This window comes from Mobula hypostoma, chromosome 11, assembly GCF_963921235.1.
Source record: "Mobula hypostoma chromosome 11, sMobHyp1.1, whole genome shotgun sequence".
In the NCBI taxonomy this organism is placed as follows: Eukaryota; Metazoa; Chordata; class Chondrichthyes; order Myliobatiformes; family Myliobatidae; genus Mobula; species Mobula hypostoma.
In genome coordinates this window covers 78,727,599-78,870,937 of record NC_086107.1, presented here as the reverse complement: position 1 = coordinate 78,870,937, position 143,339 = coordinate 78,727,599, and the positions used below count along the sequence as shown (strand labels likewise).

General features: G+C 47.5%; 3 protein-coding genes across 10 annotated transcripts; 2 read left to right on the top strand and 1 right to left on the bottom strand.

Annotated features, from left to right (window-relative positions):
• Positions 1–35,860: 35,860 nt before the first annotated feature.
• LOC134353840 (zinc finger protein 229-like) lies at positions 35,861–112,549 on the top strand. 8 transcript variants are annotated; one of them, XM_063062307.1, is made up of 4 exons: positions 64,767–64,897; positions 68,625–68,808; positions 74,393–74,475; positions 110,294–112,549. In XM_063062307.1, the coding sequence occupies exon 4, from the start codon at positions 110,930–110,932 to the stop codon at positions 112,364–112,366; it is 1,437 nt and encodes a 478-aa protein (XP_062918377.1). In that variant the 5' UTR covers positions 64,767–64,897; positions 68,625–68,808; positions 74,393–74,475; positions 110,294–110,929; the 3' UTR covers positions 112,367–112,549. The 8 variants fall into 8 exon arrangements, with proteins under 8 accessions (XP_062918382.1, XP_062918377.1, XP_062918379.1 ...); XM_063062309.1 differs by lacking the exon at positions 74,393–74,475; XM_063062312.1 differs by lacking the exons at positions 64,767–64,897; positions 68,625–68,808; positions 74,393–74,475 and adding an exon at positions 35,861–35,881.
• LOC134353844 (zinc finger protein 239-like) lies at positions 64,808–66,286 on the top strand. Its single transcript, XM_063062315.1, has one exon. It carries the CDS (start codon positions 64,819–64,821, stop codon positions 65,932–65,934), a length of 1,116 nt encoding a protein of 371 aa, XP_062918385.1. The 5' UTR covers positions 64,808–64,818; the 3' UTR covers positions 65,935–66,286.
• A 20,268-nt stretch (positions 112,550–132,817) lies between the features above and the next one.
• Positions 132,818–137,798, bottom strand: LOC134353845 (gastrula zinc finger protein XlCGF8.2DB-like). The gene is made up of 2 exons (XM_063062316.1): positions 137,415–137,798; positions 132,818–134,564 (listed from the first exon to the last, which is right to left on the bottom strand). Exon 2 carries the CDS (start codon positions 134,042–134,044, stop codon positions 133,028–133,030), a length of 1,017 nt encoding a protein of 338 aa, XP_062918386.1. The 5' UTR covers positions 134,045–134,564; positions 137,415–137,798; the 3' UTR covers positions 132,818–133,027.
• Positions 137,799–143,339: the final 5,541 nt, after the last annotated feature.

The following is a 143,339-nucleotide window of genomic DNA, read 5'->3' as shown; positions in this document are numbered from 1 at the left end:
AAGTTTCCAGCCTCCAGCCTCGCCTCAAGTCTCAGGTCTCCAGCCTCCAGCTTCGCCTCAAGTCTCAGGTCTCAGGTCTCCACCCTCCAGCCTCGCCTCAAGTCTCAGGTCTCAGGTCTGCAGCCTCCAGCCTCGCCTCAGGTCTCCAGTCTCCAGCCTCCCCTCAAGCCTCCAGACTCCAGACTCACTTCAAGTCTCCAGTCTCCAGCCTCCAACCTTGCCTCATCTCCAGTCTGCAGCCTCTAACCTCGCCTCAATTCTCCAGTCTACAGCCTCCAGCCTCGCCTCAAGTCGCCAGCCTCCAGCCTCGCCTTGTCTCTAGCCTCCAACCTCGCCTCAAGTCTCCAGTCTCCAGCCTCGACTCCAGCCTCCAGCGTCCAGCCTCCAGCCTCACCTCAAGTCTCAAGTCTCCACCCTCCAGCCTCGCCTCAAGATTCATCTCTCAGGTCTCCAACCTCCAGCCTCGCCTCAAGTCTCAGGTCTCAGGTCTCCAGCCTCCAGCCTCGCCTCAGGTCTCAGGTCTCAAGTCTCAAGTCTCAAGACTCCAGCCTCCAGTCTCCACCCTCCAGCCTCTCAGCCTCCAGCCTCGCCTCAGGTCTCTGGTCTCAAGTCTCAAGCCTCCAGCCTCGCCTCAGGTCTCTGGTCTCAACTCTCAAGCCTCCAGCCTCCAGTCTCCAGCCTCCAGCCTCGCCTCAAGCCTCCAGTCTCCAGCCTCCAGTCTCCAGACACGCTTCAAGTCTCCAGTCTCCAATCTCGCCTCGTCTCCAGTCTCCAGTCTCCAGTCTCCAGCCTCGCCTCAAGTCGCCAGCCTCCATCCTCACCTTGTCTCCAGCCTCCAGCCTCTCCTCAAGTCTCCAGTCTCCAGCCACCCCTCAAGTCTCCAGTCTTCAGCCTCCAGCCCTGCCTCAAGTTTCCAGCCTCGACACCAGCCTCCAGCCTCGCCTCAGGTCTCAGGTCTCTGGTCTCAAGTCTCAAGTGTCCAGCCTCCAGCCTCCTGCCTCCAGCCTCACCTCATGTCTCAAGTCTCAAGATTCCAGCCTCGCCTCAAGCCTCCAGCATCCAGCCTTGCCTCAAGTCTCCAGCCTCCAGTCTTGCCTCAAGTCTCCAACCTCCAGCCTCGCCTCCATCCTCCAGGTTCAGCCTCCAGCCTCGCCTCAAGCCTCCAGCGTCCAGCCTCCAGCCTCGCCTCAAGTCTCCAGCCTCCAGCCTCGCCTCAAGTCTCCAGTCTCCAGCCTCGCCTCCATCCTCCTGACTCCAGCTTGGCCTCTTGTCTCAAGTCTCCAGCTTTCAGCCTCGCCTCAATCCTACAGTCCCCAGCCTCCCCTCAAGCCTCCAGTCTTCAGACTCGCTTCAAGTCTCCAGTCTCCAGCCTCCAACCTCGCCTTGTCTCCAGTCTGCAGCCTCTAGACTCGCCTCAATTCTCCAGTCTCCAGCCTCCAGCCTCGCCTCATGTCTCAAGTCTCAAGTCTCCAGCATCGCCTCAAGTCTCAAATCTTCAGCCTCCAGCCTCAACTTAAGTCTCCAGCCACCAGCCTCCAGCCTCGCCTCAAGTTTCCAGCCTCCTTGCTTCGTGTCAAGTCTCAAGTCTCAAGCCTCCCGTCTCCTGCCTCACCTAGTCTCACGTCTCCAGCCTCCAGCCTCGCCTCAAGTCTCAAGCCTCTAGTCTCCAGCCTCGCCTCAAGTCTCCAGCCTGCAGCCTCCCCTCAAGATTCCAGCCTCCAGCCTCGCCTCAAGTCTCAAGTCTCCAGCCTCCAGCCTCGGCTCAAGTCTTAGGTCTCAGGTCTCCAGCCTCCAGCTTCGCCTCAAGTCTCATGTCTCAGGTCTCCAGCCTCCAGCCTCGCCACAGGTCTCCAGTCTCCAGCCTCCCCTCAAGCCTCCAGACTCCAGACTCACTTCAAGTCTCCAGTCTCCAGCCTCCAACCTCGCCTCGTCTCCAGTCTGCAGCCTCTAGCCTCGCCTCAATTCTCCAGTCTACAGCCTCCAGCCTCGCCTCGCCTCAAGTCTCAAGTCTCAAGTCTCCTGTCTCCAGCCTCCAGCCTCGACTGAGGTTTCAGGTCTCAAGTCTGAGGTCTCAGGTCTCAAGTCTCAAGTCTCAAGTCTCAAGCCTCCAGCCTCCAATCTCCAGCATCCAGCCTCTTAGCCTCCAGCTTCGCCTCTGGTCTCAGGTCTCAGGTCTCTGGTCTCAACTCTCAAGTCTCCAGTCTCCAGCCTCCTGCCTCCAGCCTCGCCTCATGTCTCAAGTCTCCAGCCTCCAACCTCGCCTCAGGCCTCCAGTCTTCAGCCTCCCCTCAAGTCTCCAGCCTCCAGCCTTGTCTCCTGCCTCCGGCCTCATCTCCAGCCTCCAACCTCACCTCGTCTCCAGTCTGCAGCCTCTAGCCTCGCCTCAATTCTCCAGCCTACAGCCTCCGGCCTCGCCTCAAGTCGCCAGCCTCCAGCCTCGCCTTGTCTCCAGCCTCCAACCTCGCCTCAAGTCTCCAGTCTCCAGCCTCGCCTCCAGCCTCCAGCCTCCAGACTCGCCTCAAGCCTCCAGCGTCCAGCCTCCAGCCTCGCCTCAAGTCTCAAGTCTCCACCCTCCAGCCTCGTCTCAAGTTTCAGGTCTCAGGTCTCCAGACTCAGGCCTCGCCTCAAGTCTCCAGCCTCCAGCCTTGTCTCCTGCCTCCGGCCTCGTCTCCAGCCTCCAGCCTCGCCACAAGCCTCAAGTTTCCAGCCTCCAGCCTCGCCTCAAGTCTCAGGTCTCAGGTCTCCAGCCTCCAGCTTCGCCTCAAGTCTCAGGTCTCAGGACTCCACCCCACAGCCTCGCCACAAGTTTCAGGTCTCAGGTCTCCAGCCTCCAGCCTCGCCTCAAGTCTCCAGCCTCCAGCCTTGTCTCAAGTCTTCTGCCTCCGGCCTCGTCTCCAGCCTCCAGGCTCGCCTCAAGCCTCAAGTTTCCAGCCTCCAGCCTCGCCTCAAGTCTCAGGTCTCCAGCCTCCAGCTTCGCCTCAAGTCTCAGGTCTCAGGTGTCCACCCTCCAGCCTCGCCTCAAGTCTCAGGTCTCAGGTCTGCAGCCTCCAGCCTCGCCTCAGGTCTCCAGTCTCCAGCCTCCCCTCAAGCCTCCAGACTCCAGACTCACTTCAAGTCTCCAGTCTCCAGCCTCCAACCTTGCCTCATCTCCAGTCTGCAGCCTCTAACCTCGCCTCAATTCTCCAGTCTACAGCCTCCAGCCTCGCCTCAAGTCGCCAGCCTCCAGCCTCGCCTTGTCTCTAGCCTCCAACCTCGCCTCAAGTCTCCAGTCTCCAGCCTCGACTCCAGCCTCCAGCCTCCAGCCTCGCCTCAAGCCTCCAGCGTCCAGCCTCGCCTCAAACCTCCAGCGTCCAGCCTCCAGCCTCACCTCAAGTCTCAAGTCTCCACCCTCCAGCCTCGCCTCAAGATTCATCTCTCAGGTCTCCAACCTCCAGCCTCGCCTCAAGTCTCAGGTCTCAGGTCTCCAGCCTCCAGCCTCGCCTCAGGTCTCAGGTCTCAAGTCTCAAGTCTCAAGACTCCAGCCTCCAGTCTCCACCCTCCAGCCTCTCAGCCTCCAGCCTCGCCTCAGGTCTCTGGTCTCAAGTATCAAGCCTCCAGCCTCGCCTCAGGTCTCTGGTCTCAAGTCTCAAGCCTCCAGCCTCCAGTCTCCAGCCTCCAGCCTCGCCTCAAGCCTCCAGTCTCCAGCCTCCAGTCTCCAGACACGCTTCAAGTCTCCAGTCTCCAATCTCGCCTCGTCTCCAGTCTCCAGTCTCCAGTCTCCAGCCTCGCCTCAAGTCGCCAGCCTCCATCCTCGCCTTGTCTCCAGCCTCCAGCCTCTCCTCAAGTCTCCAGTCTCCAGCCACCCCTCAAGTCTCCAGTCTTCAGCCTCCAGCCCTGCCTCAAGTTTCCAGCCTCGACACCAGCCTCCAGCCTCGCCTCAGGTCTCAGGTCTCTGGTCTCAAGTCTCAAGTGTCCAGCCTCCAGCCTCCTGCCTCCAGCCTCACCTCATGTCTCAAGTCTCAAGATTCCAGCCTCGCCTCAAGCCTCCAGCATCCAGCCTTGCCTCAAGTCTCCAGCCTCCAGTCTTGCCTCAAGTCTCCAACCTCCAGCCTCGCCTCCATCCTCCAGCGTTCAGCCTCCAGCCTCGCCTCAAGCCTCCAGCGTCCAGCCTCCAGCCTCGCCTCAAGTCTCCAGCCTCCAGCCTCGCCTCAAGTCTCCAGTCTCCAGCCTCGCCTCCATCCTCCTGACTCCAGCTTTGCCTCTTGTTTCAAGTCTCCAGCTTTCAGCCTCGCCTCAATCCTACAGTCCCCAGCCTCCCCTCAAGCCTCCAGTCTTCAGACTCGCTTCAAGTCTCCAGTCTCCAGCCTCCAACCTCGCCTTGTCTCCAGTCTGCAGCCTCTAGACTCGCCTCAATTCTCCAGTCTCCAGCCTCCAGCCTCGCCTCATGTCTCAAGTCTCAAGTCTCCAGCATCGCCTCAAGTCTCAAATCTTCAGCCTCCAGCCTCAACTTAAGTCTCCAGCCACCAGCCTCCAGCCTCGCCTCAAGTTTCCAGCCTCCTTGCTTCGTGTCAAGTCTCAAGTCTCAAGCCTCCCGTCTCCTGCCTCACCTAGTCTCACGTCTCCAGCCTCCAGCCTCGCCTCAAGTCTCAAGCCTCTAGTCTCCAGGCTCGCCTCAAGTCTCCAGCCTGCAGCCTCCCATCAAGATTCCAGCCTCCAGCCTCGCCTCAAGTCTCAAGTCTCCAGCCTCCAGCCTCGGCTCAAGTCTCAGGTCTCAGGTCTCCAGCCTCCAGCTTCGCCTCAAGTCTCATGTCTCAGGTCTCCAGCCTCCAGCCTCGCCACAGGTCTCCAGTCTCCAGCCTCCCCTCAAGCCTCCAGACTCCAGACTCACTTCAAGTCTCCAGTCTCCAGCCTCTAACCTCGCCTCGTCTCCAGTCTGCAGCCTCTAGCCTCGCCTCAATTCTCCAGTCTACAGCCTCCAGCCTCGCCTCGCCTCAAGTCTCAAGTCTCAAGTCTCCTGTCTCCAGCCTCCAGCCTCGACTGAGGTTTCAGGTCTCAAGTCTGAGGTCTCAGGTCTCAAGTCTCAAGTCTCAAGCCTCCAGCCTCCAATCTCCAGCATCCAGCCTCTTAGCCTCCAGCTTCGCCTCTGGTCTCAGGTCTCAGGTCTCTGGTCTCAACTCTCAAGTCTCCAGTCTCCAGCCTCCTGCCTCCAGCCTCGCCTCATGTCTCAAGTCTCCAGCCTCCAACCTCGCCTCAAGCTTCCAGTCTTCAGCCTCCCCTCAAGTCTCCAGTCTCCAGCCTCGCCTCTGGTCTCAGGTCTCAGGTCTCTGGTCTCAAGTCTCAAGTCTCCAGCCTCAAGACTCCAGCCTCCAGCCTCGCCTCATGTCTCAAGTCTCAAGTCTCCAGCATCGCCTCAAGTCTCAAATCTTCAGCCTCCAGCCTCGACTTAAGTCTCCAGCCACCAGCCTGCAGCCTCGCCTCAATTCTCAACTCTCCAGCCTCCAGCCTCGCCTCAAATCTCAAGTCTCAGGTCTCCTGTCTCCAGCCTCCAGCCTCGACTCAGGTCTCAGGTCTCAAGTCTGAGGTCTCAGGTCTCAGGTCTCAAGTCTCAAGCCTCCAGCCTCCAGTCTCCAGCATCCAGCCTCTTAGCCTCCAGCCTCGCCTCTGGTCTCAGGTCTCAGGTCTCAGGTCTCTGGTCTCAACTCTCAAGTTTCCAGTCTCCAGCCTCCTGCCTCCAGCCTCGCCTCATGTCTCAAGTCTCCAGCCTCCAACCTCGTCACAAGCCTCCAGTCTTCAGCCTCCCTTCAAGACTCCAGTCTCCAGACTCGCTTCAAGTCTCCAGTCTCCAGCCTCGCCTCTGGTCTCAGGTCTCAAGTCTCCAGCCTCCAGACTCCAGCCTCCAGCCTTGTCTCCTGCCTCTGGCCTCATCTCCAGCCTCCAGCCTTGCCACAAGCCTCAAGTTTCCAGCCTCCAGCCTCGCCTCAAGTCTCAGGTCTCAGGTCTCCAGCCTCGCCTCAAGTCTCAGGTCTCAGGTCTCCACCCTCCAGCCTCGCCACAAGTTTCAGGACTCAGGTCTCCAGCCTCCAGCCTCACCTCACGTCTCCAGCCTCCAGCCTTGTCTCAAGTCTTCTGCCTCCGGCCTCGTCTCCATCTTCCAGGCTCGCCTCAAGCCTCAAGTTTCCAGCCTCCAGCCTCGCCTCAAGTCTCAGGTCTCAGGTCTCCAGCCTCCAGCTTCGCTTCAAGTCTCAGGTCTCAGGTCTGCAGCCTCCAGCCTCGCCTCAGGTCTCCAGTCTCCAGCCTCCCCTCAAGCCTCCAGACTCCAGACTCACTTCAAGTCTCCAGTCTCCAGCTTCCAACCTTGCCTCATCTCCAGTCTGCAGCCTCTAGCCTCGCCTCAATTCTCCAGTCTACAGCCTCCAGCCTCGCCTCAAGTCGCCAGCCTCCAGCCTCGCCTTGTCTCTAGCCTCCAACCTCGCCTCAAGTCTCCAGTCTCCAGCCTCCAGCCTCCAGACTCGCCTCAAGCCTCCAGCGTCCAGCCTCGCCTCAAGCCTCCAGCATCCAGCCTCCAGCCTCGCCTCAAGTCTCAAGTCTCCACCCTCCAGCCTCGTCTCAAGTTTCAGGTCTCAGGTCTCCAGACTCCAGCCTCGCCTCAAGTCTCCAGCCTCCAGCCTTGTCTCCTGCCTCCAGCTTCATCTCCAGCCTCCAGCCTCGCCACAAGCCTCAAGTTTCCAGCCTCCAGCCTCGCCTCAGGTCTCCAGTCTCCAGCCTCCCCTCAAGCCTCCAGACTCCAGACTCACTTCAAGTCTCCAGTCTCCAGCCTCCAACCTTGCCTCATCTCCAGTCTGCAGCCTCTAGCCTCGCCTCAATTCTCCAGTCTACAGCCTCCAGCCTCGCCTTGTCTCTAGCCTCCAACCTCGCCTCAAGTCTCCAGTCTCCAGCCTCGACTCCAGCCTCCAGCCTCCAGCCTCGCCTCAAGCCTCCAGCATCCAGCCTCGCCTCAAGCCTCCAGTGTCCAGCCTCCAGCCTCACCTCAAGTCTCAAGTCTCCACCCTCCAGCCTCGCCTCAAGATTCATCTCTCAGGTCTCCAACCTCCAGCCTCGCCTCAAGTCTCAGGTCTCAGGTCTCCAGCCTCCAGCCTCGCCTCAGGTCTCGGGTCTCAAGTCTCAAGTCTCAAGACTCCAGCCTCTAGTCTCCACCCTCCAGCCTCTCAGCCTCCAGCCTCGCCTCAGGTCTCTGGTCTCAAGTCTCAAGCCTCCAGCCTCCAGTCTCCAGCCTCCAGCCTCGCCTCAAGCCTCCAGTCTCCAGCCTCCAGACACGCTTCAAGTCTCCAGTCTCCAATCTCGCCTCGTCTCCAGTCTCCAGCCTCGCCTCAAGTCGCCAGCCTCCATCCTCGCCTTGTCTCCAGCCTCCAGCCTCTCCTCAAGTCTCCAGTCTCCAGCCACACCTCAAGTCTCCAGTCTTCAGCCTCCAGCCCTGCCTCAAGTTTCCAGCCTCGCCACCAGCCTCCAGCCTCGCCTCAGGTCTCAGGTCTCAGGTCTCAGGTCTCAGGTCTCTGGTCTCAAGTCTCAAGTGTCCAGCCTCCAGCCTCCTGCCTCCAGCCTCACCTCATGTCTCAAGTCTCAAGTTTCCAGCCTCGCCTCATGCCTCCAGCGTCCAGCCTTGCCTCAAGTCGCCAGCCTCCAGTCTTGCCTCAAGTCTCCAACCTCCAGCCTCGCCTCCATCCTCCAGCGTTCAGCCTCCAGCATCGCCTCAAGCTTCCAGCGTCCAGCCTCGCCTCAAGTCTCAAGTCTCCAGCCTCCAGCCTCGCCTCAAGTCTCCAGTCTCCAGCCTCGCCTCCATCCTCCTGACTCCAGCTTCGCCTCTTGTCTCAAGTCTCCAGCTTTCAGCCTTGCCTCAATCCTACAGTCCCCAGCCTCCCCTCAAGCCTCCAGTCTTCAGACTCGCTTCAAGTCTCCAGTCTCCAGCCTCCAACCTCGCCTTGTCTCCAGTCTGCAGCCTCTAGACTCGCCTCAGTTCTCCAGTCTCCAGCCTCCAGCCTCGCCTCATGTCTCAAGTCTCAAGTCTCCAGCATCGCCTCAAGTCTCAAATCTTCAGCCTCCAGCCTCGACTTAAGTCTCCAGCCACCAGCCTCCAGCCTCGCCTCAAGTTTCCAGCCTCCTTGCTTCGTGTCAAGTCTCAAGTCTCAAGCCTCCCGTCTCCTGCCTCACCTCGTCTCACGTCTCCAGCCTCCAGCCTCGCCTCAAGTCTCAAGTCTCCAGCCTCCAGCCTCGCCTCAAGTCTCAAGTCTCAAGCCTCAAGTCTCCAGCCTCTAGTCTCCAGCCTCGCCTCAAGTCTCCAGCCTGCAGCCTCGCCTCAAGATTCCAGCCTCCAGCCTCGCCTCAAGTCTCAAGTCTCCAGCCTCCAGCCTCGGCTCAAGTCTCAGGTCTCAGGTCTCCAGCCTCCAGCTTCGCCTCAAGTCTCATGTCTCAGGTCTCCAGCCTCCCCTCAAGCCTCCAGACTCCAGACTCACTTCAAGTCTCCAGTCTCCAGCCTCCAACCTCGCCTCGTCTCCAGTCTGCAGCCTCCAGCCTCGCCTCAATTCTCCAGTCTACAGCCTCCAGCCTCGCCTTGTCTCTAGCCTCCAACCTCGCCTCAAGTCTCCAGTCTCCAGCCTCGACTCCAGCCTCCAGCCTCCAGCCTCGCCTCAAGCCTCCAGCGTCCAGCCTCGCCTCAAGCCTTCAGCGTCCAGCCTCCAGCCTCACCTCAAGTCTCAAGTCTCCACCCTCCAGCCTCACCTCAAGATTCATCTCTCAGGTCTCCAACCTCCAGCCTCGCCTCAAGTCTCAGGTTTCAGGTCTCCAGCCTCCAGCCTCGCCTCAGGTCTCAGGTCTCAAGTCTCAAGTCTCAAGACTCCAGCCTCCAGTCTACACCCTCCAGCCTCTCAGCCTCCAGCCTCGCCTCAGGTCTCTGGTCTCAAGTCTCAAGCCTCCAGCCTCGCCTCAGGTCTCTGGTCTCAAGTCTCAAGCCTCCAGCCTCCAGTCTCCAGCCTCCAGCCTCGCCTCAAGCCTCCAGTCTCCAGCCTCCAGTCTCCAGACACGCTTCAAGTCTCCAGTCTCCAATCTCGCCTCGTCTCCAGTCTCCAGTCTCCAGTCTCCAGCCTCGCCTCAAGTCGCCAGCCTCCATCCTCGCCTTGTCTCCAGCCTCCAGCCTCTCCTCAAGTCTCCAGTCTCCAGCCACCCCTCAAGTCTCCAGTCTTCAGCCTCCAGCCCTGCCTCAAGTTTCCAGCCTCGCCACCAGCCTCCAGCCTCGCCTCAGGTCTCAGGTCTCAGGTCTCAGGTCTCTGGTCTCAAGTCTCAAGTGTCCAGCCTCCAGCCTCCTGCCTCCAGCCTCACCTCATGTCTCAAGTCTCAAGTTTCCAGCCTCGCCTCAAGCCTCCAGCGTCCAGCCTTGCCTCAAGTCTCCAGCCTCCAGTCTTGCCTCAAGTCTCCAACCTCCAGCCTCGCCTCCATCCTCCAGCGTTCAGCCTCCAGCCTCGCCTCAAGCCTCCAGCGTCCAGCCTCCAGCCTCGCCTCAGGTCTCAGGTCTCAGGTCTCAGGTCTCAGGTCTCTGGTCTCAAGTCTCAAGTGTCCAGCCTCCAGCCTCCTGCCTCCAGCCTCACCTCATGTCTCAAGTCTCAAGTTTCCAGCCTCGCCTCAAGCCTCCAACGTCCAGCCTTGCCTCAAGTCTCCAGCCTCCAGTCTTGCCTCAAGTCTCCAACCTCCAGCCTCGCCTCCATCCTCCAGCGTTCATCCTCCAGCCTCGCCTCAAGCCTCCAGCGTCCAGCCTCCAGCCTCGCCTCAAGTCTCAAGTCTCTAGCCTCCAGCCTCGCCTCAAGTCTCCAGTCTCCAGCCTCGCCTCCATCCTCCTGACTCCAGCTTCGCCTCTTGTCTCAAGTCTCCAGCTTTCAGCCTCGCCTCAATCCTACAGTCCCCAGCCTCCCCTCAAGCCTCCAGTCTTCAGACTCGCTTCAAGTCTCCAGTCTCCAGCCTCCAACCTCGCCTTGTCTCCAGTCTGCAGCCTCTAGACTCGCCTCAATTCTCCAGTCTCCAGCCTCGCCTCATGTCTCAAGTCTCAAGTCTCCAGCATCGCCTCAAGTCTCAAATCTTCAGCCTCCAGCCTCGACTTAAGTCTCCAGCCACCAGCCTCCAGCCTCGCCTCAAGTTTCCAGCCTCCTTGCTTCGTGTCAAGTCTCAAGTCTCAAGCCTCCCGTCTCCTGCCTCACCTCGTCTCACGTCTCCAGCCTCCAGCCTCGCCTCAAGTCTCAAGTCTCCAGCCTCCAGCCTCGCCTCAAGTCTCAAGTCTCAAGCCTCAAGTCACCAGCCTCTAGTCTCCAGCCTCGCCTCAAGTCTCAAGCCTGCAGCCTCGCCTCAAGATTCCAGCCTCCAGCCTCGCCTCAAGTCACAAGTCTCCAGCCTCCAGCCTCGGCTCAAGTCTCAGGTCTCAGGTCTCCAGCCTCCAGCTTCGCCTCAAGTCTCATGTCTCAGGTCTCCAGCCTCCAGCCTCGCCACAGGTCTCCAGTCTCCAGCCTCCCCTCAAGCCTCCAGACTCCAGACTCACTTCAAGTCTCCAGTCTCCAGCCTCCAACCTCGCCTCGTCTCCAGTCTGCAGCCTCTAGCCTCGCCTCAATTCTCCAGTCTACAGCCTCCAGCCACGCCTTGTCTCTAGCCTCCAACCTCGCCTCAAGTCTCCAGTCTCCCGCCTCGAATCCAGCCTCCAGCCTCCAGCCTCGCCTCAAGCCTCCAGCTTCCAGCCTCGCCTCAAGCCTTCAGCGTCCAGCCTCCAGCCTCACCTCAAGTTTCAATTCTCCACCCTCCAGCCTCGCCTCAAGATTCATCTCTCAGGTCTCCAACCTCCAGCCTCGCCTCAAGTCTCAGGTCTCAGGTCTCCAGCCTCCAGCCTCGCCTCAGGTCTCAGGTCTCAAGTCTCAAGTCTCAAGACTCCAGCCTCCAGTCTACACCCTCCAGCCTCTCAGCCTCCAGCCTCGCCTCAGGTCTCTGGTCTCAAGTCTCAAGCCTCCAGCCTCGCCTCAGGTCTCTGGTCTCAAGTCTCAAGCCTCCAGCCTCCAGTCTCCAGCCTCCAGCCTCGCCTCAAGCCTCCAGTCTCCAGCCTCCAGTCTCCAGACACGCTTCAAGTCTCCAGTCTCCAATCTCGCCTCGTCTCCAGTCTCCAGTCTCCAGTCTCCAGTCTCCAGCCTCGCCTCAAGTCTCCAGCCTCCAGCCTTGTCTCCTGCCTCCGGCCTCATCTCCAGCCTCCAACCTCGCCTCGTCTCCAGTCTGCAGCCTCTAGCCTCGCCTCAATTCTCCAGCCTACAGCCTCCGGCCTCGCCTCAAGTCGCCAGCCTCCAGCCTCGCCTTGTCTCCAGCCTCCAACCTCGCCTCAAGTCTCCAGTCTCCAGCCTCGCCTCCAGCCTCCAGCCTCCAGACTCGCCTCAAGCCTCCAGCGTCCAGCCTCCAGCCTCGCCTCAAGTCTCAAGTCTCCACCCTCCAGCCTCGTCTCAAGTTTCAGGTCTCAGGTCTCCAGACTCAGGCCTCGCCTCAAGTCTCCAGCCTCCAGCCTTGTCTCCTGCCTCCGGCCTCGTCTCCAGCCTCCAGCCTCGCCACAAGCCTCAAGTTTCCAGCCTCCAGCCTCGCCTCAAGTCTCAGGTCTCAGGTCTCCAGCCTCCAGCTTCGCCTCAAGTCTCAGGTCTCAGGTCTCCACCCCCCAGCCTCGCCACAAGTTTCAGGTCTCAGGTCTCCAGCCTCCAGCCTCGCCTCAAGTCTCCAGCCTCCAGCCTTGTCTCAAGTCTTCTGCCTCTGGCCTCGTCTCCAGCCTCCAGGCTCGCCTCAAGCCTCAAGTTTCCAGCCTCCAGCCTCGCCTCAAGTCTCAGGTCTCCAGCCTCCAGCTTCGCCTCAAGTCTCAGGTCTCAGGTCTCCACCCTCCAGCCTCGCCTCAAGTCTCAGGTCTCAGGTCTGCAGCCTCCAGCCTCGCCTCAGGTCTCCAGTCTCCAGCCTCCCCTCAAGCCTCCAGACTCCAGACTCACTTCAAGTCTCCAGTCTCCAGCCTCCAACCTTGCCTCATCTCCAGTCTGCAGCCTCTAACCTCGCCTCAATTCTCCAGTCTACAGCCTCCAGCCTCGCCTCAAGTCGCCAGCCTCCAGCCTCGCCTTGTCTCTAGCCTCCAACCTCGCCTCAAGTCTCCAGTCTCCAGCCTCGACTCCAGCCTCCAGCCTCCAGCCTCGCCTCAAGCCTCCAGCGTCCAGCCTCGCCTCAAATCTCCAGCGTCCAGCCTCCAGCCTCACCTCAAGTCTCAAGTCTCCACCCTCCAGCCTCGCCTCAAGATTCATCTCTCAGGTCTCCAACCTCCAGCCTCGCCTCAAGTCTCAGGTCTCAGGTCTCCAGCCTCCAGCCTCGCCTCAGGTCTCAGGTCTCAAGTCTCAAGTCTCAAGACTCCAGCCTCCAGTCTCCACCCTCCAGCCTCTCAGCCTCCAGCCTCGCCTCAGGTCTCTGGTCTCAAGTCTCAAGCCTCCAGCTTCGCCTCAGGTCTCTGGTCTCAACTCTCAAGCCTCCAGCCTCCAGTCTCCAGCCTCCAGCCTCGCCTCAAGCCTCCAGTCTCCAGCCTCCAGTCTCCAGACACGCTTCAAGTCTCCAGTCTCCAATCTCGCCTCGTCACAAGTCTCCAGTCTCCAGTCTCCAGCCTCGCCTCAAGTCGCCAGCCTCCATCCTCACCTTGTCTCCAGCCTCCAGCCTCTCCTCAAGTCTCCAGTCTCCAGCCACCCCTCAAGTCTCCAGTCTTCAGCCTCCAGCCCTGCCTCAAGTTTCCAGCCTCGACACCAGCCTCCAGCCTCGCCTCAGGTCTCAGGTCTCTGGTCTCAAGTCTCAAGTGTCCAGCCTCCAGCCTCCTGCCTCCAGCCTCACCTCATGTCTCAAGTCTCAAGATTCCAGCCTCGCCTCAGGCCTCCAGCATCCAGCCTTGCCTCAAGTCTCCAGCCTCCAGTCTTGCCTCAAGTCTCCAACCTCCAGCCTCGCCTCCATCCTCCAGGTTCAGCCTCCAGCCTCGCCTCAAGCCTCCAGCGTCCAGCCTCCAGCCTCGCCTCAAGTCTCCAGCCTCCAGCCTCGCCTCAAGTCTCCAGTCTCCAGCCTCGCCTCCATCCTCCTGACTCCAGCTTTGCCTCTTGTCTCAAGTCTCCAGCTTTCAGCCTCGCCTCAATCCTACAGTCCCCAGCCTCCCCTCAAGCCTCCAGTCTTCAGACTCGCTTCAAGTCTCCAGTTTCCAGCCTCCAACCTCGCCTTGTCTCCAGTCTGCAGCCTCTAGACTCGCCTCAATTCTCCAGTCTCCAGCCTCCAGCCTCGCCTCATGTCTCAAGTCTCAAGTCTCCAGCATCGCCTCAAGTCTCAAATCTTCAGCCTCCAGCCTCAACTTAAGTCTCCAGCCACCAGCCTCCAGCCTCGCCTCAAGTTTCCAGCCTCCTTGCTTCGTGTCAAGTCTCAAGTCTCAAGCCTCCCGTCTCCTGCCTCACCTAGTCTCACGTCTCCAGCCTCCAGCCTCGCCTCAAGTCTCAAGCCTCTAGTCTCCAGCCTCGCCTCAAGTCTCCAGCCTGCAGCCTCCCCTCAAGATTCCAGCCTCCAGCCTCGCCTCAAGTCTCAAGTCTCCAGCCTCCAGCCTCGGCTCAAGTCTCAGGTCTCAGGTCTCCAGCCTCCAGCTTCGCCTCAAGTCTCATGTCTCAGGTCTCCAGCCTCCAGCCTCGCCACAGGTCTCCAGTCTCCAGCCTCCCCTCAAGCCTCCAGACTCCAGACTCACTTCAAGTCTCCAGTCTCCAGCCTCCAACCTCGCCTCGTCTCCAGTCTGCAGCCTCTAGCCTCGCCTCAATTCTCCAGTCTACAGCCTCCAGCCTCGCCTCAAGTCTCAAGTCTCCTGTCTCCAGCCTCCAGCCTCGACTGAGGTTTCAGGTCTCAAGTCTGAGGTCTCAGGTCTCAAGTCTCAAGTCTCAAGTCTCAAGCCTCCAGCCTCCAATCTCCAGCATCCAGCCTCTTAGCCTCCAGCTTCGCCTCTGGTCTCAGGTCTCAGGTCTCTGGTCTCAACTCTCAAGTCTCCAGTCTCCAGCCTCCTGCCTCCAGCCTCGCCTCATGTCTCAAGTCTCCAGCCTCCAACCTCGCCTCAGGCCTCCAGTCTTCAGCCTCCCCTCAAGTCTCCAGCCTCCAGCCTTGTCTCCTGCCTCCGGCCTCATCTCCAGCCTCCAACCTCGCCTCGTCTCCAGTCTGCAGCCTCTAGCCTCGCCTCAATTCTCCATCCTACAGCCTCCGGCCTCGCCTCAAGTCGCCAGCCTCCAGCCTCGCCTTGTCTCCAGCCTCCAACCTCGCCTCAAGTCTCCAGTCTCCAGCCTCGCCTCCAGCCTCCAGCCTCCAGACTCGCCTCAAGCCTCCAGCGTCCAGCCTCCAGCCTCGCCTCAAGTCTCAAGTCTCCACCCTCCAGCCTCGTCTCAAGTTTCAGGTCTCAGGTCTCCAGACTCAGGCCTCGCCTCAAGTCTCCAGCCTCCAGCCTTGTCTCCTGCCTCCGGCCTCGTCTCCAGCCTCCAGCCTCGCCACAAGCCTCAAGTTTCCAGCCTCCAGCCTCGCCTCAAGTCTCAGGTCTCAGGTCTCCAGCCTCCAGCTTCGCCTCAAGTCTCAGGTCTCAGGACTCCACCCCACAGCCTCGCCACAAGTTTCAGGTCTCAGGTCTCCAGCCTCCAGCCTCGCCTCAAGTCTCCAGCCTCCAGCCTTGTCTCAAGTCTTCTGCCTCCGGCCTCGTCTCCAGCCTCCAGGCTCGCCTCAAGCCTCAAGTTTCCAGCCTCCAGCCTCGCCTCAAGTCTCAGGTCTCCAGCCTCCAGCTTCGCCTCAAGTCTCAGGTCTCAGGTCTCCACCCTCCAGCCTCGCCTCAAGTCTCAGGTCTCAGGTCTGCAGCCTCCAGCCTCGCCTCAGGTCTCCAGTCTCCAGCCTCCCCTCAAGCCTCCAGACTCCAGACTCACTTCAAGTCTCCAGTCTCCAGCCTCCAACCTTGCCTCATCTCCAGTCTGCAGCCTCTAACCTCGCCTCAATTCTCCAGTCTACAGCCTCCAGCCTCGCCTCAAGTCGCCAGCCTCCAGCCTCGCCTTGTCTCTAGCCTCCAACCTCGCCTCAAGTCTCCAGTCTCCAGCCTCGACTCCAGCCTCCAGCCTCCAGCCTCGCCTCAAGCCTCCAGCGTCCAGCCTCGCCTCAAACCTCCAGCGTCCAGCCTCCAGCCTCACCTCAAGTCTCAAGTCTCCACCCTCCAGCCTCGCCTCAAGATTCATCTCTCAGGTCTCCAACCTCCAGCCTCGCCTCAAGTCTCAGGTCTCAGGTCTCCAGCCTCCAGCCTCGCCTCAGGTCTCAGGTCTCAAGTCTCAAGTCTCAAGACTCCAGCCTCCAGTCTCCACCCTCCAGCCTCTCAGCCTCCAGCCTCGCCTCAGGTCTCTGGTCTCAAGTCTCAAGCCTCCAGCCTCGCCTCAGGTCTCTGGTCTCAAGTCTCAAGCCTCCAGCCTCCAGTCTCCAGCCTCCAGCCTCGCCTCAAGCCTCCAGTCTCCAGCCTCCAGTCTCCAGACACGCTTCAAGTCTCCAGTCTCCAATCTCGCCTCGTCTCCAGTCTCCAGCCTCCAGCCTCTCCTCAAGTCTCCAGTCTCCAGCCACCCCTCAAGTCTCCAGTCTTCAGCCTCCAGCCCTGCCTCAAGTTTCCAGCCTCGACACCAGCCTCCAGCCTCGCTTCAGGTCTCAGGTCTCTGGTCTCAAGTCTCAAGTGTCCAGCCTCCAGCCTCCTGCCTCCAGCCTCACCTCATGTCTCAAGTCTCAAGATTCCAGCCTCGCCTCAAGCCTCCAGCATCCAGCCTTGCCTCAAGTCTCCAGCCTCCAGTCTTGCCTCAAGTCTCCAACCTCCAGCCTCGCCTCCATCCTCCAGCGTTCAGCCTCCAGCCTCGCTTCAAGCCTCCAGCGTCCAGCCTCCAGCCTCGCCTCAAGTCTCCAGCCTCCAGCCTCGCCTCAAGTCTCCAGTCTCCAGCCTCGCCTCCATTCTCCTGACTCCAGCTTTGCCTCTTGTCTCAAGTCTCCAGCTTTCAGCCTCGCCTCAATCCTACAGTCCCCAGCCTCCCCTCAAGCCTCCAGTCTTCAGACTCGCTTCAAGTCTCCAGTCTCCAGCCTCCAACCTCGCCTTGTCTCCAGTCTGCAGCCTCTAGACTCGCCTCAATTCTCCAGTCTCCAGCCTCCAGCCTCGCCTCATGTCTCAAGTCTCAAGTCTCCAGCATCGCCTCAAGGCTCAAATCTTCAGCCTCCAGCCTCAACTTAAGTCTCCAGCCACCAGCTTCCAGCCTCGCCTCAAGTTTCCAGCCTCCTTGCTTCGTGTCAAGTCTCAAGTCTCAAGCCTCCCGTCTCCTGCCTCACCTAGTCTCACGTCTCCAGCCTCCAGCCTCGCCTCAAGTCTCAAGCCTCTAGTCTCCAGCCTCGCCTCAAGTCTCCAGCCTGCAGCCTCCCCTCAAGATTCCAGCCTCCAGCCTCGCCTCAAGTCTCAAGTCTCCAGCCTCCAGCCTCGGCTCAAGTCTCAGGTCTCAGGTCTCCAGCCTCCAGCTTCGCCCCAAGTCTCATGTCTCAGGTCTCCAGCCTCCAGCCTCGCCACAGGTCTCCAGTCTCCAGCCTCCCCTCAAGCCTCCAGACTCCAGACTCACATCAAGTCTCCAGTCTCCAGCCTCCAACCTCGCCTCGTCTCCAGTCTGCAGCCTCTAGCCTCGCCTCAATTCTCCAGTCTACAGCCTCCAGCCTCGCCTCGCCTCAAGTCTCAAGTCTCAAGTCTCCAGCATCGCCTCAAGTCTCAAATCTTCAGCCTCCAGCCTCAACTTAAGTCTCCAGCCACCAGCCTCCAGCCTCGCCTCAAGTTTCCAGCCTCCTTGCTTCGTGTCAAGTCTCAAGTCTCAAGCCTCCCGTCTCCTGCCTCACCTAGTCTCACGTCTCCAGCCTCCAGCCTCGCCTCAAGTCTCAAGCCTCTAGTCTCCAGCCTCGCCTCAAGTCTCCAGCCTGCAGCCTCCCCTCAAGATTCCAGCCTCCAGCCTCGCCTCAAGTCTCAAGTCTCCAGCCTCCAGCCTCGGCTCAAGTCTCAGGTCTCAGGTCTCCAGCCTCCAGCTTCGCCTCAAGTCTCATGTCTCAGGTCTCCAGCCTCCAGCCTCGCCACAGGTCTCCAGTCTCCAGCCTCCCCTCAAGCCTCCAGACTCCAGACTCACTTCAAGTCTCCAGTCTCCAGCCTCCAACCTCGCCTCGTCTCCAGTCTGCAGCCTCTAGCCTCGCCTCAATTCTCCAGTCTACAGCCTCCAGCCTCGCCTCAAGTCTCAAGTCTCAAGTCTCCTGTCTCCAGCCTCCAGCCTCGACTGAGGTTTCAGGTCTCAAGTCTGAGGTCTCAGGTCTCAAGTCTCAAGTCTCAAGTCTCAAGCCTCCAGCCTCCAATCTCCAGCATCCAGACTCTTAGCCTCCAGCTTCGCCTCTGGTCTCAGGTCTCAGGTCTCTGGTCTCAACTCTCAAGTCTCCAGTCTCCAGCCTCCTGCCTCCAGCCTCGCCTCATGTCTCAGGTCTCAGGTCTCCAGCCTCCAGCCTCGCCTCAGGTCTCAGGTCTCAAGTCTCAAGTCTCAAGACTCCAGCCTCCAGTCTCCACCCTCCAGCCTCTCAGCCTCCAGCCTCGCCTCAGGTCTCTGGTCTCAAGTCTCAAGCCTCCAGCCTCGCCTCAGGTCTCTGGTCTCAAGTCTCAAGCCTCCAGCCTCCAGTCTCCAGCCTCCAGCCTCGCCTCAAGCCTCCAGTCTCCAGCCTCCAGTCTCCAGACACGCTTCAAGTCTCCAGTCTCCAATCTCGCCTCGTCTCCAGTCTCCAGTCTCCAGTCTCCAGCCTCGCCTCAAGTCGCCAGCCTCCATCCTCGCCTTGTCTCCAGCCTCCAGCCTCTCCTCAAGTCTCCAGTCTCCAGCCACCCCTCAAGTCTCCAGTCTTCAGCCTCCAGCCCTGCCTCAAGTTTCCAGCCTCGACACCAGCCTCCAGCCTCGCCTCAGGTCTCAGGTCTCAGGTCTCAGGTCTCAGGTCTCTGGTCTCAAGTCTCAAGTGTCCAGCCTCCAGCCTCCTGCCTCCAGCCTCACCTCATGTCTCAAGTCTCAAGATTCCAGCCTCGCCTCAAGCCTCCAGCATCCAGCCTTGCCTCAAGTCTCCAGCCTCCAGTCTTGCCTCAAGTCTCCAACCTCCAGCCTCGCCTCCATCCTCCAGCGTTCAGCCTCCAGCCTCGCCTCAAGCCTCCAGCGTCCAGCCTCCAGCCTCGCCTCAAGTCTCCAGCCTCCAGCCTCGCCTCAAGTCTCCAGTCTCCAGCCTCGCCTCCATCCTCCTGACTCCAGCTTTGCCTCTTGTCTCAAGTCTCCAGCTTTCAGCCTCGCCTCAATCCTACAGTCCCCAGCCTCCCCTCAAGCCTCCAGTCTTCAGACTCGCTTCAAGTCTCCAGTCTCCAGCCTCCAACCTCGCCTTGTCTCCAGTCTGCAGCCTCTAGACTCGCCTCAATTCTCCAGTCTCCAGCCTCCAGCCTCGCCTCATGTCTCAAGTCTCAAGTCTCCAGCATCGCCTCAAGTCTCAAATCTTCAGCCTCCAGCCTCGACTTAAGTCTCCAGCCACCAGCCTCCAGCCTCGCCTCAAGTTTCCAGCCTCCTTGCTTCGTCTCAAGTCTCAAGCCTCCCGTCTCCTGCCTCACCTCGTCTCACGTCTCCAGCCTCCAGCCTCGCCTCAAGTCTCAAGCCTCTAGTCTCCAGCCTCGCCTCAAGTCTCCAGCCTGCAGCCTCCCCTCAAGATTCCAGCCTCCAGCCTCGCCTCAAGTCTCAAGTCTCCAGCCTCCAGCCTCGGCTCAAGTCTCAGGTCTCAGGTCTCCAGCCTCCAGCTTCGCCTCAAAGTCTCATGTCTCAGGGCTCCAGCCTCCAGCCTCGCCACAGGTCTCCAGTCTCCAGCCTCCCCTCGAGCCTCCAGACTCCAGACTCACTTCAAGTCTCCAGTCTCCAGCCTCCAACCTCGCCTCGTCTCCAGTCTGCAGCCCCTAGCCTCGCCTCAATTCTCCAGTCTACAGCCTCTGGCCTCGCCTCAAGTCGCCAGCCTTCAGCCTCGCCTTGTCTCCAGCCTCCAACCTCGCCTCAAGTCTCCAGTCTCCAGCCTCGCCTCCAGCCTCCAGCCTCCAGACTCGCCTCAAGCCTCCAGCGTCCAGCCTCGCCTCAAGCCTCCAGCGTCCAGCCTCCAGCCTCGCCTCAAGTCTCAAGTCTCCACCCTCCAGCCTCGTCTCAAGTTTCAGGTCTCAGGTCTCCAGACTCAGGCCTCGCCTCAAGTCTCCAGCCTCCAGTCTTGTCTCCTGCCTCCGGCCTCGTCTCCAGCCTCCAGCCTCGCCACAAGCCTCAAGTTTCCAGCCTCCAGCCTCGCCTCAAGTCTCAGGTCTCAGGTCTCCAGCCTCCAGCTTCGCCTCAAGTCTCAGGTCTCAGGTCTCCACCCTCCAGCCTCGCCACAAGTTTCAGGTCTCAGGTCTCCAGCCTCCAGCCTCGCCTCAAGTCTCCAGCCTCCAGCCTTGTCTCAAGTCTTCTGCCTCCGGCCTCGTCTCCAGCCTCCAGGCTCGCCTCAAGCCTCAAGTTTCCAGCCTCCAGCCTCGCCTCAAGTCTCCGGTCTCAGGTCTCCAGCCTCCAGCTTCGCCTCAAGTCTCAGGTCTCAGGTCTCCACCCTCCAGCCTCGCCTCAAGTCTCAGGTCTCAGGTCTGCAGCCTCCAGCCTCGCCTCAGGTCTCCAGTCTCCAGTCTCCCCTCAAGCCTCCAGACTCCAGACTCACTTCAAGTCTCCAGTCTCCAGCCTCCAACCTTGCCTCATCTCCAGTCTGCAGCCTCTAGCCTCGCCTCAATTCTCCAGTCTACAGCCTCCAGCCTCGCCTCAAGTCGCCAGCCTCCAGCCTCGCCTTGTCTCTAGCCTCCAACCTCGCCTCAAGTCTCCAGTCTCCAGCCTCGACTCCAGCCTCCAGCCTCCAGCCTCGCCTCAAGCCTCCAGCGTCCAGCCTCGCCTCAAACCTCCAGCGTCCAGCCTCCAGCCTCACCTCAAGTCTCAAGTCTCCACCCTCCAGCCTCGCCTCAAGATTCATCTCTCAGGTCTCCAACCTCCAGCCTCGCCTCAAGTCTCAGGTCTCAGGTCTCCAGCCTCCAGCCTCGCCTCAGGTCTCAGGTCTCAAGTCTCAAGACTCCAGCCTCCAGTCTCCACCCTCCAGGCTCTCAGCCTCCAGCCTCCTGACTCCAGCCTCGCCTCTTGTCTCAAGTCTCCAGCCTCCAGCCTCGCCTCAAGCCTCCAGTCTCCAGCCTCCAGTCTCCAGACACGCTTCAAGTCTCCAGTCTCCAATCTCGCCTCGTCTCCAGTCTCCAGTCTCCAGTCTCCAGCCTCGCCTCAAGTCGCCAGCCTCCATCCTCGCCTTGTCTCCAGCCTCCAGCCTCTCCTCGAGTCTCCAGTCTCCAGCCACCCCTCAAGTCTCCAGTCTTCAGCCTCCAGCCCTGCCTCAAGTTTCCAGCCTCGCCACCAGCCTCCAGCCTCGCCTCAGGTCTCAGGTCTCAGGTCTCAGGTCTCAGGTCTCAAGTCTCAAGTGTCCAGCTTCCAGCCTCCTGCCTCCAGCCTCACCTCATGTCTCAAGTCTCAAGTCTCCAGCATCGCCTCAAGTCTCAAATCTTCAGCCTCCAGCCTCGACTTAAGTCTCCAGCCTCCAGCTTCGCGTCAAGTCCCAAGTCTCAAGCCTCCAGTCTCCATCCTCGCCTCGTCTCACGTCTCCAGCCTCCAGCCTCGCCTCAAGTCTCCAGCCTCCAGCCTTGCCTCAAGTCTCAAATCTCAAGCCACAAGTCTCCAGCCTTCAGCCTCCAGCCTCGCCTCAAGTCTCAAGTCTGAAGCCTTCAGCCTCCAGACTCGCCTCAAGTCTTAAGTCTCCAGCCTGCAGCCTCGCCTCAAGTCTCCAGCCTCCAGCCTCGCCTCTAGTCTCCAGCCTCCAGCCTTGTCTCAAGTCTCCAGCTTCCGGCCTCGCCTCAAGTTTCCAGTCTGCAGCCTCCCTTCAACTCTCCATCCTCTAGCCTTGCCTCAAGTCTCCAGCCTCTGGCCTCGCCCCAATCCTCCAGTCTCCAGCCTCCAGCCTCGCCTCAAGTCTCCAGTCTCCCCCCTCACCTCGTCTCCAGCCTTCAGCCTCGCCTTGTCTACAGCCTCCAGCCTCGCCTCGTCTCAAGTCTCCATCCTCGCCTCCAGCCTCCAGCCTCACCTCAAGCCTCCAGTGTCCAGCGTCCAGCCTCGCCTCAAGACTCAAGTCTCCACCCTCCAGCCTCGCCTCAAGTCTCAGGTCTCAGGTTTCCAGCCTCCAGCCTCGCCTCAAGTCTGAGGTCTCAGGTCTCCAGCCTCCAGCCTCGCCTCAGGTCTCAGATCTCAATTCTCAGGTCTCAGGTCTCCAGCCTCCAGCCTCCAACCTCCAGCCTCTCAGCCTCTAGTCTCGCCTCAGGTCTCAGGTCTCTGGTCTCAAGTCTCAAGTCTCCAGCCTCCAGCCTCCTGCCTCCAGCCTCACCTCATGTCTCAAGTCTCAAGTCTCCAGCATCGCCTCAAGTGACAAATCTTCAGCCTCCAGCCTCGACTTAAGTCTCCAGGACCAACCTCCAGCCTCGCCTCAAGTCTTCAGCCTCCAGCTTTGCGTCGTCTCATGTCTCAAGTCTCCAGACTCCAGCCTCGCCTCAAGTCTCACGTCTCCAGCCTCCAGCCTCGCCTCAAGTCTCGTCTCCAGCATCCAGCCTCGCCTCAGGTTTCAAGTCTCAAGCCTCCAGTCTCCAGCCTCCAGCCTCGCCTCAAGTCTCGTTTCAAGTCTCAAGCCTTCAGCCTCCAAACTAGCCTCAAGTCTCAAGTCTCCAGCCTACAGCCTCGCCTCAAGTCTCCAGCCTCCAGCCTCGCCTCAAGCCTCCAGTCTCCAGCCTCCCCTCAAGTCTCCATCCTGCAGCCTCGCCTAGTCTCCAGCCTCCAGGCTCGCCTCAAGTCTCCAGCCTCCAGCCTTGCCTCAAGTCTCCAGCCTCCGGCCTCGCCTCAAGCCTCCAGTCTCCAGCCTCCCCTCAAGACTCCAGCCTCCAGCCTCGCCTCTAGTCTCCAGCCTCCAGCCTTGTCTCAAGTCTCCAGTCTGCAGCCTCTAGCCTCGCCTTACATACCGGCCTATAATTTCCCGGATTACTTTTCGCTCCTTTTTTAAACAATAGAGCAACATGAGCCACTTTCCATACCTCCGGCACCACACCTGTAGACAGCGACATTTTAAATATTTCTGCCAGGGCCCCCGTAATTTCAACACTAGACTCCTTCAAGGTCCGAGGGAACACCCTGTCAGGTCCCGGGGATTTATCCACTTTAATTTTCCTCAAGACAGCAAGCACCTCCTCCTTTTCAATCTGTACAGTTTCCATGATCTCACTACTTGCTTCCCTTAATTCCATAGACTCCATGCCAGTTTCCTTAGTAAATACAGATGCAAAAAACCTATTTAAGATCTCCCCCATTTCCTTTGGTTCTGCACATAGCCGACCACTCTGATCTTCAAGAGGACCAATTTTATCCCTTACAATCCTTTTGCTCTTAATATACCTGTAAAAGCTCTTTGGATTATCCTTCACTTTGATTGCCAAGGCAATCTCATGTCTTCTTTTAGCCCTCCTGATTACTTTCTTAAGTATTTTCTTTCACTTCTTATACTCCTCAAGCACCTTATTTACTGCCTGTTTCCTATACATGTCATACAACTCCCTCTTCTTCTTTATCAGAGTTGCAATATCCCTTGAGAACCAAGGTTCCTTATTCCTATTCACTTTGCCTTTAATCCTGACAGGGACATACAAACTCTGCACTCTCAAAATTTCTCCTTTGAAGGCTTCCCACCTACCAATCACATCTTTGCCAGAGAACAACCTGTCCCAATCCACGCTTTTTAGATCCTTTCTCATTTCTTCAAATTTGACCTTCTTCCAGTTCAAACCTCAACCCTAGGACCAGATCTATCCTTGTCCATGATCAAGTTGAAACTAATGGTATTATGATCACTGGAACCAAAGTGCTCCCCTACACAGATTTCCGTCACTTGTCCTAACTTGATTCCTAACAGGAGATCCAATATTGCATCCCCTCTAGTTGGTCCCTCTATATATTGATTTAGAAAACTTTCCTGAATACATTTTACAAACTCTAAACCATCTAGACCCCTAACAGTATGGGAGTCCCAATCAATATATGGAAAATTAAAATCCCCTACCACCGCAACTTTTTGTTTCCTGCAGTTGCCTGCTATCTCTCTGCAGATTTGCTCTTCCAAGTCTCGTTGACTATTGGGTGGTCTGTAATACAATCCCACTAATGTGGCCATACCTTTCCTGTTTCTCAGCTCCACCCATAGGGACTCAGTAGACAAGCCCTCTAATCTGTGCTGCCTGAGCACTGCTGTAACATTTTCCCTAACAAGCAATGCTACTCCCCGACCTTTCATTCCTCTGCCTCGATCACATCTGAAACATCAGAACCCTGGAATATTAAGCTGCCAGTCCTGCCCCTCCTGTGATACTCCTAGCATTGAAATATATACACCTCAGAAGATTTTTACCACCACTCACAACCTTTCTATTAGCGGATTTGCTTGAACTTTTAACATCGTTTATTTTCACCCCAGCCACACTGTCAGCTCTGGCACTCTGGTTCTCATCCGCCCGCAAATCTAGTTTAAAGCCTCCCCAATATCACTAACAAACCTCCCTGAAAGGATGTTGGTCCCCCTGTATCTCGTTCCTGTACGCTTTCTTGCCTCCATTCTGCCAACAGTGGTTATATCATCAGCAAATTTATAGATGGCCTTTGAACTGAGCCTAGCCACTCAGTCTTGGGTATAGACGGAATAGAGCAGTGGATGAGCACACATCCCTATGGTGAGCCACTGTTGATTGTCAGGGACGTGGAAATGTTAGTCCCAATCCGCACAGATTGTGGTCTTCTGTTCGGGAAGTCGAGGATCCTGTTGCAGAGGGAGGTACAGAGGCCCAGGTTCTGGAGCTCTGTCCACCAGAGAAAGCAGGATCTCCCAGTGGACACACATTTTAATTCCACATCCCATTCCCATTCTGACATGTCTATCCACGGCCTCCTCTACTGTAAAGATGAAGCCACACTCAGGTTGGAGGAACAACACCTTATATTCCGTCTGGGTAGCCTCCAACCTGATGGCATGAACATCGACTTTTCTAACTTCCGCTAATGCCCCACCTCCCCCTCGTACCCCATCCATTATTTATTTATATACACATATTCTTTCTCTCTCACCTTTTTCTCCCTCTGTCCCTCTGACTATACCCCTTGCCCATCCTCTGGTCCCCCCCCCCTTGTCTTTCTCCTGGGACCTCCTGTCCCATGATCCTCTCATATCCCCTTTGCCAATCACCTGTCCAGCTCTTGGCTCCATCCCTCCCCCTCCTGTCTTCTCCTACCATTTTGGATCTCCCCCTCCCCCTTCCACTTTCAAATCTCTTACTAACTCTTCCCTCAGTTAGTCCTGACGAAGGGTCTCGGCCTGAAACGTTGACTGTACCTCTTCCTAGAGATGCTGCCTGGCCTGCTGCGTTCACCAGCAACTTTGATGTGTGTTGCTTGAATTTCCAGCATCTGCAGAATTTCTGTTGTTCCAGAGCTTTTTGATCAGAGCTGTAGGAATGGTTATGTTCAACGCTGACAAAGTCAAGAAAAAGCATCCTGATCCGAGCTAATGAAGATAGATTGCATCCACCATAGAGCTATTGTGGCGATAGCTAAATTGCAGTGGGTCCAGGTCCTTGCTGAGAGAGGAGTTCATTTCAGCCATGACCAACCTCTCAAAGCACTTCATCTCTGTAACATAGAAACATAGAAACATAGAAAATAGGTGCAGGAGTAAGCCATTCGGCCCTTCGAGCCTGCACCGCCATTCATGGCTGATCATCCAACTCAGAACCCTGTACCAGCCTTCCCTCCATACCCCCGATCCCTTTAGCCACAAGGGCCATATCTAACTCCCTCTTAAATATAGCCAATGAACTAGCCTCAACTGTTTCCTGTGGCAGAGAATTCAACAGATTCACCACTCTCTGTGTGAAGAAGTTTTTCCTAATCTCAGTCCTAAAAAGCTTCCCCTTTAGCCTCAAACTGTGACCTCTCGTTCTAGACTTCCCCAACATCGGGAACAATCTTCCTGCATCTAGCCTGTCCAATCCCTTTAGGATTTTATACGTTTCAATCAGATCCCCCCTCAATCTTCTACATTCCAACGACTACAAGCCCAGTTCATCCAGTCTTTCTTCATATGAAAGTCCTGACATCCCAGGAATCAATCTGGTGAACCTTCTTTGTACTCCCTCTATGGCAAGGATTTCTTTCCTCAGATTAGGGGACCAAAACTGCACACAATACTCCAGGTGTGGTCTCACCAAGGCCTTGTACAACTGCAGTAGTACCTCCCTGCTCCTGTACTTGAATCCTCTTGCTATAAATGCCAGCATACCATTCGCCTTTTTCACCGCCTGCTGTACCTGCATGCCCACTTTCAATGACTGGTGTATAATGACACCCAGGTCTCTTTGCACCTCTCCTTTTCCTAAGCGGCCGCCATTCAGATAATAATCTGTTTTCCTGTTTTTGCCACCAAAGTGGATAACTTCACATTTATCCACATTAAATTGCATCTGCCATGAATTTGCCCACTCACCTAACCTATCCAAGTCACCCTGCATCCTCTTAGGATCCTCCTCACAGCTAACACTGCCACCTAGCTTTGTGTCATCTGCAAACTTGCAGGTGCTGCATTTAATTCCCTCATCCAAGTCATTAATATAAATTGTAAACAAATGGGGTCCCAGCACTGAGTCTTATGGTACCCCACTAGTCACTGCCTGCCATTCTGAAAAGGTCCCACTTATTCCCACTCTTTGCTTCCTGTCTGCCAACCAATTCTCTATCCACATCAATACCTTACCCCCAATACCATGTGCTTTAAGTTTGTACACTAATCTCCTGTGTGCGACCTTATCAAAAAGCTTTTGAAAATCCAAATATACCACATCCATTGGTTCTCCCCTATCCACTCTACTAGTTACATCCTCAAAAAATTCTATGAGATTCGTCAGACATGATTTTCCTTTCACAAATCCATGCTGACTTTGTCCGATGATTTCACCACTTTCCAAATATGCTGTTATCACATCTTTGATAAATGACTCTAGCAGTTTACCCACCACCGATGTTAGGCTAACCGGTCTATAATTCCCTGCTTTCTCTCTCCCTCCTTTATTAAAAAGTGGGGTTACATTAGCCACCCTCCAATCCTCAGGAACTAGTCCAGAATCTAAAGAGTTTTGAAAAATTATCGCTAATGCATCCACTATTACTTGGGCTACTTCCTTAAGTACTCTGGGATGCAGACCATCTGGCCCTGGGGATTTATCCGCCTTTAATCCCTTCAATTTTCCTAACACCACTTCCCTACTAACATCCCTCAGTTCTTCCATCTCACCGGACCCTCTGTCCCCTACTATTCCCGGAAGATTATTTATGTCCTCCTTAGTGAAGACAGAACCAAAGTAATTATTCAATTGGTCTGCCATGTCCTTGCTCCCCATAATCAATTCACCTGTATCTGTCTGTAGGGGACCTACATTTGTCTTAACCAATCTTTTTCTTATCACATATCTGTAAAAGCTTTTACAGTCAGTTTTTATGTTCCCTGCCAGTTTTCTCTCATAATCTTTTTTCCCCTTCCTAATTAAGCCCTTTGTCCTCCTCTGCTGAACTCTGAATTTCTCCCAGTCCTCAGGTGAGCCACTTTTTCTGGCTAATTTGTATACTTCTTCTTTGGAATTGATACTATCCCTAATTTCTCTTGTCAGCCACCGGTGCACTACCTCCCTTGATTTATTCTTTTCCCAAACTGGGATGAACAATTGTTGTAGTTCATCCATGTGATCTTTAAATGCTTGCCATTGCATATCTGCCGTCAACCCTTTAAGTGTCATTTGCCAGTCTATCTTAGCTAATTCACGTCTCATACCTTCAAAGTTACCCTTCTTTAAGTTCAGAACCTTTGTTTCTGAATTAACTATGTCACTCTCCATCTTAATGAAGAATTCCACCATATTATGGTCACTCTTACCCAAGGGGCCTCTCACAACAAGATTGCTAATTAACCCTTCCTCATTGCTCAATACCCAGTCTAGAACAGCCTGCTCTCTAGTTGGTTCCTCGACATGTTGGTTCAAAAAACTATCCCGCATACATTCCAAGAAATCCTCTTCCTCAGCACCCTTACAAATTTGGTTCACCCAATCTACATGTAGATTGAAGTCACCCATTATAACTGCTGTTCCTTTATTGCACACATTTCTAATTTCCTGTTTAATACCATCCCCAACCTCACTACTACTGTTAGGTGGCCTGTACACAACTCCCACCAGCGTTTTCTGCCACTTAGTGTTATGCAGCTCTACCCATATCGATTCCACATCCTCCCGGCTTATGTCCTTCCTTTCTAGATGTGAGTGCCACCGGATGAGCGATGTTAAGGCAGCTTACCTCACTCTGCTTTGGCACAAGTATATTCATTATACCTGTGATGCCAAGCAAAGCTATCAGACGATTGATGCTAATGAGAGAGATAAGAAAGACAATGGAGAAACATTCAAAATGCTAATAAGAGAGAAGAGAGGGATTAATAGAAAAGAAACATTATTTAGAATATTGACAGACCGGTTGCTTTGAACCTGAACTGTTTGAAGTTTGATGGACAGGTGATACCCCAGCAGGGGGATAAAAAGAGCAGATTTGCTAAGGCACGGAACACACCATGAGACCCTGGAAAGAGCAGTGTACCCCGACAAGCGGTGGGAGTTTGGAGGTCCGGTTCGCGGGAACCGACCAGAGGCTCACAGGGTGTAAAGGTACGATTGGTGGGAACCTGGGGTGTGTGTCCACCCTTGCCTGGGTGTCCGGTTCACCGCGGAAGAACGATTGTATCCAGAACGGAGGGGTCACAGTCGGTGACCATAGCGGGGATTAGAAAACATAAAAGGGTCTGCCCGAAACCAACTGTGAAGACATCAAAGGTCTGCCTGAACCAAATTGCATCTCCCTCTCCCTCTCTTCTCTCCCCCGCCCCCGCAACGGTACAACAGCAATTACTGCGAACTGCACTGAACTGAACTCTGCTTCACTTAAGACTGATCATTTTACTCCTGGACTGCGATAGAGCTTGGTTGATTCTTATTACCCTATTTCTGTGTATATGTGTGTATTATCATTGCTAACCTGTTACATTGATACCCTTACGATTAGAGTACTGTATTACTTATGTCTTTAATAAATCTTTATTAGGTCCTAGTAATCCAGACTCCAACGAGCGTTCCATTTCTGTTGGTTTGGCAACCCAGTTACGGGGTACGTAACATACCGGATGGTAGATGTTAAGGCAGTTCACCTTGCTCTGCTTTGGCTTTCATCTCTGTAGGTGTGAGTGCTACTGGATGATAGACGTTAAGGCAGCTCACTTTGCTCTGCTTTGGCACTATTATATTTATTGTTTAGATGTGAGTGCTACCGGATGATAGATGTTAAGGCAGCTCACTTCGCTCTGCTTTGGCACGAGTATATTTATTGAGATACAGCGAGGAATGGGTCCTTCTGACCATTTGAGCTGCGCCACCCAGCAATCCCTCAATTTAACCCTAGCCTAATCATGGAAAAATTTACAATGACCAATTAACCTACCACCCGGTACGTCTTTGGACTGTGGGAGGAAACCGGAGCACCTGGAGGAAATCATGCAGTCACAGGGAGAACATACAAGCTTCTTACAGGCAGCGGTGGGAATTGAAACCAGGTCGCAGGTATTGTAAAGCATTGTGCTAACTATTATGCTACTGTGCCACACCTGCAGCTTTGAGGGAGAGGAATAGACAGTCGACAAAATCATTGTGTTACCTTTGCTCATTTAGGAAATCACCTTTATTCAACATCCATGTAACACACACAAAATGCTAGAGGAACTCAGCATGCCAGGCACCATCTGTGGAAAAAAGTACAGTCAACATTTTGAGCAGTTCTGACTCTCTGCCACTGTTTTCCTTCTGTTCTGTCTAGAGTGCATAATAACGTACTGGCTAACAAGTGCAGACATCCCACCTCTCCCGGAAGTTCCGGGAGTCTCCCTGATGTGGCTCCCTGTTGCCCCCAAATTATAAACAATATCATGGAAATCAATTTTTTTGAGAGCGAGCGAATGACAGAAAGCAAGACAGAGCGTGAGCGAGAGAGAAAAAGAGAGCGAGAGAGAAAAAGCAAGCGAGAGAGCGCGAGAGAGAAAGCAAGCAAGAGAGCGCAAGAGAAAGCAAGCAAGAGCACAAGAGAGAAAGCAAGCGAGAGCGTGAGAGAGAAAGCAAACGAGAGCAAGTGAGAGAGCGCACGAGCGACGAGAGAGAGAGCGCACCATGGCAGAGTGTTCCAAAAAAAAGAAAATATAAAACGTACGTTACTCCTGCCTAATAGGGGTAAAAAATAATGACAGTGTTGTTCGCTGCACTGTTTGCAACAGTGACTTTTCTATTGCCCATGGTGGGTTAAGACTGTAAAAGATATGTTGAGGTGAGATTAAGAGGTGTCATTCGTTCATTAGCATAGCTAACGTTATTTAAACTAGCTGACTAGCTGCTAAGGAGCTACTCTATTGCAGACATCCCACCTCTCCCGGAAGTTCCGGGAGTCTCCCGCATATTGATGGTGCTACCTCTCTGAAATGAGTTTTTCCAGGGTGGGATGTCTGCAAGTGACCAGTAGCATATACACAAAAAAATTTACCACACAGTGCCAACCTGCAACTAAAAAGCCTTACAACCTACTATTGAGGTCAAGTGACATTACTGACTTTGAGTCAGATGTCAAATGTCAGGATGGTCACAATAATCAGAAAGTCTCTAAAAGCAGCTGTGAAAATACTGTGTGCTCTTGCAAACAAGAGAAAATCTGCAGATGCTGGAAATCCAAGCAACACACACAAAATGCTGGAGAAACTCAGCAGGCCAGGCATCATCTTTGGAAAAGAGTAAACACTTAATGTTTCAGGCCTGATCAGGACTGCAGAGAAAAGATGAGGTCAGCGTAAAAAGGTGGGGGTAGGGGAGGAAAATGTACAAGGGAGTAGGTGATAGGTGAAACTGGGAGAGGCGGAGGGGTGAAGTAAACAGCTGGGAAATCGATTGGTGAGAGATAAAGGACTGGAGAAGGGGAAATCTGCTTAGCGAGGACAGAGGCCATGGAGGAAAGGAAAGGGGAGGAAGAGTATCAGAGGGAGGTGATGGGCAGGAAAGGACTGTGTGCTTTTTGTAGGTCTGTGGGACATACCCAGAATGTGAAGCTTTTTCTAATAGAGAAAGACAAACTGAGCCAAGTCAGAGGTTGATGAAGGGTAGAGATGACCCATTCTGATACAGACAGGAAGACAGGATGTTGTGCCCGGGTGCCTGAACTGTGCCCAATTAGAACTGTTGTTCCTCCAAATTGTGTCCAGCCTTGTTGTAACAGTGTGATGTCAGAGGTCACCAAAAAGACTAAAATGATCTTGGCTGAAATATTGTCTTTCACTCGTTGACATTCTTTTCAAAGTTTTTTTGCTGATAGAAAAGGCAAAGAATTGCTGTGGGGGAATCTCAAACACAACAGTATGGCAGTTCTGCAATGTCTGTCAGTTTACCAGCACCAGAACTATCAATCCTTGAATGTGAAAGAGGAGATGGTTGAGAAGACAGCACACCAATCATAGCTAGAAGTACCCAGTACAGGGACAGGTTCATGACCTGACCTGAAAAATGGCCATAGAGTTGATCACACTGAGCTGCCATTCACTGCTTCTCATTTTGCAAGGGATTTACCTGGCCACTGCACCTGTAGATTCACCAGCAAGTTCACACTGGGGAGATGCCATTCATCTGCTCCGTGTGTGGGATAGGATTCATTCAGTCACCTGAGCTATTGAAACACCGGCCAGTTCACTCAGGTGAGCGGCTATACTTGGATCAGTTTGTCTTTTTCTGTAGTTTCACATCTGTTCCAAGCGTGGAAAGAGATTCATTCAGTTAACCCACTTTGTGAGGCTCCAGTGTTCACAATACATCGAGGCCAACCTCTGCCCTGAATCAGCAAAAATATTTATAGAACATAGAACATAGAATAGTACAGCACAGTACAGGCCCTTCGGCCCACAATGTTGTGCCGACCCTCAAACCCTGCCTCCCATATAAGCCCCCACCTTAGATTCCTCCATATACCTGTCTAGTAGTCTCTTAAACTTCACTAGTGTATCTGTCTCCACCACTGACTCAGGCAGTGCATTCCACGCACCAACCACTCTCTGAGTAAAAACCTTCCTCTAATATCCCCCTTGAACTTCCCACCCCTTACCTTAAAGCCATGTCCTCTTGTATTGAGCAGTGGTGTGCTGGGGAAGTGGCGCTGGCTATCCACTCTATCTATTCCTCTTATTATCTTGTACACCTCTATCATGTCTCCTCTCATCCTCCTTCTCTCCAAAGAGTAAAGCCCTAGCTCCCTTAATCTCTGATCATAATGCATACTTTCTAAACCAGGCAGCACCCTGGTAAATCTCCTCTGTACCCTTTCCAATGCTTCCACATCCTTCCTATAGTGAGGTGACCAGAACTGGACACAGTACTCCAAGTGTGGCCTAACCAGAGTTTTATAGAGCTGCATCATTATATCGCGACTCTTAAACTCTATCCCTTGACTTATGAAAGCTAACACCCCATAAGCTTTCTTAACTACCCTATCCACCTGTGAGGCAACTTTCAGGGATCAGTCTGCTCCTCCACACTACCAAGTATCCTCCCATTTACTTTGTACTCTGCCTTGGAGTTTGTCCTTCCAAAGTGTACCACCTCACACTTCTCCGGGTTGAACTCCATCTGCCACTTCTCAGCCCACTTCTGCATCCTACCAATGTCTCTCTGCAATCTTTGACAATCCTCTACACTATATACACCACCACCAACCTTTGTGTCATCTGCAAACTTGCCAACCCACCCTTCTACCCCCACATCCAGGTCGTTAATAAAAATCACGAAAAGTAGAGGTCCCAGAACAGATCCTTGTGGGACACCACTACTCACAATCCTCCAATCTGAATGTACTCCCTCCACCACCACCCTCTGCCTTCTGCAGGCAAGCCAATTCTGAATCCACCTGGCCAAACTTCCCTGGATCCCATGCCTTCTAACTTACTGAATAAGCCTACCGTGTGGAACCTTGTCAAATGCCTTACTACAATCCATATAGATCACATCCACTGCACTACCCTCATCTATATGCCTGGTCACCTCCTCAAAGAACTCTATCAGGCTTGTTAGTGTTACGTACCCCGTAACTGGGTTGCCAAACCAGCAGAAATGGATCACTCAGTTGGAGTCTGGAGTACTAGAACTAAGAAAGTTTTATTAAAGAAACAAGCACACAGTAATTGAAGGAATAATAAATGCAACAGTTCAGCGATTATAAACACACATGTGCACAGAATTTAAGATAACAGCATCAATCACGCTCTATCGTTGTCTAGGGGTAAATGACCAAATTTCAAAGTGACTCAAAGTTCAGTCCAGTTTAGTAGTTCAGTTCGCAGTAATCGTTGCCATGGCGATGGACAATGTGGGGGGGGGGAGAGAGAGAGAGAACAGGAACAACTGATCATTTAGACACGGCTTCACTCACAGACTGGCGATATGGCTCACAAGCAGCTTTTGGGCAGGTCCTTGGTGATGTCACCTGAGGTCGCCGACTGTGACCCCTCCTCCAGATGCGGTCGATCCTCTGCAGTGAACCCGGCACCCAGGCAAGGGCGGACACACACCGGGTTCCCGCTGATCGTACCTTTCCACCCTGGCCGTTGTCTGATACTTCCCACCGACTCGTGAGAGGCGTACCGCTTCCAGGGTCTCGTTACCTCGGGTGGCGTGTGTGTCCTGCGTTAGCGAACCGGTCCCTTTTTATCCCCCTGCTGGGGTATCGCCTGTCCATCACTTCAAACAGTTCAGGGTTCAAAGGGGGAGCCGCTCCAGACAGCTCTCTACACATCTCCAGGTGCTGTTTCATTGTGTCCCTTATCTCTCTCTTGAAGACAGGTGGCAGACCAACTGCTGATCACACAGGACAGCTAACATCTTATCTATGTGTATTCGTCACATTAGGCACGATCTGCCTTTCACAAAGCCATGCTGACTGTCCCTGATCAGACCATGATTCTCTAAATGTCCATAGATCCTATCTCTAAGAATCTTTTCCAACAGCTTCCCACCACAGACGTAAGGCTCACTGGTCTATAACTACCCGGACTATCCCTACTACCTTTTTTGAACAAGGGAACAACATTCGCCTCCTTCCAATCCTCCGGTACCATTCCCGTGGACAATGAGGACATAAAGATCCTAGCCAGAGGCTCAGCAATCTCTTCTCTCGCCTCGTGGGGAATATTCCGTCAGGCCCCGGGGACTTATCTGTCCTAATGTATTTTAACAACTCCAACACCTCCTCTCCCTTAATATCAACATGCTCCAGAACATCAACCTCACTCATATTGTCCTCACCATCAAGTTCCCTCTCGTCGGTGAATACCGAAGAGAAGTATTCATTGAGGACCTCGCTCACTTCCACAGCCTCCAGGCACATCTTCCCACCTATATCTCTAATCGGTCCTACCTTCACTCCTGTCATCCTTTTTTTCTTCACATAATTGAAGAATGCCTTAGGGTTTTCCTTTACCCTACTCGCCAAGGCCTTCTCATGCCCCCTTCTTGCTCTTCTCAGCCCCTTCTTAAGCTCCTTTCTTGCTTCCCTATATTCCTCAATAGACCCATCTGATCCCTGCTTCCTAAACCTCATGTATGCTGCCGTCTTCCACCTGACTAGATTTTCCACCTCACCTGTCACCCATGGTTCCTTCACCCTACCATTCTTTATCTTCCTCACCGGGACAAATTTATCCCTTACATCCCGCAAGAGATCTCCAAACATCAACCACATGTCCATAGTACATTTCCCTGCAAAAACATCATCCCAATTCACACCCGCAAGTTCTAGCCTTATAGCCTCATAATTTGCCTTTCCCCAATTAAAAATTTTCCTGTCCTCTTTGATTCTATCCTTTTCCATGATAATTATAAAGGCCAGGGAGCGGTGGTCACTGTCCCCCAGATGCTCACCCACTGAGAGATCTGTGACCTGATCCGGTTCATTACCTAGTACTAGATCTAGTATGGCATTCCCCCGTCGGCCTGTCCACGTACTGTGACAGGAATCAATCCTGGACACAGTTAACAAATTCTGCCCCATCTAAACCCTTGGAACTAATCAGGTACCAATCAATATTAGGGAAGTTAAAGTCACCCATGATAACAACCCTGTTATTTTTGCACCTTTGCACCTTTCCAAAATCTGCCTCCCAATCTGCTCCTCTGTATCTCTGCTGCAACCAGGGGGCCTATAGAATACCCCTAGTAGAGTAACTGCTCCCTTTCTGTCCCTTTCACCCATATTGACTCAAAAGAGGATCCTGCTACATTACCCACCCTTTCTGTAGCTGTAATAGTATCCCTGACCAGTAATGCCATCCCTCCTCCCCTTTTTTCGCCCTCTCTATCCCTTTCAAAGCACTGAAATCCAGGAATATTGAGAATCCATTCCTGCCCTGGTGCCAGCCAAGTCTTTGTAATGGCCACTACATCATAATTCCATGTATGTATCCAAGCTCTCAGTTCATCACCTTTGTTCCTGATGCTTCTTGCATTGAGCTACACACATTTCAGCCCTTCTACCTTACTGTCTTTACGCCGTTTATTCTGCTTCTCTTTCCTCAAAGCCTCTCTGTATGTTAGATCTGGCTTTACTCCATGCACTTCTTTCACTGCTCTATCGCTCTGGGTCCCATCCCCCTCACAAAGCAAACCTGCCTGCAAGGATATTGCTCCCCCTCGAGTTCAGGTGCAACCCATCCAATCTGTACAGGTCTCACCTTCCCCAGAAGAGATCTCAATGATCTAAAAATCTAAAACCCTGCTCCCTGCACCAACTCCTCAGCCAAGCATTCAACTGCCATCTACTCAATCATCCCACCCACGGATAAAACCACCAACTTCACTCCAGGGAAGAAGTTCAAAACAGCTCGATGTTTTGATCATCATGGTTATTGACTGCAGTTGGAAGATCTTGAAGGACTGTCAACCTCATTCTGCAGATCTTGCAACTGCTCATCAGGAGTGAACCCTGGTCACTGAATATTGGAGCAGTTTGGTTCTGCTGATGTTAGTTTTAAAATGCACTGGTATTTAATATTGTGGATCTGTGAGAAATAAACTAGTTCTTTTTCAAACCTTGTGTATCATGTGTCTGCCACACGGCCAATGCACAGTAGAGAGGCCACTCAGTCCAGCTGCTACCTGCTTGAGTTCACGTCTCATTCTCTCTGTGATGACGGTTTGCAACTGGTCACCAGTGTGTGAGTGAAGAGGTTTACCTCGAATTTCCACTATGACTATCACTGACGGTTTGTCCCAAATATTCCTTGTTACTTTAGGCTTTGAACTAAGGAAGAATGTTATATGTGATTAACTTTCTTCCCTGCTCTTTTGAATGTTTTTGGTAATCTCACTAATTTCAAAAAGCATTATCTCACAACTGGGATTTCAGAAATCGCCATCGGTGACCCAGCGACCAAATGCGCATGCGTAAGTAAGTTCCCGGTTAATGCGCATGCGCTTAGTCGACGTCAGGCAATGCAGGATCGACTACAGGTAGGAGCGAGGATTTTATCATCACTGGTTTCCACGCCCCGACTGCAGGACAATTGTTGCGAGTTCCGGACACATTGCGGCTTCACGTTCCGGGACATTCCCTGTCCGTTCCCTCTCTCTCAACCCCATGATCCATACCCGGGCCCGCGGAGCTTTCTGCTAAGGAGCAAGGCGTTGGCACCATTTACCTGGCGCATACGCTTCGAGGCGACTGGTTGAGTCTCTCGTTCCTGAGGGTTTCTGGGTAGAGAGTCGGCCATGGATTCAAAGGATCATTTATTATCAAATCATGTATCCTTATCATGGCCTATCAACGGAGCTCTACGAAGTACGATCTGGCATCTCCCTAGAGCAAGAGGTTTAGATGGGGTGGAGTTTGTTAGTTGTGTTTAGGAAGGTTTCCTGACACAATATGCAGATAAGCCTACAAGAGGACAGACTGTACTTGATTTAGTATTGGGAAATGAACCTGGTCAGGTGTCAGATCTCTCAGTGGGAGAGCATTTTGGAAATAGTGATCATAATTCTATCCCCTTTACAATAGCATTGGAGAGAGATAGGAACAGAGAAGTTATAAAAGCATTTAATTGGAGTAAGGGGAATTATGAAGCTATCAGGCAGGAAATTGGAAGCCTAAATTTGGAACAGATGTTCTCAAGGAAAGGTACGGAAGAAACGTGGCAAATGTTTAGGGGATATTTGTGTGGAGTTCTGCATAGGTACGTTCCAATGAGACAGGGAAGTTATGGTTGGGTACAGGAACCATGGTGTACAAAGGCTGTGATAAATCTAATCAAGAAGAAAAGACAAGCTTACAAAAGGTTCCGAGAGTTAAGTAATGTTAGGACCTAGAAGATTATATGTCGAATATTAATAGCCCAATAATAGAATCTAAAGTTAGGTAATGCTAAACCTCCATCTCTCTTAGCTTTCTGTAAATGTATTTTACCCAGTCTCGGATTCTTATTCTGCCAAATAAATGAAGAAATTTTAGAGTCAACTTTATCAAAGAAAGATTTTGGAACAAAAATTGGTAAAGCCTGAAACACATATAAAAATTTTGGCAAAAAAAACATCTTAACTGCATTAATACGACCAATCAAAGTTAAATATAAGGGAAACCATTTAGATGAAAGTTGAGTAATATGGTCTATTAATGGTAAAAAGTTAATCTTAAATAAATCTTTATATTTACAAGTAATTTTAATCCCAAGATAAGAAAAATAATTATCAATCAATTTAAATGGAAATTTATAATATAAGGGAAGATGTTTATTAATCGGAAAGAGTTCACTCTTACTAAGATTTAATTTATAACCTGAAAAAAAACCAAATTGTGCTAATAACTCTAAAACAGCAGGAATGGATTTCTCAGGATTAGAAATATATAAAAGTAAATCATCAGCATAGAGTGATAATTTATGGGACTTTAATCCCCGAGTTATCCCAGTAATATTTGAAGATTCTCGAATGGCAATTGCAAGAGGTTCTAATGCAATATCAAATATTCGACATATGAAATTTTGGTTACTTGATCAGGACATACTATCTATTCCTAAATGGGTAGCATTGGAACTACAATCTGTTCAGGGTTATACACTTGGCTCTATTTTAGGCTCCTCTCTCCCTTTTGATTCGAAACGCCTTAAGCAGGTCTCTAACCCGATAGTTAAATATGCTTTGCGCATTTGGTTTCAATTCAGAAAATTTTTTGATCTTAATCAATTCGGGTTAGCGATTCCTATTTTAGGTAACATTTTTTCCTCCCTCTTTTACGGATCGCGCTTTTCAAACTTGGAAGACTAAGGGTATTTTACGGTTTTTGGATTTATTTTTAGATGGTTCCCTTATGTCTTTTGAACAATTATCTAATAAATATAACTTATCAAGAATACATTTTTTTAGATATTTACAAGTTAGAAATTTCCTAAGTACTATACTTTCTTCCTTTCCAATGCTTCCTCCTACATATATTTTAGATTCGATAATTAACCTCAATCCATGTCAGAAAGGTGCATCGGCTATGATTTATAATATTATTATGAAACTTAGGAAAGCTCCATTTGATAAGATTAGGGTAGATTGGGAACAGGAATTGGGGCTTACCATTTCTGTGGATGATTGGGGGCAGATTTTACAATTAGTTAATACTTCCTCTATTTGTGCTAAACATTCCCTAATTCAATTTAAAGTGGTTCATAGAGCACATATGTCCAAAGATAAGTTAGCGCGTTTTTACTCGCATATTAATCCTTTTTGTGATAGATGTTCGGGGCAGATAGCCTCTTTAACTCATATGTTTTGGTCTTGCCCTACTTTGGAAACTTTTTGGAGAGATATTTTTAATATTATTTCTAAGGTATTAAATATAGATATCTCTCCTCACCCTATTACTGCTATCTTTGGACTACCTAAAATTTCTAGTAATCTTTCCCCTTCAGCCCGTAGAATGATTGCATTTCTTACTTTAATGGCGAAAAGATGTATTTTACAACATTGGAAAGAGCTTAATGCTCCAACTACCTTTTTTTGGTTCTCTCAGACGATTTTATGTTTGAATCTGGAGAAAATTAGAAGTAACCTTTATGATTCTTCATTTAAATTTGAACAGATTTGGGGACCTTTTATTCGATATTTTCATTTAATGTAATATATACCCTTCTTGTTTTTTTTCACTGTTTTTAATGGAGGTCGGGATTGAGGACGTGATTTTAAGTTTAACTCTGTTTGGTTTCAAGTTAGCCCATTGCTTTGCTTTGCTTTTAGTTAGTTGCACGGTGGGTTTTTTTTGGGGTTTTTTTTTTCTTTTTTTCCATTGATATATATAAAATTTAGTATGCTATTATGTTATCTTGGTTTCTTATGTTTAAATTACATTGTTTGTAGTATTTTTTTTTGGTATTGATACCTTCTGGAATTTTATTATACTTTAACATTGTATTAATGTTTATATGGCTTACCTTTTTGTATACTTATTCAATAAAAAGATTTAAAAAGAAAGATTATAAGGCTAATAGGGAGGAGCTTAAGAAGGAAGTTAGGAGAGCCAGAAGGGGCCATGATCTTGGCGGGCAGGATTAAGGAAAACCCCAAGGCATTCTACAAACCCCATTTCCAGAAAAGTTGGGATACTTTCCAAAATGCAATAAAAACAAAAATCATTGATATGTTAATTCACGTGAACCTTTATTTAACTGACAAAAGTACAAAGAAAAGACTTTCAATGGTTTTACTGACCAACTTAATTGTATTTTGTAAATATACACAAATTTAGAATTTGATGGCTGCAACACACTCAACAAAGGTTGGGACAGAGTTAAAATAAGATTGAAAAGTGCACAGAATATTCAAGTAACACCAGTTTGGAAGACTCCACATTAAGCAGGCTAATTGGTAGCAGGTGAGGTATCATGACTGGGTATAAAAGTAGCGTCCATCAAAGACTCAGTCTTTGCAAGCAAGGATGGGTCATGACTCACCCCTTTGTGCCAAAATTCGTGAGAGAATTATTAGTCAGTTCAAAAGGAACATTTCTCAACACAAGATTGCAGAGAATCTAGGTCTTTCAACATCTACAGTACATAATATTGTGAAAAGATTCAGAGAATTCAGAGATATCTCAGTGCGTAAAGGGCAAGGTCGGAAACCACTGTTGAATGCGCGTGATCTTCGAGCCCTCAGGCGGGACTGCCTAAGAAACCGTCATGCTACTGTGACAATTATAGCCACCTGGACTTGGGACAACTTCGGAAAACCATAGTCACTCAACACAGTCCGTCGTTGCATCCAGAAATGCAACTTGAAACTGTATTACGCAAGGAGGAAGCCATACATCAACTCTATGCAGAAACGCCGGCGAGTTCTCTGGGCCCGAGCTCATCTCAGATGGACTGAAAGACTGTGGAACCGTGTGCTGTGGTTAGATGAGTCCACATTTCAGCTAGTTGTCGGAAAAAACGGGCGTCGAGTTCTCCATGCCAAAGATGAAAATGACCATCCAGATTGTTATTAGCAAAAGGTGCAAAAGCCAGCATCTCTGATGGTATCAGGGTGCATCAGTGCCCACGGCATGGGTGAGTTGCATGTATGGTCTAAGAACACTGAGGCTGTCTACAAGAAGGGTCAGAGCCGTCTTCATTTCCTGAGGAGACTGAGGTCCTTTAACATCTGCCGGACAATGCTGAGGATGTTCTATGAGTCTGTGGTGGCCAGTGCTATCATGTTTGCTGTTGTGTGCTGAGGCAGCAGGCTGAGGGTAGCAGACACCAACAGAATCAACAAACTCATTCGTAAGGCCAGTGATGTTGTGGGGATGGAACTGGACTCTCTCACGGTGGTGTCTGAAAAGAGGATGCTGTCTAAGTTGCATGCCATCTTGGTCAATGTCTCCCATCCACTACATAATATACTGGGTGGGCACAGGAGTACATTCAGCCAGAGACTCATTCTTCCGAGATGCAGCACAGAGCGTCACAGGAAGTCATTCCTGCCTGTGGCCATCAAACTTTACAACTCCTCCCCTGGAGGGTCAGACACCCTGAGCCGATAGGCTGGTCCTGGTCTTATTTCATAATTTACTGGCATAATTTACGTATTACCATCTAACTAATTATTACTATTTTGCTATTACTATTCTATTACTATTTATTATTTCCATGACTATTACTATTTACTATTTACTAATAGTAGTATTACTATTACTATTTCTATTACTATTTATTATTTATGGTGCAACTGTAACGAAAACCAATTTCCCCCAGGATCAATAACGTATGACTATGACTATGTGAAGGTACCATTGACTCTGAGGTGTATATTAGGATTTTAGAGAGACATATGTTGCCATCAAAGCGACGTCTCTTCCCAGGACATCCATGCTTATTTCAGCAGGACAATGCCAGACCACATTCTGCACGGGCTACAACAGCTTGGCTTTGTAGACACAGAGTGCGTGTGCTTGGCTGGCCTGCTGCCAGTCCAGATCTATCTCCTATTGGAAATGTATGGCGCGTCATGAAGAGGAGAATCAGACAACAGAGACCACGGACTGTTGAGCAGCTGAAGTCTTATATCAAGCAAGAATGGACAAAATTTCCAATTGCAAATCTAATACAATTATTATCCTCAGTTCCAAAATGATTAAAAAGTGTTATTAAAAGGAAAGGTGATGTAACACAATGGTAAACATGCCTCTGTCCCAACTTCTGTTGAGTGTGTTGCAGCCATCAAATTCTAAATTTGTGTGTTTACAAAATACAATTAAGTTGGTCAGTAAAACTATTGAAAATCTTTTCTTTGTACCTTTGTCAGTTAAATAAAGGTTCACGTGAATTAACATATCACAGATTTTTGATTTTATTGCATTTTGGAAAATACCCCAACTTTTCCGGAAATGGGGTTTGTATAAGTATGTGAAGAACAAGAGGATAAGACGTGAAAGAATAGGACCTATCAAGTGTGACAGTGGGAAAGTGTGTATGGAACTGGAGGAAATAGCAGGGGTACTTAATGAATACTTTACTTCAGTATTCAGTATGGAAAAGGATTTTGGTGATTATAGTGCTGACTTGCAGCAGACTGAAAAGCTTGAGCATGTAGATATTAAGAAAGAGGATGTGCTGGAGCTTTTGGAAAGCATCAAGCTGGATAAGTCACCGGGACCAGATGAGATGTACCCCAGGCTACTGTGGAAGGCGGGGAGGAGATTGCTGAGCCTCTGGTGATGATCTTTGAATCATTAATGGGAACGGGAGAGGTTCTGGAGAATTGGAGGGTTGTGGATGTTGTTCCTTTATTCAAGAAAGGGAGTAGAGATAACCCAGGAAATTATAGACCAGTGAGTTCTTACTTCAGTGGTTGGTAAGTTGATGGAGAAGATCCTGAGAGGCATGATTTATGAACATTTGGAGAGCTATAATATGATTAGAAATAGTCAGCATGTCTTTGTCAAAGGCAGGTTGTGCCTTACAAGCCTGATTGAGTTTTTTGAGGATGTGACTAAACACATTGATGAAGGAAGAGCAGTAGATGTAGTGTATATGGATTTCATCAAGTCATTTGATAAGGTACCCCATGCACGGCTTATTGAGAAAGTAAGGAGGCATGGGATCCAAAAGGACATTGCTTTGTGGATCCAGAACTGGCTTGCCCACAGAAGGCAAAGAATAGTTGTAGACGGGTCATATTCTGCATGGAGGTTGGTGACCAGTGATGTGCCTCAGGGATCTGTTCTGGGACCCTTACTCTTTGTGATTTTTATAAATGACCTGGATGAGGAAGTGGAGGGATGGGTTAGTAATGGAGGGATGGGTTAGTAAGTTTGCTGATGATACAAAGGTTGGAGGTGTTGTGGATAGCGTGGAGGGCTGTCAGAGGTTACAGCGGGACATTGATAGGATGCAAAACTGGGCTGAGAAGTGGCAGATGGAGTTCGACCCAGATAAGTGTGATATGGTTCATTTTGTTAGGTCAAATATGATGGCAGAATATAGTGTTAATGTTAAGACTCTTGGCAGTGTGGAGGATCAGAGGAATCTTGGGGTTCGAGTCCATAGGACGTTCAAAGCAGCTGCGCAGGGTGACGCTGTGGTTAAGAAGGCGTACGGTGTATTGGCCTTCATTAATCATGGAATTGAATTTAGGAGCTGAAAGGTAATGTTGCAGCTATATAGGACCCTGGTCAGACCCCACTTGGAGTACTGTGCTCAGTTCTGGCTGCCTCACTACAGGGAGGATGTGGAAACCACAGAAAGGGTGCAGAGGAGATTTACAAGGATGTTGCCTGGATTGGGGAGCATGCCTTATGAAGGCATGTCGAGTGAACCCGGCCTTTTCTCCTTGGAGTGACGGAGGATGAGAGGTGACCTGATAGAGGTGTATAAGATGATGAGAGGCATTGATCGTGTGGATAGTCAGAGGCTTTTTCCCAGGGCTGAAATGGTTGCCACAAGAGGACACAGGTTTAAGGTGCTGGGGAGTAGGTACAAAGGTGATGTCAGGGGTAAGTTTTTTTACGCAGAGAGTGGTGAGTGTATGGAATGGGCTGCTGGCAACGGTGGTGGTGATATGATAGGGTCTTTGAAGAGACTTTTGGATAGGTACATGGAGCTTAGAAAAATAGAGGGCTATGGGGAAGTCTAGTAATTTCTAAGGTCGGGACATGTTTGGCACAACTTTGTGAGCCAAAGGCCTGTATTGTGCTGTAGGTTTTCTATGTTTCTAACTAAAATACAGAAGGGATAAGTGGAGTGGCCATTGTCAGGTGTAGGCCAGTAGCGAGAGTAGAAGCAACAGGCTTTGGCTCGGAAGAGGCATTGGCTCTGTAAAGTGTCTGTTATGGTCTCCTTTCTGTTTTTTCTCCCCCTCTCTTATTGAATTTTTCTTGTAATTTATTTTATATTGAATTTCATCATCAAACAAACATTTCCATAAGATGTATTTCAGATACTGTACATATATCATATAAACATATTTGTCACAAGTCTCCACATTATATTTATCTGAGGTATACACTTATCGAAAAGGAGAGGAAAGAAAGAACGATCGAAAGAAGAAAACTATGTACGGAGTAGGGAGTGATTTTTTTTTACAACATATTCATTGACTTGTGAAAATAAAATCAGGCCTACGAGGTGTTATGTAGTTAAACCACTTTTTCCAGTATGAATAAAATTGTTCCAACTTATGATTAACAGATGCTGTTATCTTCTCCATTTTGTAAATATCCATTGTAATTTCCATCCATACACTTAAAGTCGGGCTCTCCTGTGATAACCATTTCTGGTAAGGGTCTTTTTAGCAGCCACCAGCAGTATATTCATTAAATATTTATCTCTTTTCAACCATTCTTGAGGTATATACCCAAAATATATGGTCTTACTCTCTAAGGGTATTTCACATCTAAAGATGTCTTGTAGGGCATTATGTATCCCACTCCAATAGTCTTTGATAATGGGGTATTCCCAGAAAATAGGATAATGGTTTGCATTTTGACTTCCACAATTTCTCCAGCAAACAGGGGTTACTATCATAATGGGATTTCTGAGAGGGTGTAATAAAATATCTTATCAGGTTTTTCCACCTGAACTCCCTCCATTTCTGTGAACTGGTACGCTTCCATTGATACCTCCATATTATTGTCCGGTCTTCCTCAGATATTATTATCCCTCCTTCCTTCTCCTATTATGTTTTAATGTATGAAGTCGAATGTGTTTTAAGATCTGACGAACCCTTAAAAACGCTTGAAATTATTCTACTACCATTGTCTGAATGATATGCTTTTCTAAATAGCTTGGGAATTAGCAAGAGAACCGAGAAAGCAGGGGACAGGAGCAGGACAAGAGAAGGATATTAGGAAGAGACCTTGAGTTCTCCGAGGACAGCCCTTACCTCCTCCAGAAGAGCTATAAGGTTTGGCTAACTTTAAAAGTGCTGATAAACTAAACGGAAGCAAAAATAGACGGTGATATACCTATCTCGAGAAATACGTATTATAATGTGGATTTTATATTACTCAATTGTTTAAAAATTCATTCATTCATTCCTTTTTCCCCACCTAAATGAGAATATATACATGGGAGGAATACACAGAGAGATCATTTCTGTGTAATGGACATAGTTAAATGCGTGGCTGAGAAGCTGGTGCAGAGGGAAGGGCTTCAGGTTCTTGGATCATTGGGATCTCTTCTGGGAGAGGTATGACCTGTTCAAAAGTGATGGATCAAATGGAATCATGATTGAAGTATATTAACTTCCCGTTCCAAAAAACCCTCTTCTTACCCCAGGCCCTTGGTAAAATCTCCGCCTTCCTCTTGAATCGAAATAAGTACTATTGAGCGCGGTTTGCTTTCTCTGTCTCCGGGAGGCCGTGGGATGAGCAAACCATGCGTCCTCTCAATTTCAATCTCCATATTCGGGGGAATCTCCAGCGCTTCCCGTAGCAGATTCTCTACAAAGTCTACCATCGACAATTCTTCCGCTCCTTCGGGAACATTATAAATCCTGATATTTTTCCGTCGCGATCTTCCTTCCTGGTCAAGCAATTTACTTTCCTGTTGATTTAATATTTTTATCGTCTTACTTAGTATCTGTTCCAAGTTTTGCACGCAATTTTCCACCTTCTCAATTTGAATCTCTGCCACTGCTATTTTCTGATTGACGTTGGCGAGCTCTGACTTTATATCATTGAGTTGCTGTTTTATATCTTCTTGGACTTCCCTTATCTCTTCCAGAATCTTTATCATATTCGCCACTTCGCCTGAACGAGGCCCCGTGTCAGCTTCGCCACCATGTGCACGTGTAGGAGAGCCGTGCGCTGCACCTCTCTCTTCCATAGGCTCCGCAGTGATGCTTTTTTTTATCTCCATTCTTTTTTCCCCATTCTTGCTCCCCTTATCAATTCAGATATTTTCAAAAGGTCTTATATTTGATGGATTAACGAGGCAAAATATGCATTTTTCCAGAGGAGCTATTGATTTAAGCGGCCACTCTGAACGATGTCGTCACCAGAACCCCCTCTGTTATTGAATTTAAATGTCTGTGGTGTGTTCTTCGTGCTGGATGTTGGAGCCTTGGGAGACTCAGAGTCTCCTGGGGAACTACATCTGCGTGAAGTGCATCCATATGCAGCTCCTTGAAGACTCTGCTAGGATCTGGAACAGCACCTGGATGACCTTTGGCTTGTACGTGGGAGTGAGAATATAATTGATCAAAGTTACAAGGAAGTACAGTCGGCCCTCCTTATTCGCGAGTTCCGCATGCGCGAATTCAACCAACTGCGAATCGAGAAAACCCGGAAGTGCCCTTCCAGCACTTGTTCAAACATGTACAGACTTTATTTTTCTTGTCATTATTCCCTAAACAATGCAGTATAACAACTATTTCACATAGCATTTACATTGTGTTCGGTATTGTAAGTAATCTAGAGATGATTTAAAGTATATGGGAGGATGTGCGTAGGTTATCGTGGATCGGGATCGAAAAAAAACCGGAAGTTCTCTTGCTAAGTAAGTCGGAACAGGTACATCCAGTATTATTTAACATCATTTAGTTAAACGTTTGTCTTAGTATGTAGTATATATTTTACCTTTCTATGCATGTAAAACACTTAAGAAACGTACGTTTCAGGGCCTGGCTCAGGAACAAAAATTCCCGAGTTCGATCCAGTGACAGACCGCTCCCAAGCGCGCTGTCCATCTGTGCCGGATTGATGTGAAGCATCAAAAACCCAAAACCCAATAATTAAACCACTGCGTTGCTTATTAACAATTGTAGCTTTCATCGGGGCAGGGATTTTCTCACTTTATCCTTTAAAATTGTTCGGATCGTTGACTGACTGTAGCCTAACGCTTTTCCAATGACCGATAGCATTTCACCTCTTTCTGATCGCTTTATTATTTCCACTTTATTTTAAATCGCGATCATGATTATTTTCGTGAACAGAAACACTGCGGATTCAGAGCTCCACCGACGGGTCCTAATGTCCACTGCACTGAGACAGGTTAAATAAGGTCCAGGGTTCCTCTGGGTCCTAAGGTCCACCGCATTTAGGCAGGCTGAATAAGGGACTTGAGCATCTGCGTGGGGTCCCGGAACCAATCCCTCGCGGATAAGGAGTAGTCATCAGGAGTCAGATCAGGACTGTAGTCATCCTGAAATTGCAGGAGGTGAGTAGCTGGGTGACTGTCAGGAGAAATGGAAATAGGCAGTTAGAGCAGAGCATCCTTGTGGCCATTCCCCTCAAAAAACAAGTGTACTGCCTTGGATACTTCTGTGGTGGATGACCTGGGAGAATGCCATGGTGACTGGATTACAGGCACTTTGTATGGGTCCGTGGTGCAGAAGGGAAGATAGGGAACTCGATAGTGAGCGGAACAGACAGAAGGTTCTATGGACATTAACGGGACACCCAGATGGTATGTTGCCTCCCAGGTGCCAGGGTCAGGGATGTCTCAGATCGTGTCCACAACATTTTGGGGGGGGGGGGAGCAGCCAGACATCTTGGTACATATCACTACCAGGCATAGAAAAGGAAAAGCAATGAGGTCCTAAAAAGAGAACTTAGAGAGCTGGGTAGAAAGCTGAGAAGCAGGACCTCGTGGATTGCACTATTGAGGGGAGAAACAGGATGATTTGGCAGATAAATGCGTGCCTGAGAAGCTGGTGCAGGGGGAAGGGTTTCAGGTTCTTGGATCATTGGGATCTCTTCTGGGAGAGGTATGACCTGTTCAAAAGTGATGGGTTGCATCTGAAACTGAGGGGGACCAATATTCTCGTGGGCAGGTTTGTTAGAGCTGTTGAGGAGGGTTTAAACTAACTTGGCAGGGGGTGGGAACTGGAGTGAATGGACTCAGGATAGGACAGGATAGATGGTAAAAAAGTAAAGATAGCGTGCAGTCAGATTGTCAGGAAGGACAGGCAGGTGATGGAACTTAGTTGCAGCAAACAGGCTGAGTATCAAATTATTAGGGATGCAGAGTCAGAAAGGATAGCAAATATGGTACTCAAGGTGTTGTATCTAAATGCGTTACTTATAAGAAATAAGTTGGATGATCTTGTTGCAATAGTACAGATTGCCAGTTATGATGTTGTGGCCATCACTGAATCGTGGCTGAAGGATGGTTGTAGTTGGGAGCTGAATGCCCAAGGTTACACATTATATCAGAGGGATAGGAAGGTAGACAGAGGGGGTGGTGTGGCTCTACTGGTAAAGAATGGCATCAAATCAGAAGAAAGATTTGACATAGGATCAGAAGCTGTTGAATCCTTGGGGGTTGAGTTAAGAAACTGCAAGGGTAAAAGGACGTTGATGACAATTATATACAGGCCTCCCAATAGTGGCTAGGAGGTGGACCACAGGTTACAACAGAAAATAGAAAATGCAAGTCAAAAGGGCAATGTTATGGTCGTCATGGGAGATTTTAACATGCAGGTCGATTGCGAAAATCAGGTTGCTAATGGATCTCGAGAGTGAGTTTGTTGAATGCCTAAGAGATAGCTTTTTAGAGCAGTTTGTTGTTGAGCCAACTAGGGGATCAGCTATACTAGATTCGGTGTATGTAATGAACCAGAGGCGAATAGGGTGTAAACTTAAATTTGCCAGACCAATAATCACACCACACAGTTCTTTACTTTAACCTCTTCACCAGTTTATTGTTCGAGCTCAGCCGGCGAGAAACTTGAAGCCGAACATCAAAGAGACAGAGCTTCTCTCTCTCTCTCCCTGGCGGCTCAAACGAGCTTCTGATTGACAGGCAGAAAATGCTACAATTTATAGGACTAACAGACAAAGAGCACTCAGTTACCGTGATATTCTCGCCAAGTCAGTTAGAGCAAACTTAATTAATTAGATAAGAGCGTCTACAAAATCTAGTTTAATTACAAATAGATATACTGTCCACTCTTTATCAGTCATTCCTTTTGCTAGGCCCCTGACTTAATAACAGACAGATGGCCTTATCAGCCCTCCTTTAAACAAAGAGGGAACTTTAAATCGATGGTGTGGAACCGTAAGACATGGAGTTTGGTGAATCCAGCCCTCATATCGCCTTCAAGAGACATCTGTGAGCCATCAATCTAAGCAAGCTACAAGCAGATTCCTAAGTGAAGGCCACAGAATTTGTTCACTGACACTCATAAGTTGGCACTCAATTTTTAACCCGTTATTTACAAGAGTCCAGGAACCATCATCATTCCCTCCTTTTTATCATTACATAGTAACCTTTCAGAACAGATTGTCGCTTCTACAACTGGATACAAAACATGGCCACAAGTTCCGTAGGATACAGATAATAATCAAAATTAATACAATCAGACTTCTGAAATGCAAAAATAACCCCCAGAAGTTCCCGAATATATTGAAGGGCCAGGGCCATTCCCCTGCCTCACTGGCCCCAAAATTGTGTGGCTTACGCCAGCATCTCAAATTTTCTGGATCTCTTGGGTTATATGTTTAGATAGATCAGTAATATTTGAGGATTCATCAGGGATATAGGTGCAGCATTCTTTTCCTATAATAGCACAGGTCCTTCCTTTTTCTGCCAGAATAAAATCAAGGGCCATCTGGTTCTATAAGACTGTCTGCCGGATTGCAATCATTTCGGTAGATACTCCAGTCACCTGTGTTTGAGTATCAATTAGTGCCCCAGCTGTATTATTAGCTAAATTCTCTAGGGCTGCTGCTAAGTTAATTATATCCCTGTAATTTCTAGCTGTCCCATGGGAGGGGAAGGCAATCATCCAAAACCACTCAGTTTTAGTTATTTCCCCTTCGTTTCCTATTCAAATAGGGGTGTTCCTGGGGATGATCCATGACCCTCAATGGGGCACCAGATATGCTAGATAACAACACCCACTCCATCCTTTATCCTTCTGCTTGCTGGAACAAGTAAGGATAACCACTCCATCAGTTACATTATACTTATCTCTGGGCAGCCAGGGATAAACCCTATTCCCACAAATCCAGTAAGTGCCATTGAGGGGACGGGAGAGAGGTCTCAGTGGCAGTTGTATTTTTTTGTGCAGGAAGAGTTCCCTACTTGGTATAGGGCACTTGAATTGTTATTACAGTAGCAGATGGTATTTACTGGTCCAGGCGGTGGAGTTACACTAATTCCTGGCCATAGTTTGGATGGGTCCTGGGGAAGAGGTCGGTAGTACCATCCTTCAAAGCCACAAGGCCGTCCTGGCCTATTTTTAGCACAATCGACACTACTACCATTCCTGTCCCCACTAAACAATACCACTGATGTCACCTGTCTTGAATTGAGAGAGACCACCGACATAGGGATCATACTCTTACCATGTTGGGGAATTTCAGCACATACCCAGCATGCTCCCCGCTCTGCTTGCTTAGTGTAGGTATGGCAGAGGGACAGGAAAGTGTTAACCTGGGGGCCTCCCGCAACAGGGACAGGTCCCCTTAGGGTCATTAAAATCAGCATGACTCAGTACATTTTTCAGTCCTGATCAGTTCCGCCAGTAACGTGTTTACAGTCCGTTCGATATATCCACCGGAGCTGCGGTAGGTGTTGTCAGTAGCACTTGGTACGGTCCTTTCCACCTCGGTCCCAACTTCTTACGATCCCAGTTCTTGATCAGGGCAAAATCTTCAGGGTCGATGATGGGGTAATCACCCTTAGACTGGGTTTCGTCCTCTCGATACCTGTGAATGCAAGCTTTGGAGAGTTTTAGTTAATTTGCATAAATATTTTCCCATCTCCTCCCCTGAGGTATGCATATCCATCCTCTCAGGAAGGGGAGGTCAAGCTGGTTCCGACCCCCATGGGGTTCACATGGGCTTCCGTAGATAATCTCGGCGGGGGATAACCCTGTTTTAACTGAGGGTGTGATTCTCATGTGGAACAGGGCCAAGGGTAGAACCTTTAACCAGGTCAGTCCAGTCTCCTGGGTAAGTTTGGCTAACTTATCTTTCAAGGTACCATTGGCTCGTTCCACTATACCAGCTGCCCTTGGGTGGTGGGTGCAATGGAACTGTTGCTTTATAGCCAACTCCTTGCAGATATCTTCATTTATTTTGGCTACAAAGTGCGGTCCATTGTCTGAGCTTATCATTTCCGGGAGTCCATACCAGGGAACTATTTCCCTTAGCAATATTTTTAACACCGTTGTAGCAGTATTGTCAGTCGTGGGGATAGCTTCAATCCATCTACTAAATACATCTACTATTACTATACAATGCTTATAACAATGTACTCTAGGTAATTCTATAAAATCAAGTTGCAGACAAGCAAAAGGCCCACCGGGCAAGGGGGTGGTTCCAGACCCACAAGGCACCCGCTTTCCAGCATTCGTTTTTTTAGGATGCACCAAGATTGTAATAATGTATTTACCATTCCCTCCTTGCCCAAGTGTGTACAATTATGTGCATAATCTATCAAAATAGGTAAAAACACAGAGGGAACACAGACCTGTCCTGCAGGGGTTACCCATAAATTGGTCTTAGGTTCAAGGTGGCAACCCATTTGGGGCCATAGTTTGCGCTCTCCTTCAGGGGCGTCACCCTGGAAGTTATGTATTTCCCCCATATCTGGCATACCCGTCCTTAGATTTTGTCTAATAGGAGGTTGCTTGGTTCCCGAGGGGACTAAAAGTGTGGGATCCAAGGCTGTCTGTTTAGCTGCTGCATCAGTCCTAGCATTGCCCTTAAATATCTCATCAGATTCCCCAGTATGGGCTGCACATTTAATAATAGCCAAAACTCAAGGTAGCTGTAGAGCAATGAGTAAATTGTTTACAAAGGTGGCATTACTAATGCGGTGGCCAGAGAAAGTCAGGAATCCCCAAAGTTCCGTAGTCAGTACCTAACAGGAGTCTGTGTAAAGCTTCGCACTTAGTCTTGGTTTGAGATTTCTTTTCCACAGGCTTTTTCATTTTAAAATTCCAAATGTTAATCAAAGAGGATTCCAGCTTAGGCTTGTACTTTTGGTTCCTCCACTGAAGCCCTCATTCAGGCCCTCTTCATTTTATTCCAAATAGTTGCGGACTCCCTCTTCAAAGTCATCTTCATTTATGACTTTGCATTTTTTTTTAAGGTCTTCTACAAAGAATTGGTTTTGTAGTGGATTCTTCAAAATCAGAACTGAGTAATCTGTTAGACTGCACTTTAGTCTGTTGCTAGGATACAGGCACGAGTCAGAGCAGACAGCTCAGCCTTGTGGGCGGAGACAGCTGTTTCAAAAGAGGCCTGTTTAACTATTTCACTGTTTGTCACTATCCCATAGCCAGAACATCGTTTTCCTGCTGGATCCACAAAAGAGCTTCCATCCTCATAAGACGTTGCTTTGGGCTTGAGGGGGTATTGCGGAAGGGATGGGACAGTCTGTCCTTCTTTCACGTTGATCTAAACAGGGGAGCAGTTGGTGTGGCCGACTTCATGGCTTGAAATTGCCCAGAGATGTGGTACAATGTCTTGGGTTCGGTCAATATTAAAAGAGTGTCCCGTCTTCACCTCTGATTCCTTCCAGTATCGGAGTTGGCCCGCGGCCAAGTCTTGCCATTCTCCCTCAGTGCTGGAGGCTTGTTTCGTCAAGGTGTAGGCAAGAAACCTCAGGCTCTTTGGCTTGAACCCAGAGCAAACCCTAACAGTGGTATGGGGAACCACCAGTACTGTCTGTCGCCAATTGAAATCCGGAACTTCGGCCAGTAATGCACTGCCCTCTTTTCCTTTAACCTTTCCAATCACCGTGACTGGGAACTTCTGTCCCTCGAAGGGTGCATAATATTGACTTTCCTCAGTTGAGCACCCCATAGGATCATAGCACAGAGTCATATGAGGGTCTGCCTCTGGCAGAGGGGGTTCAGACGAAGTGGAGTCTGGATTAAGTGCCCACCACTGGGGGCGGGGGGGGGTTGGTAACTGGGGAAGTTGTCGGCTGTTCGCTAGTCTCAGGGTGATACCTTTGTCTGTGCATAGAATCTCGACTTCCAACGGACAGAGCAAGTCTCTCTCTGTTGGATTACACCCCACACTGGTGGTCGCAGTGAAAGAAACATTGCCGCCATGTCCGCAATATTTGACTGGTAGCGGCTGAGTTCACGGGTAGGGGCACTCAAATCCTTCAAATCCTGACAGGATAATGGTAGTACCTGATAGCTGGAATCCCTTATCCCTCACTATCTCCTGATCGAGGCTGGGAGTAGTATCAATCATATATGGAATCGGGATTCCAGCCACTTGCAGGGTGACATGAGGCTGCTGACCTGGGGATGTGCTTACCACCGGGAGGTTTCTTCCTGTGGGCCAGGCGCTGAAGGGGTTGTTTGTTGAGAATGGAGCGCATGAGAGCCCTTGAGGTAGTGGTCCAGATCCAGATCTCCATGGGCAGTTGGCCCTCCAATGCCCATTGTGGCTGCAATTATAGCAAGAGCCTCTTGGGGATCCTTCAGGTTCCCGGCAATATCCTCCTAAGCCTTGTGGTGATCCCCTTGGATGTCCTTGAGCTTCGAAGAAGGAGTCTGAGAGTCTGAGTGGGAGTGCCGAGAAAGATATTTTTGAAATTTTCGTTATTTTTTTTTCTCCAACGGTGTTCTGAGAGGCGGGACTGCGCAGGCGTGTGACGTCGGGCAGTGCAGCGCGGCAGATTTAAAAGGGCAGAAATCCTGCTTCGGGTTTGATTCGAAGAAGGAGTCTGAGAGTCTGAGTGGGAGTGCCGATAAAGATATTTTTGAAATTTTCGTTATTTTTTTTTCTCCAACGGCGTTCTGAGAGGCGGGACTGCACAGGCGTGTGACGTCAGGCTGTGCAGCGCGGCAGATTTAAAAGGAACAGAGCCTCATAGAGCGGGCAGCGTAGTTTGCGGGCGGCGGAGTGAGCCAGGAGCAGAGTGAAGGCTTAAGGGCTTCGGCTCAATGGGCTTAGGCAGAAACGGGCGAGGCGAGGAAGGTTTGGCATTCATTTTCTGTTGCTATTTGAGGAGAGGGGCAGTATGAGTGTGAGGGCAGTTTGCTGTTCTCGGTGTCGGATGTGGGAGGCCCTGGTGTCTCCAAGCCTCCCGGACGTCTACATCTGCGCGAAGTGCATCGAGATGCAGCTCCTAAGGGACCGCGTTACGGAACTGGAGCTGCAGCTCGATGACCTTCGTCTGGTCAGGGAGAGTGAGGAGTTGATAGAGAGGAGTTGCAGGCAGGTGGTCACGCCGGGGCCACGGGAGGCAGACAAGTGGGTCACGGTTAGAGGAGGGAAGGGGAAGAATCAGGTAATAGGGAGTACCCCGGTGGCTGTGCCCCTTAACAATAGGTACTCCTGTTTGAGTACTGTTGGGGGTAACAGCTTACCCGGGGGAAGCGACAGTGGCCGTGCCTCCAGCACAGAGTCTGGCCCTGTAGCTCAGAAGGGTAGGGCAAGGAAGAGGAGGGCAGTTGTGATAGGGGACTCGATAGTAAGGGGGTCAGATAGGCGATTCTGTGGACGCAGTCCAGAGACCCGGATGGTAGTTTGCCTCCCTGGTGCCAGGGTCCGGGATATTTCTGATCGTGTCCAAGATATCCTGAAGTGGGAGGGTGAGGAGCCAGAGGTTGTGGTACATATAGGTACCAATGACATAGGTAGGAAAAGGGATGAGGTCCTGAAAGGAGAATATAGGGAGTGAGGAAGGGAGTTGAGAAAAAGGACCGCAAAGGTAGTAATCTCGGGATTACTGCCTGTGCCACGCGACAGTGAGAGTAGGAATGCGATGAGGTGGAGGATAAATGCGTGGCTGAGGGATTGGAGCAGGGGGCAGGGATTCAAGTTTTTGGATCATTGGGACCTCTTTTGGCGCAGGCGTGACCTGTACAAAAAGGACGGGTTACACTTGAATCCTAGAGGGACCAATATCCTGGCAGGGAGATTAGCGAGTGCGACTGAGGTGACTTTAAACTAGAATGGTTGGGGGGTGGGAATCAAATTAAAGAGGCTAGGCGTGAGGAGGTTAGTTCACAACGGGGATGGGAACCAGTGCAGAGGGACAGAGGGGTGTAAAGTGAGGGTAGAAGCAAAAAGTACTAAGGAGAAGAGTAAAAGTGGCATGCCGACAAATCCAGGGCAAGCATTAAAAAGGGCCACTTTTCAACATAAAGGGCTAAGAGAGTTGTAAAAGAGCGCCTGAAGGCTTTGTGTGTCAATGCAAGGAGCGTTCGTAATAAGGTGGATGAATTGAAAGTGCAGATTGTTATTAATGATTATGATATAGTTGGGATCACAGAAACATGGCTCCAGGGTGACCAAGGATGGGAGCTCAACGTTCAGGGATATTCAATATTCAGGAGGGATAGACATGAAGGAAGGGGAGGTGGGGTGGCGTTGCTGGTTAAAGAAGAGATTAACGCAATAGAAAGGAAGGATATAAGCTGGGAAGATGTGGAATCGATATGGGTAGAGCTGCGTAACACTAAGGGGCAGAAGACGCTGGTGGGAGTTGTGTACAGGCCACCTAACAGTAGTAGTGAGGTCGGAGATGGTATTAAACAGGAAATTAGAAATGTGTGCAATAAAGGAACAGCAGTTATAATGGGTGACTTCAATCTACATGTAGATTGGGTGAACCAAATTGGTAAAGGTGCTGAGGAAGAGGATTTCTTGGAATGTATGCGGGATGGTTTTTTGAACCAACATGTCGAGGAACCAACTGGAGAGCAGGCTATTCTGGACTGGGTTTTGAGCAATGAGGAAGGGTTAATTAGCAATCTTGTCGTGAGAGGCCCCTTGGGTAAGAGTGACCGTAATATGGTGGAATTCTTCATTAAGATGGAGAGTGACATAGTTAATTCAGAAACAAAGGTTCTGAACTTAAAGAGGGGTAACTTTGAAGGTATGAGACGTGAATTAGCTAAGATAGACTAGCAAATGACACTTAAAGGATTGACGGTGGATATGCAATGGCAAGCATTTAAAGGTTGCATGGATGAACTACAACAATTGTTCATCCCAGTTTGGCAAAAGAATAAATCAAGGAAGGTAGTGCACCCGTGGCTGACAAGAGAAATTAGGGATAGTATCAATTCCAAAGAAGAAGCATACAAATTAGCCAGAGAAAGTGGCTCACCTGAGGACTGGGAGAAATTCAGAGTTCAGCAGAGGAGGACAAAGGGCTTAATTAAGAAGGGGAAAAAAGATTATGAGAGAAAACTGGCAGGGAACATAAAAACGGACTGTAAAAGCTTTTATAGATATGTAAAAAGGAAAAGACTGGTAAAGACAAATGTAGGTCCCCTACAGACAGAAACAGGTGAATTGATTATGGGGAGCAAGGACATGGCAGACCAATTAAATAATTACTTGGTTCTGTCTTCACTAAAGAGGACATAAATAATCTTCCAGAAATAGTAGGGGACAGAGGGTCCAGTGAGATGGAGGAACTGAGTGAAATACTTGTTAGTAGGGAAGTGGTATTAGGTAAATTGAAGGGATTGAAGGCAGATAAATCCCCAGGGCCAGATGGTCTGCATCCTAGAGTGCTTAAGGAAGTAGCCCAAGAAATAGTGGATGCATTAGTGATAATTTTTCAAAACTCGTTAGATTCTGGACTAGTTCCTGAGGATTGGAGGGTGGCTAATGTAACCCCACTTTTTAAAAAAGGAGGGAGAGAGAAACCGGGGAATTATAGACCGGTTAGCCTAACGTCGGTGGTGGGGAAACTGCTGGAGTCAGTTATCAAAGATGTGATAACAGCACATTTGGAAAGCGGTGAAATCATCGGACAAAGTCAGCATGGATTTGTGAAAGGAAAATCATGTCTGACGAATCTCATAGAATTTTTTGAGGATGTAACCAGTAGGGTGGATAGGGGAGAACCAGTGGATGTGGTATATTTGGATTTTCAAAAGGCTTTTGACAAGGTCCCACACAGGAGATCAGTGTGCAAACTTAAAGCACACGGTATTGGGGGTAAGGTATTGATGTGGATAGAGAATTGGTTAGCAGACAGGAAGCAAAGAGTGGGAATAAACGGGACCTTTTCAGAATGGCAGGCGGTGACTAGTGGGGTACCGCAAGGCTCAGGGCTGGGACCCCAGTTGTTTATAATATATATTAATGACTTGGATGAGGGAATTAAATGCAGCTTCTCCAAGTTTGCGGATGACACGAAGCTGGGTGGCAGTGTTAGCTGTGAGGAGGATGCTAAGAGGATGCAGAGTGACTTGGATAGGTTGGGTGAGTGGGCAAATTCATGGCAGATGCAATTTAATGTGGATAAATGTGAAGTTATCCACTTTGGTGGCAAAAATAGGATAACAGATTATTATCTGAATGGTGGCCGATTAGGAAAAGGGGAGGTGCAACGAGACCTGGGTGTCATTATACACCAGTCATTGAAAGTGGGCATGCAGGTACAGCAGGTGGTGAAAAAGGCGAATGGTATGCTGGCATTTATAGCGAGAGGATTCAAGTACAGGAGCAGGGAGGTACTACTGCAGTTGTACAAGGCCTTGGTGAGACCACACCTGGAGTATTGTGTGCAGATTTGGTCCCCTAATCTGAGGAAAGACATCCTTGCCATAGAGGGAGTACAAAGAAAGTTCACCAGATTGATTCCTGGGATGGCAGGACTTTCATATGAAGAAAGACTGGATGAACTGGGCTTGTACTCGTTGGAATTTAGAAGATTGAGGGGGGATCTGATTGAAACGTATAAAATCCTAAAGGGATTGGACAGGCTAGATGCAGGAAGATCGTTCCCGATGTTGGAGAAGTCCAGAACAAGGGGTCACAGTTTGAGGATAAAGGGGAAGCCTTTTAGGACTGAGATTAGGAAAAACTTCTACACACAGAGAGTGGTGAATCTGTGGAATTCTCTGCCACAGGAAACAGTTGAGGCCAGTTCATTGGCTATATTTAAGAGGGAGTTACATATGGCCCTTGTGGCTACGGGGATCAGGGGGTATGGAGGGAAGGCTGAGGCGGGGTTCTGAGTTGGATGATCAGCCATGATCATAATAAATGGCGGTGCAGGCTCGAAGGGCCGAATGGCCTACTCCTGCACCTATTTTCTATGTTTCTATATTGCAGCTGGACGATTGCCACCAGTCGGGAGGTTGATTCCATGGTTCCCCATCATCAGGGTTGGGCCAATCTGGGAACCGATGGCCAGGATCTCCCGGCCCTTCCCTCCTTGAGAGTGGGTCTCCATTTCCCTTTGCTGGTCCCCTCCAGGAGGGGCGCTGTGCATACTCAGTTTTTACCTGAGGATGGGGGCAGGACCGAGGCTCACCGTGTTTATCTGAGTAGTATACTACTGCACGTCTCATCTGAGGTCTAGTATTATCGGACCAATCTATATTATTCATTCTGACCATGTCCGCGATGTCAGAAGGTATACGCTGCAAAATCATTGCATTAAACAACGGGGAATCTCGGCCATTATTAAAGGCGGAATTGCCTGCAAACATCCCATAGCAGGTGACAAATCCATTCCAATAGTCTGATCCCAACTCCCCTGGCTTGGGCTTACATTCCAAGACCTTGGTAATATTTACTGGCTGTTGCAGGGCTCACTCAAGGGACTGAATAATTCTTTCTACCTGTTGGTTGTCACCAGGAACAGCTGCTTTAAAATTTGCATAGGTCTGTGGTCCCCCTATACCCTCCTGCCATTTCTGTTTTTCCTCTTGCGATAGTATCATGCAGCATAATCCAAATAGATCCTGTGGAGTGGCCTTATACATCTGAATGGTACTTCGGATATATTGTGCGAACATTGCAGGCTTCTCCTTTCTATCTGGTGCCTGATTCACTATCATTATCATCTCCTGGGGTTTCCAGGGGGCATACACTCCAATGGTCAGGTTCTGGTTGCCTCCTTGACCGGTCTGGGGGTTCGGCATCTGGCAAATGGGGTATTGATGTGGTAGTGACATGGTCATCCCTTCAAACAGGTTTCAGAGTCCCTCTCCCTCGCCCCCTTCATTCCCAGGCCATGACAGCCTTCGTTTCCCCCCCCCCATTATGGGGATATAATTTCACCCATTCACCTATTCCCTCTTGCGCAGGGCCTTGATAGGGAGGTGGTGGGGGTGCCGTTGGTGGAGTCGGGGGCATTGACTAGGGTGGTTTTTGGGGATAGCAACCCCACTCCTCATCTCTATCAGAGTCACCAGAATCATCAAGTAGAGTCGGTATGCCAGACATAGGTTCGGGATCCCGTATTAGCACTGGATCTCACGCGCGGCACTGCGGATCTAAACCTTCCTGCCTGTCCATATCAGCCTCTGCCTGCTTACGCTGTTTTCCTGCTCTCTCCTCCGTCGCCCGTGTACCCACTCACACTCTGCTTTCAGTGTCTCCCAACTCTTGGAAGTGCCATCACCTGTACATACCTCTACCCTGTTATCACATGCATTATTCCTCTCACTGGCCAATAAAGTACTATTCCATTTGATAACAGCTCTATTTTTCCATTCTTTGATCAATCATTTCCACTTTTTACTGCAATTCTTTTTCCAAATTAAGTTTACTACTAATTCGCAAGAGGTTATATCTCAAGCTTCTCCTGGTGGCTATACACCATTTCCCAGTTTTTTTTTGTCAGCGCTGCACTTAACCTCTGGAGGCGTCTGTCACCTGTGCTGGTTATTCGTTTATACAGCTTAATTGACCAGGCCAGAGACCTATTGCCCAATTATTCAAACAGACCAGGCCCTTTTCTTGCCCATTGCCCAATTAGTTAAGTTGACTCAATTATACAGCTTAATCGACCAGGCCAAAGACCTGTTGCCCAATTAGTTTAATCGACCAGGCCAAAGACCTGTTGCCCAATTCTTCAGCACCGGCAGACTTGAATACTTACAAAACAACTTCTTACTTTATTCTCCTGGTTCGTTGGATCCCGTCAAGGTACAGGTTTCGGTGGGTGAAGGGCAGAATGCCTGTCTGGACACAAGGAATGGCCAGAGGTAAAACACATTGGGGCACCCTACCACTCAGTTGTGTTCGATTCAAACCCTCGATCACTTACTGAGTCCAGAGAAACATTCCCTATGTTGGGATCCGAGTCACTGCACCAAATGTAAACTTAAATTTGCCAGACCAATTATCACACCACACAGTTCTTTACTTTAACCTCTTCACCAGTTTATTGTTCGAGCTCAGCCGGTGAGAAACTCAAAGCCGAACATCAAAGAGACAGAGCTTCCCTCTCCCTCTCCCTGGCAGCTCAAACGAGCTTCTGACTGACAGGCAGAAAATGCTACAATTTATAGGACTAACAGACAAAGAACACTCAGTTACCATGATTCCCGCCAAGTCAGTTAGAGCAAACTCAATTAATTAGATGAGAGTATACAAAAATCTAGAGTTTAATTACAAATAGATATACTGTCCACTCTTATCAGTCATTCCTTTTGCTAGGCCCCTGACTTAATAACAAACAGATGGCCTTATCAGTTCCTCTTTAAACAAAGAGGGAACTTTAAATCAGTGGTGTGGAACTGTAAGACATGGGGTGTGGGTGAATCCCACCCTCATATCGCCTTCAAGAGACATCTGTGAGCCATCAATCTAAGCAAGCTACAAGCAGATTCCTGAGTGAAGGCCACAGAATTTGTTCACTGACACTCATAAGTTGGCACTTAATTTTTAACCCGTTATTTACAAGAGTCCAGGAACCATTTCTTACTTCCGCAACATCCTTAAACTTCATCAAGGGAGCTTAAGGTAAATGAACCCTTAGGAACCAGTGATCACAATATGATTGTGTTCAACTTGAAATTTGATAGGGAGAAAGTAAAGTCTGCTGTAGCAGTATTTCAGTAGAGTAAGGGAAATTACAGTGATATGAGAGAGGAGTTGGCCAAAGTAAATTGAAAGGAGCTGTTGGTAGGGATGTCAGCAGAGCAGCAATGGCATGGGTTTCTGGGGAAAATGAGGAAGCTGCAGGACATGTGTATTCCAAAAATGAAGAAATACTCAAATGGTAACATAGTGCAACCATGGCTGACAAAGGAAGTCAAAGCTATTGTAAAAGCAAAAGAAAGGGCATACAACAGAGCAAAAATGAGTGGGAAGATAGAGGATTGGGATGTTTTTAAAAATCCTACAGAGAGCAACTAAAAAAGTCATTAGAAGGGAAACAATGAAATGCAAAAGCAAGTTAGCAAATAATATCAAAGTGGATAGTAAAAGTTTTTTCAAGTATGTTAACAACAAAAGAGAGATGAGAGCGGATATAGGACCACTAGAAAATGAGGCAGGAGAAATAATAACGGGGGGACAAGGAGATGGCTGCTGAACTAAATGAACAGTTTGCGTCAGTCTCCACTGTGGAAGGCATTAGCAGTATGCCTGATGTTGTAGTGTGTGAAGGAAGAGAAGTGGGTGCAATTACTGTTACAAGAAAGAAGGTGCTCAAAAAGCTGAAAGACCTAAAAGTACATAAGTTACCTGGACCAGAGGAACTGCACCCTAGGGTTCTGAAAGAGATATTGTTAGAGATTGTGGTAGCATTAGAAATGATCTTTCAAAAATCATTGGATTCTTGGTGTGGTGCCAGAGGACTGGAAAATTGCAAATATTACTCTGCTCTTTAAGAAAGGAGGAAGGCAGCAAGAAGGAAATTATAGACAGTTAGCCTGACCTCTGGTTGGGAAGATGTTAGAGTCAGTTGTTAGGATGAGGTGATGCAGTACTTGTTGACAGAAGACAAGATAGTACGAAGTCAGCATAGCTTCCTTTAGGGAAAATCCTGCCTGATGAACCTGTTGGAATTCTTTGAGGAGATTACAAGTAGGATAGATAAAGGGAATGCTGTGGATGTTGTATATTTGGACTTTCAGAAGGCCTTTGACAAGGAGCCACATATGAGGCTGCTTACCAAGTTAAGAGCCCATGGTATTACAGGAAAGTTATGAACATGGTTAGAGCATTGGCTGATTGGTAGGAGGTAGCGAGTGGGAATAAAAGGATCCTTTTCTGGTTGGCTGCCAGTGGCTAGTGGTGTTCTGCAATGGTCTGTGTTGAATCCACTTCTGTTTATGCTGTATATAAAAAATTTAGATGATGGAACAGATGGCTTTGTTGCCAAGTTTGCAGGTGATACAAAGATTGGTGGAGGGGCAGGTATTGTTGAGGAAACAGGTAGGATGCAGAAGGACTTGTACAGATTAGGAGCATGAGCAAGAAAGTGGCAAATGAAATGCAATATTGGATAATGTGTGGTCATGCACTTTGGTAGTAGAAATGAATGTGTGGACTATTTTCTAAATGGGGAGGAAATCCAGGAATCTGAGATGCAGAGGGACTTGGGAGTCCTTGTGCAGAACACCTTGAGGATTAACTTGCAGGTTGAGTCAATGGTGAGGAAGGCAAATGCCATGTCAAGAGGTCTAGAATACAGGGATGTGATGCTGAGGCTTTATAAGGCATTGGTGAGGCCTCACATTGGGTATTGTGAACAGTTATGGGCTTATCTAAGAAAAGATGTGCTGGCATTAGAGAGGGTCCAGAGGAGATTCACCAGGCTGATTCCAGGAATGAAAGGGTTATCAAATGAGGAATGTTTGATGGCTCTGGGTCTGTACTCGCTGGGATGCAGAAGGATGGGGTGGGGGGAGAATCTCATTGAAACCTTTTGAATGTTGAAGGGCCTAGACAGAGTAGATGTGGAAAGGATGTTTCTCATGGTGGGAGAGTCTAGGACAAGCGGGCACAGCCTCAGAATAGAGGGGTGCCCTTTCAAAGCAGAGATGCAGAAAAATTTCTTTAGCCAAAGGTTGGTGAATTTTTGGAATTTGTTGCCACATGAAGCTGTGGAGGTCAGGTCGTTAGGTGTATTTAAGGCAGAGGTTGGTAGGTTCTTGATTGGACATGGCATCAAAAGTTATGGGGTGAAGGCCGGAAACTGGGGTTGAGGAGGAGATTTCTTAAAAAAAAGGATCAGCCATGATGGAATGGTGGAGCAGACTCGATGGGCCAGATGGCCTAATTCTGCTCCTATGTCTTATGGTCGTATACAACTCTGAAATTTGTTATCTCCTGAGAGCCACAAAACAAAGAAAGAACATGAAAACCATTCAGAGAGAGCCATCAAACCCACCCCGATACGAAAAAGAACAGCATCCTGATCATACATTTCCCCCCCTCCAAAAACCCCACTCACCCTGCACAAAACAGAGTAGGAACATCAACCCCCCAAAAAAAAGCCCTTCCCCACATAAAAAAACTAACAGGACATCAACCCCCCCCCCCCAAACACCCTCCCCTTGCAGAACAAGACAGAAAAGGAACAGGCGATTTAAAAAAAACCACAGAATATAAAAACCATAAGTCTGGAAAAAGTCCACAGTCCTTAAATGCTATCGTCCAAACCGTAAACGCAGAGCCATGATACCATCCTATGATATCACTGATGTTCATTGAAAGAGAGGGACATCACACGAGGCAGAGAGGCCTACCTGCTTGTCACAGAGCCACCCAGCGATAGGCTGCTCACAGACTCCTCCTGCAGTGATTAAAAGGCTGGCAGTTGACGCTGAAACTCTTGTTCGCCTCCAGGTCTCAGTTTTTCTCAATGCTTTAGTGATTAATTGACGCTTTAAATGGCGAAATGGAGTCGAACAACGGCTCATGCCGTCTCGAAGTTTCTTTGCTTTGAGGCCGTCTGAGTACGTGCTCTTGCTTCCCGGAATCTTCTCAGAGACCACAAAGCGTTGGATCACTCAAAGATCGCCAAACTGTAAATCGCAGACTCTTAACAGTCCCAGGAACATATTTGAGGTGAAAAACAGGCGTAAAAGAAGTAAAAAAGATATTTTTGTTTGCTGTCGGGAAGATGTCAACCGAGGGAGCTTTGTAGGCTCGTGCCATCTTGACCTGAAGTCAAGATGGCCATTCTAGTGCTTCCCCCAGCAATCGGTCGGGTGTGTTTGGTACCACAGGCAGGGGGAATGCCAGCAGTTGGATCTGTCAGACACTGCCGAATTTCACCTATCTAAATCCAAGAATTAGGAACTCAGAACAAAGATACAGTTTTGAGTTAATCTCAGAAGAAGAGTCCACCTTCCAGTGAATGAAAATATCAATTAGTGCTGCAAGATCTTTCCATCAAATTTAGTTCTTGAGAAAATAACCTTTGTTTTACCTCTTTCTCTGGATCTTTCTTCTTCTTCTTCCTTGAGTTTTTACGGCAGTTGGCATCCACATTGTTGCATTACAGCCATCTTCAGGATTTATTGTCCCTCATTGTACATTCACTTTAAAGCAGTCTATCCAGTCCCGTTGCCCTTAAAAAACGAAACAATCATTTCCTCTCCGATCACTCTCCCCACATTCCAACAAACCTTTAACACTGTTCTCTACCAGCCCTACTTTGCGTGATTGTTGTAACATTTGCTGTCTTTCCTGTGCAAATCTCCTGCATGAAATAAGGATATGCTTTACTGTTTCAGTCCCCTGACATAGATCTCTGGACCTTTCTACCTATGAGAATGTTTTATACCATTCTCCCTGGGTACATAATGATATCAAACACCTGTCTCCTGGGTAACAAGTGACCTGTAACAATCACATCACAAAAGTGCCACAGTCCAATGGGAAAGACAACTGTCCCCTCCCCTCCCCCTTCATATTCATTGACATTACCATAGATGAGTTTAGCGCAATCAATCACCTCCGGGTGGTGGGGGGGTGGGGTAGGGGTCAGAGTAAGTAGAAAGTCTCCAGAATCAGCCATGAAATACCATGTGCTCTTTGTAGTGCTGTGGGACATGACCAGAGCTCAAAATAATAAGAACAATCTTCCCCTCCTCTTTCCAATTTCTAAATGGACATTGAACCCATGAACACTAACTCGCTACATCCTTATTTCTGTTTCCTCGCACTATTTATTTTAAGTTAACTATTTAATAGGCATATATATACTTATTGTAATACAGTTTTTTTCTTTATATATATTTATCACGTAAATGCAGTCTTTCACCCATTGATGTGTGCAATTGATGTTAGGAATGACAAAGAATTTGTGAACAGGGATCTGAACACAATAGCATGCCAGTTCTAATGTCTCTGTCCAGATATTTAAGGATGGCCAAATTTTTCCTTTATTACACCAAATATATCTGTTGTTGATTCTAGGAGAAGAAAAAGTATCTCATCCCAGCTGGAAACGTGCTTCATGTCGGAAATGAAGTTGTCTCTTTTAACTCAGTGAAATCCTCTGGGATTGAGTTGCTGAGAACACACCAGCTTTTGATCACTAGAGATCAGTTCTTCAACTGCATTGACTATGCGAGAGATTCAATCTTTCTGACGTCTGACTTGATGAATTGCCAGAGAATTGATAGCAGAGGTATCATTCTTCTTCCTTCAGTGTGATAAGGAACTCTCTTATTCAGCTGGCCCACAGCACACCACCGAGTACAAACAGGAGAGAGGCTGTTCAACTTCTCAGACTGTGGGAAAGGATTCAATTACTCATTGATTGGCACACTGATCATTTCACACTGGAGAGATGCTGTTCACATGCTCAGACTGCGAGAAGCAATTCACTGAATCATCTGACCTACTGGCACACCAGTCAGTTCACACTGGTAAGAGACCATTCACCTGTTCAGACTGTGGGAAGGGATTCACTCAGTCATCTCAATTGAAGGCACATCAGCGAATTCACACTGGGGAGAGGCCGTTCACCTGCTCTGAATGTGGGAAGGGATTCACTCAGTCAACCCACTTAAAGATACATCAGTCAGTTCACACTGCAGAGAGGCCATTCACCTGCTCCGACTGTGGGAAGGGATTCACTCAGTCATTCCAACTACTGGCACACCAATCGGTTCACACTGGGGAGTGGTCATTCACCTGCTCGGACTGTGGGAAGGGATTCACTCAGTCCTCTAAACTGAAGGTACATCAACGAGTTCACACTGGGGAGAGGCCGTTTACCTGCTCAGACTGTGGAAAGAGATTTGCCCAGTCATCTCATCTGAAGGTACATCAGCGAGTTCACACTGGGGAGAGACCATTCACATGCTCAGACTGTGGGAAGGGATTCACTGAGTCATCTACTCTGAAGGTACATCAGCGATGTCACACTGGGCAGAGACCGTTCACTTGCTCAGACTGTGGGAAGGGATTTACTCGATCACCTTACCTTTTGGCACACCAGCGAGTTCACACAGGGGAGAGACCGTTCACCTGCTCAGACTGTGGGAAGGCATTCACTCAGTCATCTCAACTGAAGGTACATCAGCGACTTCACACTGGGGAGAGGCCATTTCCCTGCTCGGACTGTGGGAAGGGATTCACTCGATCATCTTACCTACTGGCACACCGGCGAGTTCACACTGGGGAGAGACCGTTCACCTGCTCAGACTGTGGAAGAGGATTCACTAAGTCGACCAACCTACAGAGACACCAACGAGTTCACACTGGGGAGAGACATGCTCAGACTTTGGCAAGGGATTCACTCAGTGGATCCACCTACAGAGATGCCAGTCAGTTCACATTGGGGAGAGGCCATTCACCTGCTCAGACTGTGGGAAGGGATTCACTGAGTTATAGAAACATAGAAAATAGGTGCAGGAGTAGGCCATTCGGCCCTTCGAGCCTGCACCGCCATTTATTATGATCATGGCTGATCATCCAACTCAGAACCCAGCCTTCCCTCCATACCCCCTGACCCCTGTAGCCACAAGGGCCATATCTAACTTCCTTTTAAACATAGCTAATGAACTGGCCTCAACAGTTTGCTGTGGCAGAGAATTCCACAGATTCACCACTCTCTGTGTGAAGAAGTTTTTCCTAATCTCGGCCCTAAAAGGCTTCCCCTCTATCCTCAAACTGTGACCCCTCGTTCTGGACCTCCCCAACATCGGGAACAATCTTCCCGCATCTAGCCTGTCCAATCCCTTTAGGATCTTATACGTTTCAATCAGATCCCCCCTCAATCTTCTAAATTCCAACGAGTACAAGCCCAGTTCATCCAGTCTTTCTTCATATGAAAGACCTGCCATCCCAGGAATCAATCTGGTGAACCTTCTTTGTACTCCCTCTATGGCAAAGATGTCTTTCCTCAGATTAGGGGACCAAAACTGCACACAATACTCCAGGTGTGGTCTCACCAAGGCCTTGTACAACTGCAGTAGTACCTCCCTGCTCCTGTACTCGAATCCTCTCGCTATAAATGCCAGCATACCGTTCGCCTTTTTCACCGCCTGCTGTACCTGCATGCCCACTTTCAATGACTGGTGTATAATGACACCCAGGTCTCGTTGCACCTCCCCTTTTCCTAATCGGCCACCATTCAGATAATAATCTGTTTTCCTATTTTTGCCACCAAAGTGGATAACTTCACATTTATCCACATTAAATTGCATCTGCCATGAGTTTGCCCACTCACCCAACCTATCCAAGTCACCCTGCATCCTCTTAGCATCCTCCTCACTGCTAACACTGCCACCCAGCTTCGTGTCATCCGCAAACTTGGAGATGCTGCATTTAATTCCCTCATCCAAGTCATTAATATATATTGTAAACAACTGGGGTCCCAGCACTGAGCCTTGCGGTACCCCACTAGTCACCGCCTGCCATTCTGAAAAGGTCCCGTTTATTCCCACTCTTTGCTTCCTGTCTGCTAACCAATTCTTCACCCACACCAATACCTTACCCCCAATACCGTGTGCTTTAAGTTTGCACACTAATCTCCTGTGTGGGACCTTGTCAAAAGCCTTTTGAAAATCCAAATATACCACATCCACTGGTTCTCCCCTATCCACTCTACTAGTTACATCCTCAAAAAATTCTATGAGATTCGTCAGACATGATTTTCCTTTCACAAATCCATGCTGACTTTGTCCAATCATTTCACCGCTTTCCAAATGTGCTGTTATCACATCCTTGATAACTGACTCCAGCAGTTTCCCCACCACCGACGTTAGGCTAACCGGCCTATAATTCCCCGGTTTCTCTCTCCCTCCTTTTTTAAAAAGTGGGGTTACATTAGCCACCCTCCAATCCTCAGGATCTAGTCCAGAATCTAACGAGTTTTCTCAACTGAAGGTACATCAGCGAGTTCACAATGGGGAGAGGCCGTTCACCTGCTCAGACTGTGGGAAGGGGTTCACTCAGTCAGTCTACCTGCGGAGACACCAGTCATTTCACACTGGGGAGAGACCGTTCACCTGCTCCAATTGTGGGAAGGGACTCACAGGTGATAAGGGTTTCTCAGACTCGTAAGGGATTTACTCAGCCATCTGATCTACTGGCACACAAGTGAGTTCACGCTGGGGAGAGACTTGCTCAGACTGTGGGAAGTGATTCACTTGGTCATCTCAAGTGAAAGTACATCAGCAAATTCACATGGGGAGAGGCCATTCACCTGCTCAGAATGGCAAAGGATTCATTCGGTCAGGTTCCTTACTGGCACCCCAGTGAGTTCGCACAGGGGAGAAACCGTTCACCTGCTCAGATTGTGAGAAGGGATTCGCTCAGTCATCTCAACTGAGGCTACATCAGTAGGTTCACACTGGATAGAATCCTTCACCTGCTCAGACTGTGGGATGGGATTCGCTTAGCGATCATATCTACTGGCACACCAGCGAGTTCACCTTGGGGAGTGGCCATTCACCTGCTCAGGTTGTGGGAAGGGATTCACTCGGTCATGCCACCTGCAGACACACCAGTCAGTTCACACTGGAGAGAAGCCATTCACCTGCTCAGTCTGTGGGAAGGGATTCACTTGGCCTTCCTACCTACTCGGCACCAGTGAGTTCACACTGGGGGCGGGCTGTTGACCTGTTCAGATTATGGGAAATGAGTCACTCAGTCATCTCAACTGAATGTTCAACAACAAATTCAGACTGAGAAGAGGACGTACATCTGTTGAGACCATGGGAAGGGATTCATTCAGTCAGGTTCCCTACTGGCACAGCAGCAAGTTTACTCTGGGCAGAAACCATGGTCTAACTCTGGGAAGGGATTCACTCAGTCAGTCCACCATGTGATACATTACTGAGTTCACACTGGGGAAAAAAGTTGAAATAAGCTGCATGCTGGATATTTAACCATCGCAGTTACTGAATCCAGATACAGGTTCAGCATCATGGTCACCATGCATGGGAGGAGTTTCTTCTGATCTATATTCTGCCTATTGTATTTTGTGTTTTGTATCTTTGTTATGGGTTATGAATGAACGCTTTCCAAGCATTGGTAGCTATAGCAATGCTTTTAAAGGGGATGTGAAACAATGGTTAACCCATAAATGTTGCAGTGAAGGTCATGTTGCTGCAATAAGTGAAAATGTGTTTCACCTTCCAACAGATAATGTCGATTGTCGTCAAGAAATTGCCCTTTATACTGAGGGATAAATGGAGAATGGTGGTCTTTGAACTGCAAGAAAGGCACAACTGTAAGACTACTTTTGCTCGTATTGTTGATTTTCTGGAAAGGCAAGTTTGCAACAGACCCTGTATTTGGGATGCTCCATCTCCTGCACTAAGCAAAGGTGTGAACAAAACTAAGTTACAACTTTGTTCTAAGGCTAAAGGAATTAGCTTTGCCTCTACTTTGGCCACTATGAGAAGTTAGATTAAAACTGAGCCTGGAACTAATGGAAGGGGAATGGTCTGGTTAGCCAAAGGGGTTTGTCTGTTCTGCAAGGGCGAACACACATTCGATTTGTGCCAACACGAGGAATTCTGCAGCTGCTGGAAATTCAAGCAACACACATCAAAGTTGCTAGTGAACGCAGCAGGCCAGGCAGCATCTCTAGGAAGAGGTACAGTCGATGTCTCAGGCCGAGACCCTTCATCAGGACTAACTGAAGGAAGAGCTAGTAAGAGATTGGAAGTGGGAGGGGAAGGGGGAGATCCGAAATGATAGGAGAAGACAGAAGGGGGAGGGATGGAGCCAAGAGCTGGACAGTTGATTGAGAGGATAATGAGACAGGAGGCCCAGGGAGAATGAAAAGGGGGAGGGGGGGAAAACCCAGAGGATGGGCAAGGGGTATAGTCAGAGGGACAGAGGGAGAAAAAGGAGAGAGAGAAAAAAATGTGTGTATATAAATAAATAATGGATGGGGTATGAGGGGGAGGTGGGGCATTAGTGGAAGTTTGAGAAGTCACTGTTCATGCCATCAGATTGGAGGCTACCCAGACGGAATATAAGGTGTTGTTTCTCCAACCTGAGTGAGGCTTCATCTTTACAGTAGAGGAGGCCGAATGGGATGTGGAATTAAAATGTGTGGCCACTGGGAGATCTTGCTTTCTCTGGTGGACAGGGCGTAGGTGTTCAGCAAAACGATCTCCCAGTCTGCGTTGGGTCTCGCCAATATATAGAAGGCCACATCGGGAGCACGGGACGCAGTATATCACCCCAGCCGACTCACAGGTGAAGTGTCGCCTCACCTGGAAGGACTGTCTGGGGCCCTGAATGGTGGTAAGGGAGGAAGTGTAAGGGGATGTGTAGCACTTGTTCCACTTACAAGGATAAGTGCAAGGAGGGAGATCAGTGGGGAGGGATTGGGGGGACAAATGGACAAGGGAGTCGCGTAGGGAGGAATCCCTGTGGAAAGCAGGGGGGTGGGGGGGAGATGTGCGTAGTGGTGGGATCCCGTTGGAGGTGATGGAAGTTACGGAGAATAATATGTTGGACCTGGAGGCTGGTGGGGTGGTAGGTGAGGACCAGGGGAACCCTATTCCTAGTGGGGTGGCGGGAGGATGGGGTGAGAGCAGATGTGCATGAAATGGGGGAGATGCGTTTGAGAGTAGAGTTGATGGTGGAGGAAGGAAAGCCCCTTTCTTTAAAAAAAGGAGGGCATCTCCCTCATCCTGGAATGAAAAGCCTCATCCTGAGAGCAGATGCGGCGGAGACGGAGAAGGGGATAGGATTTTAGCAATAGACAGGGTGAGAAGAGGAATAGTCCAGATAGCTGTGAAAGTCAGTAGGCTTATAGTAGACATCAGTAGATAAGCTGTCTCCAGAGATAGAGACAGAAAGATCTAGAAAGGGGAGGGAGCTGTTGGAAATGGACCAGGTACACTTGAGGGCAGGGTGAAAATTGGAGGCAAAGTTAATGAAGTCAACGAGCTCTACATGCGTGCAGGAAGCAGCGCCAATGCAGTCATCGATGTAGCAAAGGAAGAGTGGGGGACAGATACCAGAATAGGTTCAGAACATAGATTGTTCCACAAAGCCAACAAAAAGGCAGGCATAGCTAGGACCCATACGGGTGCCCATAGCTACACCTTTAGTTTGGAGGAAGTGGGAGGAGCCAAAGGAGAAATTATTAAGAGTAAGGACTAATTCCACTAGACGGAGCAGAGTGGTGGTAGAGGGGAACTGATTAGGTCTAGAATCCAAAAAGAAGCGGAGAGCTTTGAGACCTTCCTGATGGGTGATGGAAGTATATAGGGACTGGACATCCATGATGAAAATAAAGTGGTGGGGGCCAGGGAACTTAAAATCACCGAAAAGTTTAAGAGTGTGAGAAGTGTCACGAACATAGGTAGGAAGGGACTGAACAAGGGGGGATAAAACCATGTTGAAGTATGCAGAAATGAGTTTGGTGGGGCAGGAGCAAGCTGAGACAATAAGTCTGCCAGGATACGCAGGTTTGTGGATTTTGGGTAGGAGGTAGAAACGGGAAGTGCGAGGTGTGGGAACTATGAGGTTGGTAGCAGTGGATGGGAGATCCTCTGAGCGGATAAAGTCGGTGATGATGTGGGAGACAATGGCCTTGGTGCTCCTTAGTGGGGTCACGATCGAGGGGTAAATAAGAGGAGGTATCCGCGAGTTGTCACTGTGCCTCGGCAAGGTAGAGGTCAGTACGCCAGACTACAACAGCACCCTCCTTATCGGCGGGTTTAATAGTAAGGTTCGGATTAGTGCGGAGGGAGTGGAGAGCAGAGCGTTCAGAAGGAGTAAGGTTGGAATGGGAACAAGGTGCGGTGAAGTCGAGATGGTTGGAAGGAGCTGTTGGTAAGACCTCAGACAAAGTTAGGAATCAGAAGGTTGAGCATGGTGCAGCTAGTGTCCTGAGCTGCCTATATTTCAATGCAAGAGTATTGAAGGAATGGCGGATAATGGTGCTGACGACAAGGAAGCTGGTTTACAAATAAAGGTAATGTGTAGTGAGGAGAGGCTGTTGATAGGGCAAAATTGCAGTCTACAGGATGAGCTGCAATGTAAAAGGCGGACAGAATTGAAAAGGGTGAATGCAGGACTGAAGGTGTTCTATTTGAATGTGTGCAATTTATGGAATAGGGTACATGAACTTGCAGCACAGTTGCAAATTTGCAGGTATGATGCTGTAGGCATCACTGAATCATGGCTGGAAGAAGATTATAACTGGGAGCTTAATGTCCAAGGATGGATATTGTATCAAATTAGGCAGGAAGGCAGAGGGGGCATCATTCCTGTACTGGTAAAAAATTAAAATTAAAATCGAATCATTAGAAAGAGGTGACATGGGGTTGGAAGGTATTGAATCATTGCGGATAGAGCTAAGGAACTACAAGGGTAAAAAGACTCTAATGGAAGTTGTATACAGACCCCGAAACAGTAGTAAGGAAGTGGCCTACAAATTTCAATGGGAAATACATGCCAAAAGGGCAATGTTGCAGTAGTCATGGAGGACTTCAATATGCAGGTAGGTTGGGAAAATCAGGGTGGTGCTGGAGTCCAGGAGAGGGGATTTCTAGAGTGCCTATGAGATGGCTTTTTAGAGTAGCTCATGGTTGAGCCCACTAGGGGATCAGCTATTCTGGATTAGGTGTTGTGTAATGAGCAAGAATTGATTAGAGAATTTAAGGTAAAAGTGATCATAATGTGATTGAATTCACTCTGAAATTTGAGAAGGAGAAGCTAAGGTCAGATTTATTAGTATTAGACTGGAGTAAAGGGAATTACAGAGGCATGAGAGAGGAGTTGGCTAGAGTTGATTGGATAAGAACACCGGCAGGGACGATGGCAGAGCAGCAAAGACTGGAATTTCTGAGAGCAATTCCGAAGGTACAGAATATCTAGATCACAAAGAGTATTTTAAAGAAAAGATGACACAACCGTGGTTAACAAATGAAGTCAAAGCCAACATAAAAACCAAAGAGAGGGCATATAATGGAGCAAAAATTAGTGGGAACTTAGAGGATTGGGAAATTTTTAAAAACCAACAGAAGGCAACTAAAAAAATCATTAAGGTAAAGATGGAATACGAAAGTAAGTTAGCCAATAATATTAAAGAGGATACCAAAAGTTTCTTCAGATACATAAAGTGTAAAAGTGAAGCAAGAGTGGGTGTTGAACGGCTGGAAAATGATGCTGGAGAGGTAGTAATGGGGGACAACGAAATAGCGGACGAACTGAATAAGTATTTTGGATCAGTCTTCAGTGTGGGGGAGAAAACCAGCAGAATGGTGGAAGTTCCAGGTGTTGGGGTCATGAAGTGTGTAAAGTTAGCATAACTAGAGAGAAGGTTCTTGGGAAACTGAAATGTCTGAAGTCACCTGGAAGTCAGATGGTGCACACCCCAGGGTTCTGAAAGATGTGGGTGAAGAGATTGTGGAGGTATTAGTAATGATCTTGCAAGAATCACCAGATTCTGTAATTGTTGCAGAAGACTGGAAAATTGAAAATATCACTCCATTCTTCAAGAAGGGAGAGAAAGATAGAAGAAAGGAAACTATAGGCCAGTGGTTGGGAAGATGTTGGAATCAATTTTGAAGGATGAGGGCTCAGGGTACTTGGAGGCACATGATAAAATAGGCCGTAGTCAGCATGGTTTTCTGAAGGGAAAATCTTGCTTGACAAATCTGTTGGAATTCTTTGAAGAAATAACAAGCAGGATAGACAATGGAGAATCGGTTGATGTGGTGTACTTGTACTTTCAGAAGGCCTTTGACAAGTTGCCATACATGAGGCTGCTTAGCAAGCCATGAGCGCATGGTATTACAGGAAAGATTCTGGCTTGGATAAAGCTGTGGCAGATTGGCAGGGGGCAAAGAGTGGAAATAAAGGGAGCCTTTTCTGGTGGGTGCCAGTGACTAGTGGTGTTCCACAGGGGTCTGTGCTGGGACCGATTCTTTTTACGTTATGTGTCAATGATTTGGATGATGGAATTGATGGCTTTGTTGCAAAGTATGCAGGTGATATGAAGATAGGTGGAGGGGCGGGTACTTTTGAGGAAGTAGAGAGACTACAGGAGAACTTAGATTAGGAGAATGGGCAAATAAATGGCAGGTAAAATACAATTTCAAGGAATGTATGGTACTGCACGATGGTGGAAGAAATGAAAGGGTTGACTATTTTTGAAATGGAGAGAAAATATTTTTTAAAACTGAGGCATAAAGAAACGTTCTTGTGCAGGATTCCCTAAAGGTTAATTTGCAGGTTGAGTGTGTGGTGAGGAAGGCAAACGCAATGTTATCATTCATTTCAAGAGGACTAGCAGGATGTAATGTTGAGAATTTATAAAGCGCTGTTGAGTCCTCAGTTGGAGTATTGTGAGCAGGTTTGGGTCCCTTAGAAAGCATGTGCTGAAGCTGGAGAGGGTTCAAAGGTGGTTCATGAAAATGATTACAGTTTTGAATAACTTGTCATATAAGGGTGTTTGATCTCTCTGGGCCTGTAGTCACTAGAATTCAGAGTAAAGGCGGCTGACTTCATTGAAACCTATTGAATGCTGAAAGACCTTGATAGATTGGATGTGGAGAGAATGTTTCCTATGGTGTGAAAGTCTAAGGCCAGAGAACACAGCTTCAGAATAGAGGGGCATCCTTTTAGAATAGAGATGAGGAGGAATTTCCTTAGTGAGTGGTGTATCTGTGGAATTCTTTGCCACAGACATCCTTGGAGGCCAAGTCGTTATGTATATTTAAAGCAGAGGTTGATAGATTCTTGATTGGTCAGCGCATGAAGGGATATAGGGGGAAGGCAGGAAATTGGGGCTGAGAGTAAAATTGATGAAATGACAGAGCAGACTCAATGGGCCAAATGGCCCAATTCTGCTCCTATATCTTATAGTCTTAAAACATGAAGTTTGTGGAACAGCATGCTCTAAATCTAAGGTTTAAGAGGGATTTGTAATTTCACAGTGCCTACTCAGCTTTCAAGAAGGATGTCATCTGCAAAAGTTATGCTGAAAGAATGCCGTCAGAAGATCAGGATCGCAGTGATGGTAAGGTCTAGGATATTCAACATCATGGTGTTTACCACCCTGGAAAAGGAATGTTGTGTTTGTGGAGTGACTTTTCAGTGAATATCACTTCATGTTCAGTTCTTACAGGACCCAGATCTTACTAGCTCATTGGTTGGAGTCCCAGCCAGATTCAGAAAGGAACCAGTGGTGATTATAGCAGATCATAAATCAATGTTTCATCAGTTTAAAGTACCAGTGGAAGATGCAGATATTTTGTGCAGAAGACAACGAAGAACAGTTTAGGTGTGAAACGGTGGATAAGGTTTTGCATTGCTTCTGTGTTGATGACTGTTTTGTGTTAGTGTCCTCTGAGGAAGAAACAGTGTCTCTCTACCATGGCCTTGTATTCATATGTGCTAAGTGTGGTTTTCAACTTTCAAAAGGGATGAGCTCAGACTTAGTTTGTTAGCTGTTATACCAGTAGAGCAAAGAGCGAAAGACATGAAGGATTTGGATCAAGATATATTTTCAGTGGAGAGTGTACTGGGTGTGCATTTCAGTTTGATCCTTTCAAGTTTAAGATCACGATTCAAGATAGACCACTCACCAAAGTAGTGGTTCTCTCCACAGTTAGTTTCATCTATGATTCTTTTGGAATCTTGAGTTTGGTGGTGCTAATTGCTAAGATCATACAAGATCTATGTAAGAAAGAGCTTGGCTGGGATGACACGATACCAATATCAATTGCTCACGTGTGGACAAGCTTTGTTGGAATGTTGGAAGAACTCTGCCAGTTGAAAGACTTAACGGTTGTTAGATATTTGAACCCCTAGGACTTTGGTGAAGTTACTGCTGCATGGTAACATCACTTTTCAGATGCAGGCGAAGATGGCTATAGTGCAGTGTCCTACCTGTTGTCGCAGAACACACGCTTTCAGGTGCACTGTGCTTTTATCAAGAGACAACCTAGGGCAGCTCCATTGAAGTCAGTTCCATCCCTTGTATAGAGCTCGCTGCTACTACAAAGGCAATCTGTACAGACACAATGTGGCGGAAGGAGTTGCACAGGCAGCTTCGTGACTCAGTTCTGTGGACTGATTGTACTTCTGTACTGAAGTATATTAAGAACGAAACCTACAGGTTCCAAACCTTCGTTGCTGACAGTTTCTGAAATTCCTAAGGTTTTACAAGCATCGCAATGGAGATTGTAAATACTTCAAGCAACCAAGCAGATGTGGCCTCTTGAAGGTTGAGAGTGGAAGCATTCCTGAAAAATGAAACATGGGTGTCAGGTCATCAATATCTTCTTCAGCCTGGAAGGGAATGGCCCGTGAATCCCGATTATTCTGGAGCACTCCTGCCAGGTGATCTGGAAGTCAGAAGAAGTGTTTCAATGGATGCCATGCAGATTGAAGAGGAGGTGGACACGGGAACATGTATGCTCCATCACTACTTCTTTTGTACATGTTTGAGGAAGACAGTGGCTTGGAATCTTAGATTTAAGAACTTGCTTAGTTTCTTGTTTCTTAGTTGGAAGAAAAGTAACAAGTATGTTGTTCGGAGGCCAAAGGTCGGATTGGCCGAGTTTGTCTCTCAGTGGAGGAGCTCAGAAAGACTGAAATGGAGATGATTGTGTTTTGCTAAAGAAACATATTTCCATATGAAGTCTCAAGTTTGCAAAGGGCTAAAGCATGAAAAGGAACCACTATATTTTCAAGCTCAATCCAGTACTTGAAGGTGATGGCTTAGTAGGGCAGCCAGGCCCGAAGAGTTTAAACATCCTGTTATACTAGCAGAGGATCTCCGTATCTCAGACTTATTTAGGAAAACACAGAAACATAGAAAACCTACAGCACAATACAGGCCCTTTGGCCCACAAAGCTGTGCCAAACGTGTCCTTACCTTAGGAATTACCTAGGCTTACCTATAGCCCTCTATTTTTCTAAGTTCCATGTACCTATCCAGGAGTCTCTTAAAAGACCCTATCGTATCTGCCTCCACCACTGTTGCTGGCAGCCCATTTCACGCATTCACCACTCTCTGCGTAAAAAAACTTACCCCTGACATCTTTTCTGTACCTACTTCCAAGCATCTTAAAACTGTGCCCTCTCGTGCTAGCCATTTCAGCTCTGGGAAAAAGCCTGTAACTATCCACATGATCAATGCCTTTCATCATCTTATACACCTCTATCAGGTCACCTCTCATCCTCTGTCACTCAACCTATTCTCATAAGGCACGCCCCCCCAATCCAGGCAACATCCTTGTAAATCTCCTCTGCACTCTTTCTATGGTTTCCACATCCTTCTTGTAGTGAGGCGACCAGAACTGAGCACAATACTCCAGGTGGGGTCTGACCAGGGTCCTATATAGCTGCAACATTACCTCTCAACATCTAAGTCCAATCCCACAACTGATGAAGGCCAATGCACGGTATGCCTTCTTAACCACAGCAGCTTTGAGTGCCCTGCCCCGCTGTAACCTCTGACAGCCCTCCACACTATCCACAACACCTCCAACCTTTGTCTCATCAGCAAATTTACTAACCCATCCCTCCACTTCCTCATCCAGGTCATTTATAAAAATCACGAAGAGTCGGGGTCCCAGAACAGATCCCTGAGGCACACCACTGGTCACTGACCTCCATGCAAAATATGACCAGTCTACAACCACTCTTTGCCTTCTGTGGGCAAACCAATTCTGGATCTGCAGAGCAATGTTCCCTTGGATCCCATGCCTCCTTATTTCCAAGGCCTGTCTATCAAGAGGTGGGACATGGTGGCCTTAAGCACATGTCCAGGTTGTGGCAAAAATGTTGGATTCCTGGCACTGATATGGCTATAAGAAGAATCCCGTTGTTTGTCAACGGTTGCACGCAGCTCTGGGATGTCAACACATGGCAGACTACCTGCAGACAGGGTTTCTCCAGATGAACCTCCGTTTATATGTGTAGAAGTGGACTACTTTGGACCTTTTGAGGTGAAGAGCAGAAGAAGTACGATGAAGAGGTGTGGGTCATATTTGCCTGTCTAGTTATACAAGTCATTCACATTGAAGTGGCATCTTCTTTGTTATGCACCTTGAGACTTTATAGTAAGAGGTGGACAGATTTGTGAACTGCACTCTGATAATGTGACAAACTTTGTTGAAGTTGAGTGTGAGTTAAGAGAAGCCATTGAGAAGTGGAACCATGCAAAGATCACTGATGTCCTTCTGAAAGGAATTTCATGGATTTCTAATCACCCGATTGGCTTTCATCATGAGGAAACATGGGAGAGATTGATCAGGTCTGTGTGTAGGGTTTTCAATTCCACGATGAAGGTACAGAATCTTGAGAATGAGGGTTTCTACACAGTCCTTTGCAAAATAGAGGCTATTACCCATGGTCGTTCAACTACTGAGGCATCCTCTGATCCCAATGATTTGGAAGCTCTAATACGCAACCATCTGTTGCATCTGAAGACTTCATCATCCGTACCACCAGGAAACTTCCAGAAAGGAAGACATTGAAGCTTGTCGTAGATGGAAGCACATCCAATACAGGTCAAACTTGTTTTGGAAAATGGTGAGTGAAGGAGTACTTACCAGTTATAGGAACATCATAAATGGTAAGGTATATAGTGCAATTTCCTTCCAGGAAAGTTGACAACTCATTGCCTTGCAACACATGGATCCACAGGAAGAGTCTTTCAAGCCTTTCCAGACAGAAGAGGATTTGTGTGGCAAATGTGCATCAAGACCAAGACTTGACTGGACAAGATCCAAGATCTGTCTTTCACAGGAGGCAGAGGTTTGAGGAGCTACAGTTTTAAAAGCTTCATGACTTTGACTTTGACTTGACTTACTGACTTGTCAGAGAGTGGTATTAACTCTATACTGACTAAGTGCTGTCACTTCTGGTCTAGGTAACTGTTACATGATTTGATTGAAGGAAGAAAGAGCATATTTGCATAAATGTAAAGATGTTTATCCTTGAAGATTTCATGTTTGCTAATTTTATAGTATTTAGTTGTGATGATTATTTAATAATTAGGGGCTGGGATGTCAGAGCCATCTATCTATATTCTGTGTCTACATTGTAGTTTATGTTGCGTGTTTTTATTGTGGACTAAGAGGTACAATCAGTGTTGGGACCAGAGCACTTCAAAGAGTTTGATCATTGGAACCTGTTCTGAGGAAGGGATGACCTGTACAAGTGGGAAGGGTTGCACCTGAACTGGAGGGGAACTAATATCCTGGGAGGGAAGTTTGATAATGCTATTGGGCAGTTTTTAAACTAGATTTGCAAGGAGGTAGGAACTGAAGTGGAGAGGCAGAGGATGGTGCAGTTGGCGCACAAGTAGTGACAGCTTGTAGGGAGTATATGAGAAACGATAGGCAAATGATAGAGCAAAGTAGCACTCAGCCAGATGGTTTGAGGTGTGCCTATTTTAATGCAAGGAGTATTATAAGCAAGGTGGATGAAAGAGCATGGATCAATACATGGAACTATGATGTTGTGGCCATTACAGAAACTTGGATGACTTGGGCAGGAATGGCTGCTGGGCTTTAGATGTTTCAAAAAGGACAGGCTGGGAGGCAAAAGAGATAGGGGAGTGGCACAGCTAATCAGTGATAGTATCATGGCTGCAGAAACAGAGGAAATTATGGAAGGATTGTCTACTGAGTCATTGTGGGTGGAAGTCAGAAACAGGAAGAGGGCAATGACTCTGCTGGGTGTTTTTTAATAGATCCTCCAATAGTAACAGAAACATCGAGGGGCAGATAGGGAGGCAGATTCTGGAATGGTGCAATAATAATAGGGTTGTTGTGATAGGAGATTTAAACTTTCTTAATATTGACCAGCATCTCCTTCGAGCAAGGGGTTTAGATGGGGTGGAGTTTCTTAGGTGTGTTCATGAAAGTTTCCTGATGCAATATGTAGATAAGCCAACTAGAGGAGAGGCTGTACTTGATCTGGTATTGGGAAATGAACCTGGTTAGGTGTCAGATCTCTTGTGGGAGAGCATCTTGGAGGTAGTGATCACAGCTGTATCTCTGTTACCATAGCACTGGAGAGGGATAGGAGCAGACAATTTGGGAAAACATTTAATTGGGGTGAGGGAAATATGCTGTTAGGCAGGAACTTGGGAGCAGATATTCTCAGGGAAATGCACGGCATTAATGTGGCAAATGTTCTGGGAATATTTTCATGACATTCTGCATAGATATGTTCCATTGACTTCTAGAGCCGTGATGTAATGTTACAGCTATATAAGCCCTTGATCAGGCCTGTGTTCAGTTCTGATCACCTCCAACAGGAAGGATGTGGATACTATCAAGAGTGCAGAGGAGCTTTACAAGGATGCTGCCTGGATTGGAGAGCATGCCTTTGGAGAATAGGTTGAGTGAACTTGGTCTTTTCTCCTTTGGAGCAACAGAGGATGAGAGGTGACCTAGTAGAGGTGTATAAGATGATGAGGGGCATTGATCATGTGGTAGCCAAAGGCTTTTTCCCGGGCTGAAATAGGTAACACGAGGGGGTATAGTTTTAAGGTGCTTTGAAGTAGGTACAAGGGGATATCAGAGGTAAGTTTTTCACACAGATAGTGGTGGGTGCGTGGAATGTACTGCCAGCGAAGTTATTAGAGGTGTATACAATGGGGTCTCTTAAGAGACTCTTAGATAGGTACATGGAGATTAGAAAAATAGAGGGCTATACGGTTGGGAAATTCTAGGCAGTTTCTCGAGTTGGTTGCATGGTCAGCACACATTGTGGGCTGAAGAGCCTTTAATGTGCTGTGGATTTCTGTGTTACTACGGCAACCTGCCAGGTGGGTTGGGGGGAGATAGAAGCAAATGAGTATAGTTCTGAATTCACATGTTGTCCTCGTTAGTTTAATTTGGTTGAGAGAAGGTGAAACAAGGAATTAATATTTTTGCTGATAGCTTATTTCATTTATATTGATTATTTACAATATTCATTTATTTTGTTCGTTTCACTTAATCTGCCATTTTCACTAATATCACTATATTAGATTGTTCATTTTTGCTCATTTCATAATAAATAATCCAACATAGTTTTTTGACTTGGAGTTCAATTATTTGGAAGCATCATACAGTGTTAATTCCCTCATCAGTCTCACAGCAGTTTTGCTTTGTTTCAAGTAACCGTTGCAGATGTGGTTAATCTTTAATGGGACAGGAGTTTAATATTCTGGATCTGTTTCAGATAAATCAGTTTTTTAAGTTCTTCCTCGGATACTTAGTGAATCTACAACACATCCAGTGTACAGTATAGAGTCATCTCAGACCAGCTGGTCCCTGCCAGTACTTCGATTGCTCGACAGTCCTTTTAAATCCTTTCCTGCTGTTCACTTCTCACTCTTCCTTTGGTGCTGGGCTCCAAATAGTCACCACCCTGTGGGTGATGAGCTTTCCCTTGTATTTCCTGTCTGACTTCCTGTGCAGACTGACGAAGAAGACGAGCTGAGTGCAGTTATGTTTGACATGTTGTTTGTCCCTCAAATTTCTGGGACGAGGAAGAGAGATATTGTTGGTTACCCATCTTATTCCCTGTCCATTTCAACATTATGGCTTCCAAAAGGCTGTCACCCACACAGCGGGGTTGTTAGAATACATCACTGTACTCTAAAGTCTGAAAGTGTAATGGAAACCATACTCAATGCTTAGTGGAGTGGGGTCAGAAACTAGAGACGGATCAGCACAGGGCAGAGCTTTAGGTAAGAGAAACACAGCTGAAGGGGTGGGGGCGCGGGCTTGGTAACTAATAACAGAATAACAACATTTGGAAGCTGATTAACAGAGCTACAAATTAGGTTGAGTTTGACCGATGACACACACAATGCCTGTTCACATTGAGCATATTGCTTGTGGAAGCTGCCTGCTTTAAACTGGCTGATGAGTTCTCATAAAAATTTTGACTGGATTGGTACCATTTAGCAGAGGGAAGACAATGCTTGTAAATGTTTTCAATGGCCCTGTTCTTACCCATAAATCTCTGAGCTTTAAAATGTACTATCACTGTGAATTGAGAGTGCAGGTGCCAAGAATCCAAAGTTGTGCCAAAAGGTGTGTAGGCATTCAGTGGACAAACAGCTCCAGAAGTGGGTGTAAATGACCTCCCAGGCACAGCTGAGATCTTATTATTTAAACCTAAGGATTTGGGATGGATGAAAAATATAGTTCCAAGTTTATCTCAGAGCAAAAAATTATAGTGCATCTGTCAGATAAATACATAACAATTTTCTACCAATTGAAGTGGAACATGAGATCAGGGCCTATGTCCAGAACCATCAGATGTCCATACCTTGGTAGCTAATGGGCAGAGTTGAGACTGATGCTAACAGATAGAGCTAGGTCTATACTCCAGAATATTAAAATGTCAATTAGAACTCCACAAGATAAACAAACTCTTTGCATCACATTTGGTTCTTTAGCAGGTCACCATTGTTTCTTCTATTCAATTTAATGATAATGGTGCGGTGGAGTTATGCCTCTACCAAAGGAGGTGTAAGGCACTCCTTCCCTCTGCTAGCCTGCAGGTCACCCTTGGGTAAGGTGTAGCACCTGCTTCACCCCCAGTCAGGGTCACATGAAGCCATAACAGCAGGTGGTGGATGGTTGTATGAGCAGCTAGTGCATATTATAAGTCCTGGTTATGCCACCACTGACACCAGGTAGACAATTTTGAAGAGTATTGATAATGGCCAGGGTAGCCCGTCTGTAAAAACGCTGCCCAGAAGAAAGCAATGGGAACCACTCCTGTAGAAAAGATTGCCGAGAAGAATCGTAGTCATGTATAAGACCATGATAGCCCACGTCATACGACATAGCACATAATGATGATGATAATGAATGATAACAAACACCTCAGACTTTATACTTTATTGTCGCCAAACAATTGGTACTAGAACATATAATCATCACAGTGATATTTGATTCTGCGCTTCCCACTTCCTGGATTACAAATATTAAATATTAAAAATAGTAAAAATTAATAAATATTAAAAATTTAAATTATAAATCATAAATAGAAAATAGAAAAATGGAAAGTAAGGTAGTGCAAAAAAACTGGAGGGTATGGCCCAGATCTGGTTGAGGATCCGTTCAGCGGTCTTATCACAGTTGGAAAGAAGCTGTTCCCAAATCTGGCGATACGAGTCTTCAAGCTCCTGAGCCTTGTCCCGGAGGGAAGAGGGATGAAAAGTGTGTTGACTGGGTGGGTCGTATCCTTGATTATCCAGGCAGCACTGCTCCGACAGCGTGCGGTGTAAAGTGAGTCCACGGACGGAAGATTGGTTTGTGTGATGTGCTGCGCTGTGTTCATGATCTTCTGCAGCTTCTTTCAGTCTTGGACAGGACAACTTCCATACCAGGTTGTGATGCACCCTAGAAGAATGCTTTCTACGGTGCACCTATAAAAATTAGTGAGGGTTTTAGGGGACAGGCCAAATTTCTTTAGTTTTCACAGGAAGTAAAGGCGCTGTTGGGCCTTCTTGGCAGTGAACTCTGCTTGGTTGGACCAAGTCAGGTCATTTGTGATATTGACCCCGAGGAACTTAAAGCTTTTGATCTGTTCCACTTGCGCACCACCGATGTAAATTGGGTTGTGCGGTCCGCTACTCCTTCTGAAGTCAACAACCAATTCCTTCATCTTGCTGACGTGGGATAAGTTATTGTCTTCGAACCATGCCACCAGGTTCTTAATTTCCTCTCTGTACTCAAACTCATCATTACCCGAGATACAACCTACAATTGTTGTGTCATCAGCAAACTTATATATTGAGTTTGATGGAAACTTGGCACCACAATCATGGGTGTACAGTTAGTAAAGCAGGGGGCTGAGTGCACAGCCTTGTGGGGCACCGATGCTCAGAGTGATTGTAGCGGAGAGCTTGTCCCCTATTTTTACAGCCTGGGTCCTGTCTGTGAGGAAGTTGAACATCCAGCTGCAGATCTGAGTGCTAAGGCCCAGGTTCCGGAGTCTAGGAATCAGTTTATTTGGAATGATGATATTAAAGGCAGAGCTGTAGTCAATGAAAAGGAGCCTTACATATGCGTCTTTATTCTCCAGGTGTTCTAAGGAGGAATGTAGGGCCAGAGAGATGGCATCTGCCGTTGACCTGTTGCTCCGGTAGGCGAATTGCAAAGCGTCGAGGTTGACCAGTAGGCTGTGTTTGATGTGTGCCATAACCGATCTCTCGAAGCACTTCATAGCAATTGATGTCTGAGCCACAGGTCGATAGTCATTCAGGTATGCTACCTTGCTCTTCTTTGGCACTGGGATTATCGTTGCCTTCCTAAAACACGAGGGGATCTTAGACTGAAGCAAGGAGCTGTTGAAGATGTCAGCAAACACTCCAGCTAGCTCGCTTGCACAGGCCCGGAGAACCCGTCCTGGGACGCCATCTGGGCCCGTCGCCTTCCTTCTAACGTCGTCCTCGGTGACGATGAATCTCGATGCCACCAGGTACTGTGCAGAATACATTAAGTTCGTCAGGAAGAGAAGCGCCACAGTTATTGATATTCCCAGCCTTGGGTAACAAGCAACCTGTAGCATTTAAAGATTCATAGTCATAGAAAAATACAGAACAGAAACAGGCCCTTATGCCCCTCTAGTCCATGCTGAAACCATTTAAACAGCCTACTCCCATCAATCTGCACCAGAACCATAGCCATCTGTACCCCTAATATCCCCCATCCAAACTTTGCTTAAGCTTTGAAATTGAGCTCGCATGCACCACTTGTGCTTGTAGCTCATTTCACACTCTACGACCCTCTGAGTGGAGAAGCTTTCCCTTTAAACTTTTCACCTTTTACTCTTAACAGTGCTTTGACCAGCGGCCAATCCAGAAGTCTGGCGAGGCGGAGACCAATCAGGTCCACTGCCAGAGGATAAAATGCAGGAACGGTTTGCGTCAGTGAAATAGAGCTTTGACCAGCGGCCAATCAGTGTTTGGGATTAATTTGTAAGAGCAAATTAAAGGAAGGCAGGGGCAAGTGCAGCGGCTGTCAGAGTGTACGTAGTCAGAGTGATGATTTTAATGCTATAGCTCTTCGAGAGAGAGAGAGAGAGAGAGGCTTCACTTTGAGAAAGCAAGGGGAAGAAAAGCTCAAGTTTTTTCCTTCTCTTTTTTTATATCTGCTCAGCTAGATAGAGGTGTCAGGCAGAATAGTGCAATGCTCCTTTTGCAGGATGTGGGAAGGCATGGAGACTTCCAGTATCCCTGACCACTACAATGTGAGAAGTGCATCCAGCTGCAGCTTCTAACAAACCGTTTTAAGGAGTTGGAGCTGGAACTGGATGAGCTCCAGATCATTCAGAGGTTGAAGAAGTGATAGATAGGAGATATAGAGAGGAAGTTACACCCAAGGTGCAGGACACAGGAAACTGGGTAACACACACAAAGTGCTGGAGGAACTCCACTATTTAAGAAGGGTGGGAGGCAGCAGAAAGGAAACTATAGACCTGTTAGCCTGACATCAGTGGTTCAGAAGTTGTTGGAATTGATTGTTGGGGATGAGATTATGGAGTACCTGGAGGCACATGACAAGATAGGCCAATGCCAGCATAGCTTCCTGAAAGGAAAATCCTGCCTGACTAACCTACTGCAATTTTTTGAGGAAATTACAAGCAGGGTAGACAAAGAAGATGCAGGCCTTTGACAAGGTGCCGCACATGAGGCTGCTTAGCAAGATAAGAACCCATGGAATTACAGGGGAGTTACTAGCATGGGTGGAGCTTTGGTTGATCGGCAGAAAACAAAGGAATAAAGGGATCCTATTCTGCCTGGTTGCCGGTTACCAGTGGCATTCCACAGGGGTTGGTGTTGGGACCGCTGCTTTTTACGATGTATGTCAATGATTTGGACTATGGGATTAATATATTTGTGGCTAAATTTGCTGATGATGCAAAGATAGGTGGAGGAGTGGGTAGTGTTCAGGGCCTGCAGAGAGACTTGGATAGTTTAGGTGAATGGGCAAAGAAGTGGCAAATGAAATACAATGTTGGAAAGTGTGTGATCATGCACTTTGGTGGAAGAAGTAAACTAGCAGACTATTATTTAGACGGGGAGAGAATTCAAAATGCAGAGATGCAAAGGGACTTGGGAGTCCTTGTGCAGGATGCCCTAAAGGTTAACCTCCAGGTTGAGTTGGTGGTGAAGAAGGCAAATGCAATGTTGGCATTCATTTCTAGAAGTATGGAATATAAGAGCAGGGATGTGATGTTGAGGTTCTATAAGGTAATTGTGAGACCATACGGAGTATTGTGTGCAGTTTTGGGTTCCTTATTTTAGAAAGGATATACTGACGTTGGAGAGGGTTCAGAGAAGATTCACGAGAATGATTCCAGGAATGAGAGAATTACCATATGAGGAATATCTGGCAGTTCTTGGGCTGTATTTCCTGGAGTTCAGGAGAACGAGGGGGGATCTCATAGAAACATTCCAAATGTTAAAAGACTTGAACAGATTTGAAATGGCAAAATTATTTACTATGGTAGGGGAGTCTAGGACAAGAGGACACGACTTCAGGATTGAAGGACATCCATTTAGAACAGAGATGCGGAGAAATTACTTTAGTCAGAGGGTGGTAAATCTGTGGAATTTGTAGCCACAAGCGGCTGTGTAGGCCAAGTCATTGGGTGCATTTAAGATAGAGATAGATAGGTTCTTGATTAGCCAGGCATCAAAGGGTATGGGGAAAAGGCAGGGAAGTGGGGATGACGGGAAGAATTGGATCAGCCATGATTGAATAGTGGAGCAGAGAAGATGGGCTGAATGGCCTACTTCTGCTCCTATATCTTATGGTCTTATGGTCTAACTCAGCAGGCCAGGCCAGGCAGGTACTGCTGAAAGGTTTCAGCCCGAAATGGTGACTGTGCTTTTTTTCCATAGATGCTGGCTGGCCTGCTGAGTTCGTCCAGCATTTTGTGTGTGTTGCTCAGATTTCCAACATCTGCAGATTTTCTCTGGTTTGTGACAGGAAACTAGGTGACAGTCAGGAATGGGAAAGGGGTTAAGGAGCCGGTGCAGAGTACCTCTGTGATCATCCCCTTCAACAACAGGTATATCACTTTGGATACTGTTGTGGGCGAGAACGAGGTTCTTAGGTACTATGTTGCCTCCCAGATGCCAGAGTCCAGGGTATCTCAGACTGAGTCCTCAGCATTCTTCAGCTGGAGAGTGAACAGCCAAAAGTCAAGGTCCATGTAGGTACCAGTGAGATGGGTAGGACGTGTGACGAGGTTCTGCACAGGGAGTTAGGTGCTAAGTTAAAGGGCAGGACCTCCAGTGTTGTGATCTCAGTGTTGCTACCCATGCCACATGCTAATGAAGCGAGAACTAGGAAGGTTATACAGTTTATACAGTCTAAGAGGTTGGTGTAGGAAGGAGGGCATAAGATTTTTGGATCATTGGGCTCTCTTCCAGGGAAAGTGGGACCTGTGCAGAAGGGACAGTTTTCACCTGAACAGGAGGGGGACTAATATCCTAGCAGGAATGCTGCATGGTGGGGTTTAAACTAGAGTTGCAGGAGGATGAGAACCAGAGTTCCAGAGCAGTCAGTGGAGAGGTTGTTGAGACAGATGTTAGTAAGACCTCAGACAAAGTTAGGAATCAAAAGGTTGAGTAAGGTGCAACAAAATTGAAAAGGGTGAATACAGGACTGAAGGTGTTGTATCTGAATGTGCGCAGTATATGGGATAAGATAGATGAACTCACAGTACAGCTGCAGATTGGCAGGTATGATGTTGTAGGATTCACTGAATCATGGCTGAAAGAAGATTTTAGCAGAGAGTTTAATGTCCAAGGTTACACATTGTATCGAAAGGACAGGGGTGGAGTTGCTCTGGTGGTAAAAATGAAATCAAATCATTAGAAAGAAGTGACATGGGGTCGGTCAGAAGGTGTTGAATCATTGTGGATAGAGGTAAGGAACTGCAAGAGTAAAAAGACCAGTTTTGGGAGTGGTGTACAAACTCCCAAGCTGTAGTCAGGATGTAGCCTACAAATTACAAAGCGATTTAGGCAATGCATGCCAAAAGGGCAATGTTACAATAGTCATGGAGGACTTCAATATGCTGGTAGATTGGGTAAATCAGATTGGTGCTGGATTACAGGAAGGGGAATTTCTAGAGTACCTTCGAGATGGATTTTTAGAGCAACTCGTGGTTGAGCCCACTGAAAGATTAGCTACTTTGGATTGCATGTTGTGTAGTGAACCAGAACTGATTAGAGAGCTTAAGGTAAAAGAACACTGAGAGGAGAGTAATCAGATTCATCCTGAAATCTGAGAAGGAGAAACTAAAGTGGGATGTATCAGTATTCAGTGGAGTAAAGGGAATTGCAGAGGCATGAAAGAGAAGTTGGCCAGAATTGTGTTGATAGGAACACCCTATCCCCCTATCCCCCCACCCACCTATCCCCTATCCTCCTAGTCTCCAATCTCTGATCCCCCTATCCCTATGCCATGTACCATTCCCCCATTGCCTCCCCATTTCCCTATCTCCCTAACCCACATTCCCTCTACCCATCCCCCAAAACCCATCCCCATCCCATTATCCCCTATCCCCAATCACCCATTCTGCATCCCCTATCTCCCATACCCTTTCCCCCAACCGCTATCCCCTATCCTCCAATGCTCTATCCACTGCCCCTTTCCGCTATCCCCATACCCAACCCCCATCACCTATTGGCTATACCCTATCACCTACCACCCATCCCTCACCTATCCCATATAACCTATCCCGTCCGCTATCTCCTATCCACTGTGCCTTATCCCCAATCTCCTAACCCCAATCCCTGATCCCAAAAATCTGAACTCATAACTCAATCCTCTATATTCTATCCTCTATGCCCCTACACCCCAATACATTTAACCCTACCTCCATTCCCTACCTCCCGTCCCCCCCAGTCGTTTTCCCTTGTGGCTCATCTCCCACCTCCCTCCTCCCTCCTCCCACCTCCCACCTCCCTCCTCCCACCTCCCATTCCCTATTCCCCCTATCACCCTATTCCTCTATCCCCAATTGCTTTATCCCCATCTCCTATCCACTCTACCCCGGTCCCCATTCCCCGCTCCCAAATCTCCTGCTCCCCAACCCCATCCCCGAATCTCCATATCCCATCCCCATCCCCCAGTACACACCCCCACCCACCTCACCCCCCCCAATCCTGTCACCTCACATTCCCTGTCCCAAAACCTCTTGCCCCTACCCCTTAAACCCATCCCATCATCCCCATCCCCTCTCACCCTGTCCCCTCTCCCACCCGTCCCCTCTCACATCCCCCGTCCTCTCTCACATCCCCCGTCCCCTCTCGCCACCCCGTCCTCTCTCACCCCCCCGTCCCCTCTAACATCCCCCATCCCCTCTCACCACCCCATCCTCTCTCACACACCCGTCCCCTCTCACATACCTCATCCCCTCTCACATACCTCGTCCCCTCTCACATACCCCGTCCTCTCTCACATCTCCTGTCCCCTCTCACCACCCCGTCCCCTCTCACATCCCCCATCCCCTCTCACATCCCCCATCCCCTCTCACATCCCCCGTCCCTTCTCACCACCCCGTCCCCTCTCAAATCCCCCGTCCCTTCTCACCACCCCCGTCCCTTCTCACCACCCCGTCCCCTCTCACATCCCCCGTCCCCTCTCACCACCTCCGTCCCCTCTCACATCCCCCGTCCCCTCTCACATCCCCCGTCCCCTCTCACATCCCCGACCCCCTCACCACCTCCAACCCTCTCACCACCTCCATCCCCTCTCACCACCTCCGTCCCCTCTCACATCCCCCGTCCCCTCTCGCCACCCCGTCCTCTCTCGCCCCCCCGTCCCCTCTAACATCCCCCATCCCCTCTCACCACCCCATCCTCTCTCACACACCCGTCCCCTCTCACATACCTCATCCCCTCTCACATACCCCGTCCTCTCTCACATCTCCTGTCCCCTCTCACCAACCCGTCCCCTCTCACATCCCCCATCCCCTCTCACATCCCCCATCCCCTCTCACATCCCCCATCCCCTTTCACCACCCCCGTCCCTTCTCACCACCCCGTCCCTTCTCACCACCCCGTCCCCTCTCACATACCCCGTCCCCTCTCACCAACCCGTCCCCTCTCACCAACCCGTCCCCTCTCACATCCCCCATCCCCTCTCACATCCCCCATCCCCTTTCACCACCCCCGTCCCTTCTCACCACCCCCGTCCCCTCTCACCACCCCCGTCCCCTCTCACATACCCCGTCCCCTCTCACCACCTCCGTCCCCTCTCACATCCCCCGTCCCCTCTCACAATACCCCGTCCTCTCTCACATCTCCTGTCCCCTCTCACCAACCCGTCCCCTCTCACATCCCCCATCCCCTCTCACATCCCCCATCCCCTTTCACCACCCCCGTCCCTTCTCACCACCCCGTCCCCTCTCACATACCCCGTCCCCTCTCACCACCTCCGTCCCCTCTCACATCCCCCGTCCCCTCTCACATACCCCATCCCCTCTCACATACCCCGTCCTCTCTCACATCTCCTGTCCCCTCTCACCACCCCGTCCCCTCTCACCACCCCGTCCCCTCTCACCACCCCGTCCCCTCTCACATCCCCCATCCCCTCTCACATCCCCCATCCCCTCTCACCACCCCCGTCCCCTCTCACATCCCCCGTCCCTTCTCACCACCCCGTCCCCTCTCAAATCCCCCGTCCCCTCTCAAATCCCCCGTCCCTTCTCACCACCCCGTCCCCTCTCACATCCCCCGTCCCCTCTCACATCCCCCGTCCCCTCTCACATCCCCCGTCCCCTCTCACCACCCCGTCCCCTCTCACATCCCCCGTCCCCTCTCACATCCCCGACCCCCTCACCACCTCCAACCCTCTCACCACCTCCATCCCCTCTCACCACCCCCGTCCCCTCTCACATCCCCGTCCCCTCTACATCCCCGTCCCCTCTCACATCCCCGTCCCCTCTCACCACCCCCGTCCCCTCTCACATCCCCGTCCCCTCTCACCACCTCCGTCCCCTCTCACATCCCCCGTCCCCTCTCACATCCCCCGTCCCCTCTCACATCCCCCGTCCCTTCTCACCACCCCATCCCCTCTCACCACCCCGTCCCCTCACATCCCCGTCCCTTCTCACATCCCCCGTCCCTTCTCACCACCCCGTCCCCTCTCGCCACCCCGTCCCCTCTCGCCACCCCGTCCCCCCTCCATCCACTGTTCTCCCCTCCCCGCAATCCCCTGCTCCCTATTCGCTCATCCCACATCCTCCTCACTATTCCCAATCCCCATCACTATTCCCAATTCCATCCCCGTCCCTGATCCCCTAACCCCATCCTCATCACCTATCCCAATCCCCTATCCCCTGACCCCGCCGCCGATCCCCTGACCCCATCCCCAATCCCTAATCCCCTAACCCCATCCCCAATCCCCTGACCCCGATCCCCATCCCCTATCCCCTGACCCCATCCCCTATCCCCTGACCCTATCCCCTAACCCCATCCCCATCCCCGATGCCCTGACCCCATACCCTATCCTCTGATCCCGTCCCCGATCCCCTGACCCCGTCCCCGATCCCCTGACCCCGTCCCCGAACCCCTAACCCGATCCTGATCCCCTATCCTCTAACCCCATCCCCGATCCCCTAACCCCATCCCCGATCCCCTAACCCCATCCCCATCCTCTATCCCCATCCCCTATCCCCTGACCCCATCCCCTATCCCCTGACCCTATCCCCTAACCCCGTCCCCATCCCCGATGCCCTGACCCCATACCCTATCCTCTGATCCCGTCTCCGATCCCCTGACCCCGTCCCCGATCCCCTGACCCCGTCCCCGAACCCCTAACCCGATCCTGATCCCCTATCCTCTAACCCCATCCCCGATCCCCTAACCCCATCCCCGATCCCCTAACCCCATCCCCGATCCCCTAACCCCATCCCCATCCTCTATCCCCATCTCCATCCCCTGACCCCATCCCCAATCCCCTAACCCCATCTCCGAACCCCTAACCCTATCCCCAAACCCCTAACCCTATCCTGATCCCGTCCCCTAACCCCTTCCCCGATCCCTATCACCGATCACCTAACCCCATCCCCATCCTCTATCCCCATCCACATCCCCTGACCCTGTCCCCGATCCCCTAACCCCATCCTCTGTCCCCTAGCCCCATCCCCGATCCCGTAACTCTGTCCTCGATCTCCATCCCCTATCCCCTGACCCTGTCCCCGATCTCCTAATCCCGTCCCCATCCCCGATCCCCTAATCCCATCCCCGATCTCTTAACCCCATCCCCATTCCCCCATCCCCATTCCCATCCCTGTTCCTCTGCCCCCATCCCCATTCCCTATCCCCCCATCTTCCATGAGCTATCCCCATTCGCCATTCCCCACATCTTATATCCCCATCCCACAATCATCTTATCCCCCTACCTGCTGCCCTATCACTTATTCGTTATTCCCCTAACCCCTCGTGTGTGACCAAGCTCCATTCCCTTATTGCCCATCCGCTATCCCCTGTCTCCTCTCCCCTATTCCTGGATCACTTATCCTATCCCTATTCCCCCTTCCACTTATGCTATATCTCCTAATTCCTATTGCTTATCCCTAACACCATCCCCCATGACCAATCCCCATCCCTTCAGCCCCTATCCCTTATCCCCTCCCCTAACACAGTTCCCCCTCTCCCCATCACCTATTCCCATTATCCCCTTTCCCTTATTCCCTCTCCCCATTCCCCAATCTCCTACCCCGATCTCCCAAACCTATATCCCCCATCTGCCATCCCCCATCACCCTAAGCCCCTATTGCCAATCACAGTATACCATATCCCCTATCCCCTCCCCCTCCCCCCATTCTCTATCAGATTCCCACTTCTCCAGTCCTGTACCGCTTTCACCAATCACCTTCCCAGCTCTTTACTTCACCACTCCCCCCACCCTCTTCCCGGTTTCACCCATCACCTTGTGTTTCTTCCTCTCCTCCACCCACCTTCTATCTCTGAATCAATGAGATCACATTTGCTGCAGACCTATTCTGGCGATCGGCAAATTGCAGTGAATCCACACTGTGCCAGGTACTCTATCAGAGCCTGTCATGTTGTGGGGGTTCTTGAAATATACTCTGCCGTCAGCTTCCATGTATTTTTTGGGGTATAGAGGCAACCATGGATGATAATCTAGCATTTCCCCCAGGAGTCCATAGGGTGTGTTGGGAAGTGCAGCAGACGGAATGGTTATGGATGGATCTGTGAGACACTGCCGAACTCTAGCTATCTAAATTCAAGGATTAGGAATTCAGAACAAAAATGTACTTCTGAGTAAACTTTGAATGAAGAGTTTACCTTCCAGTCAATGAAAATATCAAATTAGTGCTGCATGGGGGAAAAAAACAACATCCTTCCATCAATTCTTGAGAAAATTACCTTGTTTTAACTCTTTCCCTGGATCTTTGAGAATATGATTTGTACCATTATCTCAGGGTACATAATGATATCAAACACCTTTCTCCTGGGTAACAAGTGACCTGCAGCTTTCACATCACAAAAGTGCCATGATCCAATGGGAAAGACAACCGCCCTCCCCTTCATATTCATTGTCATTAACGTCAATGAATTCACCACCATCAGTCACTTTGGTGCGGGGGGCGGGGGGGGGGAGTGGGTCAGAGTAATTAGAAAGTCTCCAGGATCAGCCGTGTAATATCATGTGCTCTTTGTTGCTCTGTGGGACTTGACCAGAACTTGAAATAATAGTAATGGAGAGAGACAAACTGAAGCACGTCACAGATTGAAGATGGACAGGAATGGCCCAGTCTGACATAGACAGAAAAATAGTCAGTTGAACCTCACTGTAACAGTGTGATATCAGATATCACCATGGAGAATAAAATGATCACATCTGAAATGCTGTCCTTCACCCATTGATGCCTTTTGTAAATCTTTTTACAGGTTAGAAATGACAAAGAATCTCTGTACAGCTATCTCAAACACAACACATCTGTTCTAATGTCTCTGTCCAGATATTTAAGGAGTGACCAGATATTTTCTTTGTAACACCACTATATCTTGTTGATGGTAGGAGATGAAGAAGTATCTCATCCAGCTGGGAAAGTGCCTTGTGTGAAAATGAAGTTTTCTCTTTGAAATCCACTGGAACTAGGGTGCTGAGAACACACCAGCATTTGTTGATCTGTTCTGCCTGTGGGAAGCGATTCATTCTGTCATCCTAGCTGATCATACAACAGAAATTTCACAGCAGTGAGAGGCTGTTCACTTGCTCTGTCTGTTGCGGGAGATTCACTCACTCAGCCGACCTACAGACACACCAGTGAGTTGACAAGGGACAGAGACTTGACAGAGATTGTTCCTTATGTGAGAAGAGATTCACTCAGTCATCTGAACTGCTGACACATGAGCAAGTTCTCACTGGGGAGACACTGTTCATCTGTTCAGACTGTGGGAAGTGATTCACTCTCTCATCGCATCTACAGAAACACCAGTGAGTTTCAAGAGAGAGGCTGTTCACCAGCTCAGTCTATGGATTCATTCAGTCATCCCACTGATGATACACCAGTTAGTTCACACCTGGAGAGAGGCTATTCACCTGCTCATACTGGGAAGGAATCCACTCAGTTATCTAACTTAAGGGCACACCAGCAAGTTCACAATGGGGAGAAGTAAGCCATTTATCTGCTCAGACTGTGGGAAGGGGTTCATCAGTCATTTGATCTTCAGAAGCGCTTCGGAGTTCACACTGGGGAAAAAGTTTAAATAAGCTGCGTGCTGGATATTTAAAAATCACAGTTACTGAATCCAGAGGCAAGTTCACAAGTTGGTGTTGAAGTCTGCAGTTATTGCTGCTGCTTATCACACCCAGTTCTGCACCCTGGTCACTGGGACTGGGAGGAGTTTCTTCTGATGTTCACATTTAATGGGATTGGAGTTTAATATTCTGGATCTCTGACAAATAAATCAGTTTTATTTTAAACTCTGTCTCAGGTATTCAGTGAATCTACTTGATCAAATCAATGGTACAAAAATGTTGAATACACTACTTGCTGCGTGTGGTGGTGGTAGAATTGGTTGAAACAGGGCCGCGACATGAACGCTTCTACCTTGGCCCCAGGGATGGTGTTACATAACAGACACCAATGAATATCAATTGAGACAGGTTATATAAAAACAACCAAACATTTATTAAACACGGATAAACTATATAAAAAAAAATCAAAAACCTTAACCGGAAGTTAACCGCTATGCAGCCATTCAACAAATCGTCACTCGGCACTTGTTCTGAAAGCGTTAAATGCGAAAACAGTTCTTAAAATGGTAAAGTCAGATATTGTTCTTAAAATGGTAAATTCGAAAGTCCGACAGATTTATACGTTCAATTGGGAGAGACTTCTCTGGAGAAGGATTTCTTCATAGACACGACTTTCCTGCTGGTTCTGTCCACAGGATTCACAATGCCGGAAATAAACAGTTTAAAACAACTCACCTTAATTTCTTTTAGAGAGCAAACCTTGCATGAACTCTTTGTTCTTTTGGAAAGAGTTATCTTCAATGCAGGTCACTACTCCTTCAACGAAGACTCAATAAGGTCGATCCTTTGTTAAACTGCCGAACGATGCCGACTCCTCTCAATCCTTCGAGTCCTGTACTTCAATAAAGTCTTCACTCTCCCTTCTATCGCTGGAATAAGGTACATCTAGCAAAAATTTCCAGTCCAGTAATATTGTACCTTGCAACAGGACGCAAAATGAAACTGCATCATAAAAACAAATACGCAACAGGAACGGAGACACAGTACGTTCTAGCTAGAAATCTAAAAACTAAAAACTAACTGCGTCATCTGGGGTCTTCCCTTATATACCTGTGGTGCACATGTCATCACGTGACCTCACATCAGCGGGAAAATTACATCAGGTGACCTCCAAAAGACCATTACATCATTCTCACAAAAAAAACCACAGATCTCCTTGAGGCATGTAACAATGGTAACAGGTGCTGTTTTTGTAAACTTGTCAGCAGTTTACGATACAGTGAACCATAGACGTCTCCTCTGCAAGATCCTAGAGATGACAAAAGATATTCACTTAACAGAGCTGTTAGAAAGCATGCTTCAGAATCGTCGGTTCTATGTTGAACTAGGTGGGAAGCGCAGCATTCAGAAGAATGGTCTTCCTCAGGGCAGTGTGCTTGCACCGCTGCAGTACAACATCTACACGAATGACCAGCCTATAGATGATGTCACACGCCGTTTTATATATGTCGATGACTTATGCATCACTGCCCAAAACACCGATTTTAACACCGTGGGGAAAACGCTTTCTGAGGCCTTGGAGGGACTAACATACTATGAAGAAAACCACCTCCGCGCAAAGACACAAATTTGTGCATTCCACCTCAGGAACTGTGAAGCCAAACGGCAGCTTAAAATAACCTGGTGTGGAGCAACACTGACGCATTGCGAGCACCCTATCTCCTTAGGAGTCACCCTTGACAAATGCCTTAGTTTCAAGAACCACATCATTAAGACAAAGGCAGAGGTGAGCACACTAAACAACATCCTGAGTAAGCTCACTAACACAAAATGGGGAGCAAGCTCAAAAACATTGCGAACCAGTGCACTTGCTCTTTGCTATTCCACTGCCGAATACGCCTGCCCTGCATGGGAAAGATCTACTCATGCTAAGAAGATGGATGCCGTTCTGAATGCAAGCTGCCGACTCACCACAGGTTGTTTAAAACCAACAAATACCAACAGCCTATATATCCTGGCAGGTGTCGCTCCCCCTGATATAAGAAGAATGGCAGCCAGCAAGAAAGAACGACTCCGTCAAACATCAGATGAGCGCCACCTACACATGGTCATACACCTACACCCAGCTGCCTAAAGTCAAGGAAGAGCTTCATGAACAGTGTTGTTCCATTACAATCAACCCCATCTGAAGCCCGCATCGCCTTGTGGAAAGACCGGCTCGCCAGTCTCAAACAACCCCCAATGATGGAAATTCCACTGGATGAAAGCCTTCCCCTAGGAGCTAATTGCAACTGGGCAACCTGCAAGTGCCTTAACAGACTTAGGACTGGTGTAGGTCGTTCAAAGGTGTCACTAAGCAAATGGGAATATACAAACCAGCCCGACAACTTGTGAATGTGGAACTGAGTAACAAACTATGCAACATCTCCTGCAATGCCCATCACTAGAGGAACCCTGTACTGTTGCAGATCTTGCCGAATTCAACAATAAGGTGCAAAATTGTGTCCAGTTCTGGCTGGGCCATGTATAGACCGTCCATGGACATGATAAGAAGAAGAGTGAATCTACAACACACCCAGTGTACATTAGAGAGTTAACTCTGCCCAGCTGGTCCCTGCCAGTCTTTCTGTTCCATGACAGTCCACTTAAATCCTTCCCTGCTGTTCACCTCTCACTCTCCCTGTGGTGATGGGTTCCAAACAGTCACCAATCTGTGGGTGTAAGGGTTTCCCTTGAATTTCCTGCATGATTTTCTGCAGACTGAAGAAGAAGATGAGCTGAACGCAGTTATGTCTGGCATGTTCATTGTCCCCCAAATCTCTGGGCTGAGGAAGAGGGATATTGGTAGTTATCTGGTAGTGATATCAGGTAGTTAACCAGAATCACAAGAGTGAGTCTGGTAGTCACAAAGAAACCTGCAGACGCTGGAAATCCAAGCAATACACACAAAATACTGGAGGAACTCAGCAGGCCAGGCAGCATCTATGGAAAAGTGTAAATAGTTGGCATTTCAGGCCAGGACCCTTCATCGGGACTTTGAATGCCTGGCATCGAAAGTGGGGTATGCGAGCTGGAGTCCGGGAATGACATAGATTGAAGCTAGGTCGGCTTACTTGAAAATAAACTGGACTGCTTGCACCCGAGACTGAACCAGCAAGAGATGAGGAACATCTGCGCGCTCATTCTCACGTATTATTAGCTTTAGGACTTCATACCAGATGGAGGGTTTTGGGAGGAAGAAGTCAAAAAGCCGAGGAGTAGATTTGAAAGATGGGGGAGGGGAGAGAGAAAAACACAAGGTGATAGGTGAAACCAGGAGCGGAAGGGATGAAGTAAAGAGCTGAAGTCGATTGGTGAAAGAGATAGAGGGCTGGAGAAGGGGGAGTCTGACAGGAAGGAACAGAAGGCCATGGAAGAAAGAAAGTGGGGGGGAGGAGCACCAGAGGGAGGCAATGGGCAGGCAAGGAGATAAGGTGAGAGAGAGAAAATGGGATGGGGAATGGAGAAGATGGTGGGGGGGAGACAATGCCGGAAGTTCAAGAAATCGATGTTCATGCATCAGGTTGGAGGCTATCCAGATGGAATATAAGGTGTTGTTCCTCCAACCTGAGGTTGGCCTCATCACGACAGTAGAGGAGGCCATGGATAGACGTATCGGAATGGGAATGGGAAGTGGAATTAAAATGGGTGGCCACTGGGAGATCCTGCTTCTTCTGGTGGACAGAGTGTAGGAGTTCAGTGAAATAATCTCCCAATCTACGTCGAGACTCACCGACATACAGGAGGCCACATCGGGAGCACTGGACACATTATATGACCCGGTATATGACAGGTGAAGTGTCATGGAAGGACTATTTGAGGACCTGAATGGTAGTGAGGGAGGAGGTGTACGGGCAGGCGTAGCACTTGTTCAGCTTGCAAGGATAAGTGCCAGGAGGGAGATCAGTGGGGAGGGAGGGATGGACAAGGGAGTCGCGTAGTGAGCAATCCCTGTGGAAAGCAGAAAGTGGGGGCGGGGGGGGAGGAAAGATGTGCTTGGTGGTGAGATCCAGTGGGAAATATCAGAACTTCCAGAGAATTAGGTGCTGAACGCAGAGCCTGATGGGGTGGTAGGTGAGGACAAGAGGAATCCTATTTCTGGTAGGGTGGTGGGATGATGAGGTAAGAGCAGAGATGCCTGAAATGGAAGAGATGCGGTTGACAGCAGTGTTGATGGTGGATGAAGGGAAGCCCCTTTCTTTGAAAAAGGAGGACATCTCCTTTGTTCTAGAATGTAAAGCCTCATCCTGAGAGCAGATGTGGTAGAGATGGAGGAACTGAGAGAAGGGGATGGTTTTTTTTTACAAGTATCAGGGTAGGAAGAGATATAGTCCAGGTAGCTGTGAGAGTCCATGGATTTATAATAGACATCAGTAGATAAACTGTCTCCAGAGATAGAGACAGTGAGATCTCGAAGGGGGAGGGAGGTGTGGGAAATGGACCAGGTAAATTAGAGGCCAGGGCGGTAGTTGGAGGCAAAATTGATAAAGTCGACGAATTTGGCATGGGTGCAGAAGCAGCACCAATGCAGTCCTCGATGTAGTGTAGGAAATGTGCAGGACAGACGCCATTGTAGACTTGGAACGTAGACTGTTCCACGTAGCCAACAAACAGACAGGCATAGCTGGTACCCATGCTAGTGTCCATGGCTATGCATTTTGTTTGAAGGAAGTGGGGAGGAGCCAAAGGAGAAATTATTAAGAGTGAGGATAAGTTCTGCTAAACAGAGGAGAGTGGTGGTGGAGTGGAACTGGCTGGGTCTGGTGTCCAGAAAGAAACAGAGCTTTGAGGCCTTCCTGGTGGGGGATGGAGGTATTTTGGGATTGGACATCCATAGTGAAAATAAGATGGTGGGGGCCAGGGAACGAAATCATTGAAAAGATCCAGAGTGTGTGATGTGTCATGGATGTTGGGACTGAACTAGGGGGGATAAGACGGAGTCAAGGTATGCAGAGTTGAGAGTTCAGTGGGGCAGGAACAAGCTGAAACAATGGGTCTACCTAGACAAGCAGGTTTGTGGATCTAATAGAAGTCAGTAGATAAGCTGTCTCCAGAGACAGAAACAGTGAGTTCGAGAAAGGATATATTGGACATCAGTAGACATCTCTGCACTGCAGGACTGCTTTGAAAATATGAACTGGAGAATGTTCAGGGAGTCTGCCACCTGTGGCAACCATATCAACCTCGAGTATTCTGTGAGAAGCTACATAGAGAAGTGTTCTGAGGATGTTACCATCGTGAAATACATCTGGGTGAGGGCAAATCTGAGGCCATGGCTTACTGCAGAGGTCTGTGCCAGGCTGAGGGATCGTGATGCTGCTTTTAGATTAGGAGATGTGACAGCTGTCAGGGAAACAAAAACTGTATTTTCCCACTCCAGGAAGGCGAAACGGGAGCACTCTCAGAGAATATACAACCACTATCAGAGACACGAGGCACAAGTGGTGGGGAATTGAGAGAATTACAGACTACAAGACTACCCTACACGTCAGTAACCAGGATTCTTCACTCCCCGATAGGCTGAATGTCTTTCAGTTTGATGCGCAGAACAAAGTGCTGGGAAGGAAGGCACCCCTCCTCCCAAGGGAGCAGACACTCCACCTGGTTGAAGCTGAGGTGAGGAAGATCCTGGCCAGAGTCAACCCATGCAAAGCTATGGGGCCTGATAATATACCAGGTTGGGTTCTGAAAGACTGTGCAGCCCAGCTGACAGATATATTCAACATCTCTCTGAAACAGTCACTATTCCCTCAGTTTTAAAGGCAGTAACCATCATTCCAGTGCCAAAGGAGGTGATAGTAACCTGCCTAATTGACGATCATCCGGTAGTATTTACATCAATTACATGAAGTGTTTTGCGCAGCTGGTCACGGAGCACATTAAAGCCTTTCTCCCAGTTAAATTGGACTCTCTCCAGTTCGCTTATCACTTGAGTTAATCCACTGACAATGCAATAGCATCTGTCCTGTTCCACCTGGAAAGTGGCGTCTCATATGGCAGGGTGCTACTTATAGACTTCAGCTTAAAACCATCAAACCCCAGAAACTGTCTTCGCTGGGCCTCAACACCTCCCTCTGCAACTAAATCCTGAACTCCTTAACAGAAAAGCCACAGTTTGTCCCTATGGGCAGCAATGTCTCTTGTCCCATTGCGCTGAGCACTGGCGCTCTCCAAGGCTGTGTGCTCATCCCGCTGCTGTTCACACTGCGAATGTGTCACAGGATCCAGTTCAATCCATGTCATGAAGTCTGTGGGTGACACAACAGTGAAGAACGATGATGAGACAGGGTATAGAGAGGAAGTGCAGCGGCTGGTGGACTGGTGTGAGAAGAACAAGGAAATCATTGTAGACTTGAAGAAGGTGCAGATTCAACCATCTCCTTTGCAAATACATGGCTTCTCTGTAGAGAGAGTTAAGTGCACCAAGTTCCTGGGAGTTCACATCGTGGATGACCTCACTTGGTCCCTTAATATCACCTCCCTGAACAAGAAGGCACAGCAGCATCCCCACTTCCTGAGGAGGTTGAGGAAAATGATGCTCTGACCCCCCCCCCCAATCTTAACTCTGTTTTACAGGAGCACCACTGAGAGCATCTTGACAAGTTGCATCTCCACCTGGTATGGGGGTAGACCAGCATCGGACGGGAAGTCCCTACAAAGGACTGTGAGAACAGCAGAACAGCTGAGAGGATCATAGGGGTCTCCCTATCATCCATCGGGACATTTGTCAGGAGTGCTGCATGCACAGGGCAATTAGTATTATTAAGGATCCCACCCATCTATCCAGCATCCTGTTTGGCTTTCTACCATCAGGCAGGAGACTCTGATGCATAAAAACATGAACAGTCAGGATGGGAAACAATTTCTTCCCCCAGGCCATTAGACTTCTTCGCAATCGGTTCTGTACCTTACAATATTTAATTCATGCACTTTGGTTTGTTTATTTATGTATAATCCAGCTGTAGATTTCATCCTTACTTTCATGTGTTATAAGTTATTGTAAGTATACGGTCCTTTATACCCTGTTATGGAGAAAAGTTGTCTCATTTGACAGTATACATGTATATAGTTAGATGACAATACACTTGACTTGACTTGAGATGCAGACAGAGAGATCAAGAAAGGGTAGGGAGGTGTCAGTGATGGCCCCAGTGAACTTACGGGCAGGGTGGAAGTTAGAGGCAAAATTGATGAAATTGATGACCTCAGCTTGGGTGCATGAAGCAGCGCTAATGCAGACATCAATGCAGCGGAGGAAGAGTTGTGCAGTATGACCAGGTAAGGTTTCGATCATAGACAGCTCTACATAGCTGCCAAAGAGGCAGGCATAGCTTGGGCCCATGTGAGTGCCCGTGGCTACCCCTCGGGTTTGGAGAAAGTCGGAGGAGCCAAAGGAAATATTGTTAAGGGTGAGGACCATTTCTGCCGGATGGAGGAGGGTGGTGGTGGTGGAAGGGCATTGGTTGATCTGTATTTGGAAGTGAGTTGGACTTTGGTAATTGTCACACATACACAATGCTGGAGGAACTCAGCAGGCAGGCAGCATCCATGGAAGAGTAAGCAGTCATTGTTTTAGGCCGAGACCCTTCATTAGGACTGACACGGATTGCCTGTTGACATTGCGTATATTATTTGTGGGAGCTTGCTGCGTTAAATTGGGTGCTGAGTTTTCCACATGAAAACATGTACTGCTATTAAGCCATGAGGCATGGAACCAGTACTCATTTTTATGCACACATTCTTTCTCTCACTCTCCTTTTTCTCCCTCTGTCCCTCTGAATATACCCCTTGCCCATCCTCTGGGTCCCCCCCCCTTGTCTTTCTTCCCGGACCTCCTGTCCCATGATCCTCTCGTATCCCCTTTTGCCTATCACCTGTCCAGCTCTTGGCTCTATCCCTCCCCCTTCTGTCTTCTCCTATCATTTTGGATCTCCCCCTCCGACTTTCAAATCCCTTACTCACTCTTCCTTCAGTTAGTCCTGACGAAGGATCTCGGCCTGAAACGTCGACTGCACTTCTTCCTACAGATGCTGCTTGGCCTGCTGCGTTCACCAGCAACTTTGATGTGTGTTGCTTGAATTTCCAGCATCTGCAGAATTCCTGTTGTTTATGGAACCAGTGCTCGCTTTTCATGTCACCATGTTTGCCCACAAACCTCAGCGCTTTAGAATTCGCCATCGGTGACACAGAAATCAAATGCGCAGGCGTGAGGGTCGAAGATGGTGCCTGAAAGTCGCGCATGTGCTCAGCGATCAACAGGCTCTGGAGGATTGACAGTAGGTAGGAGCGGGGTTCCGGACGGGGATTTCATCAGCATCGGCGTCCAAACTGCGGACAATTGTCGTGAGCTCCGAACACATCGTGGTCCGCATTCCAGGACATACCTTAGCCCCACGATCCGTTCCAGGGCCCCGGGGAGCTCATGAGGGAAGGACGTGGCGTCATTTCTGTGGCGCATGCGCGTCGCTGGGACCGTGATGGACGGACGGGTCTTTCAGAATCATAATCAGGTTTAATATCACCGGCATATGTCGTGAAATCTGTTGTTTTTGCAGCAGCAGTAGCAAGCAATACATTAAAAAAACGAATTACAGTAAGTATAGCAAAATGTACTATAAAGGCAACATGACACAACCGTGAACAAGAGAAATAAAAGCCAAAGAGAGGGCATATATTAGAGCAAAAATTAGTGTGAAGTTAGAGGATCTGGACTTTCATAAAAACCAACAGAAGGCAACTAAAAAGTCATTAAGAAATGAAAAAATAGAATATGAAGGTAGGCTAGCCAATAATATTGAAGGGTTTACCGGAAGTTTCTTCAGATACATAAAGTGTAAAAGAGAGTAGATATTGGACTGCTGGAAAAAGATCCTGGAGAGGTAGTAATGGGGGAACAAGGAAATAGTGGACGAACTGGATAGTATTTTGCATCAGTCTTTACTGTGGAGGAGACTAGCAGTATGCCAGAAGTTTCAAAGGGGGCAGTAGTAAGTAAAGTTGCCATGACTAGTGAGAAGGTTATCTGAAGGTAGATATGTCACCTGGACCCCATGATGTACACTCCAGGGTTCTGAAGGAGGTGGCTGAAGAGATTGTGAAGGCATTTGTAATTATTTTCCAAGAATCAATTGATTCTGGCATGGTTCCAGAGGAATGGAAAATTGTAAATATCACTTGGCTCTTCAAGAAGGGAGAGAGGCAGAAGAAAGGAAATTAGAGGCCAGATAGCCTGACCTCGGTGTTGGAAGATGTTGGAGTCAATTGTCAAGGATATGGTTTCAGGGTACTTGGATGAACATGATAAAATAGGCCATATTCAGTATGGTTTTCTTAAGGGAAAACATTGCCTGACAAATCTGTTGGAATTCTTTGAAGAAATAACAAGCAGAATAGACAAAGGAGAATCAGTGGATGTTGTGTACTTGGATTTTCAGAAGGCCTCTGAGAAGGTGCCACACATGAGGCTGTTTAACAAGTTTTGATCCCATAGTATTACAGGAAAGATACTAGATGGATAAAGCAGAGGTTGATTGGCAGGAGGCAAAGTGTGGCAATAAAGGGAGACTTTTTTGGTTGGCTGCTGATGACTAGTGGTCGTCGTTGTGGCTATCCTTCGAGGTCGAGGATGATGGTCTTCGTTCTGTTGATCTACTTAGTGGGCTCTCAAGTGGCTTATGAGTCCTATTCCAGAGGTGTCTGTGTCGGTACCACTTCTTTTTATGTTAGATGTGAATGACTTGGATGACAGAATTAATGGCTTTGTGGCCATGTTTGCAGACAATATAATGATAGGTGGAGGGGCAGGTAGTTTTGAGGGAGTAGAGAGGCTACAGAAGGGCTTAGACAGTTTAGGAGGATGGGCAGGATTCCCTGGGGATTGATTTGCAGGTTGAGGAAGGCAAATGTGATATGAGCATTCATTTCAAGAGGACTAGAATATAAAAGCAAGGAGGTCAGATTGATTATAATGCATCGGTGAGGCCTCACATGAGTATTGAGAGCAGTTTTGGGGCCCTTATCTAAGAAAGGATGTAATGCACTCTCAGGTTCTGAAGGAAGTAGCTGGAGAGATTGCAGAGGCATTAACAATGATCTTTCAAGAATCAATAGATTCTGGCATTGAACTGGATGACTGGAAAATTGCAAATGTTACGCCGCTATTTAAGAAGGGTGGGAGGCAGCAGAAAGGAAACTATAGACTTATTAGCCTGACATCAGTGGTTGGGAAGTTGTTGGAATTGATTGTTAGGGATTTGATTACGGAATACCTGGAGGCACATGACAAGATAGGCCAAAGCCAGCATGGTTTCCTGAAAGGAAAATCCTGCCTGACTAACCTGCTGCAATTTTTTGAGGAAATTATAAGCAGGGTAGACAAAAGAGATGCAGTAGATGTGGTGTAGTTGGATTTTCAAAATGCCTTTGACAAGATGCCATACAGGAGGCTGCTTAGCAAGATAGGAGCCCATAGAATTACAGGGAAATTACTAGTATGGGTGGATCATTGGCTGATCAGCAGAAAATGGAGAGTGGGAATAAAGGGATCTTATTCTGGGCTGGCTGGTTGTCGGTTACCAATGGAGTTCCACAGGGGTCAGTGTTGGGACTGCTACTTTTTATGATGTTCGTTAATGATTTGGACTATGGGATTAATGGATTTGTGGCTAAATTTGCCAACGATACAAAGATAGGTGGAGGAGCGGGTAGTGTTGAGGAAACAGAGAGACTTAGATAGTTTAGGGGAACGGGCAAAGGAGTGGCAAATGAAATACAATGTTGGAAAGTGCACTTTGTTGGAAGAAATAAATGGGCGAACTGTTACTTAGATGGGGAGAGAATTCAAAATGCAGAGATGCAAAGGGACTTGGGAGTCCTTGTGCAGGATACCCTAAAGGTTAACCTCCAGGTTGAGTTGGTGATGAAGAAGGCGAATGCAGTGTTGGCATTCATTTCTAGAGGTATGGAATATAAGAGTAGGGATGTGATGTTGAGGCTCTATAAGGCACTCATGAGACCACACTTGGAGTATTGTGTGCAGTTTTGGGCTCCTTATTGTAGAAAGGATATACTGACATTGGAGAGGGTTCAGAGAAGATTCACGAGAATGATTCCAGGAATGAAAGGGTTACCATATGAGGAATGTCTGGCAGCTCTTTGGCTGTATTCCCTGGAGTTCAGGTGAATGAGGGGGGATCTGATATAAACATTCCAAATGTTAAAAGGCCTGAACAGATTAGATATGGCAAAACTATTTCCCATAGTAGGGGAGTCTAGGACAAGAGGACGTGACTTCAGGATTGAAGGACATCCATTTAGAACAGAGATGTAGAGAAATTACTTTAGTCGGAGAGTGGTAAATCTGTGGAATTTGTTGCCGTGAGTGGTTGTGGAGGCCAACTCACTGGGTGCATTTAAGGCAGAGATAGATAGGTTCTTGATTAGCCAGGATATCAAAGGGTATGGGGAGAATGCAGGGGGGTGGGGATGACTGGAGGAATTGGATCAGCCATGATTGCATGGTGGAGCAAACTTGAATGACCTACTGCTCCTATATCTTATGGTCTTATTACTGAAAAGCTTGACATACAAAGGGTGTTTGATGGCTCTGGGCCTCTATTCACTGGAATTCAGAAGAATGAAAAGCCTTGATAGAGAGGATGTGGAGAGGATATTTCCTGTGGTGGGAAGTACAAAACCACAGGACACAGCCTCAGAGTAGAGGGGTGTCCTGTTAGAATGGAGATGAGGAGGAATTTCTTTAGCCAGCGTGAGGTGAAGTTGTGGAATTTGTTGCCACAGGCGCCTGTGGAAGCCAAATCGTTGAGTATATTTAAGGCAGAGATTGATAGATTCTTGATTAGTCAGGGCATGGAGGAATATGGGATAAGGGCAGGAGATTGGGGCCGAGAGGGAGAAAAGATCAACTGTGGTGTAATGGTGGAAGAAACTCAATTGGCCAAATAGCCTAGTTTTCTGATATCTTATGGTCTGTATAAATAGTTAAATGAAATAGGTAGTGCAAAAAAGTATTACAGTGGTGTTCATGGGTTCAATGTCCATTCAGAAATCAGATTGCAAGGGGGAAGAAGCTGTTCCTGAATCTTTGAGGAATTCTTCAGTTTCTGTACCTCCTTCCCGATGGTAGCAATAAGAAGAGGGCATATGCTGGGTGATCGAGGTCCTTCATGATGGATGCTGCCTTTTTCAGGCGTCGCTCCTTAAAGATGTCCTGGATACTATGGAGGCTCGTGCCCATGATGGAGCTGACTAAGTTTACAAATCTCTGTAATACCCACAAAAAGCTGGAGAAACTCAGCAGGCCAGGCAGTATCTATGGAAAAGAGTAAGCAGTTGACTTTTTGGGCCAAGACCCTTCATCAAGGCTCAGGATTCATACAACTCTCCAGCTTATTTCGATCCTGTGCAGTAGCCCACCCTCTCCCCGTACCAGAGGGCGATGTAGCCAGTTAGAAATTTGTGACTGTCTTTGGCGACATACCAAATCTTCTCAAACTCCCAATGAAATGTAACCACAGTCGTGCCTTATTTGTATCTGCATCAATATGTTGGACCCAGTATAGATCTTCAGAATTGTTGACACTCAGGAATTTGCAATTGCTCACTCTTTCCAATCTGTTCCCTCTATGAGGACTAGTTTGTGTTCCCTCGCCTTGCCCTTTCTAAAATCCATCATCAGTTTTGATGCTGAGTGCAAGGTTGTTGCTGGGACAGCACTCAACTAGCTGATATATTGTGCTGCTGTACACCTTCTCGTCACCATCTGAAATTCTGCCAACAATAATTGAGTCATCAGCATAATTTTTTAAGAAGAAGAAGAATATCTTTATTGTCATTGTTGTGGAGCAATGAAACACAGTTTAGCAGCTCAACGTTTTGCAGCATGACAAAGAAAATATACATAAAATAAACTCTAAAACCTCAGGAGTGCAGTCCAAAATTAATAATATATGGATGGGGGGGTAGGACTATTGCACACCTGCCATTCCTGGAAATGTGATGCATTTAGCTGCCGCCGTCTTAGGAGGGGGCAGGAGAAGGGAAGGTGGTGTTACACATTTCACTGCTTGTGGGCAGAAGCTGTTAAGGAGTCTCTTTGCTTTCATCCTTAATGCTCTGTATCTCTTCCCAGAAGGTAGAGGGGAAAACAGGTGATGTCCAGGATGAGTGGGATCCTTTGGAATACAAGTAGCCTTCTTTTGAAGTCTGCCAGTATAAATGTCTCTGAGGGAAGGTAATGTTGTGCCAATAACCCGCTCTGCTACCCTCACCACCCGCTGCAAGTCCTTCCTGTTCTGTTCTGTGCAGCTGGCAAACCACACTGCACAGCAATAAGTCAGGAGACTCTCTATAGTTGTCCGATAGAAGTTGATCAGCAGGTGATGAGGGAGGAGAGCGTGCTTTAGCTTCCTTAGGAAGTAGAGCCTCTGTTGGGCCTTCCCCACCTGATGAGAGATATGGGCAGTCCAGGTGAGGTCAGCTGAGATGTGGACACCGAGGAACTTGAAACTCTCTACTCTCTCCACCTCTTTCCCGTATATGTGCAGAGCAGAGTCCTCGACGTGCTTTGATTTCCTGAAGTCTACTATCAGCTCCTTGGTTTTTGTGATGTTCAAGTCCAGGTTATGATGACAACACCATTCTGTCAAATGCTGTACCTCCTCCCTGTAGGCTGTCTCATCACAGTCTGATATGATACCTATTAGGGTGGCGTCGTCAGCAAATTTGACAATGGTGTTGGTGGAATGAATGGTAGAGCAGTCATGGGTGAAAAGAGAATAGAGGATGGGGCTGAGAATACACCCCTGTGGTGTACCGGTGTTCAGGATGAGAGTAGATGATGTGTGTTCTCCCATCCTGACCCTTTGGGGTCTGTTACTCAGAAAATCCGGTATCCATGAGCACAGTGAACTGCCAAGGCCCAGGTTGCTCAATTTCTGCACCAGTTCGTAGGGGATGACTATATTAAAAGCTGAGCTGTAGTCCACAAACAGCATTCTTACATAGGTGTTATCCTGATCCAGGTTTGTAAGGGCTGTGTGGAGAGCTGTGATGACTGCATCCTCTGTCGATCTGTTTGCACGATACGCAAACTGGTACTTATCAAGGTCAGAACGTATGGCAGACTTAATATAAGACAGTATGAGTCTCTCAAAACATTTGATGATGATAGGAGTTAGAGCAACTGGGCGATAGTCATGAAGGCAGTTCACTGTACTTTTCTGTGGTATGAGTATTATTGTGGCTGACTTAAGGCAGGTGGGGACTACAGACTGTAGTAGTGAGAGGTTGAAGATGGTCGTAAATACTCCCGCTAGTTGATCTGCGCAGTCCTTAAGAATCCTTCCGGTGACTCCATCTGGGCCAGCTGCTTTCCTCACATTGACTCCACGCAGGGCGGATCTGACCTGGAGTTGATGTAATTGTATAGAGTCATCCTTCTCTGTTAGTGCTGACTGGATGCCAACTTCTCCATTCTGACTGTCAAAGCGAGAAAAGAACTGGTTCAGAGTGTCTGGCAGTGTCCTATCTGAGGAGTTTGTGACTGTATAGCTGTCCTTGTAGCCAGTAAAGATGGTACTTAAAGCTGTGCCTAGCCACACAGTCGTGGGTGTACAGGGAGTAGAACAGTGGGCTAAGCATACAACCTTGAGGTGCAGCAGTGTTGATTGTCAAGAAGTCAACATAGAGATTATGGTCTTCTGGTGAAGAAGTTGAGGATCCATTTGCAGATGGAAGTACAAAGGTCCGAGGTTTTGGAGCTTTTCAATCAGAACTTTAGGAATGATTGAGATAAACGCTGAGGTGTAGTCAAGAAAGAGAATCCTGACATAAGTATTAGTGTTATCCAGGCAATCCAAGGCTGCAAGAAAAGCCAATGAGATCGCATCTGCTGTAGGTCTATTCTGGCAAGAGGCAAAATGCAGTGAGTCCATGTCTTTACTGAGATAAGAGTTGCTTTTAGCCATAACCAACCACTCAAAGCACTTCATCATCATAGATATGATTGCTACTGGATGATAGTGTTTAAGGCAGTTCACCCTGCTCTTCTTGTGCACTGGTATGATTGCTGTTCTTTTGAAGCAGGTTGGAACCTCTGACTGTAGCAATAAGAGATTGAAAATGTCTTTGAACGCTCCAGCCAGTTGGTTCACACAGGTTTTCAGAGCCCTGCCAAGTACTCCATCAGCGCCTGTCATGTTGTGGGAGTTCTTGAAATATAGTCTGCCGTCAGCTTCTGTGTATTTTTATTTGGGTATAGAGTCAACCATGGATGATAATCTAGCATTTTCTCCATGAGTCCTTAGGGCGTGTTCGAAAGTGCAGGCAGAGGGAATGGTAACGGATGGATCTGTGAGACACTGCCGAATTCTAGCTATCTAAATCCAAGGATTAGGAATTCAGAATAAAAATATACTTCTGAGTTAACCTCGGATGTAGAGACTACCTTCCAGTCAATGAAAATGTCAATTAGTGCTGTATGGGGAGAGAAAAAACAAAATCCTTCCATCAGATTTAATTCTTGAGAAAATCACCTTGATTTTCAAACTCTTTATCTGGACCTTTGAGAATTTGTTTTGTACTATTATCTCTGGGTACAGAGTGATATCAAACACCTTTCTCCTGGGTAACAAGTGACCTGCAGCTTTCATATCACAAAGGTGCCACAATCCAATGGGAAAGACAACTGCCCTCCCCTTCATATTCATTGTCATTATTGTTGATGAGTTCATCACCATCAGTCACCTTGGAGGGTGGGGGAGTGGGTCAGAGTAATCAGAAAGTCTCCAGGATCAGCCGTGTAATATCATGTGCTCTTTGTAGTGTTGTGGGACATGACCGGAACTTGAAATAATACTAATAGAGAGAGACAAACTGAAGCACGTCACAGATTAAAGACAGGGAGGAATGGCCCAGTCTGACACAGACAGAAAGATAGTCAATTGAACTCGCTGTAACAGTATGATGTCAGACATCACCATCGAGACTAAAATGATCTCATCTGAAATGCTGTCCTTCACTCATTGATATCTTTTGTAAATCTTTTTACAGGTTAGCAACGATGAAGAATCTGTGTGCAGGAATCTCAAGCACAACAACATATTAGTTCTAATGCCTCTGACCAGATATTTATGGAGTGACCAGATATTTTCCTTGTAACACACTATATCTTGTCGACCCTGGGAGATGAAGAAGTATCTCATCCCAGCGGGAAATGTGCTTTGTGTCTGAAATGAAGTTTTCTCTTTGAACTCAGTGAGTCCACTGGAACCGGGGTGCTGAGAACAACAAGCATTTGTTGATCTGTTCTGTCTGCTGGAAGTGATTCATTCTGTCATCCAAGCTGACGATATGACAGAAAACTCACAGCAGTGAGGGGCTGTTCACTTGCTCTGTCTATAGCAAGAGATTCACTCTGGCAACCTGCAAAGTCACCAGTGAGTTCACAGGGGACAGAAACTGTTCCTTGTGTGGGATGAGATTCACCTGATCATCTGATCTGCTGGCGCATGTGCAAGTTTCACTGTGGAGAGGCTGTTCATCTGTTCAGACTCTGGAAGTGATTCACTCAGTCATCCTATCTACAGGTACACCAGTGAGTACATAGGAGACTGGTTGTTCACCAGCTTGGTCTGTGGGATTCACTCATCTCATCTGAAGGTACATCATCGAGTTCACACTGGGGAAATGCTGTTCACCTGCTCAGATTGTGGGAAGGAATTCAGTCGATCATCTGACCTGCTGGCACACCAGTCAGTCCACACTGGGGATTGGACATTCACATGCTCAGACTGTGGGAAGGGATTCACTCGGTCATCTCAATTGAAGGTACATCAGCGAGTTCACACTGGGGAGAGGCCGTTCACCTGCTCAGATTGCGGGAAACGGTTCACTCAGTTATCTAACCTACTGGCGCACCATCAAGTTCACAATGGGATGAAATCATTCACCTGCTCAGACTGTGGAAAGGGATTCACTCAGTTATCTAACCTACTAGCACACCAGCGAGTTCACACCGGGGAGAAACCATTCACCTGCTCACACTGTGGGAAGGGATTCAGTCGCTCATCTCACTTGGAGGTGCATCAGCGAGTTCACACGGGGGAGAGGCCGTTCACCTGCTCAGACTGTGGGAAGGGATTTAGTCACTCATCTGACCTGAAGCAACATCACCGAGTTCACACTGGAGAGAGGCCGTTCACCTGCTCTGAATGTGGGAAGGGATTTTCTTGGTCATGCAACCTTGTGGCCCACTATCAAGTGCATACTGGGGAGAAGCCGTTCACCTGCTCTGAATGTGGGAAGGGATTCAATCGATCATCTCAATTGAAGGTTCATCAGCGAATTCACACTGGGGAGAAACCATTCACTTGTTCAGCCTGTGGGAAGGGATTCACTCAGTTATCTAATTTACGGTCGCATCAGCGAGTTCACACCGGGGAGAAACCATTCACATGCCCAGACTGTGGGAAGGCATTTAGTCGATCATCTGACCTGAAGCAACATTTGCGAGTTCACACTGGAGAGAGGCCGTTCACCTGCTCTGAATGTGGGAAGGGATTCACTCAGTTATCTAACCTACTAGCACACCAGCGAGTTCACACTGGGGAGAAACCATTCACCTGCTTACATTGTGGGAAGGGATTCAGTCACTCATCTCACCTGAAGGAACATCAGCGAGTTCACACTGGAGAGAGACCATTCACCTGCTATGACTGTGGGAAGGGATTCACTCAGTTATCTAATTTGCTGGTGCACCAGCGAGTTCACACTGGGGAGAAGCCATTCACCTGTTCACATTGTGGGAAGGCATTTACTCGATCATCTGACCTGAAGCAACATCTGCGAGTTCACACTGGGGAGAGACCGTTTATCTGTTCAGACTGTGGGAAGGGATTCGGTCGACCAGCTAACTTGAAGCAACATCTGCGGGTTCACACTGGAGAGAGGCCGTTCACCTGCTCTGAATGTGGGAAGGGATTTTCTCAGTCATGCAACCTTGTGGCGCACTATCAAGTTCACACTGTGGAGAGGCCATTCACCTGCCCTGAATGTGGGAAGGGATTCAATCATTCATCCAACCTTCGAAAGCATTACGGACTTCACACTGGGGAGAAAATTTAAATCTGCATGCTGGATCACAGTTATCAAATCCAGAGGCAAGTTCACAAGTGATTGTTGGTGTTGAATTCTGCAATTATTGCTGCTGCCAACCACACCCAGTTCTGCACCCTGGTCACTGGGACTGGGAGGAGTTTCTTCTGCTGATGTTCACATTTAATGCGACTGGAGTTTAATATTCTGGATCTGTACAAATAAATCAGTTTTATTTTAAATTCTGTCTCAATTACTCAGTGAATCTACAACACATCCAGTGCACATTAGGAAATCAACTCTGCCCAGGAGGTCCCTGCCAGTATTTTTGTTCCATGACAGTCCTTTTAAATCCTCCTCTGCTGTTCACCTCTCACTCTCCCTGTGGTGATGGGTTCCAAACAGTCACCACTCTGTAGGTGAAGAGGTTTCCCGTGAATTTCCTGAAGAAGAAGACGAGCTGAATGCAGTTACAGTATGTCTGAAATGTTGTTTGTCCCCCAAATCTCTGGGCCAAAGAAGAGTAGTTTACTCGAATTACCTATAGAAAAGAGTAAACAGTCAGTGTTTCAGGCCGAGGCCCTTCATCAGGACTGGGGAAAAAAGGTGACAAGTCAGAGCAAGAAGCTGAGGGAAGGGGAGGCAGAAGTAAAATGCTGTAGGTGAAAGCAGGAGAGGGAGAGATGTGAAGTAAAGAGCTGGAAAGTTGATTGGTGACTGAGATACGGGGGGGGGGGGAAATCTGATAGGAGATGTTTGAGGACCATGGAAGATAGGGAAGGGATGAGATGGACATGTGAGGAGATGAGGTGAGCGAGGGAAACAGGAATGGGGGAATGTTGAAGTGCAGGACAATTACCGGAAGTTCAGAAAAACAATGTGCTAGCCATTAGGTTGGAGGCTACCCAGATGTTGCTCATCCAACCTGATTGCATCCTCATTGCAGCAGTAGAGGAGGCCATAGACTTACTTGTTGGAATGGGAAAGGGAAGCAGAATTGAAATAATGACCACTAGGTGTTCCCTCTTTTTCTGGTGGACAGATGTAGAATGGTAGACTGCTTTGCTGAGCACTTGCGCTCCGTCCACCAGAAAAAGTGAGATTTCCTGAAACGTCAACTATTTACTCTTTTCTGTAGATGCCTGGCCTGCTGAGTTCCTCCAGGAATGTGGTAGTTTAACACATTATTCCCTGCTCATTTCAAAGTTATGGGTCATTTTCACTTCCAAAGGGCTATGTCTCATACAGCGCGGTTGTTGGAATACACCACTGTACACATCAAGACTGGAAGCAGAATAGGTGTTGAATGTTCAATGGAGCAGGGTGATAAACCAGAAATGGGTCAGCACGGGGCTGAGTTTCAGTCTGAACAGTGGGAGGTGTAAGAGGATATGATGAGCAGGGAAACAGCAGGAGTGTGGCAACAAATGACAGAGTAGTAACATTCTGAACCTGATTGACACAGAAAAAAAATTAGATTGAATTTGATTGTTGACACCCAGAATGCCTGTTGACATGGAGTATATTGCTTGTGGAAGCTTGCTGTGTTAAACTGGCAGCTGAGTTCTCATAAAGATGTTCACCGGATTGGTATCATTTAGCAGATGCTTTCAGTGGCACTGTCCTTACCCAGAAATCTCTGAGCTTAAGAATGTACTATCACTGTGAATCAAGTATGCAGCTGCCTTGTGTTCTAAGTTCTGCTCAAAGGTACGTATGGTTTCAGTAGACAAAAGGCTCTGGGAATGGGTGTGCTGGACTTCCCAGGCACAGCTGAGATTATGCTATGTAAACCTAAGGGATTTGGGACTTACTCGAAAAACATAGTTCCAACCTTATCAGGCATGAAGAACTTTTAAAGTATCTTCAAGTTAAGTAGTTAAATAATTTTCTACCAATCGAAGTGGAACATTGAGATCAGGTCTGATGACAAGAACCATCTGATGTCTATCCCTCGGTAGTTAATGGGAACAGCTGATGTCCATCCCTTGGTAGATAATGGGAATAGTTGAGACTGAGGCCTAAAAGAAAGAATGAAAATGACAATTAGAGCTGCACAGGAAAACAAATCTTTCATGTCACCTTTGGTTCAGCAGCAGATCACCTCTGTAAGTTCTCCACCATCAATCACCTCAGTGACAGCGATCAGAAAGTCTCCAGAAGCAGCTGTGTAAATACCGTGTGCTCCTGGTTGGGCAGTGAGACATGTCCAAAACTGTTAGCTCTAGGAATGGACAGATACACATTGAGCCAAATCACAGATCAATGACGGACAGAATTAACCCAATATGATACAGACAGCAGGGGGATTTGATGCTGAATCCAGATGCCTGAACTGTGATCAATAGAAGTTGAGGATTTGTTCTCTTAGCTTGTGGTGTGCCTCACTGTAACAGAGAGATGTTAGACATTACCTTGGAGACTAAAACTATGCGGCATGCTGTCCTTCACCCATAGATAGCTTTTGTAAACTTTTTACAGAGTACAAAAGGCTCTGGACAGTGTGAGGTGTAAAAGGATATGATGAGGAGCTGGGAAACAGAGCAGGAGTGTGGCAGTAACCTCAAGCACAATTCATGAGTTCTGCTCTGGATCAGTTCACTAGCACTGGATTACCAGAGATTATATATGTGGCTTTGGAGAAATGAGATTGCATCTAGATGAATACCACACCGTCATAGAAAGGAAAACCTGACATGTCTCTGGCACAACCCTGCCTGCGTGTCTCATACACCCCTTCCCCCCACCCCCAAACCTGTTTCTGGGACAACACCCCTGCCATCTCTGGGGAACCCTTCTACCACTCCACACCCATCTCTGTAATAACCCCTCCATCCTTCCCACATCTCTGAGATGTCCCCTTTCCCCAATGTTCCACACCCCGCATCTCTTGGACGTTCTCCTCCCCCTCCTACACCTGTTTCTGGGACACCATCTCCCTCACATCACCTGTCTGTGTGCCACCCGTTTCACCCCACTTTATGAGTACCTTTGCAATTTCTTACAAACCCCCCACCCCCTCACCTACATTGACCCCTTCCCCACAACTCCTTCCCCCATGTTTCTGGAAACCCCTTTCCATTCACCACAACAGCCTACATTGACTCTGCAAAGTCCCCACCTGACCAGCCCTCTCCATCTCTTTGAAGCCCACGACACACCATCCTTATCCCACCCCCCTTCTCTGGGATGCACCATTCCCCAAACCCTATTTCTGAGTAACAACTGTTCCCTACTCCCCTCTCTAGAACATTCCTTTGACCCCATCCTCTTGGTTCAGTCTCCAGGATGCCCTTCCTCTACCATTCCATTCTCTGGGACAAATAATTTCCGCCCTGACTTGTCACAGCACATTTACCCAGTAACCTCTCTCTGAGATGCCCTCTACACCATTAGCCCTTTCCCCATCTCTGTGAATTCTCAAATCTCTGAGATGCCCCTTTGTGTCTTCCCATCTGCCCTCCCATCTCTCTGTTCTCCCCATCCTCATCTTTGGGGCACCTCTTTCTGGCTAACAGCCTCCCCTGCCCCATCTCCCATTCTCTGAGACATACTCATCCCCCATCGTCCATCCCACTTAATTTCCCTTCAGTCACCCCCTTCCACTGTATCTCTTGGCTGACAGTTCACCCTGCCATCTCTGGGGTACCCCTACACCCTTTGTCCTCCCCATGGTGTCGGCATTTCTCATTCACGTCCACTTGGGAAGTCTACAAGACCATAAGACATAGGAGCAGAATTAGGCCATTCAGTCCATTGAGTCTGCTCCACCACTCCATCATGGCTGATCCCAGATCCCAATCAACCCCATTCACCCACCTTCTTACCATATCCTTTGACAGATCAGGAAACGATTAATTTCCACCTTAAATATTTGCATGGATTTGGCCTCCACTGTGGCAGAGCATTCCACAGATTTACTACACTGGCTAAAAAAAAATCCCTCCTTACCTCTGTTTTGAAAGGTTACCCCTCAATTTTGAGGCTGTGCCTTCTAGTTCTGGATACCCCCACCACAGAAAACATCCTCTCCACATCCACCCTACCTAGTCCTTTGAACATTTATCAGGTTTCAATGAGATCCCCACACATTCTTCTAATTTCCAGTGAGCACAAGCACAAAGCTGCCACACACTCCTCAGATATTAACCCCTTCATTCCGTGAATGATCCTTGCGAACCTCCTCTGGACTCTCTCCCAGGACAACACATACTTCCTGAGATATGGGGCCCAAAGCTGTTGACAAGACTCCCAATTGTGGCCTGACTAGTGTCTTATAAAGACCCAGCATGATCTCCATACTTTTATATTCTATTCCCCTTGAAATAAATGCCAACATTGCATTTGTCTTCTTTACACAGACTCAATCTGTAAATTACCCTTCTGGGAGTCTTGCACCAAGTCCCTCTGCACCTCTGAAGTTTGAACCTTCTTATCATTTAGCTAATAGTCTGCACTATTGTTCCTTTTACCAAAATGCATTATCATACATTTCCCAACACTGTATTCCATCTGCCACTTTTTTGCCCGTTCTTCCAATTTGTCTGAATTGCATTGTTTCCACAGCACTACCGACCCCTTAATCTATCTTTATATCTTACACAAACTTTGCCACAAAGACATCAATTCCATTATGTAAATCATTGACAAAGAATGTGAAAAGCAGCGGTCCCAATACTGACTCCTGAGGAACACCACCAGTCACCAGCAGCCAAACCAAAAAGACCCCTTTTATACCCATCCACTGCCCCCTGCCTATCAGCCACTATCCATGCCAGTATCTTTCCTGTAATGCCATAGTCCACTCCTCCTCTACCCCATCTCTGGGATGGCCACTTTACATCCAAACCCCATCTCTAGGAACTCCTTTACCCACTCTTCTCATCTTTGAACCACATTCTCCACATTCATTGGGATGCTTCCTGACCCTATTTTCTGTTTCACTCATACATCCCCAACTCTGAGACACACCTTTTTCTGCTCTTGGACACACCCCACCCACCTTTTTCTGGTATGTTCCCTTCCAGTGTCATGGTGGACTCCTTCCTCGCGTCTCTGGGACAATATGTTTGTAGTTCACTGTCCTTTCCTGATCAGTGGATGCCATGTGACACCCAATTACTCCCACCCTGACACTGAGAAATCTCCTCTCCTTCCCCCATCTAAGTCATCCTTGGGCCTGAGGAAAGAAATACCTTCAGACTTGAGAGAGATTCTGTGTGTGGCTGCACCAATATCAGTGTACGCATGTGTCTGTGTGTGTTTCTGTGTATATGTTGCCAAGTTCATCTGTGGCAGGTTTAGTATGATTGAATAAGAATGAGTGTCAATATTTGGGGAATGCATTCATGTATATATATACCAGTGTGGAGGCAGTATGTGGAAAGAGATGGGGAAGGGGGTGATTGAAGGGAAATGGGGGAAAGGGTGTCATGCAGAGATTAGCAGATGGGGTTTGGGGGGAAGCCAGAAAATGAATAACCCAGAGATAGGAGGAGGGAGAGACAGAGAAACGGGAGGGTGGAAGTGAAGTCCCGGGACAGTGTGGAGAGGGTATACCAGAGACTTGGAGGACATCCTAGAGACAGGCAGGACAATGGGGAAGCTGGATGCGGAGTTGGCATCCCAGGTAGCGGGAGGGGGAAAGGGGTTGAAGGAGTGTAAAAGGGAGCTTTAGAGATGAGGGGGGTGCTAGTGGTGTTAGAAGTGTCTCAATGATGGGTTAGGGGATAGGATACCGTGTCAAGTGATGGGGGGGTGGCAGTAAAGAGGACAGTATTTGTCTCTGACACCAGATGGATAGAGGAGGGAGCATCCCAGAGACTGAACGAGAGGGCGGCGGCAGAGATATGGAAGTAGGGTAAGGTTTTGTCCTGGAGATGGGGTTTGGGGAATGGTGCATTTGGAGATGGGGGTGTTGGCTAGGTGGAATGGGGGAAGGTGCCCATAGAGCCAGATGAAATGGGTAACACACTGACTGGGTTGGAAAGGAAGTAATGACTGGGTTGTCACAGACACAGGTTCAGGAGAGGGAATTGTGTGCCCCTTACAGGTGTTGGAGGTGAGAAAGTGATCTTCCAAAGACTGATGTGGAGTGTTGAGGAAAGGGGACGTCTCAGAGTCAGGGATGTAGAGTAGTGGAAGGATAACCCACAGAGATGGGGAGGGGCATCCCAAGGATGGGTGTGGGAGAGGGTTAAGAGGATAGTTGGTGTGGAGGGTACAAGGGTGTGGACAGTAGTGGGTCATCCCAGAGACACGGAGAGGGAATCACAGAGACAGGGTGTAGGGGTGCCTCAGAGATGGGGGGAGTCCAAAGATCCTTTCCTGAGACATGGGCAGGGTTCATCCCAAAGACTGGTCAGGGTTTTCCTTACTATGACTGGTGCAATATCTATCTAGATTTCTGGGTAAGAACAGAGCCATTGAAAGCATTTAAAACATTGCCTTTCCTCTGCCAAATGGCACCAATCAGGTCAATGTTTTTTATGAGAACTCAGTAGCCAGTTTAACACAACAGGCTTCTCAATGTCAACAGGTATTGTGTGTCAATAGTCATTCAATCACTTTTTTCTCTCTGTCAATCAGCTTTCAAATGCTGCCACTCTGTCATTTGTTGCCATCCCTCCCCCCATCCCCACTGTTTCCCTGCTCCTCGTCATTTCCTCTTACACTTCCCACTGTCCAGAGACTGAAACTCTGCCCTGTGCTGGCCTGTCTCTGGTTTCTCACCTTGTTTCACTGAATATCCAATTTACTGTTCCATGTTTTCTTTTCAGACTTTAGGGAACAGTGGTGTATTTTAACAACTCCGCTGTGTGGGACACTGCCCTTTGGAAGCAGAGAAAATGACCTGTGACGGTATCCTGAATTATCCCTTATGGACTGTATCTTTAAAAAGAGAGAGAGGGTGCAACTGATTTGGAGAGAGAGAGAGAGCCTGTGGGTTGCCATGGTGACCAAGGGTGGCATTATGTGATGGACAGCTGGTGTGCAGCATGTTCGGATAAATACAAGGTCAGCTGGTTGTTAGCCAGACACACACATATTTGGATGCTGGATGAGCTTTGTATGCCCACAGAAGGGTGGGTTTTGTGGATCGATCGGGAGAATCGATCAGTGGCTCTCGCAGTGTGTAAAGGAGTGGCTGGTGGGAAGTTATCAGTGTGTCCCCTTTTATGTGGTCACATTCGGTGACTTTAAAGGACTTTGGAGGACAACAGGAAGATACGGCATCGGCGTACTTGGACAACCAACACACCTCTCTCTCCAACACTACTCAACTCAATACCTGTAATACGAACTGAACTGACTTCCTTTACCCATCATCATAAGAATGTATCCAATTACCTCCTAAGCTTGAAGAAGCTTGGCTTTTATATTTCCACACTTATATATGCATGGACTTTGCTAACCTGGTTGATTTATCTGATTTTCATATTACTTTATTACATAATTATTAATAAAATAGCATTTATTCACAGCAATACCAGACTCCAGGTGTTTTCCATTTCTGCTGATTCTTTAACCCATTACGGGTTACATAACAGACCCATTACATTGAAATGGACAGGGAATAAGGTGGGTAACTGACAATGTCATTCATCCTCGGCCCAGAGATCTGAGGGACAAAGAACATGCCAGATATAACTGCAGTCAGCTTGTCTTCTTCAGTCTGCAGAAAGTCATGCAGGAAATTCAAGGGAAACCTTTTCACCTACAGAATGGGGACTGTTTGGAACCCATCACCATAGGGAGAGCGAGAGGTGAATCACAGGGAAGGATTTAAAAGGGCTGATATGGAACAGAAATACTGGCAGGGACCAGCTAGGCAGTTGACTCCCTAATATTGGATATATTGTAGGTTCACTGAGTACCTGAGACAGAGTTTAAAATAAAACTGATCTATTTGTCACAAATCCAGAATATTAAACTCCAGCCCCATTAAATGTGAACATCAGAAGAAACTCCTCCCATGCCCAGTACCAGGGTGCAGAACTGGGTATAGTTAGCAGCAGCAATAACTGCAGAGTTTGACACCAACAGTCACTTGTAAACTTGCCTTTGGATTTGGTAACTGTGATGGTTAAATATCCAGCATGCAACTTCCTTAAACTTTCTCCCCAGTGTGAACTCGGCAGTGCTTCCGAAGGTGGGATGAGTGACTGAATCCCTTCTCACATTCAGAGCAGATGAATGGCCTTTCCCCAGCGTGAACTCAGTAGTGTGTCAAAAGGTTGCATGACTGAGAAAATCCTTTCCCACATTGAGAACAGATGAACGGCCTCTCTCCAGTGTGAATTGGCTGATATTGTTTCAGGTAAGTTTGGTAAATGAATCCCTTCCCACAGTCTGAGCAGGTGAATGGCTTCTCCCCAATGTGAACTCGCTGATGTACCTTCAGTTGAGATGACGAGTTGGTTTGGGGGGGGGGCATAAGATTTTTGGATCATTGGGCTCTCTTCCAGGGAAGGTGGGACATGTACAGAAGTGACTGGTTGCACCTGAACTGGAAGGGGACTACTGTCCTAGCAGTAAGGTTTGTTAATGGTGCACAGTGGGGTTTAAACTAGAGTTGCAGGGGGATGGAAACCAGTGTGCCAGGACAGTAAGTGGAGAGGTTGTGGAGGCAGATGTTGGTAAGACTTCAGACAAAGTTACGAATCAAAAATGGTGCGACTAATGTCCTGAGATCCCTATATTGAAATGCAAGTAATATCTTTGCAAAAGTGGATCATAGTGCTGACGATAAGGTAGCTGGTTTACAAACAGGCATTAAGCAGTGAGGAGAGACTGTTGGTAGTACAAAACCACAGTCAACTGGATGAGTTTAAATGGAAGACGGACAAGTACGAAAAAGGTGAATACTGAAGGTGTTGTATCTGAATGCACACAGTATACAGAATAAGGCAGATGAACTTGCAGCACGGTTGCAGAGAGGCATGATGTTGAAGGCATCACTGAATTATTGCTGGAAGGTTATAGCTTAAATGTCCAAGGATACACAATGTATTGTAAGGAGAGGCAGGAAGGCAGAGGGGGCGGTGTTGTTCTGCTGATAAAAAATGAAATCAAATCATTAGAAGGTAGTTGGAAGATGTTGAATCATTGTGGATACAGCTAAGCAACCGCAAGGATAAAAAGACTCTTATGGGAGTTGTATATAGAACCCCAACCACTTTTGAGGACATAGCCTACAAATTACAACGGGTGATAGAAAATGCGGTTGGTGCTGGATTACAGAAGGGAAATTTCTAGAATACCTACGAGATGGCTTTTAGAGCAGCTCGTGGTTGAGCCACTAGGGAATCAGCTATTCTAGATTGGGTGTATCAGTATTACACAGGAGTAAGGGGAATTACAGAGACATGAGAGAGGAGTTGGCCAGAAATTATTGGAAAAGAACACTGGCAGGAATGACATCAGAACAGCAATGGCTGGAATTTCTGGAAGCAATTCAGAAGGCACAAGATATATACATCCCAAAGAGGAAGAAGTATTCTAAAGGAAAGATGCCACAACTGTGGCTAACAAGAGAAGTCAAAGCCAATGTAAAAGCCAAAGAGAGAGCATATAATAGAGCAAAAATTACTGGGAAGTTAGAGGATTCGGAAGATTTTAAAAACCAGCAAAAGACAATTTGAAAAGTCATTAAGAAGGTGAAGATGGAATATAAAAGTAAGCTAAGCAACAACATTAAAGAGGATAGCAAAAGTTTCTTCAGATACCTAAAGTGTAAAAGAGAGGTGAGAGTGGATATTGGACTGCTGGAAAACAATGCTGGAGAGGTAGTAATGGGGAACAATGAAAAAGCACATAAATTGTATAAGTATTTTGCATCAGTCTTCACTGTGGAAGACACTAGCAGTATGGTGGGAGTTCCAGGTGTCAGGCAACATGAAGTATATTAAGTTAACATAAGTATAGAAAGTTGTTGTAAAACTGAAAGGCCTGAACATAGTTAAGTCACCTGGACCAGAAGGTGTACACCCCAGAGTTCTGAAAGAGGTGGGTGAAGAGACTGTGGAGGCATTAGTAATGATCTTCAAGAATCAGTAAATTCTGGAATGATTCTGGAAGACTGGAAAATTGCAAATATCACTCCACTGTTCAAGAAGGGAGAGAGGCAAAAGAAGGAATCTATAGGCCAGTTAGTCTGACCCCGGTGGTTGGGAAGATTCTAATATTAAGGATGAGTTCTCAGGGTACTTGAAGGTGCATGATAAAATAGGCCATAGTCAGTGTGGTTTCCTCAAGGGAAGATCTTGCCTGGCATATCTGTTGGAATTATTTGAAGAAATAATAATCAGCATAGACAAAGGGGAATCTGTTGATGATGGGTTCTTGTATTTTCAGAAGGTGTTTGACAAGGTGCCACACATGAGGCTGCTTAGCAAGCCACGAGTCCATGGTATTTCAGGAAAGATTCTAGCAAGGCTGATTGGCAGGAAGGAAAGAATGGAAATAAAGGGAGCCTGCCAGTGATCTGATGATGAAATTGATGGATTTGTTGTAAAGTTTGTAGATGATATAAAGGGAGGTGGAGGGGAGGTAGTTTTGACAAAGCAGAGTCTACAGAAGGACAGGCAGATTAGGAGAATGAGTATATAAATGGGTGAAGAATGGCAGATGGAATACAGTGTTGGGAAGTGTATGGTCATGCACTTTTGAAGAAGAAATGAAAGGGTGGACTATTTTCTAAATGGAGAGAAAATACAACAATCTGAGGCACAAAGGGACTTGGGAGTCCTTGTGAAGGATTCCCTAAAGGTTAATTTGAAGATTGACTCTGTGGTGATGAAGGCATATGCAATGTTAGTATTCATTTCAAGAGGACTAGAATATAAAAGCAAGGATGTAATGTTAAGACTGTTATGAAGCATTGGTGAGGCCTCACGGAGTACTGTGAGCTGTTTTAGGCCCCTTATCTTAGACAGGATGTGCTGAAACTGGAAAGGGTTCACAAAAATGATTCCTGGATTGAATGGCTTGTCATATGAAGAGTGTTCGATGGCTCTGGGCATGCATTCACTAGAATTCAGAATGAGGGATGACCTGATAGAAAATTAACAAATGGTGAAAGACCTTGATAGAGTGGATGTGGAGAAGATGTTTCCTCTGGTTGGAGAGGCTAAGCCTCAGAATAGAGGGCTGTTTAGAATGAAGATGAGGAATTTCATTAGCCAGAAAGTGGTGAATCTGTGGAATTATGTGCCATAAGCAGCCATGGAGGCCAAGCCTTTATGTATATTTAAGGCAGATGTTGACAGATTCTTGATTGGTCAGGGAATGAAGGGATACAGGGAGAAGGTAGGACATTGGGGCTGAGATGAAAATTGGATCAGCCATGATGAAATGGTAAATCAAACTCCATGGGCCAAATAATCTGATTCTGCTCTTGCTCGTTTATCTTATGGTTTTATGGAAGTGTCTCAGTGAGTGGGGAGAGCATGTTTCAATAATGAGAAGAAAGGGGACAGGGATTAAAGAAGTTCCCAGAGGTTGAGTGAATAGTGGCCATGCTGGAGGTAGGGTAAAGGTCCCAAGAACAAGGGAATGGGAAAGGTGGATACGATGGGAAAGACGAGAGGTATTGGAGTTACCCAGAGATGGTAGGGGGAGCTGTCAGCCGGGAGATAGAGGGAAGGGGGTTTTTGAAGGGAAATTAAGTTAAAGGACAATGGGGGAAGGGTATGTCACAGAGAATGGGAGACGTGGGAAGGTAAGGTGTTAGACAAAGTGGGGCAACCTGGAGACCAGAGGTGGGAAAACCGAGAGATGGGAGGATGGAATGGGAAATTCCAGAGACAGGCAGGATGGTGGGGATGGGGTTTACTCATGGAAGCTGGATTCAGGGAGGCAGAGTTGGCATCCCAGATAGTGGAAAGGGGGAAAAACAAGGCAAAGTGGGTGCAGCAGGGAAGAAACGATTTGTCCCAGAGACCGGAGTGGTGGAGGAGGGGCATCTCAGAAACTGAACTGAGAGGACAGGGTCAAAAGGGACGATCCAAAGAGACGGGAGTAGGGGAAGGTTGTGGCTCAGAGACGGGGTATAGGGAATGGGGCATGCCAGAGAAGGGGGTGGGATGAGGGTGGAGTGAAATGGGTTTCAAAGAGACGGGGTGGAGGTTGGTCAGGTGGGGACTTCGCAGAGTCGGAGTAGGATGTTGTGGCGAAGGGAAAGGGGTTTCCAGAGATGTGTGTGGGTGGGGGGGTTGTAAGGAATGGCAAAGGTGCTCATAAAGAGGGGTGAAGGAGATGGTGTCCCAGAACCATGTGTAGGACGGGAAAAGGATGTCCAAGAAGTGGGAGCATGGAGCACTGGAGAAAGGAGACATCTCAGAGATGTGGGAAGGATGGAGAGGTTATTTGCAATGGGTGTGGAGTAGTGGAAGGGTACCACAGAGATGACAGGAGTGTTGTCCCAGAAACAGGTTTGGGGTTGGGGGAACGGGTGTATGAGACGCGGGCAGGGTCGTGCCAGAGACATGTCCAGGTTCTCTTGGCTATGAGTGGTGCGGTATCCATCTAGGTGTTATCTAGCATTCAAAGATTGATGGTATTCCAGTGCTGGTGAACTGACATTCAGAGCTGAACTGATGAGTTGTTGTGCTTGAGATTACCATAAACAAATGCTTTATCTTTTGTACTCTGTAAAAAGTTTACAAAAACATCAATGGATAAAGTACAGCATGCCTCATGAAACAGTTTTAGTCTCCAAGCTGATCTCTGACATCGCACTGTTACTGTGAGGCTTGCTACAAGCTAAGAGAAAAAAATCCTCAACTTTCATCTTGTCATAGTTCAGGCATCTGGACTCAGCATCAAATTCCTACCTGTCTGTTTCTATCTGTGATTTGGCTCAGTGTGTATCTGTCCGTTCCTATAGCTTAACCATTCTGGACACGTCTCACTGCCCAATCAGGAGCACATGGCTGCTCCTGGACACTTTCTGATCACCATGACCTGAGATGATTGATGCTGGGGAACTCAAAAAGGTGATCTGTTGAGGAACTGTACCCAGCTGTTCCTTTTGGGCCTCAGTCTCAACTATTCCCGCTAGCTACTGAGGTATAGACATTAGCTGGCTCTTGTCATCAGACATCTTAATGTTCCACTTTGATTGGTAGAAAATCATTTATCTACTTAAGTTGAAGATACATTGTATGTTCTTCATGCCTGATAAATTCACAATCATAATTTTCGTACAAATCCCAAATCCTTAGGATTCGACAGGAAGATCTCAGTTGTTCCTGAGAAGTCCAGCGAACTCATTTCCAGAGCCTTTTGTCTACTGAAACCATACACGTCTTTGGGCATAACTTTGGACACTCAGCACCCATGCACTTGACTCGCAGTGATGGTATATTTTAAGCTCAGAGATTTCTGGGTAAAAACTGCATTGAAAGCATTTACAAGTATTGGCTCCCCCTGCCAAATGGTATCAATTCAGTCAATATTTTTAAAGAGAACTCAAGTTGCCAGTTTAACACAGCAAGCTTCCACAATTAATATATGCAATTTCAACAGGCATTCTTTCTGTCAAGTCAAATTCAACTTAATTTTTTTCTCTGTCACTCAGCATCCAAATGCTGCCACTCTGTCACTCCGCCACAACTGCTGTTTCCCTGCTCCTTGTCATATCCTCTTACCCCTCCCACTGTCCAGAGACTGAAGTTCTGCCATGTGTCTCCCGTCTCTGGTTTCTCACTCTGCTTCATTGAACATCCACTGTTCCACTTTGTTTTTGACTTTAGAATACAGTGGTGTATTGTAATAACAGCTGTGAGACATAGAAACATAGAAAATAGGTGTAGGGGTAGGCCATTCGGCCCTTCGAGCCTGCATCACCATTTATTATGATCATGGCTGACAGTGTGGCTGGGGTGAAAATAAATGATATTGAAAGTTTAAGCAAATCCGCTGATAAAAAGGTTGTGAGTGGTGGTAAAAATCTTCTGAGGTGTATATATTTCAATGCTAGGAGTATTGCAGGGAAGGCGGATGAGTTGAGGGCGTGGATTGACACGTGGAATTATGATGTTGTAGCAATCAGTGAAACTTGGCTATAGGAGGGGCAGGACTGGCAGCTTAATATTCCGGGGTTCCGATGTTTCAGATGTGATCGAGGCAGAGGAATGAAAGGTGGGGGAGTAGCATTGCTTGTTAGGGAAAATATTACAGCAGTGCTCAGGCAGGACAGATTAGAGGGCTTGTCTACTGAGTCCTTATGGGTGGAGCTGAGAAACAGGAAAGGTATGGCCACATTAGTGGGATTGTATTACAGACCACCCAATAGTCAACGAGACTTGGAAGAGCAAATCTGCAGAGAGATAGCAGACAACTGCAGGAAACATAAAGTTGTGGTGGTAGGGGATTTTAATTTTCCATACATTGATTGGGACTCCCATACTGTTAGGGGTCTAGATGGTTTAGAGTTTGTAAAATGTGTTCAGGAAAGTTTTCTAAATCTAAAGTATATGGAGGGACCAACTAGAGGGGATGCAATATTGGATCTCCTGTTAGGAAACGAATTAGGGCAAGTGACGGAAGTCTGTGTAGGGGAGCATTTTGGTTCCAGTGATCATAACGCCATTAGTTTCAATTTGATCATGGACAAGGATAGATCTGGTCCTAGGGTTGAGGTTCTGAACTGGAAGAAGGCCAAATTTGAAGAAATGAGAAAGGATCTAAAAAGCGTGGATTGGGACAGGTTGTTCTCTGGCAAAGATGTGATTGGTAGGTGGGAAGCCTTCAAAGGGGCAATTTTGAGAGTGCAGAGTTTGTATGTTCCTGTCAGGATTAAAGGCAAATTGAATAGAAATAAGGAACCTTGGTTCTCAAGGGATATTGCAACTCTGATAAAGAAGAAGAGGGAGTTGTATGAAATGTATAGGAAACAGGGGGTAAATCAGGTGCTTGAGGAGCATAAGAAGTGCAAGAAAATACTTAAGAAAGAAATCAGGAGGGCAAAAAGAAGACATGAGGTTGCCTTGGCGGTCAAAGTGAAGGATAATCCAAAGAGCTTTTACAAGTATATTAAGAGCAAGAGGATTGTAAGGGATAAAATTGGTCCTCTTGAAGATCAGAGTGGTCAGCTTTGTGCGGAACCAAAGGAAATGGGGAACATCTTAAATAGGTTTTTTGCGTCTGTATTTACTAAGGAAGCTGGCATGAAATCTATGAAATTGAGGGAATCAAGTAGTGAGACCATGGTAACTGTACAGATTGAAAAGGAGGAGGTGCTTGCTGTCTTGAGGAAAATTAAAGTGGATAAATCCCCGGGACCTGACAGGGTGTTCCCTCGGACCTTGAAGGAGACTAGTGTTGAAATTGCGGGGGCCCTGGCAGAAATATTCAAAATGTTGCTGTCTACGGGTGAAGTGCCGGAGGATTGGAGAGTGGCTCATGTTGTTCCGTTGTTTAAAAAAGGATCGAAAAATATTCCGGGAAATTATAGGCCGGTGAGTTTAACGTCAGTAGTAGGTAAGTTATTGGAGGGAGTCCTAATTGACAGAATCTACAAGCATTTGGATAGACAGGGGCTTATTAGGGAGAGTCAACATGGCTTTGTGCGTGGTAGGTCAAGTTTGACCAATCTGTTGGAGTTTTTCGAGGAGGTTACCAGGAAAGTGGATGAAGGGAAGGCAGTGGATATTGTCTACATGGACTTCAGTAAGGCCTTTGACAAGGTCCTGCATGGGAGGTTGGTTAGGAAAATTCAGTCGCTAGGTATACATGGAGAGGTGGTAAATTGGATTGGACATTGGCTCGATGGAAGAAGCCAGAGAGTGGTGGTAGAGAATTGCTTCTCTGAGTGGAGGCCTGTGACTAGTGGTGTGCCACAGGGATCAGTGCTGGGTCCATTATTATTTGTCATCTATATCAATGATCTGGATGATAATGTGGCAAATTGGATCAGCAAGTTTGCTGATGATACAAAGATTGGAGGTGTAGTAGACAGTGAGGAAGGTTTTCAGAGCCTGCAGAGGGACTTGGACCAGCTGGAAAAATGGGCTGAAAAATGGCAGATGGAGTTTAATATTGACAAGTGTGAGGTATTGCACGTTGGAAGGACAAACCAATGTGGAACATACAGGGTTAATGGTAAGGCACTGAGGAGTGCAGTGGAACAGAGGGATCTGGGAATACAGATACAAAATTTCCTAAAAGCGTCGTCACCGGTAGATAGGGTCGTAAAGAGAGCTTTTGGTACATTGGCCTTTATTAATCGAAGTATTGAGTATAAGAGCTGGAATGTTATGATGAGGTTGTATAAGGCATTGGTGAGGCCGAATCTGGAGTATTGTGTTCAGTTTTGGTCACCAAATTACAGGAAGGATATAAATAAGGTTGAAAGAGTGCAGAGAAGGTTTACAAGGATGTTGCCGGGACTTGAGAAACTCAGTTACAGAGAAAGGTTGAATAGGTTAGGACTTTATGCCCTGGAGCATAGAAGAATGAGGGGAGATTTGATAGAGGTATATAAAATTATGATGGGTATAGATAGAGTGAATGCAAGCAGGCTTTTTCCACTGAGGCAAGGGGAGAAAAAAACCAGAGGACATGGGTTAAGTGTGAGGGGGGGGAAAGTTTAAAGGGAACATTAGGGGGGGCTTCTTCACACAGAGAGTGGTGGGAGTATGGAATGAGCTGCCAGACGAGGTGGTAAATGCGGGTTCTTTTTTAACATTCAAGAATAAATTGGACAGATACATGGATGGGAGGTGTATGGAGGGATATGGTCCATGTGCAGGTCAGTGGGACTAGGCAGAAAATGGTTCGGCACAGCCAAGAAAGGCCAAAGGTCCTGTTTCTGTGCTGTAGTTTCTATGGTTCTATGGTTCTATGGCTGATCATCCAACTCAAAACCCTGCACCAGCCTTCCCTCCATACCCCCTGATCCCCATAGCCACAAGGGCCATATCTAACTCCCTCTTAAATATAGCCAATGAACTGGCCTCAACTGTTTCCTGTGGCAGAGAATTCCACAGATTCACCACTCTCTGTGTGAAGAAGTTTTTCCTAATCTCAGTCCTAAAAGGCTTCCCCCTTATCCTCAAACTGTGACCCCTCGTTCTGGACTTCCCCAACATCGGGAACAATCTTCTTGCATCCAGCCTGTCCAATCCTTTTAGGATTTTATATGTTTCAATCAGATCCCCCCTCAATCTTCTAAATTCCAACGAGTACAAGCCTAGTTCATCCAGTCTTTCTTCATATGAAAGTCCTGCCATCCCAGGAATCAATCTGGTGAACCTTCTTTGTACTCTCTCTATGGCAAGGATGTCTTCCTCAGATTAGGGGACCAAAACTGCACACAATACTCCAGGTGTGGTCTCACCAAGGCCTTGTACAACTGCAGTAGTACCTCCCTGCTCCTGTACTCAAATCCTCTCGCTATAAATGCCAGCATACCATTCGCCTTTTTCACCGTCTGCTGTACCTGCATGCCCACTTTCAATGACTGGTGTATAATGACACCCAGGTCTCGTTGCACCTCCCCTTTTCCTAATCGGCCACCATTCAGATAATAATCTGTTTTCCTCTTTTTGCCACCAAAGTGGATAACTTCACATTTATCCACATTAAATTGCATCTGCCATGAATTTGCCCACTCACCCAACCTATCCAAGTCACCCTGCATCCTCTTAGCATCCTCCTCACAGCTAACACTGCCGCCCAGCTTTGTGTCATCCGTAAACTTGGATATGCTGTATTTAATTCCCTCATCCAAGTCATTAATATATATTGTAAACAACTGGGGTCCCAGCACTGAGCCTTGCGGTACCCCACTAGTCACTGCCTGCCATTCTGAAAAGGTCCCATTTATTCCCACTCTTTGCTTCCTGTCTGCTAACCAATTCTCCATCCACATCAATACCTTACCCCCAATACCGTGTGCTTTAAGTTTGCACACTGATCTCCTGTGTGGGACCATGTCAAAAGCCTTTTGAAAATCCAAATATACCACATCCACTGGTTCTCCCCTATCCACTCTACTAGTTACATCCTCAAAAAATTCTATGAGATTCGTCAGACATGATTTTCCTTTCACAAATCGATGCTGACTTTGTCCGATCATTTCTCCGCTTTCCAAATGTGCTGTTATCACATCCTTGATAACTGACTCCAGCAGTTTCCCCACCACCGACGTTAGGCTAACCAGTCTATAATTCCCCGGTTTCTCTCTCCCTCCTTTTTTAAAAATTGGGGTTACATTAGCCACCCTCCAATCCTCAGGAACTAGTCCAGAATCTAACGAGTTTTGAAAAATTATCACTCATGCATCCACTATTTCTTGGGCTACTTCCTTGAGCACTCTGGGATGCAGACCATCTGGCCTTGGGGATTTATCTGCCTTTAATCCCTTCAATTTACCTAACACCACTTCCCTACTAACATGTATTTCGCTCAGTTCCTCCATCTCACTGGACCCTCTGTCCCCTACTATTTCTGGAAGATTATTTATGTCCTCCTTAGTGAAGACAGAACCAAAGTAATTATTCAATTGGTCTGCCATGTCCTTGCTCCCTATAATCAATTCACTTGTTTCTGTCTGTAGGGGACCAACATTTGTCTTTACCAGTCTTTTCCTTTTTACATATCTATAAAAGCTTTTACAGTCAGTTTTTATGTTCCCTGCCAGTTTTCTCTCATAATCTTTTTTCCCCTTCCTAATTAAGCCCTTTGTCCTCCTCTGCTGAACTCTGAATTTCTCCCAGTCCTCAGGTGAGCCACTTTTTCTGGCTAATTTGTATGCTTCTTCTTTGGAATTGATACTATCCCTAATTTCTCTTGTCAGCCATGGGTGCACTACCTTCCTTGATTTATTCTTTTGCCAAACTGGGATGAACAATTGTTGTAGTTCATCCATGCAATCTTTAAATGCTTGCCATTGCATATCCACCGTCAATCCTTTAAGTGTCATTTGCCAGTCTATCTTAGCTAATTCACGTCTCATACCTTCAAAGTTACCCCTCTTTTAGTTCAGAACCTTTGTTTCTGAATTAACTATGTCACTCTCCATCTTAATGAAGAATTCCATCATATTATGGTCACTCTTACCCAAGGGGCCTCTCACGACAAGATTGCTAATTAACCCTTCCTCATTGCTCAAAACCCAGTCTAGAATAGCCTACTCTCTAGTTGGTTCCTCGACATGTTGGTTCAAAAAACCATCCCGCATACATTCCACGAAATCCTCTTCCTCAGCACCTTTACCAATTTGGTTCACCCAATCTACATGTAGATTGAAGTCACCCATTATAACTGCTGTTCCTTTATTGCACACATTTCTAATTTCCTGTTTAATACCATCTCCGACCTCACTACTACTGTTAGGTGGCCTGTACACAACTCCCACCAGCGTTTTCTGCCCCTTAGTGTTATGCAGCTCTACCCATATCGATTCCACATCCTCCCAGCCCATGTCCTTCCTTTCCATTGCGTTAATCTCATCTTTAACCAGCAATGCCACCCCACCTCCTTTTCTTTCATGTCTATCCCTCCTGAATATTGAATATTCCTGAACGTTGAGCTCCTATCCTTGGTCACCCTGGAGCCATGTCTCTGTGATCCCAACTATATCATAATCATTAATAACAATCTGCACTTTCAATTCATCCACCTTGTTACAAATGCTCCTTGCATTGACACACAAAGCCTTCAGGCGCTCTTTTACAACTGTCTTAGCCATTATACAATTATGTTGAAAAGTGGCCCTTTTTGATGCTTGCCCTGGATTTGCCGGCCTGCCACTTTTACTTTTCTCCTTACTACTTTTTGCTTCTATCCTCACTTTATACCCCTGTCTCTCTGCACTGGTTCCCACCCCCCTGTTGTGAACTAACCTCCCCTTACTTAAAAGACGCACCCTTTAGAAGTGAAAATGACCCATAACATTGAAATAACCAGGGAATAAGGTGTTAAACTAACAGTGTCGTTCTTCCTTGGCCCAGATTTGAAGTACAAACGTGTCAGACGTAATTGCATTTAGTTTGTTTTCTTCAGTCTGCAGAAAATCATGCAAGAAATTCAAGGGAAACCTCTTCACCGACAGAGTGGTGACTATTTGGAACCCATCACCACAGGGAGACTGAGAGGTGAACAGCAGGGAAGAATTTAAAAGGACTGTTGTGGGCAGGGACCAGCTGACAGTTTACTCTTTTCTATAGATAATTCTAGTTAACTACCAATATCACTCTTCTTTGGCCCAGAGATCTGGGGGACAAACAATATTTCAGACATAACTCCATTCAGCTCATCTTCTTCTTCAGGAAATTCATGGGAAGCCTCTTCAACTACAGAGTGGTGACTGGTTGGAACCCATCACCACAGGGAGAGTGAGAGGTGAACAGCAGAGGGGGATTTAAAAGGACTGTCATGGAACAAAAATACTGGCAGGGACCTCCTGGGCAGAGTTGATTCCCTAATGTACACTGGATGTGTTGTAGGTCCACTGAGTACCTGAGACAAAGTTTAAAATAAAACTGATTTATTTGTCACAGATCCAGAATATTAAACTCCAGTCCCATTAAATGTGAACATCAGAAGAAACTGCTCCCATGCCCAGTGAACTGGGTGCAGAACTGGGTGTGATGAGCAGCAGCAATAATTACAGAGTTTGACACCACTTGTGAACTTCCTCTGGATCTGGTAACTGTGTTAAATATCCAGCATGCAGTTTATTTAAACCTTCTCCCCAGTGTGAAGTCCGTAGTGCTTCCGAAGGTTGGATGAATGATTGAACCTCTTCCCACATTCAGAACAGGTGAATGGCCTCTCCACAGTGTGAACTTGATAGTGTGCGACAAGGTTGCATGACTGAGAAAATCCCTTCCCACATTCAGAGCAGGTGAATGGCCTCTCTCCAGTGTGAATTCGCTGATGTTGCTTAAGGTAAGATGATCGAATGAATCCCTTCCCACAGTCTGAGCAGGTGAATGGTTTCTCCCCAGTGTGAACTCGCTGGTGTGCCAGTAAGTTAGATAACTGAGTGAATCCCTTCCCACAGTCTGAGCACGTGAATGATCTCTCTCCAGTGTGAACTCCCTGATGCTCCTTCAGGTGAAATGAGTGACTGAATCCCTTCCCACAGTGTGAGCAGGTAAATGGCTTCTCCCCAGTGTGAACTCGCTGGTGTGCCAGTAAGTTAGATAACTGAGTGAATCCCTTCCCACAGTCTGGACATGTGAATGGTTTCTCCCCGGTGTGAACTCGCTGGTGTGCCTGTAGGTTAGGTAACTGAGTGAATCCCTTCCCACAGTCTGAGCAGGTGAACGGCCTTTCTCCAGTGTGAACTCGCTGATGTATCTTCAATTGAGATGACTGAGTAAATCCCTTCCCACATTCAGAGCATGTGAACGGCCTCTCTGCAGTGTGAACTTGATAGTGTGTCACAAGGTTGCATGACTGAGAAAATCCCTTTCCACACTCAGAGCAGGTGAATGGCCTCTCTCCAGTGTGAACCCGCAAGTGTTGCTTCAGGTAAGATGATCGAGTGAATCCCTTCCCACAGTCAGAGCAGGTGAATGGCCTCTCCACAGTGTGAACTCGCTGATGTTCCTTCAAGTGAGATGAATGAATGAATCCCTTCCCACAGTCTGAGCAGGTGAATGGCCTCTCCACAGTATGAAATCGCTGGTGCCCCAGTAGGTCAAATGATTGATTGAATCCCTTTCCACTGCCTGAGCAGGCAAACATCATTTCCCCAGTGTAAACCAACTGTTGTGTCTGTAAGTAGGATAACTGATTGAATCCCAGTCTGAGCTGTTGAACAGTCTCTCTGTTGTGTGTACTCACTGATGTGCCTGTAAATGGGATGACTGAGTGAATCACTTCCCAGTCTGAACAGATGAACAGCCTCTCCCCAGTGAGAACTTGCTCATGTGTCAGCAGATCAGCTTATCGAGTAAATCTCTTCCCATACGTAGAACTATTGAACAGTCTCTTTCCTTGTCAACTCACTGGTGTGTCTGTGGATCAACTGAGTAAGTGAATCTCTTCCTAGACACGGAGCAAGTGAACGGCCTCTCACTGCTGTGAAATTTCTGTTGTATGATCAGCTTGGATGACAGAATAAATGGCTTCTTGCAGACAGAACAGATCAACAAATGCTGGTGTGTTCTCAGCACCCCAGTTCCAGTGGACTCACTGAGTTCAAACCGAAAACTTCATTTCAGACACAAAGCGCTTTTACAACTGGGATGAGACACTTCTTCATCTCCTAGGATCAACAACAGAAATATCAGTGTTACAAAGGAAATATCTGCTCTCTCCTTAAATATCTGGAGACATTAGAACTGACATGTTGTGTTTGGCATTCTGTTAAGCAGATTGTCATTTCCAACCTGTAAAAGGATTTACAAAAGACAACAATGGGTGAAGGACGGCATTTCAGATGAGATCAATTTAGTCTCGCTAGTGATGTCTGACATCACACTACTACAGTGAGGTTCAACCCAAGTTGGAGGAACAACTTTTGATCTAACTGCGCACAGATCAGAGACCGGACTTACCATCCAGTTCTCTGACTGTCTTTCTGCCTGTATCAGAATGGACCATTCCTGCCCGTCTTCAGTCTGTGACATGGCTCAGTTTGTCTCTCTCCATTAGTATTACTTCCACCACACACAGCTCTACAAAGAGCACTTGATATTACACGGCTGATCCTGGAAACCTTGTGATTACTTTGACTAACAACACCTTCCCCCCCCCCCCCCACCACAGGACTGATGGTGGTGAGTTCATCGATGGTAATTCCAATGAACGTGAAGAGGAGGGCAGTTGACTGTCCCTTTAGATTGTGGCACTTTTGTGATGTGAAACCCGAATGTCACTTGTTGCCCAGGAGAAAGGTGTTTGATATGTACCCAGAGATAATAGCAGAAAAAACATGTTCTCGTGGGTAGAATGGTCCAGAGAAAGAGGTAAAACAAAGGTGATCTTCTCAAACTAAATGTGCTGTTCTAAATGTTTTTTCCCCTGCAGCACTAACTGACGTTTTCATTGACTGGAAGGTAAACACATTGATTTAGTTATAAAGGCAAGAGTTTTAAGAGATTTCAATGTTAACAAATATACTCAAAAACTTCTATAGATGTACCGTGGAAAGCATTCTGACAGGCTGCATCACTGTCTGGTATGGGGGTTACTGCACAGGACCAGAAGAAGCTGCAGAGGGCTGTAAATTTACTCAGCTCCACGTTGGGTACAAGCCTACAAAAGTACCCAGGACATCTTCAAGGAGCATTGTCTCAGAAAGGCTGCATCCATTATTAAGGACCTCCAGCACCCAGGGCATGCCCTTTTCTCACTGTTACCATCAGGTAGGAGGTACAGAAGCCTGAAGGCACACACTCAGCAATTCAGGAACAGCTTCTTCCCCTCTGCCATCCGATTCCTAAATGGACATTGAACCCTTGGACGCTACCTCACTTTTTCTGTTTTTTTGCACAATTTTTAATCTATTCAATATACATATATAAAGTATACTGAATAAGATTTACTTACTATTATTATTTTATTTTTTTCTTCTATATTATGTATTGCATTGAACTGCTACTACTAAGTTAATAAATTTCACGTTACATGCCAGAGATAATAAACTTGATTCTGATTCTTCATCTTAGATTAATTCACAAGTATATTTTGTTCTGAATTCTTAATCCTTGGATTTAGATAGCTGGAGTTCAGCTGTGTCTGACAGATCCATCTGTTCCCATTCTTTCCGCCTGCAGATCCAGACACACTGTATGGACTGCTGGGAAAAACGCCAGAATTATCCCCCATGGCTGCCACTATAATAAACCCCACAAAAGCCAACAATAGACTGTCTTTCAAGCTGGTGAATCTTCACAATGTGACAGGCTCTGATGTAGTACCTGGCAAGGCTCTGAAAACCTGTGCCAACCAACTGGCGGGGGTGTTCAAAGACATTTTCAATCTCTCATTACTACAGACAGAGGTTCTGACCTGTTTCAAAAGGATCAATTCATTTCTCAGCAAGTACCTGGACTCACTGCAATTTGTCTATTGCTACAATAAGTCTACAGCAGATGAGATCTCATTGGCTGTTCACACAGCCTTAGATCACACGGATAATACTAATACTTATGCCAGGATGGTGTTTATTGACTACAGCTCAGCATTTCACACAACCATTCCTAAGGTTCTGAACGAAAAGCTTCAAAACCTGGGCATTTGTAACTCCCTCAGCAATTGGATCCTCAACTTCCTCACCGGAAGATCAGAATCTGTGTGGATCACAAATAATTTCTCCACTTCAATGATAATCAATGCTGGTGCACCTCAAGGTTGTATGCTTTGCCCACTCCCCTACTCTGTACACACGACTGTGCGGCTAGGCACAGTTCAAATGCTACCTCTCAATTCACTGATGACACAACTATTTTTGGCAGAATTTCAGATGGTGATGAGATGGCGTACAGGAGCAAGATGTAACAGTGGTGTCACAGTAACAACTTTGCACAACGTCAATAAGACCAGATTGTACACTTCAAAAAAGGGTAAGTCGAGGGTCACACACCAGTCCTAATGGAGATATCAGATTGGAAAGAGTGAGCAATTGCAAGTTACTGGGTGTCAACATCTCTGAGAACCTATCCTGGGTTCAACATACTGAGGCGCTTATAAAGAAGGAACAACAGCGGCTATATTTTATTAGGAGCTTGAGAAGATTTGGTATGTCACCAATTACACTCGCAAATTTCTACATGGAGCGCCTTCTAACTGGCGCACAGTCGGCTGGTATGGGGGTGGCGGCTACTGCACAGGATGGAAAGCTGCAGCAAAAAATTGTAAATTCAGTCACCTCCATCGTGGACACCAGCATTCAGGATATCTTCAAGCAGCCCCCAATACTTATGGACTCTGATACTTATGTTCTCATTGCTGCCATCAGGAAGGAGGTACAGAAGCCTGAAGGCACACACTAATGATTTTGGAACACCTTCTCCCCTCTTTCATTTGATTTCTGAACGGACATTGAACCCATGAGCACGACTTCAATAATTTTGCACTACTTGTTTAATTAACTATATAAATATATACTTACTGCAATTTGTTTTTATTAATGCACTGCATTGTTCCGCTGCCGCAAAGACAAATTTCACGACATTACCGGTGATATGAAACCTAATTCTGAACGAGGCCCATCTGTCCATCACGGTCCCGGCCATGCGCATGATGCGCTATGCAAATTGCGCCACGTCTTCGCTTATTCACGGAAAACTTCCCGGAGCCCCTGTGGGGATCGTGGGGCTGTCAGAGAGGGAAAGGACCGAAACGTGCTGGGGTGCGGATCCACGGTGTGTCCGGAGTTCGTAACAATTGTCCCGCAGTCGTGGTGTGAACACCGGTGATGATGAAACCCGACTCCAACCCACCGCCGATCCTGCAGAGTCTGTTGTCCACTGAGCGCATGCGTGATTTTGGGAAACGACCTGCAGCTACTACACATGCGCGTTTGAACTGGTAACCAATTTTGAAGCGTGGGCATGCTAGGTGCCTTTAAAAACAAGCACTGGTTCCACGCCACACGTCTCAAAAACAGACCAATATTTGTATGTAGAAAACTCAGAAGCTATTTTAACGCAGCAAGCTCGCACATACTTAAGGTCAACAGGCAATCTTGGAACTATTGTCAAAGTCCAACTCACAAATGCAAATATAAAACACAAGAGATTCTGCAGATGCTGGAAATAAACAGTAGAGCAACAACCCACAAAGTGCTGCAGGAACTCAGCAGGTCAGGCAGCATCTAACCAGAGAAGTAAACAGTCTAAGCATAGTGAAGTGGTTCGGCCTGAAACATCAACACTTTATTGATAGCTATATGATAGGGTTATGGGCTGAGTGCAGGTCGGTGGGACCAGGTGAGAGTAAGGCTTCGGCACGGACTAGAAGGGCCGAGATGGCCTGTTTCCATGCTGTAATTGTTATATGGTTATATTCCTCTTTATAGATGCTGCCTGAGTCACTGAGTTCATCAGTATTTTAGACCATAAGATATAGGAGCAGAATTAAGCCATTTGGCCCATTGAGTCTGCTCCATTATTTCATCATGGCTGATCCAAGTTTCCTCTCAGCCCCAATCTCCTGCCAGTATCCCTTCATACCCTGATCAATCACGAATTTATTAACCTCTGTCTTAACTCTACTGTACATAAAGACTTAGCCTCCATACTTCACCACTTTCTGGCTAAAGAAATTCCTCCTCAGCTCTGTTCTAAAAGTACACCCCTTTATCCTGAGGGTGTGTCGATGGTCTTAGACACTCCCACCACAGAAAATATCATCTCCATATCTACTCTATCAAGGCCTCTCCCCATTCAATTGGTCACCCCTCAGTCTTCTGAATTCCAGTCAATACAAGCCCACAGCCATCAAATACTCTTCATATGATAAGCCATTCATTCCTGGAATTATTTTCATGAATTTCTTTTGAACCCTCTCCAGTTTCAGCACATCCTTTCTAAGATAAACAACCCAAGCCTGCTAACAATACTCCAAGTGAAGCCTCACGAGTGCTTTACAATACTTCAACATTACATCCTTGCTTTTATATTCTAGTCCTCTTGAAATGGATGCCAATATTGCACCTGCCTTCCTCACCATGGACTCAACCTGCAAATTAACCTTTAGGGAATCCTGCACAAGGACTCCCAAGTCCCTTTGTGCCTCAGATTGTTGCATTTTCCCTCTATTTAGAAAATAGTCATCCCTTTCATTTCTTATTCAAAAGTGCATGACCACAGACTTCCTGACACTGCATCATCTGCCATTCTTTATCCATTTATATGCCCATCCTCCTAATCTAAGTCTTTCTGTAACCTCTCTATTTCCTCAAAACTACCTATCTTCGTATTAACTGCTAACTTTGCAACAAAGCCATCAGTTCCATCATCCAAATCAATGACATATAACATAATGTTATATAACATAACACAACACAGACCCCTGTGGAACACCACTAGTCACCGGCATCCATTAGAAAAGGCTTCCTTTATTTCCACTCTTTGCCCCCTGCCAATCAACCATTGCTTTATCCAAGCTAGAGTCTTTCCTGTTAATACCATGGGCTTGTGGCTTCCTAGGCAGTCACATGTGTGGCACCTTGTCAAAGGCCTTCTGAAAATACAAGTACACAACAACAACCGATTCCCCTTTGTCTATCCGGCTTGTTGTGCCTGTCACCTTGTGAGGATTCTTCCTCTTGAAAGACAATGTGACGTTGGCCTCTAAGACAGAGATCACAGGTCACTGTGTGTTACAGGTATCCATACAGATGCAGGTTTATTCTCCTTTTAAAAGATCGGGTCCTGAATATTCTAATGGAGGAGGGTGAGCAGCCAGTTGTCTTGGTACATGTTGGTACCAATGACATAGATAGGACAAAGGAGGAGGTCCTGAAGAGAGATTTCCAGGAGTTAGGAAGGAAGCTGAGAAGCAGGACCTCCAGGGTAGTAATATCGGGATTGCTACCTATGCCACGTGCTAGCGAGGGCAAGAGTAGTCGGATCAGGCAGATGAATGCGTGGTTGAGAGACTGGTGTAGGGGGCAGGGCTTCAGATTCTTGGATAATTGGGATCTCTTCCGGGGGAAGTATGACCTGTTTAAAAAGGACAGGTTACACCTGAACCCAAAGGGGACCAATATCCTGGCGGGAAAGTTTAATAGAGCTGTTAGGGAGGGTTTAAACTAATTTGGCAGGGGGATGGGAACTGGAATGATAGAGCGGAGGAAGGGGAAAACAGAAATAAATCTAAGATAGTGAGCAGTAAAGATGTCAGGAAAGACAGGCAGGTGATGGGGCAAATTTGTAGCCATTGGGATGAGTTGCAGCGTAATAAAGTTGCAGTGAAATCAAAGCAAAAAGTATCAAATACTGGTCTTAAGGTGTTGTACTTAAATGCACGCAGCATAAGGAATAAGGTGGATGATCTTGTTGTACAGCTACAGATTGGCAGGTATGATATTGTGGCCATCACTGAGACCTGGCAAAAGGATGCATGTCTCTGGGAGCTGAACGTCCAAGGATACACGGTGTATCGGAAGGATAGGAAGGTAGGCAGAGGGGGAGGCGTGGCTTTATTGGTAAGAAATGATATTAAATCATTAGAAAGAGGTGATATAGGATCGGAAGGTGCAGAATCTTTACGGTAGGTTTATTCAGAAAGTTAGAAGGCATGGGATCCAGGGAAGTTTGGCCAGGTGGATTCAGAATTGGCTTGCCTACAGAAGGCAGAGGGTGGTGGTGGAGAGAGTACATTCAGATTGGAGGATTGTGACTAGTGGTGTCCCACAAGGATCTGTTCTGGGACCTCTACTTTTCGTGATTTTTATTAACGACCTGGATGTGGGGGTAGAAGGGTGGGTTCGCAAGTTTGCAGATGACACAGAGGTTGGTGGTGTTGTAGATAGTGTAGAGGATTGTCAAAGATTGCAGAGAGACATTGATAGGATGCAGAAGTGGGCTGAGAAGTGGCAGATGGAGTTCAACCCGGAGAAGTGTGAGGTGGTACACTTTGGAAGGACAAACTCCAAGGCAGAGTACAAAGTAAATGGCAGGATACTTGGTAGTGTGGAGGAGCAGAGGGATCTCGGGTTACATGTCCACAGATCCCTGAAAGTTGCCTCACAGGTGGATAGGGTAGTTAAGAAAGCTTATAGGGTGTTATAAGTCGAGGGATAGAGTTTAAGAGTCGCGATGTAATGATGCAGCTCTGTAAAACTCTGGTTAGGCCACACTTGGAGTATTGTGTCCAGTTCTGGTCACCTCACTATAGGAAGGATGTGGAAGCATTGGAAAGGGTACAGAGGAGATTTACCAGGGTGCTGCCTGGTTTAGAAAGTATGCATTATGATCAGAGATTAAGGGAGCTAGGGCTTTACTCTTTGGAGAGAAGGAGGATGAGAGGAGACATGATAGAGGTGTACAAGATAATAAGAGGAATAGATAGAGTGGATAGCCAGCGCCTCTTCCCCAGGGCACCACTGCTCAATACAAGAGGACATGGCTTTAAGGTAAGGGGTGGGAAGTTCAAGGGGGATATTAGAGGAAGGTTTTTTACTCAGAGAGTGGTTGTGCGTGGAATGCACTGCCTGAGTCAGTGGTGGAGGCAGATACACCAGTGAAGTTTAAGAGACTACTAGACAGGTATATGGAGGAATCTAAGGTGGGGACTTATATGGGAGGCAGGGTTTGAGGGTCAGCACAACATTGTGGGCTGAAGGGCCTGTATTGTGCTGTACTATTCTATGTTCTATGTTCTATGTTTATGGGTTGAGCTAAGAAATAGCAGGGGTAAAAGGACCCTGATGGCAGTTATTTATAGGCCTCCAAACAGCTGCAGGGATGTGGACTACAAATTACAACTGGAAATAGAAAAGGCTTGTCAGAAGGGCAGTGTTATAATAATTGTGGGGGATTTTAACATGCGAGTAGATTGGGAAAATCAGGTCAGCACTGGATCTCAAGAGAGAGAATTTGTAGAATGTCTGCGAGATGGCTTTTTAGAACAGCTTGTTGTTGAGCCTACTAGGGGATCGGATGTACTGGATTGGGTATTGTGTAATGAACTGGAGGTGATTGGACAGATTGAGGTGAAGGAACCCTTAGGAGGCAGTGATCGTAACATGACTGAGTTCACTGTGAAATTAGAAAAAGAGAAGCCGAAATCTGATGTGTCGGTATTTCAGTGGAGTAAAGGAAATTACAGTGGCATGAGAGAGGAACTGGGTAAAGTTGACTGGAAAGAGACACTGGCGGGAAAGACAGCAGAACAGCAGTGGCTGGCGTTTATGCGAGAAATGAGGAATGTGCAAGACAAGTATATTCCAAAAAAGAAAAAATTTTCCAGTGGAAAAAGGATGCAACCGTGGTTGACAAGAGAAGTCAAAGCCAAAGAGAAGGCATACAAGGAAGCAAAAATTAGTGGGAAGACAGAGAATTGGGAAGTTTTTAAAAACTTACAAAAGGAAACCAAGAAGGTCATTAAGAGAGAAAAGATTAACTATGAAAGGAAGCTAGCAAATAATATCGAAGAGGATACTAAAAGCTTTTTCAAGTATATAAAGAGTAAAAGACAGGTGAGAGTAGATATAGGACCGATAGAAAATGATGCTGGAGAAATTGTAATGGGAGATGAGGAGATGGCAGAGGAACTGAACAAGTATTTTGCATCAGTCTTCACTGAGGAAGACAGCAGTATACCGGACACTCAAGGGTGGCAGGGAAGAGAAGGGTGCGCAGTCACAATTACGACAGAGAAAGTACTCAGGAAGTTGAATAGGCTAAAGGTAGATAAATCTCCTGGACCAGATGGAATGCACCCTCATGTTCTGAAGGAAGTAGCTGTGGAGATTGCAGAGGCATTAGCGATGATCTTTCAAAGTCGATAGATTCTGGCATGGTTCCGGAGGACTGGAAGATTGCAAATGTCACTCCGCTGTTTAAGAAGGGGGCAAGGAAGCAAAAAGGAAATTATAGCAAACAACAGGAATTCTGCAGATGCTGGAAATTCAAGCAACACATATAAAAGTTGCTGGTGAACGCAGCAGGCCAGGCAGCATCTCTAGGAAGAGGTGCAGTCGACCTTTCAGGCCGAGACTCTTCATCAGGACTCAAAATTATAGACCTGTCAGCTTGACATCATGGTTGGGAAGTTGTTGGAGTCGATTGTCAAGGATGAGGTTACAGAGTACCTGAAGGCATATGACAAGATAGGCAGAACTCAGCATGGATTCCTTAAAGAAAAATCCTGCCTGACAAACCTATTACAATTCCTTGAGGAAATTAGCAGTAGGCTAGACAAGGGAGATGCAGTGGATGTTGTATATTTGGATTTTCAGAAGGCCTTTGACAAGGTGCCACACATGAGGCTACTTAACAAGATAAGAGCCCATGGAATTACAGGAAAGTTACGTACGTGGATAGAGTGTTGGCTGATTGGCAGGAAACAGAGAGTGGGAATAAAG

Excerpts from the sequence above, each read along its gene's own strand:
- LOC134353844 (XM_063062315.1), top strand. The coding sequence starts at position 64,819 with ATGCTGTTCACATGCTCAGACTGCGAGAAGCAATTCACTGAATCATCT.
- LOC134353840 (XM_063062312.1), top strand. The coding sequence starts at position 110,930 with ATGCTGTTCACCTGCTCAGATTGTGGGAAGGAATTCAGTCGATCATCT.
- LOC134353845 (XM_063062316.1), bottom strand. The coding sequence starts at position 134,044 with ATGATGTTTGCCTGCTCAGGCAGTGGAAAGGGATTCAATCAATCATTT.